This window comes from Maylandia zebra, linkage group LG20 (genome assembly GCF_041146795.1).
Source record: "Maylandia zebra isolate NMK-2024a linkage group LG20, Mzebra_GT3a, whole genome shotgun sequence".
In the NCBI taxonomy this organism is placed as follows: domain Eukaryota; kingdom Metazoa; phylum Chordata; class Actinopteri; order Cichliformes; family Cichlidae; genus Maylandia; species Maylandia zebra.
The window spans coordinates 32,740,683-32,862,176 of NC_135186.1; the positions used below are offsets into that span (position 1 = coordinate 32,740,683).

The 121,494-nt window shown below is 41.3% G+C and overlaps 3 protein-coding genes across 7 annotated transcripts; 1 reads left to right on the forward strand and 2 right to left on the reverse strand.

Annotated features, from left to right (window-relative positions):
• Nucleotides 1-6,118: 6,118 nt before the first annotated feature.
• On the reverse strand, nt 6,119-10,378 carry igfbp6b (insulin-like growth factor binding protein 6b). Its single transcript, XM_004560248.2, has 4 exons — nt 9,781-10,378; nt 8,894-8,928; nt 8,027-8,146; nt 6,119-7,674 (listed from the first exon to the last, which is right to left on the reverse strand). The coding sequence occupies exons 1-4, from the start codon at nt 10,115-10,117 to the stop codon at nt 7,561-7,563; spliced, it is 606 nt and encodes a 201-aa protein (XP_004560305.1). The 5' UTR covers nt 10,118-10,378; the 3' UTR covers nt 6,119-7,560.
• A 2,430-nt stretch (nt 10,379-12,808) lies between these two features.
• Nucleotides 12,809-90,928, forward strand: spryd3 (SPRY domain containing 3). Of its 4 annotated transcripts, none has more exons than XM_004560247.3 (11): nt 12,809-12,896; nt 17,927-18,054; nt 19,440-19,515; nt 23,983-24,107; nt 24,833-24,968; nt 25,060-25,248; nt 46,379-46,528; nt 59,540-59,597; nt 78,789-78,908; nt 80,107-80,255; nt 87,682-90,928. In XM_004560247.3, the coding sequence occupies exons 2-11, from the start codon at nt 17,927-17,929 to the stop codon at nt 87,814-87,816; spliced, it is 1,266 nt and encodes a 421-aa protein (XP_004560304.1). In that variant the 5' UTR covers nt 12,809-12,896; the 3' UTR covers nt 87,817-90,928. The 4 variants fall into 4 exon arrangements, with proteins under 4 accessions (XP_004560304.1, XP_076734273.1, XP_012777068.1 ...); XM_012921614.4 differs by lacking the exon at nt 12,809-12,896 and adding an exon at nt 12,913-12,931; XM_076878156.1 differs by lacking the exon at nt 12,809-12,896 and adding an exon at nt 12,981-13,125.
• Nucleotides 90,929-92,554: 1,626 nt separating this feature from the next.
• Nucleotides 92,555-120,825, reverse strand: lima1a (LIM domain and actin binding 1a). Of its 2 annotated transcripts, none has more exons than XM_004560244.4 (11): nt 120,685-120,825; nt 113,636-113,822; nt 111,403-111,448; nt 106,697-107,116; nt 98,891-98,948; nt 96,853-96,947; nt 95,796-95,861; nt 95,607-95,658; nt 95,338-95,402; nt 95,018-95,151; nt 92,555-94,655 (listed from the first exon to the last, which is right to left on the reverse strand). In XM_004560244.4, the coding sequence occupies exons 2-11, from the start codon at nt 113,758-113,760 to the stop codon at nt 93,596-93,598; spliced, it is 2,121 nt and encodes a 706-aa protein (XP_004560301.1). In that variant the 5' UTR covers nt 113,761-113,822; nt 120,685-120,825; the 3' UTR covers nt 92,555-93,595. The 2 variants fall into 2 exon arrangements, with proteins under 2 accessions (XP_004560301.1, XP_004560302.1); XM_004560245.5 differs by lacking the exon at nt 120,685-120,825 and adding an exon at nt 116,227-116,421.
• Nucleotides 120,826-121,494: the final 669 nt, after the last annotated feature.

Below are 121,494 nucleotides of genomic sequence, written 5' to 3' on the forward strand. Positions count from 1 at the left end.
AAAGGATCATGTTTGCGTCTTCATTTTCTCCAAGACCTTCAATTCATATTATGCATTTATAAAGAGATATGAGATATTCTATGCTGTTACCTTGGAAACAGGCATGTATCTGGTCCCTGAGCGGAGAAGCAGAAGAAAATTATCCTTTATGTGCCTACTAATGGCTTAAAGGCAGCATGACTCTAATGTGCTCTAATGTGTAATTTCTGTTTCGCTGCTGGCAGCTGGTTAGTGTGACTGCAGAGGGGATTCTCAGAAAATGGATATAAGCACAAAGCCTTAAATCCAAGAACTACACAGTACCATGCTTGCATGCAGGTAATGATTCAAAGAAGTCTTACTTGTTCATGATTAGAAAAATGCGAAAGTTCATAATGTTTGCGTAGCAGTGCCCAAAAAAATGAGACTTTAGTGTTTTTCCCTTTATGAGATCAGATTTGATTTGTCACACTTTATTGTTCCCTTTCAGGCCTAAGTGTTTATAGCCATTAAGTACACACTTGATTTAAGCTTCTCGTGTTTTGTTTTGTTCAGAAAAACCTGTTGTGGAAATTGTTTTTTAATTTTCAAGTGGAGCCTTCATCCCTGAGATCAGGACAGAATATGCAGAGTGTTTAACAACAAATAAGCTGCTGGGGCCCATTCAAGGGCCCTTTCTGCAAAGATTCACTGGGAAGTGTAACTCAACATTATATATGAAAGTATTAATTTTATGCCATTACTGTGTATTCAAATTATATCGATAGAAGCACATATAGTTTTATACAGCATAGTCTTTAATGCTTTGAAGATTTACTATGTTTTACTCATAGGCTGTATATAAAAGATGGGAGTCATTTCCAGGTCTGACAGTGAAGCCATATGTCAGCTTCGAAAGATACTTTAGGCCGTGTCGGGTGTTAGAGGAGGATGCAGAAATGTGGAGGTAGACTGAGTTCAATTTCAAGCAAGCCATTTAATGACTGTTGCAAATGAGAGACAGCTGAACTAAATCACAGAAGCAAAACAAAATAAAGCAGGAAGTGTGATAACTAAACTAGGAAAGCAGACACATGAGTGAGCTTTATACTTGGCTCGACTCAAGACGATTGACTACTGAAAATTCCAAAATGGACCAAGAACAGGACTAACTACAGTAATGCGGGCAAATAGGTAAACAATATAAACACTGAGAAAACCAAGAATTACATAGAGTAGTTAAATAAACAAAACTTGAACGTCTAAAAAACTCAAACAAACACCGGGTAAACTGACCCAGGGTCATGATAAGTGCAGTTTAACTGCCTTGAAACTGTATTCTTTTCAATATCCATCAGAGGGTGACTCGTGTGATGGCTAAAAGACTTCTGGTTGTTTAGAAGTCTAATGAGTTTTCAGCTCCTTCGTTTTGAAGCCTCAGTAAAAACTTTCCTGATGACCTCATGGGCTCTTTTGCTAGTTTCAGGTCAAACTGAATGAAACATGATGTTCTTTTGGTAAATTGTTCTCATTATTAGAGTCACGGTGGACGGAAAGTCTGGGTTTTGGCAATGAGGGTGCACTGTCAGCTCAAGGTTTCACAGCAGGTTGTCACTAATGAAGAGCCGGCATCATATCAGCTACGTCCATCGTTTATATACAGTGTGAAACAGGAAGTCGCCAAATGACCTATTTAACACTGACTGAAGAGTTAGAATTTACCCAGTGACTTTTCACAAGCAGTTCAGGACAGTGCAGTTTATTTCATTCCCCAATAAACAACAATGGTGAACTGTTGTTTTGATTCTTAACCTGCACATTAGATGCACATCATTTAAACCACACTAACAAGTGACTGTGCGCTTTGTGGTAAGCACTGCAGTGAAATTTGCAAAGCAGTAAGGTCGAAGTTTCAAATACAACTCAGTTCCCTGTGTTCGTACTAAAGAGCCGTTAAAAAGAATCAAATTGCATTTAATATCCACATTTTAGAATCACGTTCATGATTTTAAGTCTCGAGCAGTTATAGGCAATGACAAGATTAAAACACAGGTTTGGTAGATAAGTCCTGGCATGCAGTTTTGAGATAAATACATATTATATGGACTGTTTTTTGTTTTATAAATTAGTAAATCCAAATACTTTTTGACAGTTTAAGTAGTGACGCTGTGCTCTCTCTCTGTTCAGCCATTCGTCTTTTTTTCTTTTTCTTTTTGTTTTACTTCAGAGTGGTTCATTCTTTTGAGTCTACAAAGCAGGGTGTCATCTTTTATGCATTCAGTTTTGGATTCAGATTTTCATGCTTCATCATTCTCATAACACTGAGCCTGTTTTCTGATTAGTATTTGTTGATTTTTGGATGCATTTCAGGGTGATTAGTTTTGAACTCCTATTTTTCATTTAAATTTAGTTCCCATTCTGACTTTGTTATTTCTCATATTTACTCCCTTGAGTGTTTTCCTGTCTGTCTTTTTTCCTGTTCGTCTTGTCTTTCTGTGTTTATTCTCTAATCAAAGGAGCTTGCAAAGAAAAGCGTCTGGACTTCTTTAAGTTGCTTGAAGACGTTTCACCTCTCATCCGAGAAGCTTCTTCAGTTCTAAGGTGAAATGGCACTTACAACATTGCAAAACACCTTGCTACCATCCTTGCACCTCTCGTGGGGAACACCCCACACCACATCAAGAACTCCACCGACTTCACTGACAAGGTCCAGAAACTTACCCTGGATACAGATGAAACCATGGTGTCCTTTGATGTAGTCTCCCTCTTCACTTGCATACCCACCACGGAGGCAGTGGACGACTACAAGAAGACAGCTCCTTGGAAGACAGAACCAACTTCACACCCGATCAGATCTGCACACTGTTAGACTTCTGCCTTACCACAACATACTTCAAATACAATAAAGGCTTCTACAGACAAAAACATGGCTGTGCCATGGGCTCCCCCGTGTCACCTATTGTAGCCAACCTTTACATGGAGGAAACTCAGGAGCGTTTTCTCCAAGCACGACATCCCGGTGCATTTCAGACCCAGCAACACGCTCAGACAAAAACTGGTTCACCCGAAAGACAAAACTCCAAAACACAGACTTAACAATGTGGTGTACGCTGTACAGTGCAGCGAGGAATGCCCAGACCTCTACATTGGAGAAACCAAACAGCCACTTCACAAGCGTATGACACAACATAGAAGAGCCACCTCCACAGGACAAGACTCAGCAGTCCATCTGCATCTAAAGGACAAAGGTCACTCTTTCGAGGATGCCAATGTTCACATTTTGGACAGAGAGGACAGATGGTTTGAAAGAGGAGTGAAAGAAGCCATCTATGTCCACTGTGAGCGACCATCTTTGAACAGAGGCGGTGGTTTACGACACCAACTCTCTGCCATCTATAATCCAGTTTTGAGTTCCCTTCCCAGACGCCTTAACGCCCACTCACATCCTGGGCCATCTGACCTCAGGAAATCGCATGATAACATGGGGCCAGGTTTCACAATGAGCTCTCCCGAAACCCTGGCTGATTGGGACCCACACCCGCTTTCACACCTTGGCTCATGTGATTAGAGGATCATCAGGGGGTCCTTTTGTCCCTCTGTGGGGGGTCACTCCCACTAGGTTTAAATCTGGGACTCACCGCCATTTGACCTTAGAACTGAAGAAGCTTCTCAGATGAGAGGTGAAACGTCTTCAAGCAACTTAAAGAAGTCCAGACGCTTTTCCTTGGAAGCTCCTTTGACTACGATGACCTGGATGACTGAGAACCTTCACAGATTTATTCTCTAATGTTTCCTGGTGTCTGATTTTATGTTTAGTGTGGATCTTGTCTTTGTGAATAGTATTTTCCTTTCATTACTTCATGTTTTAGGTATCTTTCATATCCACTGCTATTTTTACTTCCACGTTTCCTGATTCTTTTTACCTGTCAATTAAATTTTATTTATGCAGCGCCAAATCACAACAACAGTTGCCTCAAGGCGCTTTATATTGTAAGGTAGACCCTACAATAATAGATACATAGAAAAACCCATCGATCATATGCCCCCCTATAAGCAAGCACTTTGGTGAAATGGGGAAGGGAAAACTCCCTTTTAACAGGAAGAAACCTCTGGCAGAACCAGGCCCAGGGAGGGGCGGGGCCACCTGCTGCGATCGGTTGGGGTGAGAGAAGGAAGACAGGATAAAAGACATGCTGTGGAAGAGAGACAGAGGTTAATAACAAGTAATGATCTAATGTAGAGAGGTCTATTAACAGATAGTGAGTAACGTGACCAAAGAAGAAACACTCAATGCATTATGGGAATTCCCCAGTACCCTACACCTATTGCAGCATAACTAAGGGAGGATTCAGGGTCCCCTGATCCAGCCCTAACTATATGCTTTAGTAAAGAGGAAAGTTTTAAGCCTAATGTTAAAAGTAGAGATAGTGTCTGTCTCCCGAATCCAATCTGGAAGCTGGTTCCACAGAAGAGGGGCCTGAAAACTGAAGGCTCTGCCTCCCATTCTACTTTTAAATACTCTAGGAACAACAAGTAGGCCTGCAGAGCGAGAGCGAAGTGCTCTAATGGGGTGATATGGTACTACAGGGTCATTAAGATAAGATGTCCCATTCCTTTTCCATTTTCAGTTAGTTTTAGTCCTCAGTGTGTATACTCACTGAGTACTTTATTACATACACCTTTCTAACACTTTTTTCTTCAGAACTGCCTTAGTTCTTCATGGCATAGATTCAACAGATTCAACTGCTGGAAACATTCCTCTGAGATTTTACTCCATATTGACATGGTAGCATCACAGTGTTGATGCATTTGTTTGCTTCTTGTGAACTGTTGGGGCCATTAGAGTACAGTGAACTCAAAAAATTGGTACCTATGGTTATGGAAAACTTGGGCCCTCTCGCTACATTTGCCAAACCTTCTATCAGGACCCTTGGTGTAAATTTTGACTCAGCTCTGACTTTGGACACTCATGCTAACTTACTGGTTCACTCCTGTTTTTATCATTTAAAAAATATTGCTAAGCTGAGTCCCATTGTATCACGCTCAGAACTAGAAATGGTCATCCATGCATTTGTCTCATCTCGTTTGGATTATTGTAATTCTTTGTTCACGTGTTGTGTGAAGGCTCTGTGGATCGTCCGCAAGTTGTTCAGAACGCTGCCGCAAAGCTTCTGACCAAGTCTTCTAAATACTCTCACGTTACACCTCTTACTTTATGTTCAAGAAATCATTTTAAGATGATTAGAGTTTTGTGAAATGCTGGAAGCATGCATGTTGTATATGCCAAAGTCTGTTCTTAGCTGACAAGAGTGGGACCTGGTGTGGTCTCTGCTACTATAGTCCATCTACATTAAGGTTTGACATTGTACTTTCAGAGATATTCTTCTGCATATCTTTGTTGCAACGAGGGGTTATTTGAATTACTGCAGCCTTCCAACCAACTTGAAGCAGTCTATTTACTCCCTTCTGACTTCAGTCATCAACAACGTATTTTTACCCAGAGATCTGCTGCTCACTAGAAATTTTCTCTTCTTCAGACCACCTTCTGTAAACCCCAGAGATGGCTGTGTAGGAAAATCCCAGTTGGTCAGCAGCTTCTGAAACACTAACACCAACAACCATCCCATGTTCAAAGACACTTAAATCATCTTTCTGCTCAATTTTGATGTTCAATTTGGATAATAAACCTAAGATGTTTGTGCAATGTGATTGGCTGATTTGATATTTCCATTGATAAGTAGTTGAACAAGTGTACCTAATTAAGTCTTGATATACACAGCACTGGCTCTAGCTGTTATCAGTAAACAAATGTTGGTCCAAACACACATTTGGCTTTAGCGCTAATTAGTCTTAGTTTTGCATTTAAATGCTACAAACACTGGCATTATGCAGTCATACATCTATGTATAATTTATAGTACACATAGTGTATTATTATTTCTTATAGCTTGAGACTTAACTTCAGTCTACTGTAAAGTGTTTTAATCAGTGTAGCTACGTCCTTTTTAATTACATAATTGCTTGTTCTTGTTGTGAAAATTTGAGCCTAAAGAAATGATCTTTACAGCTGTTTTCTTCTCTTGGTCACTCCCTGGGTGATTAAAATTGCTCTCAAATGACATATTTCACAAAAGAAACACACACAACACCAGTTGTTATATTAATATATGTTTTATTCTTCTCTATTTTTTATTATCATTATGTTTTATTTTCATATTTGCAAATCTTACAGGTCCTTTGTGCATGGACCTTTCATCACGGCACACACATTGGCACAACAAGATTGGTCAGAAATAGATAAATTCTAATCACACTTTAATAGCACACAATTTCATGACTTTTGCAAGGACTCGGGAAAGACATACTATAACAATAACAAATTTGATCTTTTTTTTCTGTACTGAAATCATAATTTTAAAAGTAGGATGTGCCAAAAGAAAACATAATAGTAACATGGACATTCTTAAATTCTCAAATGAACAAAGCATAAATAAACAAAAAGGAAAATTAAAAACATGAGATCTAACCATAAGATGTACAGCAGTTGAATAGAGCTCTGATGAATGTGATGAGTTTTGCCATAAAAGTGCCTCTAAAGCACAACACTTCCCCTAACATGAAATAAAATAATCTCTGTCTTTAAATAAGAAACTGCTGACAATATAAAAATACATGGCATTGTACTGTAGTTCATTAAATAAACCAACAATTCATATATAAAATATTATATTGACGTGTATAAAAATATGCCTTACAACTTTTTGAAAAGGGTAACAGCCGTAAGCTTTTTGTCTGCCACTTCAGAACACACAGTCGACCACAAAAATCCAACATATGTACAAACAATCAACCAATAAGCAGTCAGAACGCTATTTTGACAAAGAAAGTGAACAGAAGCTTCCAGGATCATATTAGTATGACTTTTTTTTTCTCTCTGACTTGACATATATATATAAGATACTGTGAGATTCAAGCAGTACTTGATGGAAATACTCAAAAAAAATAAATTAATAGAAAAGAAATATTCTGTCAATTATAAGTATGTTGATGTCAGTGTATCTTTGGAGAGAGGGAGAGAGGACGGTGAGGGAGACACTTTTTTTTCGAACGTTTGTGTCACATCACCTGCGTAACAGTATTTCAGCCCACTGAGATCAGAACAAACACAGGCAGTGTCAGCTATCCTAAAGTGAAAAGGGAAAATAAAAATCTACCAGAAAGCCAGGACAAGAGCCAGGGAATATAGAGATCATTCGGAGAGATACAGCTTGGATCACTGAGGCAGTTCACGGAGCAATAATGTGAGCATGCAGCGCGCCACCACACGACGCAGAGGACATTGCTGCAACTGTTGAACATTCAGGCAGATGTTACTGTTGCTACTGCTGGACTGTGAGAGTGTGTTTGTCTTGCTTATAGAGAGGACATTAACTGGTGTGTATTTTCCATAGGAAGTGGTTTATCCCTGCTCCCTCCTGTCCAGGCAGTGTCTAGCACAAGCTAAAGCCACCCCCTCTCCCCGTGCTCCTGCTCCTCCACCTCCTCCTCGCCCTCCTCCTTCTCCACCTCCTCCAGGCTGAGAGCAACCAGGCGGACTTGTCCCTCACTCGCCATCGCATGGTATGGTACCATCTTCGCTGGCACGTGAAGGCACGGGCGTGCCGAGCTCGTCTACGCACCAGCAGTGGCCACGCTGCATGCCCTTGGAGGAGCGGCACTGTGTGAAATTAAAGGAAAGAGAGGGAGATTTTTATAGGGAAAGAGCGCCGAGATAGAGGGTAGGAAAGGTGGTGAGGGAGGCAGAGAGAGAAAATGATATGTCATCATAGCGCAGTAGTGATTCTCTGAGCCCACAGCTGAGAGGCTCAGAGAGAGGTGTCAGTTATTCTCAGCCCCTGTGGTCACACACTAATCTGTGGATGCACTGAACAGAAAGCTGCAGTGGAGTGCAGCTCTGACACATGTACAGTAACACCAAGTCAGTGCAGCAACGAGACATTTTCCCATCACATAAGCTCAACAAAGTTCCACTGTCATGCCTCACGATAGCTCTACTGATAATGCTCTACCTGCTTTTTCCTGTAGAAGCCACGAGTGTCACAGTTGGGTATATAGATGTCGCGGTCAGACTGGAAGATTGTCAGCTCAAGACCCCTCAGGACGCTATTGAGCAGCTTGCGACAGGGTGCCTGAAAACAGCAACGCAGAGTGTGACTTCAAACACCGCCAGAGGCAAACAGAGAGAACCTGCCTTAATATGAAGAGTGGCAGTGGCAAGCTGCTATCCCCCCTCAGGTGATTGTGTTGGCAGAAATCCTCTTTGCAGAACACATGTCAATGTGAATCACTAAGGATTAGCTACGGTGATGCAGCATTCCAGCCAGAAGCAGAGAAAATGCACATTTCTATATATATAGATCAGATGTCACATATTGTATATCATTATATAACCATATTGTTATACAATGCTTTTGATTTTCAGGTCACTGAATGGTTTGAAGTGACTCTGCGTTTTTGTGTCACTTTGAGAAATTGAACTGTGCAATAGCCACCTAAATATGACCATTTAGGTGGCTATCGCATTCTACTTATAGCATCCATACTGGCTCAGACACTGCACAGCAAACCAGCTCACTAACTGAGAAATCTGTAGCGGCAGCGGCCGGCTCGAAACTTTCCTGATTCACATCATGCTCAATTAGTTCTGCCGCATAGCAGCACACACATCATGCACCATAATGCATGGCTTCAGAGCAGTGTGTGCGTGTGTGTGTGTGTGTACATGCCACTGCAACACCCCAAACGACAGAGGATCTATGGGAAGAACTGTGTAGATGCAGCTCAACATACAGCCATAACAGGGTTAGAAATGTCAGATTTTTAATGATTTAGGTGAAGATGGAGTAGCTTATCTCACAATAAGAGGATGAACTTACTTTTTCAATGTCACCACTGTGTGAAGGATGTGGACCTGAGAGGAAATGACACGCCGACATGAGAACATTGAAGCATGATACCGGTAAAACAGCACCCATTGTCAGATCATACACTATATACTTAAAATAATGCACTCACACTTTGTGATATAGCTTTGCTTCTTTTAGCGTAGTACATTAATGAACCTTCAGTAAGAGGACATGCATGTGTGCTGGCCATTTAATGAGAGACCTAATTTCTGTCAGTACGGCTCCTTTTCAGATAGTTAATCGCAGTATCTCAGTTTGAACAGTAGATGGAGATCACTGCAATAAAAAGCAGCTTGATCAGAATGTAGGTGACACTGTTACAGTTTTCACATTCATTCTAAATTCTCTACAGAGAAGCCGGCTTGTTGGACAGATCATTGTCATGCACCCTGTCACTGAAATGGATGGTAACAATAACACTTCATGGGTGCATATCTTCACTTACAGATCCCCCAAAATTGAAGAAAGCTCACACAAGGTGTAGTTTTCTCTTTGTTAATGTGATTGTGGTGATTTTCCACCATAAAAGGAACTGACATTTTCATCAACAGCGAAGCCAGAGGTGCTGCGGAACAGATGCCAGAGGTCTGCAAATTCATTAGTGGTGCACAAAATGCAACCAGGCTTAAATGCCACATACTAATTGTCCCTTCTTGTGCTGGTAAGTGACACAGCATCACATGCAATTTATAGCAATACTGGGGGAGGCACACTGTATATACACTAATGTGTGGCTGTCGCCATATATCCCCTTCAAATCAAGCCTATATGCAGTTGCCGTGCAAGCCCCTGTTTGCATCTGTAGGTGCGTGCCTATGTGATTTCATGCACGTGTGTGTGTAAATACAGTATCTTACCTGTGGGGTGGGGCCTCTCGGTGGGACTAGTCTTGCTGTACTTGGCGCAAATGCCCCTTCCCTGCAACAGAGCCTGGAGGGGGCTGTGCTCCCTTGGTGGGGGAACACAACGGAGCCCCTTGGCACAGGTCAGGGTGTACACACCACAGGGCTCTCCTTGGGCCAGCACTGACGTGCTGCCAGCAGCATTATGGTCCCTGGGGGGCCGACCTGCCCCCAGTGGATCCTTGCAGGAAGGGCAGACCTTGAAGGGACCCAAGCGGTTCGCCCCGGTCCATGATCCGCAGTGAGCAATGAGCAACAATACAACGGTTGTTAAGTTAGAAAGGATAGGCATTTTCTGTCCAGGTCTCAGGTTCTCCACACTGTCACTCTCTGTCAGTTAAATGTAGCTGATGCTATTTCTGGATGTATATTTCTCTCTCACTCTTACTCTCTTTCCCTTTCTCTCCTCTTTCCTCAGTCTTCCTCCCGCTTCTATACAGTAGCTCTCCTTGGTGCTTTGCCGGTCGAGAGTCCCCTGCAGTGCCAGATGAGACAAATGGAGATCGTGAGAGACACGGCAAAGCACCAGCTTTTAAAGATCTGAAAGGCGGTGATAGAGAGAGAGAGTGAGAGAGAGAGAGCACAGTTATGACACCTTCAGGGGCTGGGACTCAGAGAGAGAGAGGGAGGAAGAGAGAGAGAGAGGGAGGTGGCAGGGAGGGAGACAGAGCAAGTGGGGGGTGGATTATGTTCCTTTCAGAAATTATCAAAATCTCCCCACCCTTTCCTGGTATATACGAACACATTCATCTAGTCCTTCTTCTTCCACTTATGTTCAACATCACCCATGCATAAACAGTAGAAGTCACGTTCAGCCATTTGCACTTTTTCCAATGTCAGAGACCTTTCTGGAAGAACATTTGCCATGGTAACAAACACAAATGTATAGTATGAGCTTCCATCGGCGGCGCTGCCACTGCATTGTCATTCGCCACGACAAATGCACAGCTGTGTGTTCGCTCCTGCTCGAGTTCGGTTTGAGGTTATGACAGAATGTTTCCTGAGCAAACATGTAATCCTAAAACTGAGCTACACACCTGTAATACTCCGTCTTTCTGTCACACGTGTCAAAGTTCACAGAATGAGCTGGATTCAGAAGAAATACACCAAGAAATCCAGCGTGCTCATACACTGATGTAAGTTTACTCCACGCACCAACTGCGTGCATCAGCCTAATCACTGCCATGTCGGATATTGCATTACATCTAATCCAGTCTTTCATAAGCTGTTAAACCTCTAGATTATATTTCAGTAGCTATCAGATATTAAATGGCAGTTGGAGCTTTTGCTTGCCAGGTGTTTGACTTGGAAGAGTAATCATCTGGATAATTAGAGGGAGGAGGAGAGGGACAAATGCACAAGACCAAACTGAATTATGCTCCACTCAGTGAGGATTTTCTTCAGCTACTGATTCCTCTGCGCTTCTTCTCAATGTACAACACTTGACCGTGGCATAATAAAATGGACACCTCAGCCCAGTTATGTTAAATATTCTCATGTGATTCAGATTATTCAGTGTATCTAAATGATGTTTTTACAGCGCACAAAACTGTAAAAGGCACAAGTCTTGTTTTCTTACAGGCATATGCAAAAAGTAACTTTGCAACTACTGCAGTTGAGAGAGTGAAGTGGTTAGATCAGACCTCTCATTCTTAGTCAAAGCTGCACTTTTGTGTATAGTCATTTAGTTAGAAAAAGCATTTATGTTTTGGGAGCAGTTCTTTCTGTTTTTTTTTTTTTGCCACTCTTGTCACTTATGCCCAACTATCCCTGCAACATATCACAGGATTACAACATCACTGGTAGAGGTTGGCCTAATATTGATTGAGTCTGCCAAAACAGCTCTTATCCATCAGGGCATGGACACGGGAACTCTCTGGATGTCCATTCAGCTGATCCTTTGGGTGCTGTGAGTTACAGGGGTGGGACCTCTGTGGTTTTGGCTTGTTCTGGCACATCATTGGGATGTTTGATCAGACTGGGGGAGGCCAAAACTCAACACCTTAGGCCCTTTATTGTGTTCCTTTCAGGTTTTGTAGTCTGGTAGGAGCTTTGTCCTGCTGGGGGAGTCTGCAGCCGTCAGGGAGTGCTGTTTCTCAAACAGTGCTTATGCGTGATAATAATCAAGGTTATAACTTTACCTTGCCTTTCACTGGTCCGCATACAGATGTAAAAGCAAACAAACAGGGCATAAATATTTATATTAAGCCAACAACGCTGAGTGGTAATGACATTTCTCACTAGCTTTTTTTTTTTAATACAGTGCCTGACCTTAAGACATTTAGTTGTTAAAACGTGTGCCTGGCTCCCGCAGTAGCAGCTCAGACTCTGCAGAGCATACAGACATACCCACCGGCCTGTACTGGCTGGAATTCAGGGCTACATGAGGCCAATTTCGGCCTTGCCATCAGCCGCCTGCTGTTCTGATTAATCTTGGCAAGAAGGGCAGAAATCACCTGCCGTCTTGTGTTCCCATCAGCTTGCAAGCCGCAGCACTTCTAGTCCTTTTCCACATATTAGGAGAATGTTCCAAGACACTTGCCAGACCGACGGGGGCTCTGTTTTCCACAGTGCCCTGGATTATTCATTTTTCCTCCTTCGGGCAGGCTAAATACAATTTCTTCCTTCTCTTGATTCCTCCATAAAAGTTCAGATCTGTCCCAACTGGCTCAGAAAGTTTCTCTCTCTGCTGCCACTTCTTCTTCTACACAAACCCTGTGGTGGGGAGTGGGTCAAATCCCCTCTGGACCCCTACTGAGGTAGCCAACTGCCTAATTCATATTTATAGTAATGTTTCAGTTTGGGATAATGAAACAGAACCTGTGAACAGAAGGCGAGGTTTACAGAGTGTAAAGTGTGTGGTGAGGGATTCATGAACATAATGAATGGTGCCAAATACATGGCTGATATATACATCGCAGAAGCGGGATTGGCCAAGTGGCTTCTCACCACTTCTCAAACCTCGCTGCAATTGGCCCGTTCAGCGGAATGGGGCGTGACGTCACTGGGAAGCGCCGTTCCCAAAGTTTACACAAGTGTACCGCTGATGGATGGATAGCTGATGGACGAAAGTGAGTTTCTGCCTCATTTACTGCCTAGATAGCAGGTTAGCGAGTGAGTTATCGGAAATGACGGCTACACTGACGCAAAACTCGGCTCTCCGGCTTTAGGGAACAGTCTCTCGTTGTTCTCTTTGCTTTGCGCTGAAGCATAAAGAGGCTATCGCATTAGCCGCTAATGACGCTAACCTGCGTTTAGCTCCCTGGCCAAATTCAACCGCTTTCTCCCCCTCTTCGTCTGGTGAGCTGATGTTTGTAATTTTGGAGGCTCGTTTAATCATCCCTTAACTGTAACCTTCAGCTAACAATACACAAGTTACCTGTTTGACCATCACCTGAACTTAAAACTAGCATCTTCGTTAGCACGGCAGCTGGATGACAGATGTAAACATCGGCACGCCCCCTTCTTGCGACTGTGACGGCGAAAGCTTTACGTTTGTATTTCTAGTGTACCGTTTCTCTTATGCCTTGGGGTCATTGGAAGCAAGAATTTTATAGAATTTAAAACTTTAATAAATGTCAATAACTATCATAACTATGATTTATTCTGGCTAGCTTCAGTGTGTGTGCCACCTGTTTCTTCGTGCTGATACATGTTTAATAGTTCATAAAATGGTTATAGAAAGTAGGTGACGATTAAGACTGAGATTTATTTAGGAACTCATCTGTATGATTGACTGGCGGTTTATACATGTTATTAAGTGTATACAGTTCTCTGAAAAAGCAGAAAGGCTATTTAAACCTACCTGGCCCTGTGTGAAAAATAAATTCCCCCTCGTTAAATCACGAATGAACTGCAATTAATCACATTCATTTTCAACTGAAGTTCACTATATTTGCCATATTACTGATTGCTGCCAGACTTTTTGTCTCAAGAATTCTGTTAAATAGAATCTGTCTGATGAAGTGAAACAGGATAAAAGCAACACATCATGCCACAATCGAAAGAAAGAACAGATGAGAAACAAAGTCATGGAAAGGATTAGAGAGGCATTCTTGAGGGTTTGGGACTGCAGTGAACCACGGTGAGAGCCATTATCTGCAAATAGAGAAAATTTGGAGCAGTAGTGCTCTTTCCCAGGAGTGTCCGGCCTTCCAAAATTACTCCAAGAGCGCATCTACGACTCATGCAGGAGATCACAAAAGAACACAGAACAACATCTACAGAACTGAAGGCCTCAGTTAAGATTCAGTGTTCATGATTCAAAAATAAGAAAGAGACTGCATGTCATCTATGGGAGTGTACCAAGGTGAAAACTACTCTTAACCAGTTACCAGCTGTCAGCTATGTAGAAAAGGATCCTGGTCTAGAAAGTAATATTAAATAAATTCTAACAAAAGATTATCAAGCTTAAACGTGCTGCTGTTGTTCAGCCGCTGGTTTCCTCTTTCTGGCGCGAAGTGGGCGATAAACAAAGAAGAGAGACGGACTTGCGACAGAAAAGCCAATCAGCTGATCATTGATCAGTTTCACGTTTTAAGTAGCAGCAGGAGAGGGAGGAAGAGAGAAGAGGCAGTCACTCCATATATCGGTCGTTAAGCTTAACGTGTGAATGCTTTACAAACATTCAGAGATGAACTTACACACTTGCTTTACTTCTCTCTGGGATCACTTCCTCGGAGATAAAATGCTGGTTTGGTAGCGAGGCTACAAATACACACAGCCGCTCTATCACGTGACACATACTGCTCCGACGTGCTACGGTTATGAACCGAGTTACGCCGTGTCGCAAGTTTTGTGAGGTGCTTTTTTGATATTTAATGGATCGGATTACATTTTTTATTTCTCTCCGATATCTGATCCAGGAATTTACGTCAGTATCGGACCGATACGTAATATCGGATCGGTCCATCTCTATTAACTACTAAATTGTTGGACAGACCCCTCAGAATCCTCTCCCAGAGTTCTGGGAGCCTCTGGAAGAGGATTTATATAATTTGAGAGGTCTGTCTGACTTCCTCGACTTCTCTTAGACTGTTTCTCAGCTATTTTCTTTCCAGTTACTCCAAGGAATAAATAAGATAAACAGTCAAACTGTTGCATTCGTCAGTGTGAGAAGGGGCTTAACTGAAAATGGGAGGCTAGAGTTGATCAAATAAGCCTTCAAGCTGATGTCTGTTAGCTCTGTAGTGTAGTGGTTTACATATTTGCCTAACCAGCGAAAGATCCCTGGTTCAATCCTGGGAGGAGACAGGGCAGGGCAGGGATAGCTCAGTAGGTAAAGTGGTCGCCCCATGATCGGAAGGTCGGCGGTTCGAATCCACTTAACGGCTACCCTGAGGTACCCCTGAGCAAGGTACCGTCCCTACACACTGCTCCCCGGGCGCCTGCTTAGTGGGCTGCCCACTGCTTCACTGAGTGAATGGGTCAAATGCAGAGAAAAACAAGTAATTTCCCCATGGGGATCAATAAAGTATCCATTATTATTATTATTATTATCATTATTATTAAATACCTTTCGGGTTGTGTCAGGAGGAGGATGTAGTGTAAAAATCTGCTAAATCAAATATGCAGAGCTACCCTCTGTGGAAACCCCTTATGAATAAGGTAGCAACTAGAGCAGGGCGATATGGCCAAAAATATTTATCACGATATATATTTGAAAATTTGCGATAACGATATAACTGACGATATAATTGATGCGAGACAAAATACAACTCCACAACATTGCTAGCGCAAAAAGACAACCTATCATTTATTTTCACTTAAACAAGAAGCTGGTTTTTATGTACATTAAAGCTTTATAAAAATGTAACAGTGCAAATGCAAATTCCTTGCTGAAAGTTTAACCAAAAGGCATTTCCAGTAGAAATGGGCTGACATATCCTGAGCATAACCATGTATAATATCCACTGAAGTTAAAAAGAGGTGCTTTGCAACATTAAACTGCAGTGTGCAGTACGCATTTTTCGGACCATAAGGTGCACGGGATTATAAGGCACATTAAGCGAAACAAAGCAGTCAGATAAATCAAACTTTATTAAACTCATTCTTCTTGCTTCCTCCACTTCTGTACCATTGATTCATTAATGTTGAATTCTCTGGCAGCTGCTCTATTCCCATGTTGTTGCAGTATATTAATGACTAACCTCGTATTGTGGATGGATTATCTCAGTTGTTCTCCTGACTGAAGATTGGTCCTTTTACAGCATCCTGCCATGCGATTGCATTTGTCTCTAACCATGAGGAACCTTAACGTTAACTTTTATAAGTGGAAAAGTGTTAGTGTTTGTCCTCCAGCTTCACTGTTTATGTTATGCTAACATAGCTGTGTCGCTAGCGATCACGTAGCACATAATTATATACCAGCTAGCCCAACTTCAGTAACCCTACAAACGTCACTGCTGTTTAGTTTCCTGTCTTCATTTATGTTGGAAGTGATAGCAGAGCTGTACGTTTGATTTTTTTCAGAAATCTCTCAGTCAGAACATGCTATATCATGCTTAGGTAACTAGCGAAACTAGCGAGCTAACTTCCGCTAGCTTCCTGCTAGCTTCTAACTCCGTTAAATGTAATAACTTTTGTTTTCATGGATGCCTGGAAGTTAAACTTCATAGTTACACCTGGTAAAGCAGCAATGCTGATCGTTTTATTAAAGATGAAAGAATTTAGACAGTTTTTAACTCTTAGTGATGCTGCAGTGTTCGTTTGACCTGAAGATAACGGAGTTTAGGACCCAGATTACTCCCAGATTTAAGGGCATCTTAGTCCGACGGCCGCTTGCATGTTCTGCAAAAAATGTGCTTTGTCGTGTATCTGACGGACAAACACCAAACCAGTTCCACATCACTGAAGTTGCACCATTTTTACAAACCAATTCTGGTTCATCTGTTTCACTCAACAATCGGCCATGTGCGCATGCGCGTTTTACTCATATTCTATCGCAATATTTCATTTTCCTATCGTAGCCTAACATTATACCGGTATTACCGTGAACGGTATAATATGGCCCAGCCCTAGTAGCAACTAAGGCTACGTTCACACTGCAGGCGAAAGCGCATCAAATCCAATTTTTTTGACCCTATGCGACCCATATCCGATCATGGTATGAAAGTGTGAACGGCACAAATCCGATATTTTCAGATCCGATCTGGGTCACTTTCGTATGTGGTACTGAATCCGATACATATCCGATGTTTCAGAAAGCGACTGCTGTTTGAACGGTCATGTCGCATTAAATCCGTCTTTTACGTCACTGACACAAGACAGACGCCAATTATCAGCGCCAGAGAAGACATCGTGAACGCTTCCTGGCCATCCGGTGAAACTGCTGGGAAGACAACGTTGGAGAAACGTTAACATTTTATTTGTACTGCATAACCTGCAGGTTCTGACAGAAATCTGCAACTATCCTTTGAAGCACCGCTCCTCTAAAACAGCAATAAGGATCATTATTAGGTTATCTACATTATTATGTAAATAACAAAATAACTTAAAGCAAAAATCGGGAAACATGAAGTCCGAAGTCTTTATATTAAGGCCATCAGTCAAACAACAACAGTTTGTTCTGGGTCTAAACAGAGCGCGTTGTGTATGACGTCTTCTTTTGCGCATGCGGGCCGCTTTGAGGGTTCACACTAGAGAGCGTTTGCTGTCGCATTTTATTTGTAGTGTGAACGAGCAGACAAAAAAATTGGATTTGATCAAAAAATCGGAATTGAGCATTAAGACCTGCAGTGTGAACGTAGCCTATTGAGCAGTGCTTAGGTCAAGTGCAGAAGGGTGAGACATAAATTGTCCTCACTCTTAGATTTGTTTGACCAGGCACATGTAAACATCACTCCAGGTTGTGGCTATGAAGAACAAAGAGTTTGGAATAATTTGTGGAGAACATAAAGAATTACATGTCTCAGAATGAAGTCAATTCATCATTAACCGGAAACCGGACATGCCCCCCCCCCCCTCCAAAAAAAAAAAAAGAAAAGAAGAGAGATTAGACAACAGATTGGCCTGTGTGATTTGATAGTAAAGATTACAGAGCCTGCTGTACATGATCATAAAGTGCTTATTTTGTTTTAACAGTTCCATTTTCTTTACTCAGATGGATGACATCAACGTACTACACCACAGATGCCTCCTGAATCTGAGGCGTCGTGTCAGAGACATCGGTGATGGTCGACCAGCACAGGAGCGATATATGAGGCTGCAGAAGGATGGAGACACACTCAGGTCAGCCTGTTCTTAAATGCCACTGTTTGGGGATTCACTTGAAGAGATCATTTGGCTTTGTTGAACAGGGTGAAGAGAGGACTGTTTTGTTTTGTATTGCTTAGACCTTTGGAGCCTCTTGTAATTACTGATGCACATTAGGAACAGTTATCAGTGCCATGATAAATATTTTCATTTCCAGTAACAGTCAGTTTGGCAATTTATTTTTTTGTCAGTTTATTTATGTAGAACATAATCCTGGGAAAGGTTCCATCTCCCGTGTGACTCTAAGATGGATAAGTAGGGAAGAATATGGGCCAGTACAACCATCATCAAAGCAACACTGGTGATGGTAGAAATTTCCTGACATGAAGGTTTAACAGGCTTGGAAGTTCACACACTAAAGATGTACAGGAGGTTTTCTGGTTGAAATCTCTAAACACAGGGTTTTTCTATACAAAATAAAGTCACCAGACACTTCAGTAGATACAGAGGCCACTACTGCCACGAGCTCACCAAAATTGGACAGTTGAAGATTGGAAAAAACGTTGCCTGGTCTGATGAGTCTCCATTTCTGCTGAAGCATTTGGATAATAGGATCAGAATTTTGGGTAAGCAACAAGGAAAGCATGGATCCATCCTGCCTTGTATTAACAGTTGAGGCTGGTGGTGGTGCTGTAATGGTGTGGAGGATATTTTCCTGGCACACTTTTTTCCCCCTTAGCACTAATTGAGCATAATTTCAAAGTCACAGCCTATCTGAGTATTGTTGCTCACCATGTACATCCCTTTCTGACCACTGCGTACCCATCTATCATCTTATGGCGGCTTCCAGCAGGATAATGCACCATGTCTGGAAGCTCACTCCTTGCCTTAACTACTGTATATGTGGCCCCATTGTGCTTATGTGTGCTATTTGAGCCAGGAATAGCGACATGTCTAATTTATTTGCATAGCTTAACATTTTTGTTCTCAACAAATTCTTCTTATTTCCAAAGAGAATTGATTTGAGTCTGCACAAATGTATAGCTGTCTGCAGAGACATTTCATCATGGATATATTTATTTATTAATTTTCAAAATTGAATGGCAAAGGAAATAAAGCAGCAGTGATCTGCTCCCCCGATCAAACACGCAGCAGACAACAGTCTCAAAAGAAAGTCCACAAAGGGCAGAAACAATTGCAATCATTACACGTGTGTGGTTTATTTGAATTATATAAATCTGCTTTTGTTATTATTAGCATTTTAATGTCCATCTTATTTCTCACATCTGTTGCTGTGTCGGTGTGTGCCTATTGATCAAAATCAAGAGGACTTTGTGTGAGATGAGATGTATTCTTTCTGACTGTGCATACAGCAATTACTAGAAATCACCCATTGTTAACCTGTAATTTCTCCTCTTTAGTTACCAAGGGAACTCTGAAGAAGTGGGATGCTATGTGGCTGGCCGGCCTTTATCAAAGGGAAATTGCTACTTTGAGGTAAGGCACATCGATAGTGATGCTGCATGTCAGCATTGTTTTATTGTATTCCAAGTACCAGGATTTATTTGTTCTCTTGCTTCCTCTTTGTAATGTTTAAGTCCAGCAGAAGTGGATGAACAATATGAAATCAGTGGATCGTTATTCATTATATGATAGCCCACATACCACCATCCTTGGTTGTGCCCGCGATTGCTTTTCCATCCAGCCATTTTATCCCCTGGAATCCAGTTGCTGACAATTTTCTCAACTTCATATTAAATTCTCGGTGCCCCCCTACAGCCTCAGTTCACCAGTGCAAAACCACTACCTCAAAAATGTCCCAGCTGCTTTGGAATGAGGGATGGGGTGTCGGTTAGGTGGTTATCTGTAAGCGCAGAGATTAGTCTACCACACCAGTGTTTTTCAGCAGACAGGAAGGCATTCAGACTAGCAGCAGGAGAGGTTATTATACATTTATATAGCAAAGCTGATGCGTCAGTTCCTTCTGATAGTTGTTATCCTTACGGACACGGGCGGAGCCAAGGGGTAGCCTGGGGTGGACACAGTCACCACAGATTATAGTCTGAACATCCTTCTCACTACCGCACACAGCACTGTTGTAGCCAGTTAGGCAGTGTCCAATGTTTTCCCCTACCAACCCACAAAAAGCAAATTTTCATCACTACATATATATACTGGGAATCTTAATCTTTAATAATAAAACATATTTTATTAGTAGATTAGATTTAACATTAATACTCACACGTATCTATACTCCTAAATCCAGCATCCACATGGGTAAGTTAGACAAAAAAATCACCCTTGAGGGACTGTAGTTCTTCAGGGAACTACTGAGCTGGTAGTCACCTTGAGGCCGTTCCAAGAATTTGCTGGTCTGAAGTTACTGGTCCTGTTTGAATACATGTGGTAACCAGAGACCATGAAATGTCAAAGAATCTCAATGGCCTGTAGTGAGGTGAAAAAACTGGATTTACAAGCCCCGAGTGAACCTTAAAATCAGCTTTTAGATGAGGCATTGATGCAGCGACCGATTCACTAGTAGGATACCGATGATTGGCATGTGAGGGGGGTGGTACATATGTTACAGGGTTACTGACGCAATGGGGAGCCTGGAATGTCCACTAGCAACCAAACATCAGCCACAAAGCGATGCATTACGAGCAAATCGTTTTGAACGGGGCTTGATATCTACTGAACCAGTCTCTTTCTGCTGGGCTGCAAATATACTAAGACAGGACCCTCCAGCAATACCATACTTCTTCAAATGATTCACTTCTTCTAGTTTTCTTTTCACATCTTTTCTTCTTGACATGAGAAGCATCATTTCAGATATATGTTAAAATATTCCTCTACTGAGACTCTATGCAGGCTGGCAGCATGCTTTGACATTATTTCTTATAGCTGTGAGGTGTCCCTGATATGTGCCAGAGTTGACATTTCTCTTAAATCTGATGTCAAACTCACATATGACCTCTCTTCTCTCCCCTGCAAGGAAAATCTTCACAATAATAATGTTTATACTGAAACAAGAATCACATTTGGAGGATGGATTTCTTTGACATTTAGTGGATTTTACGTTGGTCATTACCCAGAGGTTTGCGCTACATTATTCTCCACTCTGTGACGCACATGCTGTCAGTTCCCAGGATATCTCAAAATTCGGAAGAATTTATTCTGATAAAGGTCGGGGTTCTGTGCGCGTCTGCGTCACCGCTATCCTCGTGTTTCCCCATCTTTCAGCTTTCACAAAGAATCCATTTCAGCTCCGTTGTCAGTACCGCTGCTCGCTCTCCACTTCTCCTCCTCATCGCTTCTTTCAGCCCAGACTGAACATCTGCAACATTCCACTTGTTTTAATAGATTTATTTGAAAAAGTCAAAACTATCATAACTTAACGGAACATCATGCGTGCATTCCTGCTCTTTCCTAATCTTAGTTGTCACACATGTTTTTGTAACTTTTATTTATATCATACAGACACAAATGATATTTCAACAGCACAGAAGTGGTATTGTGCCTCGGCCAAGAATGTACTTTTTTACAAACCAGTGATCTACACTATAATCTCTCAAATGCCAGATTGGAAAGGAATCAGACCAGAAATCTTTAGTAAGGGAAACCCAAGAAGTTTGGTTTCACATGTTGATATACTTAGAGAGACAGGTGGGATGAAGGAAACCTAGAGAGGTGAGAAATAACTTGGAGTGTTCGCCAATAACATAACGGAGCTGATACAGATTTAAACCGGATGGGGCCATTTTCCTGTACAGGATTAGGATTGCATAACCTCTGACTAGTGCTGGGCAATATCAGCAAATCGTTGTAGTCATATGAAAAGAAACTTTTATTAATGATTTTTTTTACAAGACTGCATCGAGTTCTGTGAAAAACTAAGTATACCTTTACTGTTTCAACACCAGTTGGAAAAAAGCAGGTTTTTTTGCATTTTGCAGGTTTGAACATTCAGGTGTGTGTTAAACAAAACCACAGTCTTCCCAGGATTAAAAGTCCCAGCAAATTCTCTCCAACAGCAGACTGTGCAATGCTCAGAGAACGTGCAAAAACCCCAAAAGCTGATTCTGCTGACCCCAGTTAGCGTGTTATCCCTTTATACCCAAATACAAATGTATTCTAATGTTCCAGATTCCTGAACAAAAACAGAATGTATCAGTTATCAGTTATATCAGTTTTTTAAAAACTATACATAACCATTTAAGATTTGTACATTTATATTTTCATCAGTTTTTCCTCCTCCTGTTATCTCTTCCCTCATCTTCACCTATCCTCTTCCTCTTTTATCACAAGCCTCATCTTCTGAGCTCAAGGCAGGGATCTAATGCAAAAAACTGCACATAAATATGCTTATGTAATTACTAATACCATCAGCAGAACAGACATGCAACTCTCTCGTCTCTGGATAGCTGCTACATAGAATATATATAAGCTATATAACAGACATAGCTGTTGTTGTTATAGCTGGCTAACATTATGCTAGCTAATGTTAGGCTCGAGTGTTTAAACATCACACTGTTTTGATAAACAGCTTCATTACATTCTCATTTCGAAATAGAGCTTATTTGCTATGCTTGAGCCTGACAATGTTAGATCTAAAGAATTCAAAGAAAGCTTCAGTAACACCAGTTAACAGTGGCTAACATTGGCAAAAACACAAAAATGTTTACCGAGAGAAAAGTTCAGGTAAAGTAGCATTTGTTACTGATGAATGCCAGCCAGAGCATTTGAGGTGAATTGGGTGTAAAACAAACAAACAAACAAACAAACAAACAATAAAATATTGCAATTAACCTGAATTTTTGTGAAGTGTTGATATTCAGAAGTGTTGAGGTATAGTGTGTACAGAAGTGTTTTGTACACAAACAGTAACAGTAGAAAATGTCAACGGCCATTGTGGGGGAAACGAAGAGCAGCTGGCTATGGCTGTTATGGTGTAAACAACGTTAAGTGTTGAAGCTTGTGACTGAAAAAGACTGAACAAGTATGGTTTGTTTGGAAAGATTGCAAGGAGAAAGCCTCTTCTATCTAAAAAGGTCATGGCAGCATGGTTTACATTTGCAAAGTTGGGTCATGATTGGGTGATGGGTGATGTGGGGTGAATGTGATAAACTGAAAAATGAAGAGCCAAGCTTTTGCAATGGCTCCAAGTCCAGACCTCAACACGATTGAAATGCTGTGGTGGGACCTTAAGATAGCTCTGCATAAATGGATGCCCACAAACCTCAATGAACTGAAGTGACATTTTAAAGAAGTGTAGGACAAAATTCCTTAACAAAGATGTGAGAGACTGATAAAGTCATACAGGAAACAATTACTTCAAGCTAGTTATTCTTGCTAAATCCCCGGTTCGAGACACAAACGTAGCTGGTCCCTAGTGCCAGTCCCAAGGCTGGCTAAATGGGAGGGTTGCGTCAGAAAGGGCATCCGGTGTAAAATCTGTGCCAAATCAAACATGTGGTCCATCCACGGTGCTGACCCCTTGGGAAAATAGGGAGCATATGAAAGTACCTTTGTATTTTTTGAGAGTATATGGAATATAATATCCCAATGCAACACAGCAAGTTACTTGTATATCAGAATCAGAATCAGAATACTTTATTGATCCCTGGGGGAAATTATTTTTTGGAGGACAGCGTGCAAACACCATCTCCATTGGTTTCGTACTAACAGTTCTTTGCTCTGCATAGCCAACTACCTCTGCCAGCAGACACTGCAGACCACCAAGAGACGTGGTGGCACTGAATTAATTTAATGTGATTGTAAATGACCTGGATACAGTTAGTTCAGGCTGTGGATTTCATATCTGAATATTATACCCTTACCCTTGCTTCTGGCATTAGACACTGACTTTTATCGATGTTTTAGGCATTATTGGCACTGTGGCTTAAATGAACTGTAACTGATGCCACTGTAGTGTGTTTTCAATATAATGTGTGTGTCTTTGTGTAGGTGACCATAGTGGACACAGGAGTGAGAGGGACCATTGGTGTGGGCCTGGTGCCTAAGTTCTACAGGCTGGACCACCAGCCGGGCTGGCTGCCATACTCTGTAGCTTATCACGCTGACAACGGCAAGTAAGTCAAACTGGAGTTGCCTATACGCTACAGGGCAGTGGTGGTTTCTTGCATGGTTTGGCTGCTGCATTTATATATTGGTTCGGTAGTGTTAACTTGCTCATTTCCTCATTTCTTGGTTTGTTGATATTTTGTTTTGTGTGACTATTTTAATAGTAGCAAAAAGGAAATTTAACAGAAGTAGTTTAAGGTTACTTTTTCAGAGTATTTTTTTCTTTTTGTTTGATGAACAAGTAAATAACCAGTTCATCAACAGTTAAATATTTTACCTTCCAGTTTTGCTTGCTTCATCCTATGAATACTGTGTGTTGGATTTATACACGTGACTTACTTTTCAAAGCAATACATTCTGCCTCAGGAACTGATTCATATGTCAGCATCTAATTTCACTTGATGATACCAAATTTCAGCACCAGACAGATGTGTGGCCAATTATCAAGCCAAAGTGAGCTGTAATTATGCGCTTCAAAGTAATTGTGTTTACATATTTTTAATTTCCTTTCATGTTAAGTGAGATAATGGAACGTTTCGTCTTGTCTGGCTGCGTTTACTGAATATTTGAAATAATTTTTGCATTCTTTTACTTGTTTTGTGGTAGAGTGCGACAGCTGTGGCAACACAAGGTTTACGTAGTGAAAGCTGTACAAGATTACAAAGTATGCGGTTGTAGTTCAAAGAAGCTTGGACTTTTCTTAAAAGGATTTTTATCTCCTCTTTCCATTTAGGTTGTATAATGGCACAGGGATAGGGAAGCAGTTTGGCCCGAAATGTGCTCGTGGTGACCGCATTGGCTGTGGAATACACTCAGAAAATATAGAAGCAGGTATCACAACAGTCTTTTTCACCAAAAACGGGAAAGAGGTAGGTATTTTTGTTTTAATAATAACACGCTCATTTCAAATGGGCATGCAGGGTTGTTTATTCAGGATTTTTACATCCGCTTTCTCTCCAGGTGGGTTCAGTAGAGGTTCCTGTGTCGGCAGAGGGGCTGTTCCCCGCTGTGGGGATGCACTCTATGGGGGAGGAGGTGAAGGTCGACCTGCAAGCTGAGTGGTTCCTGGAGGAGGATGATAGTATGATGATGGTTGACAGCCACGAGGACGACTGGGGACGACTTTATGACGTCAGGGTGAACGGCACGGTAAGAGCAGGTTCTTTTTTTCCTTCTTTGCTTGATTAAAAGGGATGTTTGGAAACATTGGAAGTTCAGTGCTTTTGGTTATATATTAGTGGAAAAAGGTTATCGTAGGTGTTAATTAATTTGCTTGGGCTGCCTCCTAAACATTACTGATCAGTCACTCAAGCCACATCGAGAAGGTGAAGGAACTCGTGTGCTGCTTCTCCGACTCTCTCAGCTCTGATGTTTAATGTTAGTGAAGATTTTGTAAAACCTCTTTTTTTTTACTTAATTTCTGTGTAATTTTTGTTGTTATATCACAGTTGAAGAGCAAAGCCATTAATTATGGGATGAACAGTGTCAGAAGAGTCCATTATGGGATGGCTGCCCTGCATTTTTTTTGTGTTTGTGAGACGTAGTGAAGAAGAAATGTTAACCACCAGACCTAAAATCAATTAGTTGAAAATATTTAGTAAAATATTTGTTCAGTTCAGTGGTTCTTTAATTTTATAAGGACGATAATTATGAAATCCCCTTTATAATCCTTTATAATAATAGGATAGCTTATGTTAAAGCATATGTTAAATGCATTTGTCCTATTACCTCAGAAGACTTCAGTGTGCCTGTGGTGTCACGTTTTTTCGGTTGTGTTTTGACCCTCAAATGACAGGAGGAGTAGAGCATATAGGTCAGCATGTGACTTAAAATCATGAAACTTTACCTGATTCTCTGTGCTGTGGATGCCTGCAATGTGGCTTGATGCAGATTCTATTGACAGAAAATAGACCTGGAACTTTTTATGTTGATACAAAGGGATGTTTCTTTGTATCAACATCTTTCTTGGATGTTTCTTCAAATTAAGAGCAACTTACAACCAAATCACAGAGACACCAAGTTTGTGTTAGTAGTCCCAGGTTTGGTGCCTGTCCAACTCTGGCTATTGTTAGCTTACCTGTCTTTTGAATGGGACAGATTATAGTGTGGCTTTTCTGCAGCTTGCTCTTCTGTGCAGTTGTTGACATTCCACCATGTTTGTTCTGTACTCTTACAAGATCCTTCAACTGCCTGTTCTTTACCAAATCCCTCTTTGTTGACAGCTGTGCTTAATGCTCTCTAAAGTTCGGGGAAAGCTCCAGACACAACCACTTCAGTTTGAATTATTTTGTCTCAGCCATTGTATCATCTTGCCGTGACGGGATTTGGGTCACCTTTGGAGGGGTTTTGCAGATTGCTTCATGACATCCGCTCAGGAATTTTCCTTTGAGTCCTGCACACATCACTTTCATTAACAAGATAAACAGCCGACTTACAGTAAAGGAGTCGTGTCTGCTGTGCTTTCTCTGCCTTTCTGCTGTATCAGAGTCTGGGGTGATGCAACAGTTTGCCATTTGTACCCTCAGAGCTTAAGCATGCAAGCAGGGCCGTATACCAACTTTTTATCTGCACATGAATCTGAACAGGATCTACCAAACTTCCATTAGGTTGCTGGATGTGGCAGAACGCTTTCCACATGGTAATCATTTAACTGCCATCATAATAAGCAGACATAATAGTACTGTGTTAGCGGTCTAACGAAATAAAAAAAACAAAACCCACTCATACAACACTCACAAAACATTTGGTGTTCACATTTTCACTCAGGTTTACAGTCACAAAAAAAAAAAAATTAAGGCTGCTTAAAGTTCAGACTTCTTTTTAATTCTTGGATTCAACCACCCCAGCTTTGAATGACTTACCGTTTAAAAGTAGCCCTTATTTATCTTACACACGGCTACTCAATTCATCCACCATCTGAAACAAGCCATCTATTGCTGCCTGAAGTTGATCTATTATGCTAATTTTTAGCTCTGTGTTTTTATTCTAGCTTTGCATCATTTATTATTCCAAAGTCCTACTTTATCTTACCCTGGGCCTCGCTGCAGATCGGCCAGTTATTCGCTGTCTGATATAATCAGTTTTAGGTTTTATGCCTTTTAGACGTTAAAGCTTAAAAAACAAAACAAAAACGTGAGGGCTATTCTAAAACTTTGATGTTTTATGATGTTTTTTTTTTTATTACTGACATCAGCCTGTTATGGCGTCACACTGTGACATCATAGGGCGAGGTATTGAAAAATTAAAAAGGGGGTTTACAGCTCTCTCCATGGATTACTCGATATGGTTTCTTTACATTTTTTTCAAGGTCAACTTTGACCTCGGGCGCTAACAGTGAAGGTGAAGGTCAAATGCTTAGCCAACCTACATACTCATGTCCCCCGAGGCCTAGTATATTGTTTGAAGGTAATCCATAAAAAATTGCAGGTAATGATATTTGGTTAACAATAATATTTGACATGACTGATTTTCACAAGATTAAATCATATATATAACGATATATATCGGATGACGATATAAAAACATCTATCGTTTCCTATCACGCTATCGTTTGTTTCGTGGTGTTGCAAAATAAACTGTTTACAGCAATATTTTTTCATAATTTTGATGGTCACTGTAGTGGCTATATTAATTTCTTAAAGTTCTCTCTTTCTCTTATATTTAATATAACCACACTACGGACGGACAAGCGCCTGTTTTTACGTGTTGTCGTTAGCAAAAATGATGGTAAAACCATTGCCTGTCTCCGCTGTCCGCTTGTTTATTTTCCACGTAAACATTTCACAATAAAGCTCTTATTTTGAAAAGATCATGTTGAGACTTTTCAAAATAAACTAAAATCATGTGAATGAGTATGCCGAGTGTTTGCGAATGAGAAGCAAAAAAGAGCTGTCAGGTGCTAAAAAATAAATGAACAGCCTTTTCCCCACAGCATGCCGTGTAATAAATACAAAGAAAACGGCGGCTGTTACAACTTATGTCTAAAAATGTATAGTTAAACGACGCCCAGCTGGAAACACTAAACGCAAGTCGAGCTGCCCGAGATTCACAGAATTTACAGAAAAATGTTAAACTTTTGTGATTTATATTGTTGTCTTCTATCGGGATATGAGATTTTGGTCATATCGCACAGCCCTACCAACCATCATACAGAAGTGATTGAAAATGATATCTTGACGACTCTGAACGTTAAACTGCTAACAAACAGACAGACAAACAAACAAAACTGAGTACTACACGATGAAGACTTAATTGTTAAAAAGAATATGTTTAAAGCATTACAAAGCATGTTGACAGTCTGATATGTGGCAGCTAATTTATTAGTCTGGATCCTGTTGGGCTTAAATTAGATTATTGGCTGCTTTAAGATAAGGTGAGGTAGGGTAGTTAGTGCCTCAGATTGGTAAAGTGAAATTGTTTTATTTTCTTAGCCAGGTACGTGTATGTCTGTGTTTCAGCCATAAAGTTTGTGATGCATCTTTATAACCAACCGTGCTAATGTTATCTGATAACTTGGTACTCCACACCCTCTCAGATACGGTAACTTCTGGCTGCAAAGAGGGTGACGTTAATGTGGCTACCTCTTATATACAATCTGATTATGATTCAACAGTTCGTGGTGGCGGCTTGAATGGAACTCATTGTTGGCTCAACTGTGTCATCAGAGGTATCACAGATCTTTATTCCCACCTGTTTACAGTGGAGGTCTATAACACCTTTGTTCTCCTTCAGCAAGTAGCCACAGGGCTACAGGTAGGTCTGTCATTGGCACAGGGGAGATGAAGGCCAGTGTGTGGGTGAGGAGGATGATTCAGCCAGCCGTCTTGCTCATTGTCTCTCTTTTCTGTTTTTCTGGACCGCAGAGTGGCAGTGGCACAAAAAGTGTTTTTGGAGCCAAGTGCCTGGCAGCACACCAGGTTGTAAAAATTCAATAAGTGCAGGAATGGGACTCTAAGGAATCTTTTACTTTTTCTCATGTGGTTGGAGGTTTTCACAGCTGGGCTGGCCTGGCCTGGCAGTGTGGGCTGCTCGGCAGTCCGGCAATAATTTTTTTTCTTTATTCTTCCTCCCTTTCTTAGTCTCTTTCATGAAGAAACAGACATTAGCCTTAAAGGGACAGTTCACCCAAAAGTCAGATGTATGTAGATTCCTGGAGTATGGAGTGCTGTTTTTCCCTTTACATTATTTTTGGCGTGTCTTGCCCGGTTTTGGAGATATGAGCTGCATTGATTTTTACCTTTTATTGATTATACTGCAACTTAATTGCACTTGACTGATGGTGTTCAAAGAGCTCTTTAAATCACAACTGGAGTAATTTTAAGCAGCAGTTATTTTATCTCTACTGAGCTGTGTCCACCAACTGTGACACAGTTTTGTGTAATCTATAAAGTCAAAGCAAAGAATTGCATGTTTATACATTTTCACAGTCTACTGCCACAAAGGGCAGTGTCACAGTATGTGAAGTGGCTGTCGCTCCATTGCCTACTGCTTTCCCTAGGCAGCTGACTGTACCCCTACTTGGTGACAGTAGGCACTTAAAAGTATGACCATGTTTAGGATTTTTTTTCAGGACTATATTTGTGTCCCTGCAGTCTCTTTATCGTTTTTTTTGTGGTAAAGAGAAAGCCAAGTGTGAAGGCAAAGGATCACAGATACAAGAAACAGAAATGTCCTGGTGAGAAGCTCAGAGTTGAGCAGCCACTTCTGTACAGCGAAAGGAGTTAGTTGAGGTTTTTTGGATATATCCTGGGAACAGATTCTTGGAACACTCAAGACATGCTGGGGAGATTATGTCTCTGGTCTGACAGAGCTGCAGGTTGGGCCAGGGAGGTCTGAGTAGACCTGGATAAGTAACTTCTGGTATCCATATTGATGTTGGGTTGTTGGTCCTTCAGTTTAGCTTGGGCCAAGGAAAAAAAAAGACTGTCATCGTAATAATAAAAAAACATATTTGTAGTAAAGTGGAATGGAATGGTAAAACAACTGAAAGTGTTGCCTCCAGCTATTGTTTCCATTGTGTGCTTTTTTTCCTTCTTCATCATTGTTGTTTCCTGCCTGCTCAAGATTTAGAATATCCATAATTCTTCTCCTTTCTCTCTCCCTAACACAAGAATTATACAAAGGACACAAACACAGGATCTTAAATATGGCTTCCCGAAAAGAAAGAGCCCTTTCATCCATGAAGACTTGCCTTACTGTGGCAGGTCTCTGTAATATTAGCTAGCTGTATTCTTCTTTTGGTTGTATCTCTCCATCCAGCCAGCCACCTTCTTCTTCTTATCCAATTCAAGGTTGCAGGAGGGTTTTAGCCTATTCCAGCTGCCATGAGTTAGACGTCGGATACACTCTGGTCTGGCCAGTCTGCTGCATGGCTAACACAGAGAGACAGATAACCATTAGAGTCACCAGTAACCCAAACATGAAAGTCTTTGAACTGTGGGAGTAAGCCGGAGGGCACACAGACGACACATACAGGCACACAAACAATGTGGAAGCTCTACACATAAAGGCCCCAGCTGGTGGATTCAAACCCGGGATCTTTTTTCTATGACGCACAGAAAGGAAACTAGCTCCTACGTGAAGGTGGTCACAGCAATTTGCGAATTATTTTTAACTGGAATGGTCTAATTTTTGGGATGAGCTGTACCTTTAAAATCCATTATGTGATCACCGTTGTGAGGGTTTAAGTGAGTGCTAATACTCAGACTGATAACGCTGTCAGGTTCTGACATATACAAGGATTTTGTGTACACAGTGAAGACAGTGAAAATTTTGGTTTAAGGGGGAAGCAAGCAAGAGAGAGAAAGGGAAAGTGTGACAGAGGAAATGAAAAGCTCGTCGGAGAAGTGCAGAGTTTTGTCTTGATCATTGGAACTCTTTGCGTAACAGGATTATGCTTCAAAATTATGTCAGCCACAAGGTGGTCTCATTTAATCTCTTTGTTGGTTTTGACTTTTAATTCACTTCATTGTGCGGTTTTAACCAGTCTCAGTGTGCCTCAACTTTTCCAGCTGTCTTTGGACCTGCTTTTCTCTTCTCTACCCTTCTTCTTTATTCTGCTGTAGTCAGTCTGCTTTTACTCTTGTCCATCTCCTCTTTTCATGTTTTTTCCACTTTCCTTTTTATCTTTCCTCCTGTCATCTGCCCTCATTTTTCTCCTCTACCATCAACTCCTTTCCTGTCTCCTTGTTGTTCCTTCTCTTATCTCCTCCATACATGTCTCCTGTCCTCTCCCTATTCACTCATTTTTCACCTACTGTACCGCATACCCCCCTCTATCCTTGTCTCCTGTCCTTGCCTTTACTTTTATCTCCTCTTTACTGCCCTGTGTGTCCTCTTTCCTTGTTCCATGTCCTCCTTTCTTCTCGTAGTTTCTCATCCTAGTCTCCTTTACTTCTCCCATCTCTCCTCTACTCTTGCCTGCTTTGTTTCTCCTCTTCCTGTTTATTCCATTTTTATTATAGTCATGTAGATTTTAAGTGCAGCCTAAAGCTGTGAGGTAAATTTTAAAGGTCATGGGATTTTTTCTTTTCTTTTTTGTACATGTGGCTATGCAACAGACATTTCCAGTGTCTGTGGTTTCTGAAGACTTGCGGATCTACCGTTACGTTGCCATAGATGAATTAGGCATCAACACCTCACCAACATTTAGTCAAAACGGTGGAATAGTTTTTACATGTTAACTATTTAGCAAGTATGGATAATCACTGTTCTGGAGGATGGTCATCCTTGGTGGGTGGATGGGTGGCGGGGCAGGATGATGGAAAAGACTGCTGCAAGATAAATGAGTTATCTGGCTGGTATGCTTTTGATGAGAAGTGCAAAGCCGCAGAATGCACAGAACACAATGGCGATGGTAGTGACTTGTCTGCAGCTAAGTCTTTGCCTTTGTGAACTGTTTATTTTACAGTAGGGGGATGGCCACTCCTGTTTAAATAGGTGGGTTTCTCATCCTAGAGCACTCTTCATACCTACCTTGCCAAATATGTAGACCTCTTGCTCTCTTTGATGCAGTCACGTGTTTCTCGCTGTCTCTCTCTATCTCTCTTTTATAACTCTTTCCATTTTATGTCTTTTCACCAAATATTACACTTGCATAATTCATCTTGCATGTCCTTGAAATGGCTCTGACGTAGCTGGTATAAAAGATATTACTGCTTTGGCTCTGGCCTCTTTCTTTCTGTTTTGAATAATCTTTATTTTGATGCAATCTTTGTTCCTTTCAAACTTTTTATCACTCATCTGAAGGCCATTTGTTGAGGGTAATAAATGCTCTCAACTCATGCTTCTCTTTTAATGGAAAAAATGAAGTAAATCAAGTGACTTATAGTTTAATGGCTGTGTCCTTGTGGGCATGAATTTAGCTTTAAGGAGTTTCAGTGAAAGCTTCATGTGGCGAAAATAGCTTTGTCATTAAGCAAAATGTAAACTTGGAATGTTTTCAACAGATGCAATTGTTTCAGTTTAGGAAATATAACAAAGACCTCTCTTTGCTACAAGCCTTTTTATGCACAGTGTGATCATAAAATTCTGCTTACAAGGAATGAAAAACGTTTCTTTTTTTTAAGCCTTTTAGGATCAAAACCACAGAATGTGTAAAACACAGACAAATCCATTGTGGTATCACAGGAGATCATAGACACTGACACTTTTTTTTGGTACCTGTAAGTTACCATGTTTGAACTAGAAGGCGTAGTGCTAATTTATTAGCTAACATTTGCTAGCTATGTCTATAAACTATGGGTGTAGCACTCAAACCTGCGAATAGATGCTAAAGCTTCAGTCACACAGGCCCAGAGACCAGTTGGAAACCCTTTGGGAGCCAGTAGCTGCAAGGGAAAATTGTGGTTAGTTGCTGAAGATCGCTGCCAGTCTCTGTGAAACCCATACTTGGATAACATTCGAGGACCGCTTGGTAACCACAGAGAGGTATAAAACTTTGCTATTGATTTGGTTGGTAGCAGGTAGCCAGGTGGTTTGTACCACACGATAAGCCATAATATTAGTCAGATAATGCCATTAAAAATGCTCCAGAAAGCACCAACATCACAAAAATAGTCCAGAAATCCAGTCCAGTGACTCCTGTTAGTGGAAGTGAGGCCTTGCAGACAGTGCCTGTGATGGGACCGCACTGACTCAACTTGAGCCAGACCTGAAACTTTAGAGTCCAGTGGGTTATTGGTTTTGAGATGTATGGTACCTCCTTCAACATTGGAACTGCAAACCGCTGTAGATTGAAGTTGTAGCCAGGGACCAAGCTCTAATTACCAGTGATGATCCCCAGTGCCAAAACTTTGAAATCAATGGTGATATTGCCAATGAGCACGTGTTTCTGTTAAGAACGGGGAGTTTACAGATTATGGAACCTTCTAAAAATAACAACTTTGGAAGTGGGACAGAGGTGCTTAAGGAGGCAGACTTCAGCTTTTTAGTTGGTTACAAAAACATTGATCTCAAAATAGAAAAGATTTCATGCACTTTATTTAGCAACCAGTTTACATCTGTAGACTCTGGAAAGGTATGTGCAAGATTAAATAAGCTATAAAATAGCATGTGCAATACAGAAGGTACAAGTTGAGTAAGTACATAGTAAATATGCTTACAAAGCTTAAAAACCCTCCTGACTCACTCACTCTAACAATTAAAAACAATACAATCATATTCTTGGTATGTGAGCTATTTAACTATAGTATAAATCACGATGCTCAAGGGCAAAACAACACCAGATTTGAAAATGTTGACATGATTGGTTTCTTAGAATCTGTTTTATTTGTACCCTGAGAAAAAGTATTGAAAAAGTACAAAAAACAAAATCTAAGGAGAATTTAAATCAACAGTTGGTTTTAATAGTTACGTATTGGCAATCAAGTTCAGTTATTATTTAGATTGTTTCAAATTACAGAAAGAGTACAAATCATGACATTTATAGTGTTAATAATCTTATCAGTTTCTGGGAATTAAAACATACCAGTGGCACGACGTACATTCTAACATCTGAAAAAAGAGAAATGTGTCATTGACAGTTATTTTATTGAATATGGACGTTGCAACCCACAAAGGGTTTTTTGCAAGTGAGCCTTGTCCTTACTATGATGACAACTGTCTTAAACTGACAGAGCTTTCACTAACAAAGCTGCAACTTAGAAACGTGTTCTAATAAACAAGAACAGATGTGTGAAAATGCCAGTCACTCAGGTGTGCTGATGTTGTGACAACCCTCTTTCTGTATTTTTGCGATGGGGCGTGCAGCGCACTTACAAACGAGGCGATATTAACCGGTATGTTAAGGACTAGAATGGCCGACAATGTTACCACCTGTCCTCGGCTTTTTCGTTCATTATCCTTCTTATGTCAAAAAACCTTCAGTTCTTCTTTGGGAAGCAAATGATGTGCCTTAGTTCAGCAGATGTTGCCTTTTCAGTTGAGGTTATGTACATCTTTAAGGATCATTTGCCTGATGGATAGCTTTAGCTTTCATACAAAAGATATCTAGGCTTTCAATAAAATGCAAAGACAAAACAAAAACTGCAGCATGTACTGGTAAAACTATGACTCAAACACGTGATAAGTTTTTGGCTTTACATGGTTACACGTACTTTTAAATGTAACACATTTCATTCACTGTTGTTTGGGGAATTTGTCTGCTTTACTGTTTGACTAAAGATGTTTTCATGGCATTTGTCTTTATCAGTAAGAACATATCTGATGTTTATACTGTACATGCAGGGTGCAACATATACAGTGCAACCCTTTTGATAAATAATGTAATGAAAACTTGTAGAGTTTACAGTTTTCCTTTAATGCCTTGACTGAAAGTACTCCCTATTTAAACCTATATTTTAAACCACTAGCAGGTGACGTGAATAATATTGGTCATCTCTAACCCACAGAACTAGCTGGTTATCAGGGAGCTTTTAAAATAAAAGCAAAGGTTGCTAGTAAACTGATTGCAGAGGGTATTTTTCTTTTAGCAAGATGAGAAATAAAATTGAAAAAAAAAATAAAGCCAAATATATCTGTTCAACCTGTTCAAGTAAAAGTTAATATGGGAACAATGAAATAGAAAAGTGTTGCCTCCAGTACCAGATAATTAATATTAATAAAATAATAATATTTTTTATACATGTCAGATTTCTGATTTACTGTGAAAGGTAGTGAGTCTCTACATTTTCTCTTCTTCTCTCAAATAATATAATATTTACTTGATTCATTCTTAATTCTCATAACTTTGTTTAATGATGGTCTTCTGTCACGACTAAATCGTATTATGAGACAAACATTCAGCATAAACCTTTTAGTTTCTTTTCCCTGTGGGTTAATGGAGGTGTGAAAGTGATTGGATTACCTGACATTAACAAATGAAAACAGCTGTTTCAAGCACCGGCTCGGGCCCTTACCGCTGTTGAGAAAAGGCTTGATTGATTGTTTAGCTTCAGGGTTCCTGTTTTACACTGGTAAATTTAATGTACCTTTGAAAGTGATCTCAAGTTCTCACACATACATCGGGAGATTTATTTTTTTCTACCTTTCTCTTGACTGTCAGCAGCTGGTGTCTTAGGCAAACACAACATGTTTAATACTCTACATGAATGATGTTTTTTCGCTCGCCACCATGCTTCTGCTCTGCTGTTTTTTCTTGAGAGGAGGCATTTGGCTGGCTTTCCACTGCGTACGTGCGGCTCAATGCGAACATGAGCCTCCAATCCCCTGCCTCCTGTTGTCACAGCAGTCACTGTGCCCACCAGCTTAATCCCCTCAGCTGCGGATGAGCGGGCCGACAAGTAAGTGGACAGCACCTGAGTCTACAGTTATCGGTTTTCCCAAGTGTACCGTCACCCCCTCACAGCCCATATCTCCCTCCACCACTCCCCGACATGTAGAAATTGGAAAAATATTCAGGCCGGCATTTTTTTGCGCTGTATTAGTGCACAGAAGTTTTTCAAAAGCAAACAAACTTGTCGACAAACTGCAGTATCCTCACAGGAGCATCTCCTCGTCTGCCACGCAGCAAAGTGTATGTGAATGTGAACCACTGTCCTCCATCGCTGCTCCATTCCTTGTTTTACCTTTTCCACTTGCCAGAGCCAGCTGTAATACCAACGCCCCTCAAAGGTTGCCTGCTTCCTTCCTTCCTTCCTCTGGGAACAATAGTCATGAATCGCCACCATGACACTGCTCCTGGATGAAAGTTCACAACTTTCCCATCAAGTTGTTGTAGTTGCAACCTGATGATGGCACCATCATGATCGCCTCCCATTCTTTGATCAGCGTGAGAAAAGAGGAAACTATGAATAACTTAATCCAGGCTGGGCAGAGTGAAGCCTCTTCACACAAGATAACCCAGCTGGATTTATAGCTGACCCACAGGATGTTGTAGATGATTATGAGTTAGAGATGGGTGTCAAATGGAAGGAAAAGCCAACAAAAGATGTCTTAGTAAGGCGTTGGTCCGTCAAATGTTGCCAGAACAGCTTCAGTGCGGCACTGATTTTCTAAATCTATGAAACTCTTCTAGCGGGATGGGATCCTTCTTTCAAAAGGTCGTTCTTCATCTGTTTTACAAGGCAGTGCTACATCCCTGAACCCAATGTTTTGACCTGGCCTCGAAAACTCTTGAAATCTTTATCTGATCATGAACCTGCCGGAAGTGCCACAAAGCCAGATCAGTGTCCCACCCCACCACACCTTAAAGTCCTGGTTCCAGACTTTACAGAACACTGCAGAAATCCCACATCAGTGTCCTGAAGAGTCTGTTTTTGGCACAAAGAGGGATGTGCGCATTATTAGGCAGGTTATTTTAATGTTGTGGCTGGCCAGTCATCACCATATTCACAACGGTCGTCTCAAAGCGCTTTATAATGTAAGGTAAGAACACTGTAGTGCTACAGAGAAAACTCCAACAACCAAACAATTCACTGTGAGCAAAAAAATTGCCAACAATGGGAAAGAGGATTTTGTTGTAACAGGAAAACTTGGATGGTAAGGGAAAGCGAAGACAAAGGGAGAGAACAGAGAGAGAAGAACAAAACTCTGATCAAATCTGATAGCATGTGGTATATAAACATATGAGATGAAACAAGATATATACAGAAGGTGCATCATGGGAAATTCTCCAGTAGCTTGAGCCTATAGCAGCATAACTAAGGAATGGTTCATGTTCTAATGAGAGACCTTTATCAAAATGTAAAGTTTAGAGCTTTACCTTAAAATTAGAGGTAGTCTCTGTCTCCTGAATCCAAAGTAGGAGCTGATGCGACAGCTTGAAGGGTCTGCCTGCTGTTGTAGTTTTGGATATGTTAGGAACCACGTGTAAGCCTGCAGTCTGAGAGTCAAGTGCTCTATCGGGGCAATATAATACTGTAACGTCTTGAGGATAATTCAGAACATTACGCATGAGGAGAAGGATTTTAAAATCAATAGTTTATTTAATGAAAAGATGTAACAAAACATACATAGCATATCTCGCTTGATCTAAATGCTGTACAATTCACGTCATTTTCACATCAATCAAACCATTCAATGACCCCTTGTGTCCTTTAGATGGGGATATTTCCATCCTGCGGTGGCTTTTGTAGTCATCACATCTTAAACCCACTTAAACACCTGTGCTTTGTTCTGCACTGATGTTTTAAACAGTGCTTTCCATCACATCATCAACGCACCAGATCAGGAGATATCTTTTGGACAAGTGGTGTTAATCCCGGTAGTTGAGCTCCAGAGACGTGCCAAATTCCACTAAAGATTGTGGAGGTGTCTTGTGCCTTGTCACATGGCCTGGGCAATTTACGTTGGTTTTTCTTTAAATTTCTCACTCATCTGAAAGTAATGAAGTTTAGCTGAACTAAACTCATAAGCGAGAAAATGTGTTTGAATGTTTGCATTTGCAAGTATTGCTTTGCAGTAATGCTTCTGTACTTACTGATAACCTAAAAATATGAAATGTACCTAGAGGGCAGCCTAACGCATTTGCAGATTTCAAGTGGAAATGTTTCCTACATATGCATTTATGTTAGTAAATCTATTTCTCTTGAAATATTCTTGGGGAATACAGTTTGGCTTAGACCTTGAAAAGGTGTAGTCTTTGGACAATAGTGTTGACTTGGATCCTCATCCTGTTATAAAACACCTTCCTCATTGCTCTGAATTGTGCTCTTGTTTCAAACATACAGCAGCAGTCTGGCAGCATGAAGTGTTAGCACTAAGAATTCATTATTCTAAACCTATATGTGTTGCCATCTTTTCATGGCATCCTCTCTCGGGCGCTATTTATTCCTTACCCAAGAGTAATGTTGAGGGTTTTTTTTGGGGGGGGGGGGGGGGGGGGGTTCTGGCAGTGGCAAGCATCCTGTGAAACTGTTAACTTTTTACGACTTTGTCCAAATAAATCAGCACTGGTGGCAATACCTGCTGGCACTGGAGCCCCGAGTTAATTTGGGCAACATCTTCTCAGCAGTGGTAATGGTGATAATAAATGGAGTGTATTAAAAGGTGACGAAAAGCTCCGCGTGGCCAGTGAGCAATGAGGTGTCAGTGAAGGGCAACAATGTGGGTCTTTGCTCGCAAAGGTTTCAGCTGAATATTCTCAGGGATGACTGATTGATTGAACCGTCAAATCACTGCGTGTGCCTATTGTTTTCCTGTCTTGTTTCATGAAATAACTTGTGGTTTGTGTTCAGGTTTCATGCGTACTCTCTCACTGTCTTGGGTGTTACTGCAGGTGGGCATGTTGCCTTTAGGCATTCTGCATGCACCCAGGCAAATATCATCTTGTCTTCTGACGGTAAATGTTCACATTTCTTCACCTCGCTTGTTGTCAGTTTTGTGGTAATTATAGGTTGCGTTTAGATTTTGCATATAGTTGGTGCCAAGTGAACTTCTGAAGGCGGTTTGAAAAAAAGTTTGTCCTAAAGGAACGTTCATGAGATGTTTTTCTGCAAAAATGCAAACAAGATATTTTTTCAGATTGAGCGGGAAACCTGCTCTAAGCGTTGTTTGGGCATGTTTGCAGTGCTTTCTAATGAGTAGGTTGTAGTACGTTGTAGTAATTTTGTTCAGGTAATTTATTCCTAGGTAAAGTGGTGCGTTGTGCTTGTAATGTAAACAGAGTCATGACATGAAGAAGACAGAGTATCTTTTAACTGTGTTCCCTATCAGTGGCTGCATTCAGTACTCATAATCTGTTGGCTGGAAGCCCATTAAAAAGCAGCAATGACAGAGTGGCTGTGACCAGCTGCAGCATAATGGCAGTAGTTTTCATCTGGGATACCTCATGCATTAAAAAAGTGACTGATGGACAAGTCAGATTTAGCTACTGGAGGCCATCCAACCCAAGTGAGAGATGAATTAGAGCAGGGAATCACAGCCTCTGTTCCAAGGACAAGGCCAGCTCATATATTTTCCAAACCAGGGTGCCACTTTTGGCCTGGATCAGTCAACTTTCTATGTCCATATTTTTTTAGTTTTTAAGCACACAAATGGCGAGGATTTATTTTAAGAAGGATCATGAACAGAAGAAGAGAGTAAGAGGGCACAAAAAAGAAGGTGAAACAATGAGAAATGGAGATGCTCAGATATTGATAATGTTTTAAAATAACAATTTAGCTGATTCCAAATGATTTATATGTATTTATTGTAATTGCCCCTTGTATATGTGCCACCGTAATTAAATCTTCATTATAAATAAAAATGGAACTAACCTAAGCTTTTAGCCTTTTATCATATTACACTGTTTCCAACTAAATTTATTGAAGTAATGCAAGCAGGACTTTCCAGCCTCGGTGTAGTGGCACATGAATGGGTTCTCTGCCTGTAGCACGCTTCGGTTAGCATGCTGCAGAACTTCCATTGCTACCTGCAGTCCAAGAGGGTGCAATGGGAGTTACATGTCACTTTCTGGGAAGACCCGATCATCTGGTCACCCTACATTCATATAGGTGACAGTACTAAACACTGCACCATCGTGATGTCCATAAGTTAGCGCATATGCAATAAAAAGAAAAGCAAACAAATCCAGGAAAAACATGTTCAGAATGAAAAGAATAAAATACATAAATGCAGTGAAAACCCAAAGAAGTAGTAAGGATGTTTCAGCAGGTGATCAAACTGTGTTGACAGTATCAGGGCTGTTTTAACTTTTTGTAGCAGTTAACAACATCACAGAGCATTGCTTTGGTGATTAAAGTGTTTTACCCAACAGAGCTCTTCTTTGAAGAGTCTTGATGCATGCTCAATCATTAAGGTAAGGAAATCCCAAAGAGTTGATTCTGTTCATCTGGACGTAGCGTTTTCAGTGGGAGAAAAAGAAGTCACTTGGATGAGTGAGCAGTTTGAAGCGAAAAATCAAATCTTACTTTAAATATCACTGACATATGTGGAATATTGCAGTATTGTTAGGCTTACCAATCCTCTCATCTGCAGACTTCTGTTCTCAAACTCAGGGAGTCGTGAATCGCTTTTGTTGACTGTGTATTTCTGTTTTGCTCTGACAGCCTACATAAAACCACTAAGTAAAGTAAAAACATGGCAGAAGTGTGCTGGTTTGTCGGTCTGTCATCTGCTTTGCTTCCTATTTTGATGGATACTGAGATCACACAGGTGTTGTGTTTAATCGGGTTAAAATTTGGTCTTCAGATTTGATTCACATGATAAAGAAGCAGTCTCCTAATTTCATTTTCACCTTCTACTTAAGTTTCCCTGTTAGCTGTGACAGGAAGCTGGCAAGACCAATGTCTGGGTGTTACATCTGTTTCCCAGGCAGCAACTCAACAAAACATGGCCTTGCACACCAACATTACCATTCTCACCGCTTAGAATTATAGGAGTGAGATAGCAAGAAAAAAGAAAGGGAGAGGGAGGCTGTCAGCTGTCTCAGTGAGGCATGCTTTGCTCAAGGCTACATCTCTCTTTTTCTGCCCGCTTGTCTCTCTCCTCCTTCCATTACTCAGCAGCAAGAAGCAAAAAGAGGTGTGACTGAGTGCTCATCACACCGAAACTCTTTCCTCCTCTCCCAAAGGAGAAGCAGCTGTCCAGGCATGAACTGCAGCAGGTTAAGGTGGAGGCTAATGTTGAAAGCTATCCATGAACAATTAATCAACACGGTATTACAAAGACTAAACAAATGAGGCTTTGGCACCGGTTACTGTGGAGATTTCCTTTGTGAAAGGGAGAAGAAACTATTCAGCCTTTAATACGGCGAACAATCTGCAGTTACTGCTTCTCTGTTGATTGCAAATCACTCAAAAGTATAAAAACTTATAGATGTTAAGCAGAAAAAGTAGCACTACAGATTAAGTTTGCGTTTAATCTTAATATTTTCTGCTACTCAGGCACATACTGTGCTGTTAAAATGTTGACAAACACACATTACACACACATTTCTGCAGACAGTTACAGTTAGCGCTTAACAGTATTGTCAAACTATAAGCAGACATTAGTTAATAATGAGTATTAAAGCATACAAAAATATGTTTTTTGTGCAACAATATTTCCAGAATATAAGAATAACATAAAAAGGTAATTGCTGGGCACAAAAGATGATGTTTGACCATAATTGGTATCCACTGTATTTGTGATGTCAGAAATCCTGTTTGTTGATCACTTAAAAGCAGATTTTTTTTTTTTAAATAATTTTTTTTAGTGAAGACAGAACATGTATACTTTAATTGGTGATGTCGAAAATTGCACCAAGTGTCAGACTCTGCATTTAAAAATCTAATCGAATTTAAAAACACTAGTAGAGATGGTAAAATTCAGATCTAGTGCTGGTGGCGTTTTGATTGCTGTGGAACATGCGTTAGAGTGAATAATTTATTTATTTTTCTTAATAGTACACAACAGTGCATTAATGAAAGAAACAAAGTAAATGTACCTGGAAGGTTAGAGATGAGAAATTTTCAGTTGCGATAACTGTTGTTGTTGTTACCCTCATTTTTGTGTCTGGACATAGACTTTATATAAAAATGGTCACTGTCACCCATTTGGTTTGTGGACTCTACATTTTGAAGCTTCAGCGTGAGCATCTTGGCTCCTGCCTTGTTAGTTTTTTTTTTGGACCTAGAAGTGACCATATTTACATGAAACAAAAAAAAGGAAATAACAAAATTAATAAAGAGATTTTTATGACGATAGAGACCATCAACAGAGAGCCAAAACCATTAATCGTACCAGACTGTTAGCGTAAATTTTAGTGATGCAAAGTTGGACATTTTCAAATTGGAGTCGTTTTTTGGAGCTAGCCTCTGGTGGCTTTTAAAGGAACTGCAGATTTTGGTGTTGGCTTTATCTTTCAGCACAAGAGGAACTTGGACAACAAAAACAACAACAAACACAAGTTGGAAATACTAGGACTGGGATGGTGACCCTATCAATGAAACAACAAAAAATAGCCTTAAAGTCTAAATACTAGTTAACATTTCCATGTATGTAATATAGTAACTTTAAAAAATTGGCATAAAACCAAGCAAATATCACTTGATGCTGATTCTGCAGAACAAAAGAGGAAATATTTGTTGCCACTACTAGGCATCTATCACACAGCAAAGCAATATGGAGAAGACTGCAAGAAATAAAAGACAAGAAGATGATGGGATGTTACATTACCAACTGCTGGCTGGCTATTAAATCACTTCAGATTTTCTGCATACAGAAAAACTCATGGAAGGTATGTCAGGGTTTTTCCTGACTCAAAATAGGCCTTTGGCGGATTGACTAAGCACGTAGGGGCGATTGGTCCAAAGATTGTCTGTATTAGCTCACTTAGGGCAAATTCATCCCCAGTTGTTTAACTTGTTTAAAATCACAGTCCTGGTAATTTTCCTTTGGGGGACGGCCAAAACGTCTTTGGTGGGCAGCACATTTATCCAATATATAGGAAAAACCTTGTGTGCAGGACTTCTGCAGTGGGTATTTATCCCCAGGTAGCCCCCAAAACTGAATGCTTGCTGTGGCTGTCCTTGTGTATGGCAGTGGGGACCAAAAATTTATTTCAGCTTGTGGCTGGGCTTCAGGCACAGGTCTGTGAGCAGGTTGGTCTCCACTGGCATTTTTACATCCTACATCAAAGAGAGCGAGTGCTGGGATTCCCAGATGGCACAGGGGGAAATTGCTGCAGCAGTTGGAAAACATGGGTTCTGCATAAAACTGTGGAAAAATCTTCACTACTGATATTTTTTTGTCCTGTTTCTGCTTGTTCGATTCCTCTCCCATCATTGAATCTGTGATTTCTATAACTTTTTCTGAGCAGCCAGGAAAAGACTGCAGCGAATGAAGTGTAAATGTTCATGGCACTATGCTGATATCACAGTCCTCAACCAGTGATCGATGTGTCCACTGACTGGTCGAATCATGAGGTGTACTTAGTTTTTCTGGCAGAGAGTCGACTGTATGTCCCATAAGAAAAGTAAGTCCTAGGTAGTGATCGTTAGCACTATAAAAAGATCTTGAAATCAATATCCTGCAATCTATTACATTGGTTATCTCATATAACAATCTGATATTGGTTGTGTGGTTTCCTTAGTCTCTGCATACTTGGAATGCTGCAATAACTCTTGGTTTTTATGTCTGTTAATAAAATGCGTGTAACTACATGAACTACACAAGTACAGTCCTATTCAACCAGTTTAATCGCCTTCGATTGCCTCAGCTCCATTTCTGAATCATTTTCAGTTTGACAGATCGCTAAGCAACAGCAAATAACACAGAGAAAAAAAATTGTAATAACTTAATTGAGACACTTGACTTTTTTGACATACATGTTGAATAGCTTTTCCCACCAGGTGTGTCGTTTTAAGTGGCTGGCTACTGAATCGTAGCACACCCAGGTGGTGTTGCACGCTCAGAATCACAGAGGCTTAATGCAGAAGTAATTTTGTCCACCCCCACCTCGTCTGTCATCCTAGCCTTTCAGCCTGGGGGTGTATTCTTCATTGCGCACATGCTCACACATTCACTCACATGACATGGAAACTCTGCTCAGACTAAAGGCTTTGTCCACCTACTCACCTGTTCCCACCCATCTTCACCTGTTTAGATGCTTAAGACCAAAATAGAATTGAAAGTAATTGTATTACCATCAAGTAATGGATCTTCAGTCTGGAGTGGCTGTTCGTACTTGTAGGATAGTCCCTGTGGGTGATTCAGTGAGGGTTTGACTGGGTTTGGAAGTGTCAATCTATCATAATGCCCACTCACTTAGGATACACTTGTAACAGCTAGTTGCGTGGTTAATTAAGTCCCTGGCCTCTATAACAACACTGGGTCCTGCCCAAGCTTGATCAGCTGTGTTTCCTATCCACCCTGCCTTCACAGAAACAGGTGAGACATTTTTGAACGGTGTCTCCTCTAAGGCATTCATGGTTTTGTTTGTCAGCCCTACCAGTGGAAAGTCTAGGGGATAAGTAGAGTTTTTATTTATCTTGAGGGAAAGATGAATACCTGTTGGGATTTCATGCTTATCCATTTTAAAGTTAATTCATTTAGAAGCCGAAAGCTGCACAAACAATAAGAGCTGGTACAGTTGAGGATTATATGGACATTCAGATTCAGATTGCAGAGACATTTCCAGTGAAGTGCAAAATGAAACTCCCACGGGTCTTGATCATCTGCCCTTTCCGCACCTGCAAAATCTTTCAGCAGAACTTCCAATGAAACTTTCACAGCGGAAACGGGATGTTACTACACGATCTTGGGCATCTTACGGTGATTCTTTCGCAATGAACGATGAAGTTCACTAGACCAGTGGTCCCCAACCCCTGGGCCACCGGTACCGGTCCGTGAGTCGTTTGGTACCAGGCCGCGAGAGTGTGAAATTCATAGTTTTCAGGGTTTTATCAGTTTTTTGCGTTATTTTGTTAATCGTTTTTATTGTTAACTCGATTTCCATGGTTTTTTTCCCCGTGTGTTATGAATAAATTTTCTTTTTTTTGGTACCGGTACTGGTTTTATTTTGTTGTATTTATCCGCGACACCTCATAGGCCGGTGAGTGAAATTATTGTCGGACATAAACCGGTCTGTGGTGCAAAAAAGGTTGGGGACTGCTGCACTAGACCACTGAAGAACGCAAAGGTTTATTTGAAGATCAGTGAGGAGAAGAAAACTCTCGTAAGATCTGAAGGACTCACCAAAACCATCTAACAATGAACCGTCCAGGAACAGTGGCACAGGTGAAAACAAAGAAAACAATTCTCTAACAACACTAAAGACTGGACAGGAGGGACCTTAACAGAAATTCACCTAACACCCAAAACCTGGAGTAAACTGGTGTCCTCTTTGTAAAATCTGGATATTTAATATCAAAGGGATTCATTGGTGTGGAATCAAGAATATTTGTACCATATTTCAATGCATGTATATAGATGATATTTAGGATGAAGCAGACAATTATAGTGCCAATAGCAAGTTATGGGATCAAATATGTTGCCAGTTTGACACGATGGATATTCAGTACCAAATTTCATGGCAGTCACCAATAATTGCTGCGATATTTAAAAAAAAAACAAACCTTGATAACCTCTTTGTACTGCCAGAGAAAACCTCAGAAGATGACCAAACACTTCATTATACAGTGGCCATGAATGCTTACCCAAACATTATTTGAAATACATCCAGGGTGGACATTATATTGCACGTTCACCAAATATGGTGAAATTTGAAAACCACAAAAGAGCATTGGTTACACTAAACTATATATGATGCCTGTGACTCATGCCGAATAGGTGTCTAAAATCTTGTGCCTTTTGGTCAATGTTCATTAAGAACAAGTTAGTGTTTTGTCCAAAAAATGACCCAGTGGTGTGGTTTAAGAAACGTAAACGATTGAAGCTAAAAGTCTGTATAAATTCAAAGAGGCTGAAGTGGTCCTCTGCAAGGACTTGGTCATTAATACAAACTCTTAAAGAGTTGAGAAAGTAAGAGAAACACAATGACAGCAGTGGCTGAGCTGAACAAACAACGGGTGCCCGTTTTCATGGAGATTACATGTATGTGCTTTGAAAACATTACCACAGTTCCCTGCTTGCCTGCAGCTGTACCTTTGACAACCATTACAAAAGTAATGGTAGACCTCAGCTGCATATTTCTTTATATTTTTCCCCCTAGTTGCACCGCTACAACGATTCAGGGGCTAATACTTGTGTCATAAATACAGTTAGTTGCAGAACGGAGCCAATCACGCGGAGTCTGAAACCCTGCAGTCTTTTGTTGGTAATGTGAGTCTGTTGTTTATTTGTCAGCATATTAACCCCCATTCTTCTTCTTCTCTGCATGTTTTTTTTTCTTTCTCAGCTTTTGGAGTATGTTGGCAAAGGAAAGAGTATTATGGATGTGGGTTTGGCCCAGGCCCGACAGCCACTCACCACCCGCTGTCATTACTATGAAGTGGAGATAGTCGATGCTGGGGAGAAATGCTACATTGCCCTGGGCTTGGCAAGAAGGGTGAGCTTTCTAAGAAAAGAACAGCTTTTGACATTTTTACACCTACATTCACTTTTTTTTCTTTTTTCTTTGGGGGAGGGGGTGTTCAGCATTTAGCCACCATGCCTATTTTTCCACATTGTAATATATTAAAAAGCATAGCTTAATGGTTTCAGAGCATGTGGACTGCATGAACACGTCTCCCACTGACTTATTCTTGGATTCTACTCACTCATACGCGCCCTTTCCGTTCCCCATAGTTCGACAAGTGGTCGAGGTAAAAACATGCTAATGATGGAAAACTTTGACAAAAGCCTGAATTGGGAACTAGGCAGATAATTACCATGTACAAAATGTTCCTCAGGCCCTGTCTTGGGAATGTTGTAATGTTGGCCTGATGGAAGAGCAGCGGCACTCTTGTCCTTTTATAAGTTCTTTCACATACATGCAGATCCCAGTGAATTGAGAAAATAGGATGAGTTGCTAAGCTGGTAAAACTGTTTTTAGATTTTGGAGCATAGTTCAGTAGTAAATGTATTGGTACTGTGCCTTTATAATTGATTTTTATTCCCATTATCCAGCAGTTTACCCATTCTTTAATGGCCTACTTTGGGGAGATGAAACACCTTTAAGAGGAAAATACAATTAACGAAATTTTAACACTCTCGTTTGAACCCCTATTTCTTTTTCCAAAGTATGCACATGCGGTTCCAATTTCAGCATTAGCACCGCCACTTCGAGTGCTGGCCGGCTTTAAAGAACGAAACAGGCAGAATATAGTGAAACTGATAGACAAGAGATGCTGAAATTGAATAAATCTACGATCAATATGTCAAGACCTTTCAATACACACCTGCAGAGATTTAAAATAAAAGGAGTAATAGGTTCAAGAGAGCTGTTTTAACCCTCCTCATGAAAGACAAGATTAAACTCCGATGACTCTGGAACTATTTCTTCATCTATGTGGGTTAATGATTTGTGAGTTTTTTCCCCACCCTTTAAGTGTAGCCTTGAGTGTTATGGATGTGAAATATTAGTAAGTGCCAAAGCCAAGGCCTACAGAGAGCTGCCAGCACTGTCTCTCCCAGGGTCAAAACTCGGCTCCTTTTAATAACAAAAACAAAAGATGAAACTTCTATAACATCTTTCAAGGTTTCACAGGGAATTTATATAGAAGAGAAACGAGGGGATGCATAGGTCACCTTACTGGATGACGGGAAGATATAGAGCTATACAGATGTATAGGAGAAGGTGAGTGGAAAAAATAGACTTGGACAGGTGCTCCACTTACACGTTTCCTTCGTAGCTATGGAATTCTTTAAAATTGGCAAATTAATAAAATTGTTTAAATGGACTACGTTGTGATATTAGCAGAGTTTCTGCACATGTACTGCAAGCCTATCAGCCTGTCAGGTGAAAGCATTGGGGAATTTTATAAGTTAAAGATATTTTTTAGACACAAGCTGCAACTATTTGTTTAGTTGGCCTGTCTTATGGCCTACTGTTACTGTTAAGCTGTTGTTTACTCACAAAAGAAAGGCATAGGACAACTCGAAAGAAGTTGAAAAGTTGACTTCATGACTCAGTTGTTTATCCAGTGCCTTTCCCTAATGATATTTCAACCAAAGGCATCAGGTATGCAGTGTAAGACAATGGGTAAAATGCCTTAAATCTACATTCTTTGTAATCTCCAGCAGGGGGAAGATCATAAAAATGATATGGGAAAATGATGCTACTTTTCTCCATGACCTCTTTAAACACTTTTCTGATGGGTTTATAGTTACTGAACATGATGCTCATTTTGTAAATTATGATCTCCAGTAGAGTGTAAAAGAGGGATAAAGCAGGGTATGTGTTAGGTCGGGCCTGCCTTGTGACTGGAAAGGTAAGAGCGTGGAGTATCACAGTTTATTGCTTTCATTCATTCGTTTCACAATCAGTGCAATAAGTAGTTCTGTAACAGTTTCTACAATACTCAGTGAAAGTAACTAATGTTTTGATCCAAGGAGTAACAAAATAAGTAATTATAATTTTCATTTTAGTAGCATTTCAGAATCCACAAATGATGATAAGAACTCTTTTTTTGTTTCAGCCAACACTGATTTTGCAACAAATACACATGTCAAAAATGTTAGTTGACATTATTGTTATATTTTCAGAATTATTTTATATGCAGAAAAAGATAAAACCAGACAAATGTCGGGTTTCACACATGTAAGTAAACACATACAGACAGTGCTGGGTGAGGAAGCGGTTGAGCGGCGATTACTTAAGTCAGTTTGCTTGCTTTCAGGTTCCCTCACCTTTTTTAAAATGGCTGCATTACTTTTGTTTGTTGGGTTTAATCAGGGTTTTTGGTATAAAAGCTTTAAGCCTAAGTTCAGGAGCGATGCCAAAGCAGCTTTTCCCTTTTTAATACACGTTACGGTATCAACAGCAGCCCCAAGAATCCTGTATTATCCATTATTATGACTTTTACTTGAGCATCACTATCCGAGCAGATTTTCAGAATACCCCTGAAGCTAATAACATTCCTATTAGCCTGCGTTGCACTCTGTGTTAAATGCAAATTAGTGAAAGTTAGCATGCAAATGTGCTAAACAAGCACACGTTGGCTCAAAAATGAAGCCAGCATGGAAGTGCCAAAAACTGCAGTTCCTCCAGTGGCCACTGAAGGATGGCTCCAAAAGTGAACCAGTCTCCGTAGACTCATATGTTAACATTGCCAAAATTTAACAGAAGATAAAAACATGTTTATAGCCTGGCATTTCTCGCTTTTTTAAACCTTATTAAGCGTTAAGTTTAGGGAATTTTTTTAAGCTTTAAAAAAACACTTAACAAATCAAAAGAAAAGACGAAAAAGGAGGCGGGGGTGGAGTTAATTTTTCAATCCCCTAAGCCACTATTGCCAGTTTCCTGCAAAAGGGAAAGTCTGAAGAATTTGGGCTATGTGATAAGTCTGAGTTCTTTGTGTGTAAAGTAAATGCTGTTGTTTAGCGTGTTTCATAATCTAAGATCTGTTTTGACCCCGCTGCCATTCCTAGACCTGTCATGACCCCCTTGCTTTCTCTCTCATTCCTCTGAAGACGGAAGATAAGGGTCTTTATGAATGTACAGCATGCATACGCTTGGTAGCACAGTTGTTTTTCATCCGGTACACACAGCGGTTGCTAGGCTGTGGGACAAAGAGATCTAGGATTAATTATGGGGTGGAAGAGTGTAGAGAGTAGATGGCAAGGTGGGGAAGCTAGGTAAAACGTCAAGAGCTAGAAAAATCAAGGGAAAGGGAAAAACACAGGTGAAAAAAAACGAAGCAGGAAAGCCCTCATGTTTTAAAAAACAAACAACCGCCATCTGCTTAAAATCCTACAAAAAATGACGGTAACCCTGTGGGAGTATAGATGCAGCTGGGAGAGAAAAATGGATATGACAGAGGAGTGAACGGAAAGTATTTGATTGAGTAGCCATCAGTGTTTAAAAAAGACAGATGGTTTTCTCAGTTCACCCTTGACCCTCTTGTATTGAGTCTCTGGTAATGTACAGCAGCCCAGTCATAAAGCTACACACACACAGCAAAGCCTACACGCTCGTACACACAAACAAGAAATAAAACGGTTTCCTCTGTCCTGGTGTGCCCCGGGAACAGGTCCTGGGAACAGCGCTCTTCCTTTTCCTCTTGTGATGCAGCAGTCCTTCTAACGGGTTTTTTGTGCTGCTCCAAGAATCTCTTTCTAGCAGGGTCAACTTAGGATAAAACAAAGGATCAGTTACTGTGCCAAGGCCTCTGATCACAACCAGTGCAACAACAGTGTCAGGGATGCTACTTAGTATAAATTCCGCTTTAAAGAATCATTCGTTTATAATGCAACAATGCTAAAACAATCACTACTTCCACTTTCTAAAACTTGACTATTTTATGCTTTCATAAATCTACTACTTATCTGGGTCTAAGCTGTGGCCACCCAGCTTTTCCGATGGGACAACAAGGCATTGCTAAGCCAGCCAAGCTCCGTCATCTCACAGCATCTTCTGGGTTTGTTGTGGGGTCTCCTCCAAGTTCAGCATGCCCAAAACATCTCAACAAAGAGTTGCACAGGATGCATCCCCGGCAGCTCGACTCTGAGTCCCTCCTCAATGAACAGGTTCCTCACCCTATCTCTAAGGCTGAGCCTAGACAGCCTTGGGAGGAATCTCATTTCCACTACTTTTATCCAAGATCTCATTCTTTCGGTCACTACCCGCAGTGTTTGGCTTTAGTTGAGGGTTGAAGTGTAAATTGAAAGCTTCACTTTCACTCTCAGCTCTCTCTTTACAACAGCAGATCAGTACAGCGTCCACGTCAACACAGATGACAATCCATCTTCAGCCTCCTGCTCTACTTTCCCCTTTCTCGTAAACAAGTCTCAGACATACTGGGCAGCAGCTCCTTCATGAATGTGGATTAAACTGTGTATCTTTTGGGTTTTGGACGGTGCCTAGATGGAAAAAGATGTAAATGATGTCTGAAGATGTTAACTTGAACTATGAAAAGGTATTATTTAAAATGGATAGATTTAAAGATGAAGAACATCATATTCTTTCAGTCTGTCCTTTTCTTTTGTACATTGGCATGTGGAATAGTTTCTTGGCCACTGGACAGAAACAGGAAGCTCTTAGGCTGGGAGTCAGCTGATTGATGAGCAGTGTAAGTTGGATAACTAAAGCAGAAAGAGAAGTGGAAGACGTCAGAGCAGAACTGGACATGAAGACAAGCATAAATACAAGTTGAGAAGCAGGTTGTAAACCCAACAAATGGTACACATAAAACCCAAACTGGAACTTGTTTATGAAAACCGCTGTATGAAAGCTTTTTAAAAAAAAAATCTTCTTATAACAGCACAGTGATTGCAAGCTGTACCAACATGAGCAGTTTGACTTTGAACGCATGAAACTGCATTAGGTAGTACAGAAGTGATGGCTCCTGAAAGTGGGCCTATGTAGATACTCCACTAAAAATCACTAACTAACTTATGAACATTTCTGATAATAAGACAATAACTGCTCTAAGTGACCCCAAACTTTTAATGCAGTAGTCTAAAACATAGGTTTTCAAACTTTGTCCCCAAGGTACACCAGAAGGCAAGTCTGAATGCATTCCTGCAGAACATTTCCTCTGTTATCTGTGTAGTGGCATAGCGGGAGCTCTGATTGTATTGACAAATAAAGGTGCTTTTAAGTACGATATCTGTAATTTATTTGCTTTGCAATAAGCTCCACTAACATATAATTCTGTCCCCTTATCAGCTGCTTTCACACAAACCAACAGGTCTGCTGCCTCTGACTTATATCTGGTTTTCTATTCTCTCAGAGGAGATGTTTTGGTTTCCTGGTGCCTCCTTGGCACCATTTGCAGTAGTTTCCAGTAGTATTTGTAAATAGACTTTTACCTCTGCCTCAGTCAGAGGCTTTAGTGTATTGTACTATTTGGTATTTCTTTGGAAAATAGCTATAAATTTTGCGACACACTCCTGTCTTAAATGAAAAATACGCTGCCACGCTAAACATCAGCTATGCACTCTCTCTGGCACTCGTTCAATAACAGAGCTAATTTAGCAATTTATCTGATTTCATCTTGCATTTGAACTTGCATCCATAAAAAGTGATGGACATGCCCAAACAAATACACACAGATAGGCTGTTGTTCTCTTCTCTCGAGTCACATCAATGGCTAATGACAGACAGTTGCTGTTATGTGGGCAGCTGGAGGTTTTAGCCTGATGACATGGGGTTAAACAAACAGACCTGCATTAGTTCCCTACACAGCCTGTGTCCAACCCCTATAGGTGAGGCACGTACAAACAGAAACAGTACTTTCCCTTCCCGCAAACTGTGACTTCTTCACACACGTATGCACGCAAACACTCGTACATGCACATCTGCGGCACTTCATGGCTTGAGTTATATTTTTAGACAGTGCTGTGATATGTCAGTGCGATAGCAGCAGTAGGTGATGGGTATCTGCTTCCACATGGTTTTCCTTTCTGCCCGCACCTTCCCAGTCATACTTTTTCAGACTTGTTTACTCTGCCACAGTGTGGAAATGCAGGCTGCTCTGATAGCAGCTGTGGATCTGATATCGAAGGCTTTTGCTCTTCCATGCTGTGGATTCAAGTCTACCGTTTATTATTCTTTCCAGGAGCTTACAGTTCTTTGCATTGCTCTAGGCAAACAGGGGTAGTGACCATGTTTCAAAAGTTTGGGTTTTGTGAGAGTAAACCACCTGGTTAATTAATCCAGTCATCAATAGAGGAGTGTACATGTGATTACTGGCACTATCACTTATTGAATACCAAAATTGCAGCACTGCAGAGAGAGTACATATCTATGGATGGTTTCTAACTGGGGATAAAAACATGTAAGAATGCAAACGCTGTAGGAGAATATTAACACAGGAAGTTAAATAGTTTATTAATTTACACTAAAAAGTGCAGTAAACAACTTTTAAATATATCTGTATGTCGTATTCTAGACTGGCTCTGATGTTGATATCAAGGCTCAGCGTGAGGCCAAACCAGCTACTCCAGGACTCCCTGTTGTTATATGTTTAGAGCATTTTCATGTATTCATATGTGTCTGACTGTAAACGGGATTACACAAGAACTATAGGATGGTTTTAATGAAACTTGGAGAAGTGGGGCATCCTCAAGAGAATAATGCTTATCTCTTGGCTAAGTTTGAATTATACAAAGACTGTGACTAAAATCATTCATTTATCACTCATCGCCAAAATGAAGGGGAACTAAACACTATCAGGCTCTGCTCAGATTGTTTTCTTGGCACAGGTTAAATGTGACACCAAGGTGCAATCCAAGAAATAAATGTGAAGCAGGAAATGGGGCGAATACAGCCCACTGTCACGCTAAGAGATCCAGGCTAAAGTTGCATGACCAAACAAAAATTCAGCACCCTTCTAAAGGAAATAAAAATATTCCTATTATCATAAATTTGTGATTATTTTTTAAAACATTACATTGCATGTAAAAGGCTGCCAGAATATGGAGTGTTTGGCCAGCTTAACACTGTTTCTGGATAACCAAACATCAACCTTCAGGGCTAAAAAAAATGATTGGGGAGATGCCAAAAACTGGTTGGTTGAGGCTGACTTCAAAAACAAATCAATCCATAATGACTCCCATATTAAAACGCTTTTCGTTACATAATTTTATAACTCATACACCTTAATGTGGTCTAGTTTGAGTCTTTAAAAGTATTTGTGCTGTTGGTACCTTCTAATAGATTATCTAGAGGGAGCAACCAAAATAAGTTTTTATCTGACTAATATGATTTGATAGAGACTTCCCAATCAGTCTCTAATACAGTTTTTATTGTTGAATTCATCCATTCAGTTGATGGCTACAGTTTACTAACTAATCTTCCAAGCATTAGTTGATCACTCGTCCCAAATATGGTCACTTCGAGCTAAAACAATTGCACTAAAACAATAATTTTCTTTAGGGGTCACCACAGCGAATCATCTGCCTCCATCTCACTCTGTTCCTAGTATCCTCGTCTGTCACACCAACCCTCTGCAAGTCCTCCTTCACGACATCCTTGAAGTCTCTCTATGTTCTTACTCTTTTCTTCTTGCCTGGAAGCTCCCTATTCAACATCCTTTGTCCGCTTTATACCCACTTTCCCTCCTCAGCACGTCCAAACCACCTCAGCCTTGATAACTTTGCCTCTAAAGCGCTTGGTCTGAGCTGCCCATCTGATTATAATGAATCCACGGTAGACCCGACCATATTTTAATGCTTTTCAGCATACTTTCTTTATTCCTGGTTGCTGTGTCTTACAGACATGGCTGCAGCTTTTCAGCCGCCAAACGAACACACACCAACAACTTTCAATTAAATTCAATTGAGTTTATTTATATAGCGCCAAATCACAACAACAGTCGCCTCAAGGCGCTGACGTCAGTCTTTAAGTCTGACGTCATTAGCCGTGCCTGGGCCCAAACTCTGCTGCAGGTCCCTAAGTCCAACGATCACTGCAGCATCACTGAGAGTTAAAAACTGTCTCTTTCCTTTCATCTGTAATAAAATGATCAGCGTTGCTGCTTTACCAGGCATAACAATTAAGTTTAACATCCAGGCATCCACAAAAAACGAATTTATGAAGTTTAACGGCGTTAGAAGTTAGCAGGAAGTTAGCTCGCTATAAATATAATATACCATGTTCTGACTGAGAGAGTTCTGAACCAAATTAAGACGTACAGCCCTGCTATCATTTCCAACATAAATGAAGATAGGAAACTAAACAGCAGTGACGTTTGTAGGGTTACTGAAGTTTGGCTAGCTGGTATATAGTGATGTGCTACGTGATCCTTCCGATCACAAGACGAGCTGCCAACTCTTGAGCCACGATCGCCCTAGCTATGTTAGCATAATATAAACAGTGAAGCTGGAGGATGAACGCTAACTTTTTTCCACTCAATAAAAGTTAACGTGAGGGTTCCCGAAGGTTCGGTACAATTGCAATCGCATTGCAGGATGCTGTAAACGGGCTGAAATTCAGTCAGGACAACAACTGAGAAAATCCATCCACAATACAAGGTTAGTTATCAATATACTGCTTTAAAATGATTAGCGGTAATAAAAACTGAGAGAGGCCGACAGTGATCACTGACTGTTTTTAGGGGCTTTCAATAGAACAAGATACAAAGCATTAAAACATGTAAAAAACACAAAAGCCTTATTAAACACAGAGTAGTTTGGGCCCGGAAGCAGGATTCATCATGTCATCACTTAAAGACCGAATATTGTAAGGTAGACCCTACAATAATGAACCAGGCTCAGGGAGGGGCGGGGCCATCTGGTGCGACCGGTTGCGGTGAGAGACGGAAGACAGGATAAAGACATGCTGTGGAATAGAGCCAGAGATTAATAACAAGTATGATTCAATGCGAGAGGTCTGTTAACACATGTTGAGTGAGAAAGTTGACTGAAAAGGAAATACTCAATGCATCATGTGAATCCCCCAGCTAATCCCCCCTAAATGACAGACAGAACCCAGTTCAGACTTTAAGCCGGCGAGGCGTGATTGCAGATGCCGCTCAGGTGCGTCCGCCTCCCCTGCAGCAGCACCGCAGACCTTTCACTCCACACTGATATGCTCATTTCTAATCCAGTCCATCCTAGCACCTCCAGTGTCACTGTCTCCAAACCTTACACCACAGTGAGCCTCACTAGCATCTTGTAAACTTTACCTTTCACTCTTTCAATGCAAAGTCCAGAAACCAGTGGATGATGTCACAGTGGCTACATCTATTTTTCATATGCAGTCTATGTGGATGACATCAGTTGAGGTTGCTTTTTCTGTGCACGTGTATGTGCAAACTTTTCCACATGTCAAAGGTTTTTGATTATAAACCAAAGTGTTGGATTAATTAAATCTTTGGCCTAACAAATTATGATCAGTCGAGCCACCTGAGTTCACAAAGATGACAAATGTCTTTATTGAATTCCCTGATAATCCATCCAACAGCTGTTGAGACCTTTTACTCTAAAAAGTATAATTTTTTTATCCCGTGCGGATAATTTTCATCGATGAATAAAATGTGTGGTAGTCTAGCCAATAGGCATTATTAAATCAGAGTTAGTTAAATCAGTAGGTTGTGGAAGGGACACCATATTTATTTTGATGGATGGAATACACTGAGGACATGTTTTGAATTAGAAATGATGGACACAACAATTACCACAAAGACATCTATGAGAACAAGCATTTAATGGTTGATCCAGTTATCAGACACATGTCTGCGGTTTACATTAGAAACTCTAAATCTTCCCCTTATTTGCTTAGCTGTTCCTAATAGGGCCTTATTTTAGAAATCACTGATCAGGCTCATCAATCAGGGAGAAAACACCCAGACGTTCCTTTCCTTCTCGGGGAACCCACATGCCAGTCAGCTGGAGGAATCCTCAGGCTTGTGGTTGAGACGAGGGGGAAGAGGAGCAGACTTGGTGGATCAAGGGGTTTCAGGCTTGGAGCGGTAGCTGCATTCCTCCATGTCTCTCTCTTCTTCTGCTGATGTCTCACTCTCGTCTTCTCTCGCTTTCCCCCCCTCCATCCATCTCCATTTCCTGTTCCTCCAGCCCCAATGGGGTTGTCAGATGGGATCGTTGATGTTTCCCTGATGTCGTGGCCTCCGAATGCCTGTCCTGGCCAAGCTGTCTGTCTGCACTGTCCCCGTTGTTCACCTCTCATCCCACACAGGTGCTAATAGTAATAATTTCATCTGGCTTATATTGCTTTGGGTAATGTATTACCTATTCAGTCTGCATCAGTCATCAGTCAGAGCCTGTTTGAATAAAAGCACAGCTCCCTTCACAGCGTCTTGCTAAAGGCTGATTTGTTTTTCTTTTCTGGACGTCATCCTCGTCATATTTGGATTTCTTTGACAAGATGAAAATGAAAGGTCTTCAGGTTGCCTTTTGTGTGCTAATACTATATGAAAAGAAGTGCAGTGGGAAGAATTTACTTTAGGGAAAAAGAGAGGATGTACAAGTAAGCATTTAGAAGATGTTGCCCACTGAGAGATAAAAGAAAACCATAATGTCATTGTGGCTCTTTTCTCTCTTGCTCAGTAGTGTGTTTCTACAGTAATGGATGTGCAGCCTAGAAAACAGATAAAAATCTTTAGTAATTACCTCTGAGTCATTCTGTGATCTTATCCAAAAGTTGGCCTGATAGTTATTACCGTTGGCATGGTGAAACCTGGAGAAAGGCGCACACACTGTACATGCAGACAGATGGAAAGAGAGAGAGAGAGAGAACACAACACACCCTCAGCAGACGCTGACAGGTATCCAAAACAGATGATCCTCACACCCATTAGCATGTTAACATGGATAAAGAACCCATTTCAAACTCCTCTGGAAATCTGAAGGCTGGCTTTGCAGAGCTGCCTAGATCTAAATCTGCCACTGTGTGTGACGTGCACGCTACCTGCCAGCCTGTTTAGCATAAATGAATTATAAACGGACATAAAAAACTAGGATTTGCAGCCTATTAAATCATTTTAACCTTGTTATTATAAAGTGAAATCTTTTTTTTTCTGTCTTGGTGAGAGACGAAGCTTCACATCCAGCTCAGTCTGAGTGGAGCTGCTGTTTCGACACAGGATGGAGCCGGTGAAGCTGTGGCTGAATGCCATTTAAAAACTCCTATTTGAGAAACATATACCAGTTCTGATGTGCTCATGCCATAGATGATATATAAAAATAGACGAGTGGAAACTCTGCATTTACGACGCCGTCCTTAAGCACGCCTTCTTTCTAATGACCAGCAGGAGGCGACTCTTCTAGCTTGAAAAAGAAGTCCAGTTGGGTAGAATTGGGAAAACAATCCTTGGTTCTGCTCCTCTTTGGCCTCTGCACACACTTTCCTGTTGAATTATAGTCTCATTTGTTACTTTGAAGTCTTACTTAAAACAACATGATGTTTAGTTTTTTTAAATGTAATGAGGCATGAAAAAAGCCGGACAAAGACGCAGACTAACAGCCCCAGCTACGCACAAAAACAGCAGAGCATTCATGCAGTCGAGAACAACCGGACTCTTCAATATTTCCAATGTTTTTCATTGTCTCTGCTGTCTGAAAAAGTATGACCAAAAATGGGTTTTGTCGAGCAGTTTCTGGAGCATAAATGGCAAATAAAGTACGCACTGTTTTACCTCAAACCCTTATTGAACAAACCTCTCAGCTCTGAGGGGATAAGTGACACTGGAGGCATTTCTGTCATTGGCCCGTGGCGATAGCAGTATCTAGGTGGTGACTGATAGGCGGCTGCTTATAAACCGAGTGGTGTTTTTTCCCCCTCAGAAGTTTCATTGTTTGAGTTAAGTGAGCTGCAATAATTCAAAGAACGGAGACAGTTTGACATTTTCAAGTTAAGAATTCATAGATAATTACCAGATGGATAGATTAAATCTGTTTTTTGCTTGGTAATGTAAACGTTTGGAAATTTTAGGATATTAAAAAATAAACCATTTTAAATTTTGACTTTAAAACTGATCCACTTTAGAGTCACGTTTACAAGGGAGGTAATCATACCTTATACAGTCTAGAGTTCGTAGTCAAAGCTTAAGCAAAAGTCTTTCAAGTATTTGAGCTGTGCAAATACATGAAAAGTGGTCTGTTAGTTTGGAGCTGACACAGAGTAAAAGTTCATTAAATGTAAACATTTAATAAACATCACCAGAGTGTCACAGCACCGAGGCCTTCCCAAGACAGCCCAGACATGTGATCTTTCCAGCATGTCCCGGGTCTGCCCCAGGGTCTCCTTCTGGTTGGAAATACCCACACACCTAACCTAGCAGGCACCCAAGAGGCGTCCTTGTCAGATTCTTAACAATATCAACTGGCTCCTTTCACTGTTGAGTGATTGCTGCGCTACTCTGAGCTCTTCCCGAATGACCTATCTGCTCATCAAATCTCTCCGGCTGAGCACACCCTTTGGAGGAAGCTCATTTCCGCTTTTTGTATCAGTGATCTTATTTTTTTGGTCGCTACACAGAGCTTGTGGCTGCAACTGGCGATAAGGACATAGATGGAGCATTAAATTAACGCCCAGCTCTCTCTTTACTGCAACAGCTTTGTCATGACTGCAGACAGTGCAGTTCATCAGTCAGTTCCTCCCAAATGCCTCAATTTATTCCCAACCTTGAGCACTTCATTCTGTTGTAAATGAGAACCGTAGCTCTTAAGTTCTGAGATGCAAATTCTTATCCTAGCCCGCAGGTGATGAGGCCAGCAGGACTTCGTTTAACAGACTCAGCCCATGAGTCTGTTTTACCTTTATTACTTTGAAGTCTGTGTATCTATCTGTTTTTCTGACCGCTTGAAACTCCAACTGTCAAAAAAAACATATGTTTATGTCGATGTGAAGCTGTTTGTGCCGTTCATTAGCTCGTCTGTTAATCTGTTATCTGTTAGTCACTGAAGCTACCTGGTGCAGATATCTATTGTGACCGGTGTGTCTGTGTTTGTGCAGGACTACCCCAAGAACAGACATCCGGGGTGGAGCCGAGGATCAGTGGCCTACCATGCAGGTGAGAGATTTTAACTCAGTTTCCTCTTTTTTTCTTATTTCCCCTTAGAGGGTTGGGTTTCACAGAAAGAAAGTCATGTGTTGATTGTTTGTCTTGTTTTTTTTCCTCTCGGTGTGGAATTACCCCCGTAGAATACATAAATTGGATTTACTTCCTCTGAAGCATCTTTTGCTGCCTTTAGATGCCAACATCACAGAGGGACAACTCGGCTTAATGTTTAAGGTGCCTAACACAAACAGAGATCAAGGAGGATTGTAGACACAAAGGCTGATAAAACATACGGTGACAGCATCAGAGAGATAAAACGGACCAAATCTCTGTTTCTCTTTATCTGCTTTTCTGTGGGAGTTTGGTCAACTTTGTAAGTGATGAACCAAAACCCGAGTTTAGTTAAAGTTATCTTTATCTCCCTTTGCTTCCACACACACACGTTCAGTCTTGATTGTTTGTGACAACAAGCCTGTGAACATTATCTATCCAGGCATCTGCACAAACCCCCACAGTTCCCATTCCAGGCCTCACTAACAGCGCTAAGAGATTAGCTATCAAACGTTTGTGCCATGATATGGGAATAGAAGCAGCTAGGTAGGTGGTTGTTATTACTTGGTGAAGCTACTGTGGGTAGCCAGCTCTTTATCTGAAAATCCAGTGTCACAATTCAGATCTTGTTAGTCCTTATCTGACCAAAGCAGTTACGAGCTAGCTGGCTTTTATCTGCTTTATTTTGTTCTGAAGCATCCCATTGTTATTCTTTCTCAAAGGGGGGTTTCTGCTGCTCTTATTCTGAATGATTCACCATAACACACTATAAATGTCACTTTCCGTTCATGTTTTTCCACCACAAAAAGGGTAGGATTTTATTTTTAGAGGAATGTTTATATACTTTATTCCATTTGACCTCCAAATAAGCTATCAAAACACATTTTCTTGTTCAGTCCGCACATTCCATTTATGTTTTGAGTTAATGTTTATAATCTTAAATCCCCATATCCCTTTGCAGATTCCATTTATACTTAGGATTTATTAATAATAATAACAGTTGATGCTATGCATCCTGCCGGGGTCTGTGGATGATGCCTCATTGCTGAGTGACAGACGAGGCCTGTCTTTCACAGAGGCTCACTGTGCCAGTCCCAGAGGTCTTGCGCTGCGGTCTGCCTGGTTTGGCTGCTGTGCATTGAACACCACAGCAATGTGCACGCCCCAGTAGAGCTCGCATTAATCTTATTTGTTACAGACTAAAATGATGTATGTGGTTTTCCACGCTGTGCATATGAGGTTTGCTTTCCATGCTTCGGTTAATGTGTAGACTCTGATCCAGCAATTCAAAATCAACAGTCAGAGCCTTTTCTTCATGTCTCCACGCATCCAGGATTTTCACTGAAAGGCTCGTCAGTCTCAAGAATTGTACATGGATGCGCTTTGGCAGGGTGACAAAAGTAAAAAAGCAATATTTTTTAGAGTACGTTGACGGTTTTTCGAACATTTTGTTTCTTAGGGATACCAAACTACTCTTACTAGCATTCTTTGCTAAATGTGAGACATAAAGCTGCAAATGTTTGACCTTCATCATCCGCTCTAGTTGTTTGTGGTCTGCCTTTCTTCCTCTTCCTGATTGTGTCCATCTCAGGGCACACTCTTGGTCTGAAGATGTTGCATATTCAGTGAAGACACCCATTGCAGAAGACCTTGATTGGTTGGTAGAACTTCACATCGCTGTTGTAGAGGCTTAGATTTGTGTTCTGTGTAAGCTGTCTAGATTTCCAAATGGAGCTGAGCCTTCTGAAAGCATCCTGTGCTTTATCTAACCTATCCTCGATAATAAGTTCCACCTTAAAGTTCAGGGTACACCTGTATTCATACGTGAACAGTTCTTCCTTTAACTGTCAGATGACACGTTACAACAGCCTGACTTGGCCTAGCATGAACCTTCAGTGAGTGTGTCACCACTGCTTCAGCATATGCCATACTACGATCAACTTATTAAACTCATAGTTTTGTCTCAGTTTCAGATCAAGTGATCATGTAAAGAGATCTTTGGTTTCCTGTTGTCCTTTTCCAACATCGGAGTGCTGGTGGCCAATGCAGGGCCAGTTGCATACATTGCAGTTTTTCATTGGACATTGGCTGCTTGTCCACTCATTTCAGTTCAGCCCTGACCATTTTCAGAGGAGTTTTTCCCCTTTCTTAAGCAACTTAACACTGAACTATGAATCATACATAAAAAACAAAATATTAAACATAAAAATGCATCTAGCTTTGTGGAGTCACCCATATTGTGTATTCACATAACAGCTCGACAACTTAGGAAAGAGCAAATTTTAAATTGTATCTTTTGGCACTTTGCTACTAACAGCCTGTCACAAAAAACAGAATTTGCTCCAATTTCTTTTGTTGAATCTATGAAAAATGCCAAAGATAACCAAAGTTTTATGGGCATAAAATAGTATTTTTGCAACAACAAGGTGATTTCCAAATGGCTGTTAGCTGGAAACTTGGCATATCTCAGAATGTGTGCAAATTAAAGAAACCGGAGAAGTGGAAGACCTAAAAAAAAAACCTATCTACAGCAGATTATCAGTATCTGAAAGTCATGAAATAGGAAAACAATCCAGCAAATATCTGACATAGGACCAGGTATACATCAGTTGTTCCCTGCTTTGCTTGCTCATAGGGGGTCATATGATTGTTGGGTTTTTCTCTGTGCCTATGAAGCGCCTTGAGGCCACTTTTGTTGTTATTTGGCGCTGTATAAATAAAATTGAATTGAATTGAACTTTTTACTGAAACCTCATCAGAAATGGTCTCAGTGAAATGGTGACTGTAAAGAAGCTTTTCTCAACGAAGGGAAACTGGCTGAGGTATGCCAAATTACACAAGAATTGCCCTGAAAATCAGTGGTGATGGAGGCTTTGTCATGGTTTGGGGCTGCATTTCTCAGTGATAGGGGCCTTGTCAGAACAATAGTTGTGAATGTAGAAAAGTACTGTCAGATTTTGATCCACCATTCAGTGCCATCTAGAAATTATTGTTTACTGCCAGTGCAGTAAAAGCATAACTGTGTAGAAAAACACACAATGTAACATCATCAGTCATGGATTCGCCTCTCCAGAGCCCGGACCTCAACATTATTAAAGCAGTGTGAGATCATCTGGACAGAGGACAGAACAAAAGGCAGCCAGCATCCAAAAAGGAGCTTTGAATGTCCTCCAAGACTGGAGAACTATTTACGAGGGCTACTTAATGCATGATTTTAAACATTATCCATATAAATATAGCATTACATTTTAATTACATTTTCCTTTAATGGAATCACTTTTTAAATGCTTTGCATAGCTTTGCACTCGTGCAGTGTTAGATTAGTATGAACAGTCTATCAGAACGTACAGAACATGGCTACAGCTGAGTGGATATATACTGTATCAGTTTACTCTGACAAAGCCGACACACTTATCTACATCAAAGTGCTGCAGAACAACACTGGTTTGCACAGCTATCATCTGCTTTCTTTCCACCTTGCTTATTTAACCCTTTAAGACCTACCATAGAACCAAGTCCGCCAGAGCTTGTATTATATTTTTACATGCTGTAGTGCCATTTTTGGGAGCATTTCAAGTTGCTATACATAAATACAACCATTATAGCCCAAATTTTAATAATATGTATGCATTAAGTGCATAGTAATTACATAAATTGCAAAAAAGTGCAATAAACTACAAAAAAAATTGAAAATTGTTTTTGTTTTTTTTAACATACATTCCTAGTTAGAGAAATTTAAGAGGCTTATCCCTCAAAACTGTAAATACAAAAAAGTTGCACAAAATAATTTCCCACCACAGGAAATTTATTTTGAGTGTCTTCATAGTTTTATTATTGAAATACACCAATTTTTATATACTGCAAGAAAAATGAAAATAAATATTATAATCAAATTTGCAAAAAAACAGCATGTGCATCAAAATAAACTATTTCCAGCAGTGCAATTTGAGTCCTAAGCATAAGTCATAAAGTCAAACATAACCTTTAAAGACACCAGTATGCTTGTATAGGCCCTGAAGGTAAACAACCACATTTCCGTGTCATGACGTCACTTCCAGTTTCAGGCAGGTCATGGCGGACATGCGATAGTTCGCGCTGACGTCTATTCCAACGTAGGAAGAGTTACGAACAGCTGATCGGATCAGCAAAGTGTGTTTCTGGAATATTATGTTTTTGTTGCTGCAAGTGCTTTTTATGCAATTTTTGCAAAGCCATATGTGGAAGGAAACCATGACCTAGGACAAGCTGATGACATGAGATGTAAGTACAACTCCTCTGGTTTCATATGCAAAAAAAATTATTGCGCTAGCTTATGTGGTTGCAGTGCTACCGGGATTTAAAAATAGTTACGCAAAACGGAGCGTGCCCGCTCCGACCGGCTTTAAAGGGTAAAAACGTCTTCTCACAGAAAGAAGGCAGGGGTTGCTGTAGTTGCATGTTTCATTGTAACATAACATAAAACAACAGAGAAACAACTGTTAACTTGTGGTGTACATTACAAAAAAAAAAACAATAATTAGTTTAAGGCCTAGTAACGTTTTAATTGTCTAGTTACTCGTCACACGTGTCTTTACTTTTAATCGAGGGTTGTTTTCATCTTCACGTTTCTTTATTACCATTGGACTGCTGGAGCATTGTTCTGAGATAAATTTTTGTAGATCTCTTGGTTTGATATTGAATTTAAGTTTGTAGCGGGCAAGAAGGATGAAGGTCTAACAAAATAGGGTCTGCTCAGTTCCACAGAAGGGCATGTTTCTGCACAGAGGTGTGTCTGTTATTTTATGGTTGTGTTTTTGTATTAGCCCTCAGTACCTGAACCAGCAAATATCTGCCAAGTTATTCTTGGCAGGTCTTGGCTCCAAATAAACACTTAAAGCTGATATCTATACTTTGATCAGTGCTGTTTTTCTCTGCATTGGCAGTACAGGAGTTTATCATTAGCTATTAAGAAGAAGGTAACGCAGTAGATTGTGTGATTTACAGGAAAAATGGCAAATTGCATCACGCAGGGTGACATTTGTCCTTTTTGTATAAACTTTTATAAACAATTTGTCACCAGAGCTCTGTTTCTTTTGGCCTGATTTATGGTACATAGCAGCGGACACGCAATCAGTGCTGAGCTGCATCACATTTGATGCGTATTATTGACTTTTGAGGCTGTTATTTTAGTCCTGATAAGTTCCAGGTATTTACACAAACTGTATTTCCAACAATATCACTGCTTCTTTGTACAGCTTGTATAGTCTGAGAGATCTTTGCCCGACGCTGGTGTTACAACGAGTGTTTGCATTGGAATTTTGCCCAGTGTGGACCTCCATCCTTCGTGCTTGCTCCACACATTAATGGGCCATGAGGTCCCTATGCTGTTGGTCCCTGTGGGCCCTGTCAGGAGTAACCAGCCATCCAACCAGTGAGTGCTCCTCAGCAAGCCTCATTAACCCAATCAACCCCCCGCCCCAAACACACACACACACACACACACACACACACACACACACACACACACACACACACACACACACACACACCCCTCTTCCAAACACCCCTCCATCAGTGACTCACACGTGCTATGACTCAACACCCGCAGCTGAAGGTTGTGCCCGACCACCACAACCACCATCCATCCCGCTCAACCACGCCGACCAAGATAATAGGACTCAGTCTAACTTCAGTGACAGGGTTTAATCTGATTCAAGCTCAAGTTCTGCAAAAACAATTATTTAATAGCAACTTGTTACGTAAGGGAGATAATATCACCCTCTTACCTTGGGACAGATTAGTTTTGGATGGCATTGTCTGTACCACTTAGGGGCACAAAGAGAGGCTGGTAAATACTGTCTGAATCTAGGCTTTGTGGCTATAATTCATTTCAGTTAATTTCAATTTATATTGTGCCAAATTGCCAAATCACAACAACTGTTGCCTCCAGGCGCTTTACATTGTAAGGTAAACGCCATACAATAATACAGAGAAAATACTATACCACACAGTGGAATTCATTTGCAATAATTTATCTGACATATTTATAATGTTACGACCCGAATCTGCTAGAGTTCAGAGGGGGTAAAAACAAAAGAGAGTCTCACTGGGGAAGAATGGAGTCGGAAAAGTTTTTTTTAAAGAAAAACCTCAGCGAACTGAAAAATAATAGCGGCATTGACTACAAACAACCAACCAATACAAAGCAAAACAGGGGGGGGGGGGGGGGCGTAATAATAATAACAGTCTCTGATTCTGCTCATTCCAGCTTCATAATTTTATTCTTGGACTCTCTTAGAGTAGTAAAGTAATGAATCACTTTTCAAAATAATCCTTATCCTCGACCTCGGAGCAGCCCGTCAGGCAGAACCCGCATGTCGATGCTTCAACTACAGCGGGTGTAGCGACTTCCACAGTCGCTAGAGGCCGGGGATGAAGCCTGCCTATTTGCCTGACGCGCTGTCAACTTTACGCAATAATGCGAGAGGTGGAATTGTTTGCTTGTTTATTAAAGTGCTTTGCGATTTTTACAGAGTAGTATCATCGGCTCCTGATTCAAACTCTTACAACATCACAGGCTCTAATATAACGAAGCGAACATGTTGTGCAGCGGTCAACAAAAACTACGGCTACCCAGCCCTCGTCTCTGTCAAAATCAAAACCAGTGAATGACAGACTGACAACGCCCATTTATGTCACCGCTAGCACCCACGTGACTCCCATAACAACCAAACAAATAAAAACCCAGTGATCATCAAAATTCAATACATTCAATTATGGCTCCTACACACCAGCCCCTAATTATTAGGATCCCTTCTAATAATTACCCATAATTAACCAAGTAGGAGACATAAAACATGCAGAGAAAAGTCAAGCATTTACTGTATTTCAATATTACCCACAGGAATCCTATAGGTAATCTTAAAGTCTATCTTAAAAGAAAAATGAGAGACATTTTATGTCCAAATACAATCAAAGTCTGATAATTGGACCCAGAAGTCTTTAACTGTGATCTGCCTCCAGCAGTAGACACAGTTTGGTAATAGGTCGATCCAGGCAACTAGTCTGAGTTTTAATCCGAACTTGACGAACGAATCCTCTTCGGTCAGGAAAAGTCTTTATCACACGTCCCATTGGCCAAGAGTTTCGAGGTGCCGAACTGTCCATGATGAGAACCAGATCTCCCACGATGAGGTTCCTTTTTACTCCAATCCATCGCTGACGGTCCTGTTGCTGTAGTAGGTATTCCTTCACCCATCTTTTCCAAAACAAGTCAGACATGTATTGGACTTGTTTCCATCTTCTGTGTGTGTACATATCAGTGGAATGGAATACTCCTGGTGGTAATATCGGTGAAGTCTTTAACAGAAGAAGATGATTAGGGGTCAAAGCTTCCAGGTCGTTAGGATTCATTGAGGCTTTGGTAATTGGGCGGCTGTTAATGATGGCTTCAACCTCACAAAGTACAGTATGAAGACCTTCTTCATCCAGGTTTTGTACTTTCATTATGGAATTAAGTACTTTGCGAACCAGTCTTATCAGTCGCTCCCAGGTTCCTCCGTGATGTGAACCTCCAGGTGGATTAAAGGTCCATTTAACTCCCTTTTGCAGAAAGACGTCATTGATTTTTACCTGGTTCCAATGTTCAATGGCAGTTCTAAGTTCACGTTCAGCACCTACAAAATTGGTTCCGTTGTCAGAACGCAGTTCTCGAACCTGACCTCTTCTTGCATTGAAACGTCTGAACGCATTAATGAAAGAGTCAGTATCCAGTGATGGAGCAACCTCAATGTGAACAGCACGGATAGCAAGGCAGGTGAATATAACACCGTATCTCTTCACCACGCTCCTCCTACTTTTTACACTGAAGGGTCCGAAGTAATCCACTCCCACCCGCGTGAATGGAGGTTCATCTGGAATGATTCTTTCATTGGGCAAATCCGCCATCTGTTGATTCACTGGTGGAGCATTAAGACGTCGACAGATGACACATTTAGATAACACTTTTCTTATTGCTGTACTAGCTCCAATCAACCAGTACTTTTCTCTTAGCTTAGACAGCATGTGGTTACAACCACCATGTCCAACTTCCTGATGTATGTGTCTAAGCAAGAGCTCGGAAATGTGTTGATCCTTTGCTAGTATTATGGGATGTTTCACCTCAACTGGCATCAATGATCTACTGAGTCTCCCACCCACTCTGAGAATTCCATCTTGCAGCTGTGGGCAGAGTCTTCTTAGAGGACTTGATTTTATAATGGGTTGTCCCTTCTCCAGATTCACAAGCTCCAAGGAAAATCTCCTCCTCTGACAGAACTTGATAATGACAACCTCAGCTTTGTCCAGATCTTCCACTGTAAGATTCTTAATCACAGATGTCCTCTTAAAGTTCCTCAGCTTTTCTTCCACAAATGATTTCTGTTGCTCTTTGGTGACCACTGGCTGTGGTAAGCTTGAACACAATTCTCTCCTTTTCTTCACAAAGGACAGAAGCAAGTCCTTAAATTTTAACAGCCATGCCACTGACTTCTTAAGACGTGTCCAGGTGGAAAAATGTTTAAACAAGCGAGTAACAGAATTTCTCCAGCTTGCTCAACACTCACTGTGGCAACTGTTTTTACCTCAGGATCATCAGATGCAAGCAGACTGATGTCATCTGGGTAGACAGGCCATTCACTCCTAGATTGTAGAAGATACTGAGGCCCAAACAACCATTTTGTATTCTTCATAAAAACATCGACTTTCACTCCTCTTGAGGCCATATCTGCTGGATTACTGGCAGTGTCCACATATCTCCATTGCGAGGAAGATGAAACTCTTAAGATTTGTGAAACTCTGTTGGTCACAAAAACCTTGAATCTTGAAGTCTCACTCCTGATGTATTTAAGAACAGAAGCACTGTCTGTCCAAAACACAGAATCCAGAAGTTCCATCTGCAGCTCTTTCCTCCAGAGTACATCCAATCGACTGGCCATGGTTGCTGCAATGAGCTCCATTCTCGGGATGGTAAAGGATTTAAGAGGAGCGACACGAGCTTTTCCCATAACAAACGCACAGTGTCGTTCTGAACAAATGTTTTCAATCAGCAGGTAGGTCACTGTTCCATACCCATCCTCACTGGCATCACAGAAATGGTGCAACTGAGCACTCGTGATTTCTCCAAATCCATCAGGTTTCAGACAACGACTCACTTCAAACTTGCTCAATAGCTGGAGCTGCTGGAGCCATGTTAACCATCTTTTGGAAAACAGCTCTGGTACGTTATCGTCCCAGCCGATTCCTTCCTGGCATAGATCTCTTAGGATTTTCTTAGCAGTTAAGACCACAGGACTTAGCATTCCAAGAGGATCGTAGATAGAACTGACAATTGAAAGGATTCCTCTTCTGGTGAGCGGTCTGTCCTTGAGCACAATCTTGAACTTAAAAGAGTCTGATTTTATGCACCACTCCACGCCCAAAACTCGCTCGATCATTGAGGAATCCAATTCCATGTTCAACTCTTTCATTCCTGTGGCTCTGTGACTTTCAGGAATTGATTCCAGCACTCCAGGCTTGTTGGTGATCCACTTTTTGAGCAAAAATCCTCCTTTGGCACACAAAGAAACCAACTCGTGGCACATTAACACTGCTTCCTCATCAGTTTCAACAGACACAAGACAATCGTCCACATAAAAACAGTGCAACAACTTCTTCACAGCTTCCTCACTGTAGAGATGTCCAAAGTCATCCGCACACTTTCTGAGTGCAAAGTTGGCACAACTTGGTGACGAAGTTGCCCCGAAGAGATGTACATTCATCCTGTATTCAGATGTTGGTTGTTCCAGATCACCTTTAGGCCACCAGAGAAATCTCAATAGATCTTTATCTTCAGCTGGAACCATGACTTGATGGAACATGGATTCAATATCTCCCATAATTACAACTGGCTCCTTCCTGAATCTTGTGATCACTCCTATTAAAGAGCTTGTAAGATCAGGTCCTTGTAAGAGTTGGGAGTTTAAAGATGTTCCATGATAACTCACTCCACAGTCAAACACAACTCTGAGTTTCTTCTTGGTCGGATGGTAAACACCATGGTGTGGTATATACCACAGCTTGCCATCATTGCGATTGATCTCCTCTTCCGGGACCTTTTCAGCATATCCTTTAGCCAGAAGCTCATTCATGAACACTTTGTACTCAGTATGAAACACTGTGTCTCTCTCAAATCTCTTTTGTAGAAAGCGCAGACGTTGTTGAACAACTTTCTTATTGTTTGGCATACTGATACTGGCATTCCAAAAAGGTAATGCTATCTGGATATGACCACCCACATATTTGGCAGAGTTAGTCACTATTTCCAGAAATCTCTGATCCTCTCTTGACAATCCAACCTGCTCATCAGCTTTGCTCTCAGGAAAGTCATTCTTGAACTGTTGCTGCCAAAGCTCCTCCAGCGTGACAACAGAAATTCTGTTGACTGTAACTTGTGGATGCTTCTGATCACTTGTAGCTTCACAGTTTCCTGAAAGTGGTCCATTGATGGTCCAGCCAAGCCTTGTCCTTACGGCATACGGTCCTCCATCAACACTACACACCACTTCCAGAGGTTCCAAGGCTTTGGGAATGTTTGTTCCAATCAGAATTCAATACATAGGTTGGACTAGTTAGCTCCCTCTTACTAACTTTGTTCATATAGAGCAGGCTTATTACTAAAGCAAAGATCAATGCCTCTTAGATTTTGATGCTGAGCTACACAAAAAAGCCCACCGCTCTCCCATGATAGTTTCATAATGTGATGTGATTGGCTGAACTTTTTAGTGTGAGCAGTGCAAGCATAGTGTATGACATCACTCCATTCACACTGACTGAGAAGTGAGAGCACTAAAGCCTGAATAATGTACATTTAGAGGTTGACTGAATTCCTCCTATTTGAAAGAAGCTGTTTTAGCTCATGCTCCTTTAACTCTTTCCCCCATAAAGACATTTTATGACCTCCCTTGCACCCATAATGACAAGGTTTTATCCTCAGCATATATTGATAAAGACATGGTTTTCACGACAACTAGGATAGTTTCCAGGCTTTTCCAAAGGTAGCTGCATAGATCGAGACAACCCTCACTAACCAGACTGAGTCATTTTGTTCAATTACCAGGCCTGAAATATATCAGAAAACATAAGAGAATGGGACACAATAGAGAACAAAATAGTTCTTAGTGCTTGGAAGTAGTGCAAAGAAAAGACTTGGTCTACATAGAGTCTGTGTGTGATTGGCCAAAGTGATGGGGGTTACTCATACCATGGCTCGGATTGGTGAGGTAGGTGAGCAGGGGTGGGGTGTTGGGGGAGAGTGTTTAATGGCATTCTGAATGGCCCAGGGACAGAAGCTGTTTGTGAGATAAATAAAGAAAAGAAAAATAAGACAAAGACAATTTTACAAAAAAATTGTATGTGTTTAAACGTAGGACAATAACATTTTTAGGCTCATCAGAGATGGTTGAACAGATAATACTCTAAAAACTTTGATGATTTGAGATGGAATGACCCCATTAAATATTAGGGAGAACCCATCTGTGAGATCATAGAGATCCAAGACCAGAATATTACCTGAAAACTGAGCCTTAAAGAGTTGTTATGCTTAGTATTACCATCTACCATTGTAACATTATACATTTTAAAGAAAATTAGGAAAAGCAGAATAGTCATTTGCTCAGTCAGGGGATTATTAAAGTTGTTGCCATCTTTCTCTCAAAGTGCTTGAACTAATTAATTGACTGACTCATGGTTTTTGGCTGTAAGGGGATTATATTCCTCAGTCAACCTTCCAGCATGTTTGCGCATGTACAGTATCTGCATTATGTTCATGCGGCCATGACTAATTTTAACCCACCACATATCATCCACTTTTTTCAGATGTTGTTTTACTTCGTGTGTAAAATGTCATAAATATTGAAAATTTTCCAAATTCTTTCTTTTTCCAACCAAAACCCAGAGAGAGTCAAACTGGAAAAGATTTAGCCACATAGTATTTGAAAAGGTAACCTAAAAAATGAAAATATTTGTTTAAATCTTGATCCATTAATCAGCTTAAAAACCACCAAAATATTAAACATCACATTAGTACCACTATATATCGTAGAAACACCTGAAGATGTGCTGGTGTTGATGTTGTCCCTACAACGGTGTCAACAACAGCGTTGCTACAGCATCGTCACTGGAACTGACTGATCACGTTTTGCAATGTCATAGCTTTGCCGATTGGGAAGAAACACCACACGTGGGAGAATTTTGCCTTCAGGGCTTTCTGCCTGAAAGCCAAGCCAGAAAGGCTTTTTAATACATGGGTAAGATTGTGAAAGAGTCTATTTTAATGCAAACCCATGAACTTTTCCTAAACAAATCCAAGTAGTATTCGTGCTTAAGCCTAACCAAGCAGTTTTTTTTTTTTACCTAAACCTAACCATACTCATTTGGCAACAGATTTTTTTAAAATAATAAGTCCAGTAAGTCTAAAAATAAAAACTCCACGCTCACTTTTAGATTCACATGGGACACAAAACCCAGACTCATTGGTAAAAGTCCCATGTTTGATCCCTTCACACACAGCTTTGTCTTTATGTGGACTTTGTCACTTTACATCATTAGCTGTAGTTTCTGTGAGATTTTTAGTTTTTATTAGTTTCTCACCAAATGCCAACTGGGAGAGCCTCCAGCCACCGGTGACACTCGCAGTTGTAGCCATGAGAGCATGTCCCATGTTGGGGGTGCTTTAGAGATGATGCAACATGTGGAGTTGAGACTCTCACCACCAAATAATATCTCCTGTTAACTGTACATTGGTTATTAATGGTTTAATAGATGATTGTTGTGTACAGTAGGTGGGTACTTACTTTGTATCTTGTATACGGCTCTTTATTTTATACCTTTGAGGACTCATTTGGAGTTGGGTATCCTACCCAAAGAGGACTCAGGCTTGTGGAACTGGAGATTGAGCCACCAGCCTTATGGTAAGACAGCAACGTGCTCTACTTCCTGAGCCACAACTGCCTAAACTGATCTGATAATAAGTGTACATGAAGTACATAACAGTTATGCAATAGCAGCTATGCAGTGAAGGAAAGATCTAGAAAATACCTTCATGATAAGAATCCACATCCACAACTCACACTGTTATATTCACAAGGAAAACGAGAACATCAGATCATCAACTGACTGTTGTTATTGGACTTTGCTGTACATTAAGGTGTACAGTAGGGCATAGAAATGGGGCTATGACATATATCTTGTACTTTTCATACTCAAAAAATGGTTCTTTTGCTCATTAATCACACTTCTTGTCAAAGAATCTGGGCTACCATCATATTTTAGCCCTGTAATAGACTGGTCCAAACTGTGCCCCACCTTTCTCCTTATGATTAACTACAGGGAGTGCAGAATTATTAGGCAAATGAATATTTTGTCCACATCATCCTCTTCATGCATGTTGTCTTACTACAAGCTGTATAGGCTCGAAAGCCTACTACCAATTAAGCATATTAGGTGATGTGCATCTCTGTAATGAGAAGGGGTGTGGTCTAATGACATCAACACCCTATATCAGGTGTGCATAATTATTAGGCAACGTCCTTTCTTTTGGCAAAATGGGTCAAAAGAAGGACTTGACAGGCTCAGAAAAGTCAAAAATAGTGAGATATCTTGCAGAGGGATGCAGCAGTCTCAAAATTGCAAAGCTTCTGAAGCGTGATCATCGAACAATCAAGCGTTTCATTCAAAATAGTCAACAGGGTCGCAAGAAGCGTGTGGAAAAACCAAGGCACAAAATAACTGCCCATGAACTGAGAAAAGTCAAGCGTGCAGCTGCCAAGATGCCACTTGCCACCAGTTTGGCCATATTTCAGAGCTGCAACATCACTGGAGTGCCCAAAAGCACAAGGTGTCCAATACTCAGAGACATGGCCAAGGTAAGAAAGGCTGAAAGACGACCACCACTGAACAAGACACACAAGCTGAAACGTCAAGACTGGGCCAAGAAATATCTCACGACTGGTTTTTCTAAGGTTTTATGGACTGATGAAATGAGAGTGAGTCTTGATGGGCCAGATGGATGGGCCCGTGGCTGGATTGGTAAAGGGCAGAGAGCTCCAGTCCGACTCAGACGCCAGCAAGGTGGAGGTGGAGTACTGGTTTGGGCTGGTATCATCAAAGATGAGCTTGTGGGGCCTTTTCGGGTTGAGGATGGAGTCAAGCTCAACTCCCAGTCCTACTGCCAGTTTCTGGAAGACACCTTCTTCAAGCAGTGGTACAGGAAGAAGTCTGCATCCTTCAAGAAAAACATGGTTTTCATGCAGGACAATGCTCCATCACACGCGTCCAAGTACTCCACAGCGTGGCTGGCAAGAAAGGGTATAAAAGAAGAAAAACTAATGACATGGCCTCCTTGTTCACCTGATCTGAACCCCATTGAGAACCTGTGGTCCATCATCAAATGTGAGATTTACAAGGAGGGAAAACAGTACACCTCTCTGAACAGTGTCTGGGAGGCTGTGGTTGCTGCTGCACGCAATGTTGATGGTGAACAGATCAAAACACTGACAGAATCCATGGATGGCAGGCTTTTGAGTGTCCTTGCAAAGAAAGGTGGCTATATTGGTCGCTGATTTGTTTTTGTTTTGTTTTTGAATGTCAGAAATGTATATTTGTGAATGTGGAGATGTTATATTGGTTTCACTGGTAAAAATAAATAATTGAAATGGGTATATATTTGTTTTTTGTTAAGTTGCCTAATAATTATGCACAGTAATAGTCACCTGCACACACAGATATCCCCCTAAAATAGCTAAAACTAAAAACAAACTAAAAACTACTTCCAAAAACATTCAGCTTTGATATTAATGAGTTTTTTGGGTTCATTGAGAACATGGTTGTTGTTCAATAATAAAATTATTCCTCAAAAACACAACTTGCCTAATAATTCTGCACTCCCTGTATTTAAGTGGATGAAAATGTGTGGATAGAGCCTAACAGGTTCGTTTTTTAATTTTTGGTTTAGTTTTGGTTGGTTATAAAAAACCTTGAGCTACAGTTCTTTCACTACAGTATTAATAGTTGAAAAGCTGATATGCTGTTGTTATTGTGTTATAGCATATGCAGTATAACACTCTGTGGTCCACATATTGACACCTGTGAATGACCAAATCGAAAGCTTTGAAAGCTACTGACTTGCAGGCACCTGTTTGAAACACAGCAGGAAGTGGCAAGACCATCCTAGAGCCTGTCACTATCTTATAAATTCCTGGCAGCATGATTAAAAAGTGTGATTTGGTAGGTTGCCATGGGTGCTCAGTTTGGATCCAGGTAATCCAACAGCTCACCAAACCATCAGCTGAGCTGTACATCCCTCTGAGGCTTCCTCTGCCTCAGATCTGGACCAGACCGTAACAGGGGAGTTACCTGATGGAAACTTTACTTTAAGTCTTATTTCTTTGAGAACATTTGCCATCAACCACCAAGGTATACCATAGCTTCACTGGTGCAGAGACTCTGCAGCCCTGCCTGTATTGCTTAATTGTGCAGTTTCTCTAACCAAGGAAGTATATTGTTCACATATGCATCAACTGGGGCCTCACTGGAAAATGAACCCAGGATGTATGTCATATCATATATCATCATCACACGGCATCTGCCATGCGGTTTTAACACACGGCAGATGCCATGTGGGCTTATCGCATTTTGTTTGTGATAAACCCACACGGCACCTGCAAATGGAATTTGAAGTACATTTTTAGCAGCATGTGCACATGCATGTGTGGGATCACGAAAGAACATAAATATTTAGGTTTAATTTTTCATGTTTTTGGAATCAGTGAAGTCATTGTTCCCTGGGCAGGGAAGCCCGCTCTTTTCCGGGCAAACTCTAGTGTTACCAGAAAGTTTTTCTCTTCCCAGCTGGTCTCGGTCGTCAGCCAGGCGCTCTTAGTCGCTCAGGAGCCACAGAGCCTGAGCTCTCCTTCTGAGGGCCCAGCGCCAAACCCTGAGCCCAGATCCATTTTTCACCCTCTTGTTGCTCTTGCTGTAGATATAACACCTGGTGGTGATGACAGCTACTGACAGTCTAAATCTATTATCAAGACTTCCAGTTTAACAGCATCACCAATCTGCTGCTTCGTTTAGCTTCCTTGGTCAACACCTCTATGCTAATTTTAAACTGCCTATTTTCCAGCCCTTTTTTCCCCTTTCCAGTATAGCAGTTTTCATCCTCTTTTGCACTAAAACACAGCAGATGCAGTGAAAGGCCCGCTATAAAATAAATAATCATTTTGAACCGTGAATCATCCAAAGCTACTCTTTAAGAATCCAGGAATAAAAACATGGAACTGGAAATGAGCAGATGAGGTCCCCTTTAAGGGTCATTAACTTCCACTTACACCCACCATAAATTAGCTTTGAACTGGTTAAAAGCAAATATATTAAAGGCCAATAAAAGGGATGTGAGCATCGTTAGTTTTAGTGAAACCAAAAAGCATTTTATCATTCATCAGGCCATCAATAGAGTTGCCCGTGTGCAGATCCCGCAGGAAATTGAACCTCATAGCTGAAGAAAGGAAAAACAAAAAACATCAACAGTCACTTCAGAGGTCAATAAGAAATATCAGATACCTGAAAAACTGAACACTAATATGGGCAAATATAGGTAATAGTTATATGTCTATTATTTTTATTATTTTTATCTGTGTAAAAGTCACTTTTTCAAGAGTGACCTGATGAAAAGATCTTTTAACAATGACAAACGTAAACAGTCACACAAATACAATGACACACAGTACAAGCGACCACAGACCACGGAAAAAGACGTTTGTTATGGCCAGTAAAATAAATAGTGGTTTACTCCATGCAGCGAAAGTAAGGTGCAAACAAACTCAGTGACATTGAGCGGCTTCAACCAAGGTCATGTGACATAACTGCTGATGACGCAAAGTAGGTTCAACTTTTCATTCCAAGAGTTTGATGAACTACCAATGGGTGCAGCTGGTTGGCAAATGAGGGGACAGTAAATGCGTTTAATGGTTACCTGAACAACCAGAGCCTTTAAATTTGCTCACAGTAACTAATTCTGATTGCAGTACTTTTGAGCACCTGTATTTTTTGCAGCAGAGCTTTTTGGGGGGCAAATATGTGGAAAATATAGTAAGAGTGATGGTCATGTTGATTATGGTTTTTACACTACAGCCGTAAAAGCCTCATGGGGTTTTGCCATCACTCTGCTGGGCGGGCGGGTGGCCAGGCAGCGTGGACATCCAAGTTTATGAATGCAATAACTTGAGAATGAGATGACGTAGGAGTTTCAAATTCATACCACACGGGTATGAGTCTCAGTGACCTTGACCTTAAGGTGTGTCACAGGTCAACGATTGTTACACAGGTGTAAGACTCTATGGAGAAGAACTGGACTGAGGATATGAGAAAGGTGTGAGTGTTGATTTATGGGGCTGCTTTTGTTAAACCTTCATGATAATTATGAGGAGATGCTTAAATTCACTGGGTAGATTTTTGAACTTAAATGGCTGCAGTTACACTGGGATCCGATGACTTTGAAAGTCAGAATTTTTCCAAATGGCGCCCAGCCGAGTTCATTGTTTTATTTCAACATGTTTGTCCTTACAACACATCCACATAAAGTTCACAAGTATCCAGATTATGATATCTTGGCGTCTGCTGCAGTTCCATTATTTTTTTATGTTTCTTGTGGATGTGCAATAGCAAATCTACTAACTGCCAGCAAACTGTGAGCAAGAATATATAATTTGCTGTAGGAAACATCCCTCCAGCCACAGCCCTTGATGCTCTGCCAGGCTCTTCCTACCTTTCCTCTCCCAGTCAGCTAGCTCCAACCGTGGGCCCCAAACCTGGACTTGCACACCCGAGCTCACCTCTAGCGCCAGTCCTTGTCGCTCTCCAAAGCCCTGCTCGTCTATTTTTAGCTGTGCTGCGCCTCATGCCGGCGTGGCTCCACTGTTTGCCTAGTGTGTGGTGTTGTGACAAGGGCCCGCATGGGAGCCGTAATGATACAGTGTCTCTGTCTGCCTCCCGGTGCTCAGATAGAGATTGTTTAAACAGTATCCTGAGCCGGGGACGGGTCCCATGACAACTCCATAAATATTTACCAGCAGCAGCCACGCCGCTTCACTTGAGGAAAGCTTGTCTGCAGGCTACCTCTGCAATGTTTTTCTTTTGCCCCGTTTTTCCATTGTCGCTCGAAACTGTAGTGTGTGTTGTTTTGGTGATTTCCTTTAGATGTTGTTGATGCCTTTTTTCCCCCTTCTTTTGAGAAAAGTGTTTTTAGTAGTGGCTGGTTTTTTTTCCGCCTTTACACGTCATCATCCTGCTGGAATGTCAGGATGTCCTGTATGTTAGCGCTACGCTGGATGTACACACGTTGGCCTCTGTGGTAAACACATTAAAAGAAACACTGCGGTCCAGTTCACTCAAGTTCAGCCTTACAGCTTGAAACTTTGTTGCCTATGTTACAAATACTTCTTCATTAAACACCTACAAATTAAAAGCATTTCACCAATGAACTGCTGCAGTCAGCCCTGTCAGGATGCGTCACACAAAAGTTATTTACAAGGGATTGCAAACTGTGGCGGTGTCCACAAGTGAAAGTTGGAGATACATTTGAGAGCAAGTGCTCATGTATGCTCATTAGTGGTTGTTTCTTTGGGTTACTTAAACTTGTCTGGTGTGTGAAGGAAGCTAAAATCATGTTACAAGCTGCAGCTTGCATGTTTAAGGGTTGGAGTAACAAAGCCAGAGACGCTAAAAGTTCCTTTGCTACTATTACTCCTGCTGCTACTAGTGTCAGTTTTTTGCTTAGATTTAAGTGATTGTGCAGTATTTATTGCTTTTTAATGAGTTACCCGTCACGGTTCGAGTCACGTTAATTTATTTAAATGTTTAGAAAGTGCTGGATACTGCAGGAAACTGCTAGAATATTATGTAAGAAATAATTATAGGCTGTATTGTTGGTGCTGGTTTCACGTCATGCTTTCATAATTTGTCATAATGATTGTGGTTTGAAAAAAAAGTTCAGTGTAATTAATCCTGCAGAAATCCTGAGCACAAATAAACAGAGGAACAAATTCTTAATAAACTGGTTAAATGGATAGCTTACAGTTTATTTCTCTCACTCTCTCATAGATGATGGAAAGATCTTTCACGGCAGCGGAGTCGGAGATGCTTTTGGTCCTCGCTGCTTCAAAGGTGACATCATGGGCTGCGGCATCATGTTCCCACGAGACTACATCCTGGACGGGGAAGGTGAGAGGAAAGCTGCAATTACACTGTGACTCATTAAAGAGGTTTGTTTGTCCTGAACACACCTCCGTGATTGTATCGATGCCGTCATCTAAGCTGGTTATTTAAATAAACTAGTGAAACAATTGCTTGACAGTATTTCTTAAGGGCAAGAATCAGGCGTGCAGAAGGCGACTGGTTCACAGTCGTGTACCTGTTCCAGTCTTAAACATTCCAATTTCGTGCATTTTTTAGGTAACAGAATGCACGAACAAATGCACTTATTGCCACTACAGAATCAGATCTGTTTTTGATGTTTTAAGGCAGCGGTCTCCAACCTTTTTTGCGCCACTGACCGGTTTATGCCCGACAATATTTTCACAGACCGGCCTTTAAGGTATCGCGGATAAATACAACAAAATAAAACTAGTACCGGTACCGAAAAAAAGAAGATTTATTCATAACACACGTGAAAAGACCCAGGAAAACCGCGTTAACGATAAAAACGATAACAAAATAACGCTGAAAACTGATAAAAACCCTGAAAACCATACATTTCACACCTGAGCCTCTACTCTCGTGGCCCGGTACCAAACGACTCACGGACCGGTACTGGTCCGCGGCCCGGGGGTTGGGGACCGCTGCTTTAAGGGGCTCAGGATCTCAGCCAGTTAGTGTAACTGTTTGGCAGACAGAGATTCATGTTGACTGAATCTTTTAATGATATTATGAACTGCTGCTGATGAAATCCCATATTAGATTATTTTCCCACACAGGTTTGAATGGTGAACCCCTCTTTGTGTCTGTTTTTGCACCCTATCACACTGTTGATCTTTTGCAATTTAATTTCAAACATTATAAGATTTCTGCTGTTATTAGTTTTACAACTTCTATATTTTGTTATATTCTCAGTTCTTCTTACTGTACCATTTTCATGTAAAAAATATCAAATTATTCTTTTTTCTAAACTTTGCATTTAATTTTTATTTACATTTTGTTCAGTTTCCCAGGATTTTTGTATTTACTGCTATTAAGGAATGTGTTGCACGTGAAAGAAATAATGTTCAAACTTACAAGTGGCCTCAGACAGCAGCTTATGTCATCTAACCATATCTGTCTCATCACACTGTGTTACCTGACCTTAGGTTTTATTAGGGAATGACTGTGAAGTACAGCAAGCTGCAGCCTCTTCTTAACCCCACAGTGTGTGCTTTGTCGTCAGGGGACACAGATGACTGGGATCGACTGGACATCCGCCCAGGTCACGCCAGCGTCCAGAATGTTCTGTACCTGAATGACGAGGCGGAGGAGGAGGAGGGGGAGGATGGAGAGGAGGCGGGAGAACAGGAACAGGAGGGCAGGAAGGTCACGGTGAGGAACAGTTTTAAACACAACACAACCTTGTTTAATTTTTGCTGTATATATGTAAGGTGAGGTATGTGTGTTCAGGGTCTTTGGCCTGGGGCGGGGGGGATATTCAGTGCTGCCCTTGGTTAATGAACCCCAGTGATACTTCTTGTGAAGAACAGATAGAATAGCAGAGCTCTGTGCTGATGCAGGTGCAACAAAAAGCTTTCGCGTTTTTTTCCGGTACCTTTTGGAGCAGTTTAAGTAGTAACATCCCCGAGGATTGTACCGAGGTTTGGGTGATTGAAGTGTTTTTAGAGCTCTTCTTTGAGGAGTCTTGATGCATGCTCAATCATCCAGGTAAGGGAATCCCAAAAATTGATTCTGTTCATCTGGAAGTAGCGTTTGCAGTGGGAGAAATGTTTTATCACTCATTCAGTCTGAGCTGACTGCAGGTTTCCCCAACCTTATAAACAGTACATTTGCTCAATGACTGAAACTAGCACCACTGACGAAGAATGGGCTGTGAGGTCAGTTTCTTGATCATTAATATGCAAATTGTCATGACCTTTGATCAACAGCCACTGATCAATGACAATTGACCAATGGCCATGAGTTGGGGAATGGCTGCAATCACAGCATTGTAAGATGGCAAAAGATGTACCCTTAGGCCCACTCCTCGATTCAGAGATGGTCTTTCCCTTTTCCTTGACTCTCCGCTCAAACCAGCGTTCCTCCCTGTCCATGATGTGTGCGCTCAGAGTGTCCACTGTCCTGTAGGTGTAAATAGACTGCAGAGTCCTGGCCTGACGAGGTAGCTCTTCTGTGTAGTGCCATCCGCTTAGCCAGAGGTTGTTTGGTTTCCCCGATGTATAAATCACGGCAATTCTCCTGGCACTTAACAGCGTACTCTATGCTACGCTGTTTGTGTCGGGGGGACCCGATCCTTGGGGTGGACCAATTTTTGGTACAGTGTGTTTTGGGGTTTAAAAGCCACAGAGACAATGTTTAGAGAAAATGTGTCTCCGTGTTTCAGGAGTATTTCATATGCCATTAATCTGTGGTTGTTGATCAGTGGTCATGACAATTTGCATATCAAAACTGACCTCACAGCCCGTTGTTCGTCAGTGGTGCTAGTTTCAGTCATTGAGCGAATGTACTGTTTATAAGGTTGGGGAAACCTGCAGTCAGCTGACACTGAAGAAGTCACTTGGATGAGTGACGAAATGTTTCTCCTACGTCCAGATGAACAGAATCAAGTTTTTGGGATCTTTGAGGAGCACTTCTCGTGCTCTGGTTTCTCCGACTATTGACTAACATGTTAGGTTAAAGCTGCCTCTATCAGCCCATTAAATTCTTGCAAAAGAGATTATTAATCCAAAGAGTTTCACTTCCTGGTTAAACAAATAATAAATGAAGTACAGGTCAAGACCTTTGCACATAGACATTAACTAGCTTGATTTGAGCCTGCAATTCAATGGAACAACGGGCTCATTTAGTGCTTTTACAGTTTTTCGCTTCACTTTAATAAACAATCAATAAACATTTCATATTACGTTCTTACAAATATTGTAATTTACCCTTTTTACTTTTATCTCACATCCATGCGTGTACTTGTACAGAGTATATTTTCCACTTTCTTTTTCCACTTCTGTATTTTCTTCTCAAGTTTGCTCTTAAATGCCCTAAAGTGTTAAATTGAACTTGTTTATACCTGCAGACATCCTTAAGTACAGTAATGGAAGATGACCGTGGGTGCTGGGAGGAGTTTTTAGATCATGAGCTCTGCTGCAAAAGCTTGGTATTGTGCCTGTGATTGCCTGAGCATTCATGCTGCTATACATGATTTATCACAGCTATGATGTTTTCCACTTGCCAGCAAGAACCATAGAAGTCTGAACAAGTATCCAAAGTCAGCATTGTTGCAGTAAGATCTAAATTAATGTTGATTCTGGGAATTAAGAAGGCGGTATATACTTGTTTGCGTCTGATTTCACATGTCAACCAGCCACTATGGGAAACCAACTGAATGTGTAAATGTGAACACTGAGGTGGTGACCATCTTTGAGATAACGCATGACCTCTCACTAGCTAGACTTGTGGCAGGACTTCCTGTCCCAAATTCCTTATGTAAGTGCAGATCCCGAGTCATAAAAATCGATCTTTTGGCAGCATCACGAGAGGCAGAGAGAGCTGCAGCAGATAGTTTGGCTCCAAATGGATTACATGAAGACGCAGAAAATGCTGAGACAAACTAAAACTTCAGAAGAGTTGTGACAAACTCTCCAAGATGCTAGAGGAACAAACAACCTACCCTCTTATACACTGAAAAATGCTCGTCTATATTGAAGATAACTGATTATAAATTAGATGGTGGCCACTGCAAATATTGATTTTCTTTTTTCTATTTACAAGAAACCGAGGTACTTAAAATCCTCCAGTCGGAAAGCAACTCGTCCACGACCCGGGCACTTCATCCTTTTTCCGGCTGAGGAAAAGGCTAGGTAGTGACCGAAAGAATGAGATGGTGGATACAAGTTGAGGAAATAGGCTTTCTTCTTAGGTTGGTTGGCCTATCTCTTAGAGATGGGGTAAGGAGTTTAGACATGCAAGCAGAGAGAGGCTAAGAATAGAACCGCTACTCCTAAACATCAAAAGGACTCAGTTGAGGTCGTTTGGGCATGTCCTACCTGGAGAAGGCCCGGGTTAGACCAAGGGCACACTTGAAAGATTAGCTGGGCTTCTGTGCTCAGGCTGCTCCCCCTTTGACCCGGGCCCCTAATAAGTGTGGATGGGTGTGGGTAGTGCAATTCCTTTAAAGTAAATTGGCTCTTGTTCTCCAAAAACCATGAAAGGTCAGTAAAATGAAAGCTTTTCTCAACTCTGAGGCGAGTGATTGAGCTGCCTCCTGTGGGGCCTTTTCTTTATTGCCACCTTCCTCGCCACGACCTTCTTTGTCTTCTTTTGGTGCATTGCTGCCTCCTCTTCTTTGGTGGTTGTCACCAAAAATGAAGGATTCTCCACTTCTCTGCTATTTTGAGGTTGCTCAGTATTACAGCTCCTCCTGAACCACTGCCGCCCTGCCAAAGTTATTATGGTTAAACTAAACTACTAAACTAGACCGTTGGAAAAAAAAAAACTGAAACAGTTTTGTGAACTTGAAAATACAAATAAAAAAAACTAAAATTATAGAGGAAATGTTCTGGGATTTCTGATTTTTGTTATTACAAACTAATTGGGGATTGATGGATCTTGTGATTGAGGCTTTGGATGTCTATAAGACAGATCTTCACTGGTTTTCTTCAATATACAAAACTACAAAATACAAAACTATAATAACTCTGCCGTCCACTTCAGTAGACTTTCTACATTGTGTTTTTGACCTAATCTCTCTTTCCATAACATTTCTTTCTTTTCTTTAATGAATTTGCTTCATAATGAAAAAATGCTTTACTGATGTTTTCTTATCATGAATAAAGTAGTCTCTATGTCCAGTCCAGAGTCTGCTAATTACGAGTTTGACTCTTCTATTGATCACTATGTTTCTTGATATTACAAAAATTTTATTTTGCACTGAGTATAAATTCCTCCCTGTTGTACTGCTGTCCCAGTTAAGTTGACACTCTCCATCTTTGTCCTTATGGATAATTTAATATTTAATTCTGTGTGAGCTTTTTTGATCGTGACTTTTACCAGTTTGTTCGACCTCTCGTTGCCCGGAATCCACACATGTGCTGGAACCCACATAAGTGCTATTCCCTTCCTGTGTCCTTGGCACCGGAGCGCTCCCCTCCCTGGCCTTGAGTACTCTGGCCTAATTGCTGAGGAGAATCAGCTACACAGAAAGGTGGCACCTAAGGCTGGGAAGAGTTGAAGACACACCCACAAAGGCAAAATCACAGCAGCCCCTGCTCGAGCCGTATCAGTTAGGTTTTTTTTTTTAAAAAAAGGTAAAAATGGCAGCTGCCACTTCTTTAAAGAGCTGCTTCCTTGCTTAGCTGACTTTTCCCTGGTGAATAGTCTGAACATCATATGTGCTACAGACACAAAATATGCTTCCAATTGAAATATATCCAGAGTCACAAAAAATGAGTATTCAAGTCCATGAAAATAACATATAGATTGCTTTTTATTGTGTGTGTGCGACTTCTTTACATTTTGCTATCAGCCCTGGCGGCCCTGCTTGCCATCTGGGAATCACTCTAATTTAGCATAAATCAGTGGCTCTCAGTTTTTGGGTAGCGGACAATGAGATGGAAAAAAAGGAGGTGAAACAAGGGGAATAAATACGTGGAGCGGTGGGGGAAGTGAACTAGTGATTGAGACCACAAAAATTTCAGCAAAGTGTTTAACAAACCCATAAAGCAAATGAGAATTAAGACTACACAAACTTCTTTTTGCCACTAGAAGAGTCACCACCTGCTGGCCACTGGAAAGAATGCAAGTTTATTTAAATATACATTAGGTGCACTTTTCAGACCCTCAGGCTATTCTTGTCTCTGTATAATAATTGAATACAGCTTTGGAGAATTTTCTTTAAGTAACCGAGGCACAAATCATGTGTAGTGTTTTGGATTGTTGATTGTTGGTGAACTCTTATAAACAGAAATTTCTGTGCATATTTTGTTAAAACCTACCCCGAGGACTTCAGCGTGTATATCCGTGAAGCTTAAAAAATGCAGAGCAGGTTTACATATTATAAGAGTTAAAGCATATGTCCTGTATTTTCTTCTCGAATGTAATCCTCCTCGTCTCCTCTGCCCTTCACTCTCCTGTTCGTGACTCAATGTCCCATTTTATGTGGGATTGATACAGAAAAAATGTCCCACATTTTGATTGGTTCTATTTTTAAAAGTTTGAACACATTTTACTAGAAATGGGTGGCGCAAAGACGACTAAGAGACAGAAAAGACCCAGAAATACACTCATCTGCCACTTTGTTGCGTAAATCTCGTCAGGTTGTCCTTTCAAAGCTGCCCCAATTCTTCATGCATTCCTGGGAGATGTTGGTCCATACAGACATGATAACGTCACGCAGATGCTGCAGTTTTGTTTGGTTGCACATCCATGATGCGAATCTCCCATTCTACCACATCTCAAATGTGCTGTATTGGATTGAGAACTGGTGACTGCGGAGGCCATCTGAGTATAGTGAACTCATTGTCCCGAGCTTTGTAATACATCATCCTGCAGGAAGTAGACGCAGACGATGGGTACGCTGTGGTCATGATGGAATGCAACAACGTTCAGGTCGGCTGTGGTGTCTCCACCATTACAGCATCAGCCTGAACCGCTGATAAGAGGCAGGATTGATTTCATGTTGCTTTTGCCAAATTCTGACCCATCCATCCAAATGCAGAAATCAAGGCTCATCAGACCAGGTGATGTTTCTGTTGTCTACTTTTTGTGAGCCTGTGTGAACTGTTGCCTTAGATTCCTGTTCTCAGTTGACAGGAGTACACCCTGCGTGGTCTTCTGCTGCTGTAGCAAAACAGCTTAAGGATCAGTATGTTGCACGATTAGAAATGGTACTAACAAGTGGTTATTTAAAGTTGCTGTTGCTATCTTATGAGCTCAAAGGAGTTTGTTAATTCCCCTCTCACATCTGGCAACAACAAGGCTTTTTCATCAAGATAAATGATGCTCACTTCAAGGAGGAGCATCACTATGGCATAAATGCAAGTCTGTTAAATAGTTAAAGCATCTAATATGTCAGTTTTTGTTTCTGGGTACAAACGTTTACGTTTTCCCTGTATCCAAAGAATTTTTATTTTTTTGTTAGACTCGTTGTCTTTTTTAATAAGGATTACCAAAGGTTTATTAAACCTAGCAACAATCATGATGTGTAAACATCTGGTCAGCGGTGTAAGGCGGTGCATGGAGGAGATGTATGTGCAAAACCAAATCAAGAAAACAGTGGTGCTGCGGCAGTAGACGGCACAGACACCGTCACAGGAGCGGAGACGGGGTGTGATTTGAGCCCCGAGCACTTGCCAGGTGTTCCTCATTTCCTGTAGTCTCCACCATCACACAAGAAACTCCTGCAAAAAGCCCTGGAACCGTAACAGCACGTCTCACGTTGTCCCACCAAAACGTCCTCTTTGTCCCTCGTTTGTGTTGTATGAATCTGGCTGCTCAACCTCTAACCTGCGACTCCATCTCAGTACACCATCTCGATGATGGTCGTGTTCTGTTTTGGTTCCTCTCCCCTCTGAGTGCATCTAAGGAATTAAGACATCCTTCAGGATGAGATTATAGAGAAATGATGGCACATTGATGCTTTCCTTGCTGCATTAGCGCCACCTGTTGATCAGTCGAGCAGTGTGAACCAAGAGAGAACCGTTAGAAAACATTCCTGAGGAGAAAATAATCTCTCCTCAGCGTTCAAAAAACTCCTCGAGGTACCTTTAACCCATTTATTTTCTGGCAGCTCTTCACGGAGCGCACTTCGCAGCGGGATCTCGGTCATTATTTTATATTACTTACAACAGCAGAAACCGCAGCGACTTGCCTCACAATGATTACTTTCATATTCGTGTGTAACACGGCTCCTGTGGGAGCCATCGCCGCGGCCTGCATATTGCAACCCACACGCGTGCGCCGTCTCACCACGCCTCACTGTAATGTGCACCCAGCAGCTCTCTGTACACTCTAACCATCTAACCACTTCATGTTCCAACTGTTGTTTTTTTTATTGTTTTAATTACTGCAGTTCTTTACTCTGTCTTGACTCGTAGCTGCTCGGCTCGCTCGCCTGCACCGTTGTGCAAGCGGAGGCCGAGAGGTCACCGAGCAGGTGTGAGCACGGAAAACGCAAGTGGGTGAGAATAGAACGGCGTAATCCATGGATCTGTCAGTGTTTACTCAGCAGGACACGTTTAAGTCTCAGTGCACCGCTCCTTAACGTTACACTGCACCGCCACGCCGCTGTTGTTCAGGCTAACGAAGTATGTTTCCCTCAGCCTTCATCTCTAATTAAATAGGCTAAGCCGTTCTTTTTCGAGTGGGTGGTACAGTAAATGTTTGATATGTGACTCAGTCTGATTTTTAGAAGACGCAAACTCGCCAGTACTTTGCTTGTTGGTTTAGTGTTTCGGTATTTGCTCTCAGACTTGGAAAGAAGCCCTCGGTATTAGGATTGAAAAGCTTGTTGATGTTCTTTTGAGAGCAGCTGGATAATGTTTGATCACTTGCTGATTTAGTACAGACATGTACTGTAAACACTGACCCCCCCCCCCCAATTGAGAATCCAGACATTACCCTGTCACCCATTTGTTTAACGATATTTCCTAACTGGACATAATTCCTGTTTACAACTGGCACGCTGCGTGCTGTCAAATTTTAGTATCGGCGATTATGTGAAGACTTTCGTTTCACGACCAATTATTCGAGCGCTCCATCAGCAAAAGGCTCACGTGTGTGTGTGTTTTAACTGTTTGATTCCCTGCAGGTGTTTTTCACGAGGAATGGGAAGCTCATGGGCCGGAGGGAGATGGTCGTCCCTCCTGGGGGCCTGTACCCCACCGTGGGGATGCTGAGCAGCGGCGAGAAGGTGAAGGTGGACCTGCATCCCCTCAGCGGATGAGCCTGGGACTCGTGACGCCTTGCAAACAGCCGACTGCGCTGTAGAGCTCACAAACGGTAGCCTAGCATGCTACTAACACTCAGAACGCACTCACTTCAGCTGCACTCATGCACATCGCTGTCGTCTTCCTTCCCCGACTTTTATTTATAAGACTTGTACATTTCACAGCCGTCACGGCAGACGGCCAGCCTCGTGGCTGTAAAGAAGCAGTGACAGGTCCTACGTGGGCTGTGTAGGTTACAGAGTACTTGCTGCAGGAATACACGGCTGCACCTCAAAGCGAGAAACTCCAGAGAGACATTTAACTGTTAATTCTATGCAATCTGCACTGCTGTCGTCCTCTCCTCTAACCTCCTCCTGCATGCAGTGTGTGTCTGTAATACTGAGCTGTTAAATCCCTCTCATGAGGTCTGGCACACTTAGTTTATTTCATTTGTCACAACCCCAAGCAAAGCAGAGCAAGGCCAACAGTTGTGCCGAGTCAGAGCTCGTTCGCAGTTTATGTGTCAGGGAATAGACACCCCCCCTCCTCTTCACCTCCTCTCTCCTTGCCACTCTCCTTTTCTTTGTGTCTCTCACTCTCTTTCCCAACCTCTCCTCATCCTCTCTCTGGGTGAAGGTGCCCTCCTCTGAGCGATCGGAGACCTGCTGTTGCCCCACCTCGCTCGCTGCTCTCCCAGAGCTGGCTGCAAGTCAGCAGTGGATCTGTCTCAGACGTGCATTAACATTCATTTTTTTGCTTTTTGTTTTTTTGAATCTGGATTATTGCAAGTACAGTAAACACAACCAAACATAAGACGCTGCCACTGAGCAGCACAGACGTTTCCTCAGAGCGGACGAAGAGCTTTTTGAGTGTTTTGTAGTGAGATTACAAATGAAAATATATATAAAAAAACATGTCAGGTATATTTTCTATGAGGAATCTGTGAAATATACTTTTCAGTTTATCTTCTATGTCAGACGTTCAGGGAATGCGATTTGTTGCACTTATGTGAAAGGGAAGCTGTTAAGGGAACACATGCACACAGCGGGTGGACAAAATAACAGAAATACACAGTGAAATGCTGCCTGATGCGACACAACACACTACAGCCATAACAATAACCGCAAACCTAACAATAACCACAAATAAAACACCTCTGAAAGGAAAAGCCAACTCTGCAAACCTCACACACAAGCATCAGGCGCAGGGCTGTTGGATTCGATTGCATCACACTGTACTGTAATGTAATATTTTTGTACTCCTCCTGCATGTTTGCCCACTACATGAAGAATTATTCAGCATCTTCATTTTCTTTCCCTCAAAGTTTTGAGTGATATCTTTCGAAACAATCTGCTAGTTTCTCTCCCTTTGTGATGTAATATTAACTATATTGATGTTTATTTGCCGTTTGTGCGACATGTCAGAAGAAAAATGTTTTGTCTTTGTGTTTGTGGCCACCAGCACTTTAACATTGTGTTTGTGTGACTGTGCAGAGAGCAGAAGCAGCACCGGGAGTCTGTGTCACAAAGTTTGATTCGATCACTTTTTCTAATTTTGTGCATCCAAATTGTTTTTTTCCCCTTCCAGTCACCGTCTAGCAATGTAATTGACTTAAATTGCTATTAAATGTAATTTAATTTCTATCCTGCTAGTAAAAAAAACCCGAAGCAGCAGCTTGCATCAGTTGCTCAGAGGGAGAAAAGGTCGCACTTCAGCAATATTTTTCAAGTGATAGAAGGCAGATGTGGTGGCAGACCCGACAGAGCACTAAAGTTAAAATCTGAGTGAAAGATCACTCCTGGCATTTCTTTCTTGACGGCTTGGTGCAAATCCAGGAGAATTCACTTTTGCAATCAGTTTTTGCCTCGAAGCTTTAAAAGTGTTTGTTTATCCACACACTGAATCTCTCAGACATCATAAGAAAAGAAGGGTGATGTCAACGGTTTGTCTCAGTTTATCTACTTGATAACGAAATCCTACAGTAGGAATTGAAAGAAATCAGTCAGCACAACCCTTTGAGGTTAAATTGTAAGAAAGAAATGTGTAAAATTACAGAAAAGAATGTCCTGTAATTAAAAAACAAAACAAAAGAAGTTTTATGTAATTTAATTGTTTATCTATCAGTTAATTACTTTGATGTAGTATGAATGGCTGTGAGGGAGGTCTTTATCAGTCGTAAAAGTCTGAAAACAAAAAAGAAAAAAAGGATATATAGTCCAAAACTTTTATCCTCCACTTCTTCCAAAGAAGTACAGACGGCCAGATTGGAGTTTTTGCCAGGCCGAATCTGGCCCCCGGACCTTATGTTTGACTGGATTAGTAAGCGCTGGCTATCCAAAGAGAACGAGACCCAGGTTAAGTTGCACTTTGGGACACAGACTCCGGAGCTGAAGCAATCTGTCGAGTTTGTCGGAGCTGGTTTCCACACATTTCTAATTTATGGTTAAAGGGAGAAAAGTCATCATTGTTATTCTGTATCAGCCAAATCAAACTGAATTCCTCTGCATCTTCCTATTACAACATCTGCATCCCTGTAAAATAGACATTCCTCTGCGCCTTCATAAAAGGTGCAAGCAGCAGGTTTCTTTAGCATGTACACAAAATCATCCACAGGTCACTGCAGACGGTGATGCTAGAAATCTAATGTGATGTAAAACTAATACACAGGGTTACCTATTAAATCACATCTGCTGGAGAGTGCGTGTTTGTATTTAGTCGTCACGTGTTTGTTTGTTTTAGAGCCAATGATATAAAAATGTAATCAGATATTTGTTTTTTCCTTCACATGCAGGGCTGGATAGAGACTTATAACTAAAAACTGTAAAGCTAGACAGCGCAAAGATACAAATGAGACACCGATGTGGGCGATGTTAGCCACATCTCTGTCCAGGGTTTTGAAGTCGCTTATACTGACGTTTACTCAGTTCATCAGTTTACAAAAAAAGTTATGCGGTTCAACCAAATTAGAGCTAAATGCAGTGAGAGTTTTTGTAGCGTCTCCAAACGTGTTCACCAAGAATTTATGTACCAGTTTAAAAAATAAAAAATTCTTTGCCTTGTTGAATTGCACTATAATGGCCTTGTTCAAACATGTTTAAACGTCAATAAAAGTTTCAGTAATGTAACAAAGTGATTGTTTTGATTTCTCCGTGGTGGTGGTCCATAAGTGGATTTGGTGTCACTCTCAGGTAAGTCAGTGTTTAATGAACAAGGGTAAAAATGTAAAATGTTAGTGTTACAATGAAGGGAAATGTCCTGTCCTGCAAGTAATTTTACTTTATTTTTAAGTAGTTTTATATCATGCTTCCTGCAAATGTTTTGTATTGCAAAGCTTTAATTACTTATTTGAAATATAAATCTAAAACATTATGTTGTAGTATTTTAGCTGCAGCTCCATTATTACAGTGATATACACGTTATATACATGAATCAGTAATTATTACTCCAGTAATATAATGTTTAGTCCTGTTAAAGAATCTCTCACGTGAATCTTGTGGAGGACGTTTTCTTTTTATCGTTCGTTTGCAGACCTCCTGCTGTGCTCGGGATCTCTGTCGGCCCCGTTTTGGCCCAGCTTTAGCTGTTGGACTGATCTCCTCACATTCGACTCTAGAATGTTTTGGTACACAGAGGAGTTCATGGTCTACTCGATGACTGCGAGGTGCCCAGGTCCCGTGGCTGCAAACCAAGCCCAAACCGCCACGCTGACAGCTGGTATGAGTTTGTGCTGATATGCCATGTTTGGTTTTTGCCAAATGGGCACTGAGCATTATGGCCAAACATCTCCACTTTGGTCTCTAAAGAGGCATTGTTCCAGAAGTCTCCACTAAGCCGTGCTGCCGTGTTCTTTTTTTCCTCCTGGCAGCCACACTTGTAGCTTTTGCTTTTTCAGTTTTCTGCTCCTGGGAAGATTGACAGCAGTCTTGAATGTTTTTCACTTGTTTCTCAGCATAAGATGATGCACTTCAGATTGTTTGGTCAAGTGACTGATTAGTATCTGACTGCTACTTACACTCTTAATGGGAGCAGTAAGATGTACTTTCCTCATAACTGCATATGATCCTGTATAATGAGAACCTTTGTGCAATAAGGCTGCTGCTTTAGTTTAGATTAAAACTTTCATTTAAGAGTCTAAATTCCTTGTTTGACCACTTGTCAAAAGTTCTTGTAGCGTGCTGCTTTTTCACGTAACCTCAGGGATGCACCTGGAGCAGCTGCACTGCGTTATGGCTCTAAAGCAGATCGCTTGTAGTCCCACCAGACCCACCGCAGTGAGTTTCAGACACTTCCCAGAAGTGGCAATTCACACTGCACCACTTTAAACGGTGCCAGGTCTTGTTTATTTTCCCCCCCAACTGACGCCAGGTCAAGCTGCAAAGAACAGATGAGGAGGGTCCAAGGAGAGTCTGGTCAGATTTCAAAATAAAAGACCCCATGAGAACTTAATGTGTGTGAGGTGCACATAAACATGAAAATAATACCACAGTTTTTAAACAGTGGTCCCTTTTTATTTGTGTATGTATATATTTCTTTTATTGTGTTTCAGTGATAGTTTTCCTGGACAATGAACTCCTAATTCTTGCATGATTAGGATCTTAGCTTTTGGTCTGGGGTACAGATGCAGAAGACTGTAGGAGGGGAGTTTCTCTAGCCATTCCCATCTGCCTCTGACACTGCTTTGTCTTTCCCGCTTATAGATGCCATTACAAGGCTAACTAGGATTTCTGTGATATGTCTGAATAATATGAAACCAAATAAAACATCAGCCAAACTTTAATGCGAAATTACAAAAGTACATCACAGTTTTTGAAAACAATCTTAAGCAGTATGTCAAAAGATACTCAGAGTTTATTTATACAGTAGCGGGTCAGGCTGTTTGGTCCCCTGGCTTAAAATGTTACAATAATTTTGTCCAGTTTTAACTTGTCAGAAGTGGAAACAAATGATCATTAGTCTCTTACAGTTCAATGCGTTCATGGTTACATATGTGACAAATTAAAGGGAAAAAACCTAACCCACGCAGTGAGAGGTGGCTGTGTGCTAGTCTGGGTCCACCTGTAACATTTCCATCCTGGTGGAAGTCTTCTTCTGGGTGACAGTGCCTCCACCTGGACACGAGGGCTCACAGTGGTTTGAGGGTGAAAATAAAGTTACTCATAGGCTGCGGCTTTCACAATCAACACATCTCAAGCCAAATGAACGCCTATGGGAGATTCTGAACAAGCGTTTTAGACCGTGCTCTCAACTCGCTCACCATTAAGCTACCTGAGTCAATGCCAAGGTGCATTAAAGCTGTAGGTTTTTCCTTTAACTGTCATCCATCTGTGGGATCAAGAACTCAAAAGTCACAGCTTGATTCTTCTGAGAAAAGAAACCAAACTTATTATTTTCTACTTTGTCTTAATTCAGAAACTTTTCAGTCACAGCTGAGCTGCAGTCTAATAAGACCGTGCAGTCGGTTTCTCATGACAGCAGTTTGATAATGAAGCATCCGATGAAAATACAAAATTACAAAAGTCGCGTACACAAAAAAAAAAAAATAAAACATCTATTCTGTGACTCATAACATTTGGGTTAAAAATATTTATTTAAAGGGGAATCATTTTAAATATCTTTTTAAAAAAAATTTGATTATTCTAAATGTCGTGAAAGAGGCACGAATAAAATTCACTCTGGACACGGCTGCAACTTTATATCACGAAGAGAAGAAGAAACTGTCTGAAAAAGGAGGAATGGCAGAAGATCAGTTAAGCGTCCGTGGATGTCGTCGTTTTGGCCGAGAGCAGAAAATTCGCTTTATACGTCCCCTTCTTCCTCCTCTTCTTCCTCCTCGTAGTGTCGGTTACGTTTAATCAGCTCCTCCACCGTCAGCTCCTCGTGCTCTTCCTCGCTGTCCCAGAAGCCCACGTCCTGAGACGACCGGCTGGCCTCCACCTCTGCCTCCGGAGAGGAGACTGCAGTCGGCTCAGTTGGAGTCTCCTGAAGTTTAGCATCTGGCATGTCTTCCTCCAGCACGCCTCCGTCTTCCTCCTCCATCTGCTCCTCCTCTTCACCTTGTCCTCCTGCAGCGTCATCGAGATCCTCCTCTGTGGGGAGATGATGGTCTGTAGCGTCTTCGCTCTTCATCTCCTCTTCCTGTTCTTCCTCTCCGGAGCTGGTGTGCACATCTACACAGCTGTCCTCGGTGGGGGTTTGGCTGTCTGACGACTGGCCGCCGTGCTGGAGGTCCATGCTGGCGGGTTCAGGACTCGGCTGCCGCTCTACCGGTGCACTCTGCTTTTTGGGCTCAGGAGCAGGAGGGCTGTCAGGTTGAGCTGCCGCGGTGAAGGGCATGCTGCGCTCCTTCAGGGGGGTGTTTCGACGCAGAACAGGCGAGCCCCTGGCTTCCTCTGGTGGTGTGGATGGGGAGTCTTCCTCTGGAGGCCACTTGGCTCTGATTGGTTTACCCGTGGAGACTACCTCCGTGTTGGCGGCAGCTCCACCGCGGCTGGGCGTGTCCTCAGGCTCAGTTTTTGGTGGCCAGGAGATCTTCAGCCTGCGGGTCTCTGTGGGTTTGTCAGCCTTCTCTGAGGAACCTTGTCCCAGAGCCTCCATGGTGGCCGTCAGGACGTTGACTTTAGCCAAGGGTGAGTCCTCCACACTGGGGCTTTCCTGGTCTGAGGGTGTGGCCGGGCTCTGGGCTGTTGGCTTGGTTACAGATGTCGGCGAGGCCTCAGCGCTCTCGTTTTTGCCCTCCCAAAGTTCCTTGTGCGGCCGGTGGCCGAAGCCCTCGTCGTAGTTTCCTTTGGCCTTGAAGAGCTGGGAGAAGTGCGGCTTGCAGTAGACGCTGTTGTGCAGGGAGGCATAATTTGCCAAACTAGACCAAAACAAAGGACAGTTTAGAGAAAACAGACCTCTTCTAAAAAGAAGTCAAAGTCTTGATCAGGAATGGTTTGAAAGAGATTGTTAACGTGGGTTCATAACAGGTTAAAATGGTACTTTTGAGTAGTTTTGAGAAGGTTATTGGATATTTTTGATGGAATAAATAGAATCAAAATAAACAGCAGAACATATCTTTAAATTCTTTAGATTACTGGGAACACAGGACCTCGAGATAAAGTTTAATTTAGAGGGGTTTTTTTTCTCCAAGTAACCCTGCAGAAAAGCTTTAAATGCAGTAAAATCCTTTGTAAATGTTTGCCTGGGTGTATTGTCTGACCCGATCTGCTGTGGCCTCACCTGAGTTTGGTGTTGCAGTGTGAACAGCGGAAGCAGGAGCTGTGGTAAACGTTCTGGTTGGCCACGAGCCTCTCCAGAGGATAGACAGTCTTCAGGCACGATGCACAGGTCTCCCTCACCGGCAGACGGAAGTTCTGCACACGCATAAACATGATTTCCCCCCATTTTTAGTCACATATGGGCACCAACAAAGACTGCTGAGCCCATCAACCCTCCCCAAAGCTACTCTGTTAAAGTCTAAGAATAAAAATAAGGAGGTGGAGATTAGTGTAGGGTGCACAGGTGTGTGTGAGGTGTAAATGTTTGTTGTGAGGGCTCACCCTGGGAGTCTTTGACTGGGACGAGTCTTTCTGATTGGAGGACGCAGGAGTGCCGGGTCCTGAGCCTGAGAGAGCAAAATAAGAAAAAAAATTTAAAAAAAAAAAAAGAAAGGCAGTAATGCAGAACCAACACTAGAGGGAGCCATCTGCATATTTGATAAAGCCCTTCCACTTACAGGATTACAAACTAAAGCCAAGGACGGACAGTTCATACCGAGACGTGAGAACCTCACTTCAACTTTTCATCACGAATTATCTGCAGAACTTACCGTTGGTCTCTGAGGTGAAAATTCTCCTGGTGTTCGGTTCAGACTCTGGACTCTGAAACGGGAGAAGAGATGTGAAAGAAACAAAACAAAAAAACATCACACACTGACACACGTTTAGATAAATGCGTGTCGAGATGAGCCGAAACTGATGCACTGGAACAAAAACACCTTCAGGCTATAAACTCTCACCATGTCCAGAGTGCACGGGGGGACGTTCTCCTTCTGCTTCCCACTGAAACCATCCAGCTGATCATCCTGAGCAAAACAAGAAGGACGAGTGGAAAGTTAACAACGGAATATAAGCCATCGGCATCACCTGCTTCATAGGAGATAAACCTACTGGGTATCACCTGTAGGGTTATTGTTAACAGAGCATCCACAATGCTGCACACTGTGTGGGACTGCAGTGTCTTAGGTATATGTGCCATTTGACTCCAAGTAATTTTTAAGTATACAAAACAGATGTTTAAACCTATATCAGAGAGAGCAGTCACTGCCTGTTGACCAATAATGCAGCTGGTCAACAGCAACAACAACTCCAGGAAAAAGTAGGTCCACAAAAACACAATTACTACATGTGCATCTTAATCATGCAAATATCTTTGCTGGGATCACATGTAAGGAGTCATTTTGTTTCAACTTGCTTCCATTAGCTAGTTTGTCTCCAAAAATCATCCTAGAAAATACAAAATTCCCCAGTGCTCTGCCCCACGGGTGTCCATTCAGGCCTGGAATAATTCAGGAACATCGGTGTGGTGGTGATGGCACAGAGTTCACAACCCAGCTCGGCTCCACAGAGACCGATTTACACTGTTTGTTTGGAAATACTTTAGCTTTTTGTCAGCGGGCAGTGTGATTCTGCAATCTTAACTGCGCTGTCTAAATAATAAATAGGCTCGTGTTACAAGCGTCATGCACCCAAAGGTCATGCATGATTCATTTCCTGTTTCACGTCGAGGAAAAGATAACAGCTGAAGCATGTTTTTCACAGCAGGGCTCGCTCAGGCCACTGAATGTCCATCCTCTGTAACTTAACCCAATTATTTTATAATGTGAAGGTATGCAGATCTTTTAAGGGCACATTTTTTAAATTCTCTGGTTGATTTGTGTTATTTCATATTCAGCTCCAAGACAATTAAATAGGATTATTTCAAATTCACTAACCATGAATACTCCACCAATCTCACTTTTATTAGAAATTTATAAACCAGAAATGAAAGTTTCCAGTAAGGCACAAAAAGCTCACATTGACTGAAGCGGGAGGGACTTCCTGTTTGGAGATGGCTGCTTGATAGAGGGCCATCCGATCACGGAGAGGCGTGGACTCGGCGAGGCTTCCATCTGCAAAAAAAAAAAACAAAAAAAACAAAAAAAAAAAAAACACACAACACTAGAAGTTATTGCCTAACAAACACTTCAGCTATTTTAACTCATCTTTGTGGGCACATCATGTCTGAACAGTGTTTTCTGTGCTTGCTGTAACCTGCAGACGCCACTTTTTTTGTTACAGTTCATTAATTGCTGTGAATGCAGGCTGATGACGGGAACACGGGGTCAGGAGCTGCGTGCAGCGTGGAGGGAAACTGTGGGTTTGTCTCTTCCTGTGCTCTCTTAGGCAGTGGGCTGATCACAGCGCTTACACAGCAGCCCGTGTCGTCACTTCTGAGCTTTTTCATTTCGGGGAAGGATGTAATCCATCCAGGAAGATAGCAGGAAGAGACTCTTTGTAAAGAAAAATCCCAAAGACTTTGTAAATCTGACACCGTTAACGAAGAGCTCCAGTTTACCTTTGACATAGCAGATGTCTTTCCGTTTGTTTTTCCATCGCTCATGTTTTTACTGTATGTGGTTAAAATGACTGCATACGCACACGAGGTGCCTTTTTTGGCTGTCATCACAAAAGTCAGACAGCTGCTGAGACCAAAACTGAGCTAAAAGAGGCCGAACTCTGCATTTATATCACATCAAGGGACTCAAATGTGACTCCAAACATTAAAACCGAAGTATTATTCACCAACTGACTGCTCTTACTGCAGACCTTCACTTCATCATTTTCCTGATACAAGCTGTTTAAAGTCAGCCTCTTTTTAAGCCAGACAGCATGATGCTCAAGAATAAAAATAATCTCTGTAAACAGAACTCAAAGGGATCTACTTGATTCTGTTTGGTCAAAACTGCTCTGCCTAGAAAGTACATTTGAGCAGGCTTGCATTATATGCAGGTAAAGAGATTAAAATAGAGGGAGGGCATTTGCCAAAATGCGCCAGATACCTAACAGCTATTGACAATAATAAAGCTTTAAGCTCAGCAAAACAATGTGCAAAACAAAAAGCCTGGGAGCAAATATCCAAGTATTGGCTGTTGCTTCATCAGGTCACTTAAGCATCTACTTTATTTGGTGCTTATGTTACTCAGCTACAAGTAAATATCAAAACTATCACGATCGTCTCAGAGTTGACCAATTTGTTAGCAGAGAGCCACACTTCTGGTTTATACCTGAATTCTGGGAAATTAATCATCTGTGAATTTATTTATTTATTTATTTATTTATTTCTACCGTAGCCGTATACAAGATTGATAAGACAGCTAATCATGAACCTAAACAATGAGAAGAGCAGCAACAACACGCTTCTATAAAGCTGAAGTGGACCGCAGAGTCAGCAGCTTTCGCTCTACTGAGGTTATGTCACGGATTCTGGGTTTACTAAAAATGAGCCCTTTAAGGTCACATGCAGGGGCTCGTTTTCTCAGGTTTCTCCTCAGTCATTTAAAAAAGAAAAAAAAAGAAAAGAAAAAAGGATGACCTGCCTCTTACATGTCAAAGAGTTTCACTTCCTCTTTAAATTAAAACCACCATGAACCATTAGCCAATGAAATGACTGAGTGCGCCGTCTGAGTCGCATGTGGTGTGGAGGATATTTTAAGATTCGGCAGAGGTGCGAAGTAGCGCACAGCTGTCTTTTTATCCACCGACAGCAGTTTTTGAAGATGAAGCCATTCACCGACTTACATTCAGCTGAGATGTGTATTACAGAAGGTTTCCATTCTGCCAATAATAAAACTGTCGCTTACTTTTTTGGTATTTGATGACATTAAAATTTTGTCCACATCTAAAAAGAAATGCGAGGCTCGCTCATAGATAGAATAAAGCACATATAAGAAACATGCAACACTAATTTCACATCAGCCGTTGCCGTCTAGGTCATTTGGTGTGTGTTGTCGATCACCTCTCAAACAAACTGCCCCCTAAAAACCCTGAAAGCACATTAAAGAGAAGCATGTACCTCCTAGTAGTTGGTCCATGCTGCCAGTGTTTCCTCGGCCTGTCTGCTCTCTGGATGCCTGCAACGCAAAAACAGACAGATGAAGAAAACAAACCGACATAAGGCAAAGAGATGAAAACACATGCAGTCCTTTGATGCTCACATGTTTCACCTGGTAGAGCCAACAGGCTGCAAGCTAAAGCCCGGCCATCAGAAAGATCAAAGAGAGACCGAGGAAATGCAAAGGTAAGAGAATCACAGAGGTCAAGAGCGGCACAGTGTTTGTGCAGTCCAAACCACTTTAATCCCCTTATGAGCTCAGTGTCTGAGACAAGACACCCCGTCTGTCCTCAGCCACCAGCCAGAAAACAAACCGATCACCTCTCTGCTGCAGGGCAGAAAAGAACACCTGCTGCTTTATAACAAAGGAGCATCTGCCCAGAACGTGGGGAATTCCCCAGTCGGACATCTCCCCCAAACTTCAGGGCACAAAATCATCCGTCTCATGCCATTTAAGGTACGGCTTACGCAACGGGACAAACAGCGGCACAGCACATTTAGCCTTTAGGCTGCAGGGGCCACGGGGAGGATTTTGGCTTCGGCCCGAGTCCTGACAGGCTCGGAGCTCTGCAGGCTTCGGCAAGTCGAGCTCAGGAACATTTCACAACATAAAGCTGAGGCAGAGTGGCCTTACATCATGGAAAAAACTGGATGAAAGTATGTTTGAGACAAGTTAAACCTCATTTGTGTAACACATTATGCATTTCCACTTTATCTTCTCTAAAAAAATAAATGCATGAAGGTGAAAGAAGAATTTATTTAACAAGCGTTCAAACCTCCAACGAGCATTATCTGTACATCTTATCTGTTATGTGCCACAGAGTCAGTGAGTGGGAACTGTACGTATTTTGAAAAGACAAGAACAAGTTTTCAGTTAGACTGACCGTGAACCTGTGTTTGTGTAAAGATGTTTTAGAACAAAGTGCTAAACGCCTGATATGACAGATGCGTTCCTTAAACTACACACTGGAGAGTTTTTGGTCTTCAAAGACTTTTTATATGTTGGTGCAGCGTCTGCAGTGATCCGTTTTGGTGAAGAGAGCTGAACGTGGAAGTGACGCTTTGAGTTACCAGTCGATTTCTTTCCCACCATCTATGGCCTCGAACTGGGTGTAGAAGGAAAGATCGCTGACAAGTGGTGGAAATGATCTTTCTTTGAAGGTCGTCTGGGTTCAGACTTAGAGATAAGGTGAAGAGCTCAGTCGTTCAGGAAGGCTTAGTAACGCTGCTACTCCTCCACACTGAAATGAGGCTCAGGTGATTCTCATTCTCATTAGGATGTCTCCTGGACAACTTCCAGGTGAGGCATCTCTGGCATGCACACCTTGGATGAAACCCCGGAGCGCACACATAACATGCTTGAGAAACTTCGTCTTTTAGTTGGCTTGGGAATACCTTACTGTGCTACCTGCGGGAAGCCTGAGCATCTCTGCTCAGACTACGGCCCTGTGACGTGGACCCAGATGGATGTTTACATTAAACACATAAGAAAATTTCATTTTTGAGGTCAACTCAGTGCAAATGTCCACCCTGTCTAAAGTAAATGAAAGTGGAGACAGCGTCCACAAACTCACTACTTTTGAGAGAGAGGGAAAAAAAAAAAAAAAAAAAAGTGTTGCACTGGGAAAGTCCAGCCTCATCCTTTAAACTTTCGTGTTCCCTCTTTGTGGGAAAACCTTCACAATGTTCAACTGCTGCTCACTAAATGGTGCCAGAGAATGTCACAATTACAAAAAAGTGGTGAGAGTTCAGCAAAAGGTGATAGGAAAGGTGTTAAATCCTCCAGCAAAATGAGAGAAACTGCAAAATCAGATAATTCTCTTCACATTGAATAACTCACATGACTCTAATAAAAAAAAAAAGATTATAACAGCTTAAAGAAGCAGGATTTCCAAAGCTCGCACCTCTAGGCTTAACCTCTACCCCTTTAAAAACTGAGCAGTGACAACCAGATCATCACAGATGATGTAATCTGAGGGCGGGTAAGGGGCAAATCTGAGAGTCTGAGTCAGGAGTGAGTTCAATAATTAATAATGCACATTATGGTTAAGAAAGAACTGAATCATCTGCTGTGAACAGGAAAACACACCAACACTCAGGCCCTAAGCGGGGCGTTAAGAACAGAAACGAATCACAACAAAGGAAACAGTCATCTTCATAAGAATGGATCTATTCCCCCGGGTGGATTAGCTTCCACAGACCGGAGGTGCAGCTTTGTGGATGAAGGGGAGGATGAGGAGGAGGGGGGTCCGAGACTGGTTTGCATGCATGTGTGTGCATGAGGGGTTGAGTGGCATGTAAACAAGCATACGAGGCCAGGTTGTGTCTCGAAAGGCTGGATCAGTGGGCCAGACAAAGAATCTGATGCTAATCCTGATACTATTAAAGCTCCTAAACAGACAGACCGAGCGAGCTTCAGTTCCCCTCATGACCCCACCTCACACACCCAGAGTCTACCAGAGACAACGACTTCTTCTTACACTAAGACTTACCCAAACAAAGAGCAGGAAGGCACCTGCGGCATCAGTTAACACCCTTTAAAGGTGTTAATATACCCAGTTCAAGCCACACAATAACACTGTTTTTAAAGTGAGCTGACACAGTTGAAAGGAGCTACTGATAAAGTCCATAAAGTGGACTCTGAGAAGCCTTAAAAGGCCCCTTTCAGCTGCTGCGCAAACATCCTCGTCCAACACAGAAGTCAATAAAATAACAAGCAGGGAAAGTAAAAGTGGAGACTGTCTCAGAGCCAAACAAAGAAAGCCACAAACACCATATGTCATAGCTACCTCTCGCGAAGACAAATGAAGAGGGAGGACAAAAAAGCCACAGAGGATGAGGAGTCGGCGGCGAGACCGAGGGGAAGGCGGTTCTCACGGAGTTTGATCGTGTGTTTGAATCCAGCACCGGCAAGACCTGCAGCTCCAGAGCGGGGAGGCACAGACTGTGGCTTATCGCAGGGGAGATGTGGGGTAGGACCCTCTGGAGATGGCTTTAGGGGAGGGGGAGGAGGATGAAGGGCAGGGTGGGTGGGAATATTCGAGGCGACAAGGAGCAGGTGTTCCTAGGGGGTGCTGCTCAAAGAGGGGTGTGGTCGGATGAAGGTGGGGATGATGACGGGAGTGTGCCGTGGTTTTACAGATGGTCTTTCTTTCTTTTCTTTTTTTTCTTGTTTAAGTGTTTCACGGCCCCCCAGCATCAGAATAAAGCTTTGGGCCTACAGAGAGGAGCAATGTGGGGCAGGAGGGAGGCGGAGAAGCAGCAGCTGGTGCAGTAAGGGGGGTGACTCAGGGAGGATAGGGAGGCTGGGGCTGAGCTGGGCTGTGTGGGAGGGAGGAGGGGTGAGGGTCAATTAATTTCAGAGTGCATCGAGTCGGCCCAGAGAGGGAAGTGGATGTAGAGGGGGGTGTTTACATAAGAGCTGGAGGAATAAACGCAGACAAACTCTTTACCGATCTGTTAGTGCGTTTAGCTTTTAGCTCAGAGAGGCCAATGTGAGCATGCTCACAGTGATGATGCTAACGTGCGTCACACAGACGACGATGAGGCTGGAGAAAGTCGATTTTGTTTGAGTAAATCTTCCTAAATATCCCCCAAATTATAGGTAGTGAATATCGATTCTGTTACTAAAGATGGTATAAAAAAAAAAATAGGCGGAAACACCGTGATGTCACATATTGGCTAATTAAATCTCAGACTCAAAACTAGTGACCGAGCCCATAAAAATCATCAGGAAAATATTTACAGGGGTTAAATAAAATAATGAAAGCAATTCCACACTGGCTTCATTTGTCAGATCCCAAAGCTACGTCTGTCTGTCACACCATCTAGGACTCCTAGTAATTCACACGATGGTGATATTTTTTGCTAATGTGTGTCCACAGTTGGACAAATGCAGAGGTTTTTTCCATTTTATTATTAGGCATCCCCACCCCTTTGATATGAGGCATAAAGCAAGCAGCAGCAGACAATTTCTACAAAAATCAGCCTGCATTAGCAGAATGCTAGGACATGCATCAGGTTTTAATTAAATTCAGACTCATTTACTGGTAAATGGAGTGGTACTTATAGAGTTAAGCACTTAAAGCACACGGTTTTATCTACGCCCATGTGTTCAAACATCCACTCACACCGATTCATAAGGGGCAACTCCAAGAAAACTTCAGCATGCAGAATGAAGGAGTCGATTGATTGGCAGACAATACCATATTTGCAAAAACAAACTTATCGTGCATCAATTTACGCAGAAAAAGTACTAAATACTAATTTTCGCTGAGGACCACCTCATGTGCAAACATCACAACATCAAATTTCAGCTAATAGTATAGCAGTACTAAAAACAAACCAAAGGAAAGTTAGGTCCAAGATAAAGAGCGCTTAGCATCTCCATAATGATCTGAGATTTATCCGAAATGAATCCAAACTTGCCAATATAAGCTGTCTTATCACTTGGGGACTTTCCGAGTCCAGGAGCATTGGGATTACTCATTTTGCTGCTTGTTTGAAACACTTTGTGGAAAATACACCACACGTCATGCTTGGCCGAACAGCCAAGTTTTTGTTGCTTTTACACTTTTCCTATGTCAGCGCCAGTCAGCACACAGTGGAAATTTATAATATATGTACTTAAAAAAATAAAGTAACACTTTTAAGACTGTAAAAGGAGAGATTATGATGATTTTGACCTGGACCTGAATGCTTAAGTGCAAAACTGACATTTTGGTGTCCGGAGAACACATTTTGGTCAAAGCTTTAGTGATTGCTGATATCAGTCCATGATTTCATACCAAATATATTCAGTAGTTGTTATGAAAATGCTCATGACAGTGTGAGAAAAAGCCAGGGGACATTAGAGGTATTAGACCATTCACCTCAAAGGAATTGCCATCCGAGATAACATGACTTCAAAGAAAAGAAGGGTGGAGGTCTTTGATGGGTGGCAGTGAGGGTTAAGAGAGAAAACGGGGGCGAGGTGGAGCTGAGGAGCAGAGAGTGGAGCACAAGGGTGATTGATGAGGTGGGGAGGGGAGGCGGAGAGCTTTGACGGCCTTGGGGGGAGACTGTCTGACGAGGCTCAGAGTGCAGATCAGCTGTCTGCAGTCATGAGTCTGCCAGCCTGCTGCACCATGACATCATCTGCCCCGTGAAGGGGAGCTCAACAAAGAAGCAGAGAGCCCGCCTCGGCCCTACAGTGGAGCCTATTGTACAAGCCCCGGACACTGTGTCTACAGAACTGTATAGATCCTGTATTTCAGCTCGAGGATTTCCCCAAACAAGCCCTCCTTTGGAAGGACAACTATGCAGCGAGCAATAAAAAGACTCCTTCCCTCCAGCTCCTTCATCTCACTTTTTAAAAGCCCACATAGGAGGCGGGTGTGGAGAGGAGAGTGGCGGATTTCTTTGTTTAAACGCCACGTTTTACTGCACGTTTCTTCATCCCATGTTTCCTTACAACCCCTTCTTTGTCCTTTGTTAACAAAAAAAAAAAAAAGTTTCCATGAAGAATCAGACTCTTAAGCCAAAACTGAGAGAGTCAATCCTGCTCAGCATTATCTGTGCATCTTCCTCCTCTGTGCCACATTAAGACCTTAATATCCAGGTGCCATTAATTTGTATTAATGGCACCTGGATATTAATTTAATCTCTTCCTGGACTGAAAACCAAAGCTGCACTTCCTCAAATTGCCACTTGAAGGTGGAGTTCATCCCCACTGACCTACATTATAAAATGTCCAATTTCACAACAGAATTAGAATCAGTATATGGAAGCACCTTAAAGCAGCGGTCCCTAACACCGGGCCTCGGACTGGTACCAGTGCATGAATCGTTAGGTACCAGGCCGCGAGAGTTGAGGCTCGGGTATGAAATTTATGGTTTTTAATCTTTTTTTTTTATCGTTTTTAATCGTCAACTCTGTTTCCCTGGATCTTTTCCCGTGTGTTTGAAATAAATCTTCGTTTTTTTGGTACCGGTACTGGTTTTAATTTGTTGTATTTATCCGCGACACCTTAAAGACCAGTCTGTGAAAATATTGTCGGACATAAGCAGTTTGGGGACCGCTGCTTTAAAGCATGTTAGCATCAGCTGAAAACTGAGCCGTCCACCTGCTCCTCCAAACATTGGGAGCAGCATGAACACGAAAGCTGAAACTTGAGAGAGAAAAAAAAAAAGAAGAGCAAACACATGGAGATAAAGGGAAGGAAAAACTGGAAGAAACCTCGGGAAGAACCAAGCCTCTTGGGGTAACCAAGATGACAAGAAATAAACCAAAGAAAGCCAACAAATTCACCATTTTCACCTTTTTGTCAACAGTTTATCCTTTCTGGCCTAATGACAATTTATACATTTGTAACATTTTTAAATACTGAGGTCTTCTTCCCACTGAGCACCACAAACATCAAACAATCAAATTTAATAATAGAAAAATTGAACCTCTGTCAAAACTGAGTGAAAGTGAATCAACAGTAAGTGGAGTTGTTGATTTTGTAGGACTGAGAAGAACTGCAGAGCACACGTCTTTCACTGGGTCCCATTATTAACGCCCATTTTATTGTTATGCTGATGACTCACTTATTTTCCCAGTAATCTAAATCAAATCTTATCTCATCTCTCTGATATTTAGAGCCAGATGTCTCAAAATTTCCTATGTCCTGGTGTATTTGCCCCCCCGGGAGCTGGACACAGCTTTTATTTCCAAGTAAGCCGTTTAATCATACCGTGTCTAAATGAATTTTTTCCTCCCTTTCTAGTGGCGTTCTTGAGAAGGTCATACATGCTTTCATTTCCACATCTTTATTAATAAATATTATGTGGTCATGTCTTAAATATTTAACTCACCACTATTAAAGCACTCATTAGCTCACACATATGAAGTTTTTTTTCCATATTTAGTGTCTAATCACCACATTTTTAATTACTGTTCCAGTTTGTAATGAGCCCTTTAACTAGAAGTGTTTTTGTTATATTAGTATTTTTATTATTTTAACCGTTTTTTGTCTTTTTTAGTATTTGTATTTTAGAATTTCTAACTATTACTTTTATTATTGCTGGTGTATTTATAAGTGGTCATGTTTATTTCAGTATTTTTACATTTACATAACTGGGAGGTCACGGTAGTTAAAGGCTAAACCCCAAATTTAAATTTGTAAAGCACATCGAGTTCGGACTCATCAGTCCACCTCTGAAAGCCTCACAGTGGCTCGTCATAAAATGGTCGCTCTCTATTGAGGAAACAGCGTGGCTCTTGTTAATGTGCCACACTTTGGAGTACGAGCACTTTTCATTTTACACGCCTTGAGCTGATGCATGACTGGACGTCAAATTCCTCGACTTTTATGCTCCACAAACAACAATTAGCTGCCTCGGGGAGCACGAAGCAGAGATCTCTCAGGGATCTTTGCAGAGAGAAATGTGCGAGTCAGCTGAGTGTGTGTTTCTTTTAAAGGAGGAGGATGTGAAGTGGGGCTACACCATGTGACTATCAGCATGACGGCACTGGGGGGGATCTGACTTCTTTGAGAACAAGTGGACAGTTTTAGGAAGCCCAGACTACTAACTTATCTTCTCAATTTCTGATTCATTTTAATGTATGATGCTTCATCAGAGGAAGGCACACGAAGCTAAACTAGGTACTCATGAAGATTTTATTCCACAGCTTACTCTACTTACAAAGTTTCTATATTAAGACTGAAAATAAAAATATATTTCACTGAAACAGAAACGCCTAAAAGTTGAAATGAGGACAAACTCACAGAGAAGCAGTACTTGCCTTTTCTGGGCTTTCTCCTTTCTCGAACATCATCTTGAGGCTGTTGAGGGGGATGCTGGGCTTCTCGCACTCGGGCACTTCAGCTGCCGATGCCGCCGCTCCCTCCTGCTCCTCTGAATCTCTGCTGGGCTTCGCCTCCATGTCCGTCATGTCCTGGCTGGTCTCTCTGGTTACTCTGTGAACCTGGATCTCTGTATCCTGGTCCTGTGAGAGTACTGTAGTTTTTAGGGAGTCTTGCTGAAGCTTGATTTGGGATGAAGGTGCAGATCTGGAGCCTGGTAACGTGCTGACTGGAGTCAGAGGGGCCTGAGATTGGGATCTCTGGATGGACGGCGGTTCCTGCTGTTGCTGCTGCTCCCAGCGTTTCTTTAAAGCACTCAGGTTCCCGCCACACAGTGTCGAGGGTAGAGCTTCCACAACCTGAACAGGAAACAGTCACTCGGTTAAATTTTTTACCTCTGTAGCATCAAAGGTGAAACAGTTTTATAACTGTTAGTTTCAATAAATCTTAAGACTCTTTATCTCAATGTCAATTTAATTAACACCATCTAGGTTCATTTTCCTCCCATCCTCAAAAAACAAAACAAGATATGGACATAAAAATATTGGATATGCAAAGACTGAAACATATTTCCAAACAATACAGAGCATTTCTGATTATACATCCAAAACCTTTCTGCTGTCATATTTTGTTTGTGTGTCAGGAAACAAGAAAAGATTCATATCTGAAAAGACAACTCGATGTGGGTCAGATGCACAAGTCTGTAATGCGCTGCAGTGCAAGTGCAGTTTTCTGTTATTGTAAGAAAGTCCTGGGGAAAAAAAAGTCATCTGATGGTAAGCTTCAAGTGTAATTTTTGTCCAGATAACCATTCAAAACAAGTGTAGCATCACATTTTTAGAGGGAGTACACGCTAGAATACGTCTGATGTTTGTGCAAATTAATCAACTGTTAAATCACCTGACGAGTTTGGCTTTAAGCCTCCAGGTCACAAGAGCCTAAAAAACTGATTTAAGCATAAAAAGTCTATTAATTTATATTATTTACTGAAAAATGTCACAAAAAACAAATATAGACTCTATATGTTAAGAATCTTGAATCAGAAAACCTGTTGAGTGTCTGCTTAAAAATGAATCAGCAGTAAAGATGTTTCCACTCAGTAAATAAATCACCCAATGAGCTGGACTTTAATGCACGAGAATGAAGAGATACAAGAACTACAAGAACCTGGGACTGACCCGGAGAACTGTAAAACATGTCCTGCACACACACTGCTGGACTTTCTGTTGTTTTGGTCATTTATGACTCAGATGCTTCGTTTATCTATGACGGTTGTTCTAAACACGAGTTAGTCCAGCTCTTATCTGTCATTTCAGACGTTTTTATCGTCACTTTGGGCACCAAGTATCTGCCTTCAGGCTTCTGCAGCAGGAAATCTTAATACTCCATGGTTCACTGCAAAACATTACAATGCAATCTAATTAAAGTCTGCATGCATACATTTCACAAAACCTCCCATCCATGCCTTGCTGGTTAACTTTGAGAGTTAACCAGCTCTAGTTTTGTGTATCGTGCAGATGCAATGAGATGAAAAGGTTGCTGGGTGAAGAATTCAAACACAGCAGAGACCACAGAGAAGATAACCCTCATTTTTACTGCCAACCACACAAACAATCACACAACAAACTATGATGACTCACAATTTCTGAGGCTCTGGCAGAGGAGACTCCCACTGAGGGATGCTAGCTGCTCTCAGTCTGTTTTTAGTTTAGTCAATAAATTCCATCAATGCTGGACACACGCCACTTTGACTCTCCGATTTCTGAATGACGCTAAAAACATTTAAACTAAATCAAACAGCATCTGCACTGACATTAAACTACATGTTCGCATTCTTGCAAGCAGAGTGTGCACAGTCTGAGCTAGGTAACAAAAGGAAAAGACATGAAAAGGAAACAGGAAGTCCTGCATGAAAGACAAAAGAGCCGTGAGTTGCTCTGCATGCGCATCTATAAACCTGGAGCTGAAAAGAAAGCTAGAAAAACTTTTTTCCTTTTGTGTGTGTGTGTGTGTGTGTGTCAAAAACCTGAGTGTGAGGCAGACGACCTGGCTGTCCGGTTGAAAATGCTGTGAAAGTGTGTGTGTGCTGGTGTCTGCTGACCGGCTGGAAGTGCTACAGGCTGTCCCAGATGTGAGAGGCTTGAGAAGTGATCAGAATGAAGCAGAATGAAGCAACTAGCCCACCCCCCCTTTCTATGACACAGAGGAAAGGAAGGAGGGAAGGAAGGAGAGGGAGTGAAGGGGGCGAAGGGTGAGGGGGCGGGGAGGTAAGGAAGGAGGGAGAGAAAATCAGAAACAGACAGTCGATGAGGGAAAGGAGGGAAAATAAAGACAGGAAATGTGAAAAAGGTAAAGGGGAGGGAGGTGGAAACCTTAAAAAATAAAAACTCTCACAAAGAACTGCACAGAGCCTGAACCTGGATAAATACCAATCTCCTGATAAGCCTCCCGGGCTGGTATCTACATCTGATGTTTAGTTTAGAGATTGGATTTGATAGGAACACCTTTAGCTCCAGTCTTCCTCTCAGGAAATGAGGGATTGCCAGAGAAATTCGACAGAACTGCCATTCAGCATTTACACGAACAACAACAACAGATTTGACACCCTGAGAAGTTTGACGTGGGGAAGGAATGCAAGATTGTCTTTAATGATGAGATGTTTTGCAACCTGGTAGAAAATACCAGGGAGAGGGGGCGGGGTTTGGGCTTTACAAGGCAACTTCAGGTTTAAGCTCAAGTTTTCAGGGTTAGGAAGGTGTGAGAGAGGAGATCAGCAAAACCCACCACCTACGGACTGATCACTTCTCTGGACCTCATCGCACAGGAGGGTCTAAGGTTTTAGAGGCAGCAGAGTTTTCTTTGTATTGATGAGGCTCAACAAGAAAACTTTGCTTATATAAATCCTCTGGCTGCACGTAGTTATAAAGCAGTTTCACAGTCGTGGCCCTAACATAGTGACCATGTAGTTGGATCCACTTTTCTGATACTGTTTACAAGAACTTTAAAACAAAAACAGAAAAAAAAAAAGACCAGGTAGCTCAAACCAAAGTCTTGCAGAACTAACCCACATGATATACACAGTAACTGAGACCTGCTGTAAAAAGTGGCTCTGATTTGATATTTAATGAGCCTTTAATTTGGTTAAGAAGTAAACTCAAAGCAAAGAGTGACCGGCGTATAAAGCCGCCCGTTTAACCTGAAGCTACGTCCACAGTTACATCTGTGTTTTCCACTTTACTTTCTAAAAAAAAAACATCCCACCTACAAGGATACATTGTGAAAAATAGCTCCATCCACATCTAAACAAAAATTACAAAGCAACAGGTGATGATTTAACCAACTCTACAGAAATGTTGGCCAATCAGAAGCCTAGTTTAATTCTATTTTCTTTATATAGTGACAAATCATGACGACAGCAGCATCAAAGCTGAGCAAGAAAATATTATCAGGCCAACTAAGACAGCTGAGAGGGGAAGAAGTGAGTGATGTTTGGACAGGCAGTGTGGTGCTACTACTACAACAACAACAACACGTGTGCGTTTGTGAGAAAGCATGTACAAACTGCAGATAATAAGATTAACAGAAACAATATTTGGTTCACATCCACCACTACAGAAAATGCCCTTACACTAAAGAGACATACACCTCTAATGCTGCAAGAACAAAAAATGTCAGAGTTACTTAGAAGGTTTTTACTTTTTACTTCATTTTCAATGACTTAAAAGAAACAAAGGGGTCAAAAGTGTAGAAAAGGCTTCCCGTGTGTGGAAAGGGCCCGAGTCACCACGCTGACCAGGTGTGACGGAGGCTCCTTGTTATCAGTGCAGCAGAACAGCTGATGCCCAAAGCGATAACAGAATAATTTCACTGCTGGAGCTTGCTGCATGCTGGAGATGTTTCCAAGATTATCGTCTCCAAGCAGTTATTTGAGTCTCCGCCAGACTGAGAGCAGTTTAGGGTTTATATTTTAACACTGCATTTGAAAGGCCAAATATTATCCTTTCAACTGCTCTGTTATTAGCTGACAGCTGGAGTTCCCTTAATAAGGCTTTTAATCAGCTTTCAGAATGAGTCACATTACTACAGTCGAGATTTCCACACAGAAACGGAGTAAACAAAGAGCAAGTGAGGTCACTGAACTCCAAATTCTGAGAGAGAACGAGGGTTTGGTCTGTGCATGTCCACATAGTTTTTGGGAAAATGTTAAGAAATGATGCAGCAGAGCATGTGGGTCTACGCAGTAGTTTATACTCGTATGAATATGGGGAATGAGATGCTGCTGATGGGTGAAGTTTTCCCCTCTGTGAATTAAAAATAGAAAGTGTCGAAGCTTTTCAGATTAAAAAATGTGGCACGTTTGGGATACAGGACTCACTGAATGGAGTTCGACTTCTGTGCGTCTGTGTTAACGGCAGCAGCAGCATTAATTAGCAGGTCTAAACATGGCAGCAGGCTGTGTTTTAATGATAGATACTGGTGGTTCTGGTGCAGGGACTACTAGGGTGGAGAGGGTGAAGCACTTTGTTTTTAATTCTGAAATTTAACTTGAGGCCAAGTATTGAGGCCATGATAGAAAACACTTCTTCCACCGCTGGGAAGCAACGAATCGTCACAGACATACAGGAGTGAATTTGAATGTACGCACCGTTTTCTTCTTCTCTATGCTGCCCTCTTCTGCTGCCATCTGGTACCTGTGGAGGACAAAAACTGCTTCAGATAAACAATAACTGAGAGGATGAGGCCCAGTGAGGAAGAAGCAGAACCGCTTCCCAGGAAATTCGTTAGAAAAAATAAATAAATGTTCCCGCTTCTCTCCAAAAACAATAAATTAGTTAATGTGTTAAAGTAAAACTGTTTGGAAAAACATCATCACGTGTCGTCTTGCAAAAAGTACACAGAGGGAGTGGATTCATTGTTTCAGAGTGAAACAGATTTTATTGGCCAGGTTTTAGTTAAGATAAAGTATTTTAATTGATTGAAGATTCATTTCCTGTTTTGTTTCTGAGACCCCGATAACCAGCAGGAATTTACAAGTCTGGATGGCAGCAAAAAGTATGTGACTTGTATACATTAATATAAGCCATCAATTAATAACCCACAACTAATCCTTTCAACAGAGCAAACATCATCACACAATTAGTGAAACTAATCATTTTCATCTTCTCATCATTTGCCCTGTTAAACAAAGGGAATTATGGTCCTTAATCTCTGTCTTATATTAATGTGTCTGCTGCTGAGAGGTTTACAAGTTTTAACAAGTGACTCGTTCTGCTTAATTTCTCATTTCTTGTGTGTGTCAGGAGAAAGTTGATTTGTTGACAAGCAGGCAAGAACAGGGAAAACAGTGGCAGCGGATTTCGCTGAAGTTCAAATAAAACATCAAATATGAATAACTGTGGTATGAAAAATACAAAATTCTCCACAGTCGACACTTTTTATTGTTCAACGCTTCAGATCTTCAGCCTCAGACTGGCTGCACCACACATTTTAGCCCCAAACTGACAACAAACACAGCCAGTTCGTAGCTGAACCACTGCTGTCCTTCACAGGTGTTTCTACCCGGAGACAAAAATCATGTTTGGGACAGTGAGTCCAAATTAAGTTTGGCTCAAAGCCTCTCAGCTGTGCTGAGGAAACATTAACACTAATAAGCCAGATGTGGCTGTTTCTGCACAGAGCCAACAGCAAAAAGAGACATTGTATCTAATCAATGAGGACAACAGCCAGCTTTAAAGACCGACTCTTGAGTCTTGCACTGAATATTTAAGTTTTGCTAACAGAACCTAAATACTAGATTTTACATTGCTGGTTATGTGGGTTTGTTTGTTTTTCCACTCCTACTTGGTAAGGAAAAAAAAAATGAGACACTGCAAACATTTATGGAGAAATGATAATGCCACCATAGACTTAATTTGGATGACATTCTTCATTTCCAGCTGCCAAGATAATATGATAGCTCATGTAATATGAACTTTTGCTTTCAAATCGAGGCAGGTGGTCGGACTTATTCCCAAGTGGGTCTCCTCCGCCTGCTGCAGAGCAGATTTCAGGTTTCATTTACCTGCCAACCCCTGATTATGTTCATTTTTGTCGTCATGGCTCTTGCAAATAGTGAAGTTCATTCGCATGAAGATTGTCAACAACTGGTAAATGCACTCACTTCCTTATCTGATCTGTGTCTACAGTGTCTTCTTTTTCTTTTGACCCACTGCACACACAAAGGGCAGCTCTAACCAAAAGCTTCTCCCATTTCAGCTGATCAGCAGTTTTCTTCATGTAAATTTACACCAGCAGCATGATGGAAAACCATCTCAGGAGGTTGTCGTAAAGAGTGACCCTGCAAGGTCTCCTGTCTTTAGATGTGAGAGGGCTGCAGAGTTCAATGGCTTAAAAGTTTGTTTTTGTGCATAGTAAGGATAAGTGTTAAATACACAATTAATGTTAATCAGGAAGAAAAACACAAAAACCTGCATATTCCCCACCAACTGACAGACTACTACTATCACCTAGTGGTCAAGTTGATCAACTACCGTGCATTGTCTCATTTTCCAAGTTAGTCACTTGATATGCGGTAAAGGGGGATGCCCCGAATGGTGAGGGGCCTCCATAAAGGATCTGATCCTGTTTTACTCTGTAAAGTCTGAAAACCAGACAGGATGAGTGAAACTGGAGCAATTCGTAAAAGGTCGACAATGTGATAGTCACATCTTTCAAGAAAACGGGAAACTGAGAAAAGCTGAATGGCAAGAAAACGTTGAGAGGAAACCTATGACCTAATTTGTGCTCATGACGAGAGCAGAAAACTCTGAAGTGTAAAAAGTCAAGACAGATCTGCTGAGTGGCTGCTGGTAAATTATTAAACTTAAGGTTGGACTTACTTGGAGAAGCGCTCTGCGATGGCGGTGTTTTTACCCCGGGCAGAGACGATTGACAGCTCTTTGGCGGTGACCCTGAGCGACTGGGATGCCCACTGCCTGCGGCTGAACGGTGCAACGGAGGCCATGTTTGCTGTAGGTCTGAGTGATCGGTCTGCCTGTCAGCTTTCCAGGAACACAAGTCGTACCTCTGAGAGGAGGGGACACAAATAGAAGGAGCACCTTCAGCCAATTAAACACTGAGCTAAGGCAAACGAGCGCGTCGTCTGGTGCCAGCTTTGCTTCCTTTCGCCACTCTAAATCAAGCTCAGAGGAACACCCTTCCTGTGCATTCAAATTTTTATGACACTCATCTCATGGTGCTAAAAACAGTCTGGGTCTGAGCATTTAAATACAGGCTTTTATATCAAGGGAAGCAGTTTGTTCATGTGTAAAACTTCACACAGAATCAATACATTTTGTCACACTGCACAGCTGGTCCATGTTACCACTGCAGCACGGAGCGGCCTCTGCATCTGAGTCAGAAAGTCAATAGACCGCGTCACACAGCCATTGACCATCTGTTCCCTGCTCTGACTGAACGCCAGGGGCGACTACCAGCAGACAAAAAACAACCGATACGCCTGCAATACAAAAAAAAAAAAAAAAAAAAAAAAAAAAAAAAAAAAAAAAAACCCCTCTTGTACACACTCTCCCTTTCACAGGAAACAGACACACACGTCTATACCTGCTTGCCTCTTCTGCAACATCACAGCCTGAAGGCCGTGGGCATGTGACTGCATGCAGCCGTAACAGCACCTCACCGCTAATAACAGTCATCCGAGAGAGCTATCCATGCTCTGGATGAATGAAAGAATGAGACTGGTGACGCAGCCCCCTTGGGGGTCTCTACATCACTCAACAGGTGGACTATAGTGGGATGTTGCCACATTAGGAAAGGTTTGTGCATTACTGCAACACTGTTGAGTGTAACTGGAACTGTTAAGCAACACCCAAAGAAACCTGGGATTTGTATATAAACACTAAGGGACACTAGGCTCAACTCACTATAAAAGAAATTAGAGGTAAATGGTACCACCTTTACAGACAGACACAAACAACCTGCCCGAAACCACATTATGAACCAGTATAAATACATAAATTCACGAGATGTTCATACCAAATTTGTTTTACAAGTTCCAAGTGAAAGAAAACTGAAGGCCCTTTTCAGTTGTAGACGCATTTATATAAGTGAAGACAGGAGTTAGTGAGACTCCATCACTGTCCTCCTGCTGCTACAACTGGTGCAGGTGCTCCAAGATGCAACAATGGGATGTGGGTAATTATCATTTTCATTCCCAAATCAGCTTAGACTTAAAAACCTGTCGGAATTCAGCAGTGACTGCTTGGGTCATGCCTGGCCCATCCCATAATACTGATACAGCGTGCATCGTTTCCAATCATCCAAAAACCCATTCAGGTTCAAACCATCAAACTTGTGACATCATTACCAAAACATGAGTCACCTGTTGCTTCTTATTTAGAATCACTTGTTTCATTTCCCCAGTCATTATAAACTAAGAACTTTCCTACATTTAATGATTCAATGATTCAGATCTTATGCTAATATTAACAAATAATTAGATTAATAATTAAACCAAAATAAAAAAAAAATGTCACATAAATGAAATGAACAAATGTAGGGCAGCTTAAATATGGCAAAAACCCACCAATCACATTGATTTTGGTCAATATTAAAATAACAGTAATGAAAAAAAAAAAAAAAAAAAAGAGCTTTATTAAACTGACAAAAGAAAAAAAATATTGATGATTAAGTGAATTTCCAGTAACTTTGATTATAATTCTCTGATCTAACCTTGACACAGTCTGGTGTGAGGCGATTTAGACTTCTGAATGAATACACTGAAACAATTCCACAGCACTACATTAAAAAGTCAGAAAAGTGAGGGCGACTATCAACCTGATTTAATTCAATTTTATTTATACAGCACTAAATCACAACAACAGTCACCTCAAGGTGCTTTATACTGTAATGTAGACCCAACAATAACAGGGTCGACCTTATTATGATGTCTTTAAATGTCATGTTTTGCCCAGCAGTGACTCGAAAACTCAAAGACACCCAACAAAACAGTCCAAAAGCAGCATCCCGCCACCCTACTGAGGTGATAACAGTCAAATGTTAAACCACTGGATTTAGTCTAGCCTGATGCTGCAGTCACGTCATGTGATCACAGCGCTCCCTGCTAAAATACAAATGAGGGGCGATAGCGACTCCAGAGCGTTTCAGGTCACCACTGCTGCTGCCAGATGACAAACAAAGCAGCTTGTAAAACAGAGGCGGCCCATGCAAAGCTGAACTTTAGCAATAAAAACAGTTGAGAACAAAAAAAAGAACAGAGTTAAACTGAGGTGAAAATAAGAGGGGGGCCAGATGTCTGACCTTAAACTTCACAAGTACAAAGACCACAGTGATGCTCGCCTTTAAATTTGATACAGAAAGTTGACACAGTTTAATCTGCCATTTTCCTTCCTAATCACTGAAATTGTAGAAAACTTCAGAACAAAAAAAGTTTTAAAATAAAACCACCAACCTGTGACTGTCTGCGTTTTGACTCAGCTGTTTCAGAAGCCCACTGCTTGAAAATTTCCTTCTCTTTTCACTTCCCAGCTGCTTTCATTCGTGCTTTTGAAAAGAAAGGGAAGTAGGAGGAGACTAACCACTCCTATTTAACTCCTCTCAGCCAATAAGAAGCAAGATTCACTTCCACCTGGCAGGTATGAGCTTCCCCTCCCCTGCTGATCAACAGCACTGTGTCAATGGCAGTATAAAGCAAACTGAAGGTATGTGAAACCAGCAAGGCTGTGGGTCGAACGACAAGGCAGACAAGCTAGAGGGAGGAGGGGGAGGAGGGGGGGGGTATTCCCACACTGGATTCCTGGAATCTGAGTGACTCCTGGCTGCCCACTTTCTCACAAGGTCAAGACATTAGAGGATGTGACTCATTCACATTACTCGCTGACTTCACCGAGGAGGAAAAGGAGTATGGAATGAAAAAAAGGAAGAGATGCATCAAAATAATAAAACGAAAAGGAGAAAGAAAAACAAACTAACATGAGTAGAAATGTTGTTTGGGAAGAAAACGATCTGCGTCTGCATCCAGCTGTCAGTCCAAGCAGCAACACCAATAACAAATAACTAAAGCTTGAACACAAACAGGAGCTGTGCACAGAGCAGCAGTGAGGCTGGAAAAGGCAGAAGACGCCTTTAATCTTCCTTCTGTAGATCTGGAGGTTTTAACACAGCAGTCTGTGGAAGCTGACTCACTTCTGCAGCCAGCCTCTGGTGGCCGTTTGAGGAACTGCAATTTCGGGTCTAGAGGATGGTTTAAAGAACTTTAGATTCAGGGAGTCTGAATGAGTGAAGACTTTGGGCTCTTCATCTTCCTCTACATGGTTTTTTGAATATTTTAGGGTTTTGGTAATACTAAGGGAGACTGTTGCCATTGGTGATTGCAACTGCTTTTTTTGCAGCAGGGGTTAATTTTTTGACACACTTGGTGTATATTGGAACCATTACTGGACGACCATTTTCATTATGGATTAATCTGCAATTGTAAACCAATTTATAATCTGTTTCTTCTCTAAAGTTTACAACAAAAAGTTCATCGAGACTTATTTTTGTCTGAGCATTGATCAATAAACAAAGATTGTCACGTTACTTTACATTTCCACTGAATTCATGACATCCTTTAAACTAATGTTTTCCAGCTTTGTTTGAAAAACGTGATTAGGAGACCTATTAGGGAGTAGAACATTACACAGAGGCCCTCTGGGATGATTAAACTTCATCCTCGTGGTGTCCCTAAAGACTTCCAGCTCCATCAGTGTCACTTCCTAACAGTGGGGCTAATCCCAAACACATGACGGATGTGGGTCTGACTTTGTCTTACCTTAGAAATTCCCAACAACTCCTGCATGTACGATTCTAGAGAAATTCAAAAGGTTACAAAGCTACTTTGATTTTCACCTGCTGAGACAGAAAACAATAGAATAATAATGACTTTAACATGCACGCAAACTTTCATTTTCAATTCACAGCACTAACAATGAAACAAGAAGATAAGGAAGTTATTTCAGGGAAGTCTCACTTCAACAAAATCCGTTTAGAACAATTGATCGCTGTCAGTTTTCCTATTTTACCTCTAAATAAACTCCAGCCTGCAGGCGAATGAAGGCCCTCGAGTGTATTCAATCATTTACCACTTTTAATTTTCTTCACCAGGAAGCTCAGAGCAGAGCCACAGATCCATTTCTCTCCAGCTTGTTCTACTTACAGTAACTCACTAAACTTTCCCAACACTGACAAACACAGCTGTTGTGAAGAAATGAAACCTCACTAATGGTATAAAACTGTAAACATGCACACACACACACAAAATCACAACTGCAAAGCAACCACAACACAGAAATGATGCATAAGTTGGGTATTTAAATTGCTACTCTGTCCTCAAAACGTTGAGGAGCCCTGCTCTTGGTAAATGTGGGCTAAAAAGAAAAGCATTTAGTCTTTATTATTACTAACACATGCCCATGCAACTGGTGTTTGTGCTGCTGGCAAACTGGTAATTAAAAATTAACCCATTTTTATGGCTTCCCTGCAATGCTGTATTCGGTTATCAAGTTGCCTAGATACTTCTTTACATCACATTATACGGACAAGAAACTGGAAAGACGAAAGGACTAGAAGACCTGGCGGTAGAATGAGGAAGCGCAGGTACTTATTCAAAGAAAGAGGTCAGCAAAGAAAATGTGGGAAAGGCCGGGAGATGAAAGCTTTAGACAGAAGTAGCTGAAGCTGAGCTAAGAAGAAAGGTGTAATAATTTAAACAACAAAAATAAAATTACATCAAAGCACTTTTTAAAAACTTCCAAAACGTCCATACGGGAAAGAACACGTGGCTCACCTGCAGTGAGGTTACTAAGCCTGAATCATTGCAGACTTTGTTAAGTCACTCCCACTCGATGTTGTAAACTTGGAAGGGTCATGCAAACAAAGAGTGACAGTCTTTGGGATCTTACCACAAAAACCACACACCTCATCGTAAACTGATGTTTTCTTCCATCCCTGCGTCAATGCAAAACATTGAAGAGTCATGAAAAAACATTGCACTTTTTGCATCACAACATATCTCTCCAACCTCTAAATGTAGACTTTTTCATCATTTAACAGTGAAAATTATGAACTTTGTGTACATGGGTATGATGCAGTACATATGGGAGCAGACAGAAGAAATATCTCGTCCAGGTGAGGAAAAAAAAAAAAAGTGAAAAATTCATGCCCAAACACAAATCGTTGTAGTGAAACTGCACTGTTTCTCCTGGCTAATACCAGAAAATTTTGACAAGTTTTTCCACAATAAAAGATTTTGTAAGACTAATGCGACACAAAATTACGTAAAGACATTGTTCTTAAAACTCTGAATCATTTGCCAGACAAGACAAGAGATCCAAAGACAACATCATGGACCGTATTGCCATTTCTGATAAAATGCCTCTCTAATTATCAACAGCAGACCCACAGAGCAGATTTAAGTCTGTCTGTGCTCAGTAACGCTCGATACCTTTACCTCACTGAGCACAGACGCAATCACAGAAATGTCACAGTGTCAGCAGACACACACTCCTCTTCAGATATGAAACCATCGCACAGATCAGCGTCTGTGTTGTGACTCAGCGTGTCATTAGGAAAGAGAAAAGATGACTGCAGTCTTTTATTAATCAGAAACCAGTTTAAACGCGTCACAAGACACAGACGTCCTCCCAGATGAGGATCCTGTCTGATCCAGCTTCAGTTTGTCATTTATCCTGATGATCTGATCATCGATGAGCCTCCTGTCACTACTGCTTTATTCAGATTGCTGCATTCAGAGAGGAAGAAACCTCCCCTTCCCATCATGTTATAATATCTACAGCCTCAATAGGACTTAGCAGGGCAATTTTTCCCCACAGGGTCACATGAGAAACTGGGACTGCTGTGAAGTCTGCACCAGTACCCTGAACTCAATTCTGCTCAGTGTTGATTTTATTTCTTTACAAAAGGTTGCTGGTGCAGCCCTCCCCACAGTCGAGTAGATGTTACACATTAAAACAACCTTTTTCATGACATGAGAAAAACCATAAACAGCAGCCTGATGTTTCACTGGCTCTGGAGGAACTTTGTAGAGACTGAAAATATCCTTTTATGCAATTTATGCCGAGAAATCAAACCAAACTGACAGCGCTTTGTAATTGCGCCACATTCGAGCTAACTGAAATATTTTCCACATGTTCGCTTCAGTTTATTATTCCAAAAAAGAAAAAAACTGTGTTCTTTATCACATTGATCATTGTTTTATAGTCCAAACATTAGGAAACATCTTTACAAAACCCTGTTTGGGTGCAATCAGATTGTCACAAAATCTTATGTTAATATCAATTTCATATGATACAAATCTGTTTCCATAGATTTGTTTATTCTGAGTTTATTTTATCACCTCTGAAATAATGTTTTGTGTTGCTATCGCTCTTTTGAGTTTATTAATTTTTAACTGGACAGGTGAAGCTGATTTAAGACAATTTGACATGAAAAGGAGGACACACAATTTTAGAAATCCTGAATGTGTGTTTTTATCTCATTATCATCATTAACTGATAGTTATCATTAAGAATACAGAAGCTAGAATATTTTTAAATTCCACTGTCACGTGTCCTGGTGTCACGAGGAGCTATGGATATGGTTCACATCCAGCAGATAATATCTAGAACCACATAAGCCAATCTCCTGGTCGACCCGACCTAACATTTCCCACAACACCAGCTGGTTAGCTTAGGTAAGACAGGTTGTCTTCCCAGGACCTTGAAACAGGTACAGCTCAGGTGAAAACTGACTCACAGGTCTGTCTGGACATGAAGCAGCTCGGTGTTTCAGTCCTGTTTACGCACGTTTCCTGCTGACTCATTTGCTTCGTCTGCACTATTTTTTTTTCCTCTTTGTAATTTCTCACACTCACCTGAGATTCTACGGGAACTCTTTTCAGGAACTCACTCTCACCTGAGCCTCAGGGACCGCTCACATTTCACAAAAGGCGCAACAAAGCTTCAATTAACCCAGTTTTCATCCGCGCTAATTGGCTGAATAGTATCGTTCCGCCAGACAGCGGACTGATATCTGGATCAAGCTGTTCTGAGGTTATAATAATAATAATAATACAAGTTATTACCAGAAAGATAAATAAATAAATATACAATATAGCAAGAAAAATAAGAACACAGTCAGTAGCTGTAATACTTTTAGGAGATTAAATTAAGTCACAACACCTCTCTTAATGTAAAGACAATATTAACATAACTTGTTAATACCTCAAATGAGCAGCAGACTTGAACAAAGGCGCCTTCTTCTTTTTCTTTTTCTTTCTTTGTTTACCTTGTTCACTACCTGAAGTGTCGTTTGTGTGATTCTTTTCAAAATAAAGTTCTCTTTTTAATCATCACAACACGAAACTTATAGTTTAGCCCAGCAGGTGGCAGTAATGTTAATTATTTATGCAATGTTCCTACTTCGCCACTAGATGGCACACGAAAACCACTATTACACACTTCGAGCTATTTCCACCTTAGACCATGAATGGCCTGCATGGCTGTGTCATTCCACATACCTGGCAACCTACCTACATACTTATATAAGTGTGACTTCAGAAGCTCTACTGTCCGCGGCTATTTTTAGTCTGTTTGTTCTGGTACATTCACACATTGAGCATTCACAGTGACACAGGTATGCAGGAACACTTTCAAATGAACAGACAAGCAGACCGTCCAACAGT

Bases quoted from the DNA above. Each gene is read 5' to 3' on its own strand.
- igfbp6b (XM_004560248.2), bottom strand. From the start codon at position 10,117: ATGCCTATCCTTTCTAACTTAACAACCGTTGTATTGTTGCTCATTGCT. The intron at 8,147-8,893 runs GTAAGTTCATCC...TGCTGTTTTCAG, and splicing joins ACAGTGGTGACATTGAAAAA to GCACCCTGTCGCAAGCTGCT. The intron at 7,675-8,026 runs GTAGAGCATTAT...AATTTCACACAG, and splicing joins GCTTCTACAGGAAAAAGCAG to TGCCGCTCCTCCAAGGGCAT.
- spryd3 (XM_004560247.3), top strand. From the start codon at position 17,927: ATGGATGACATCAACGTACTACACCACAGATGCCTCCTGAATCTGAGG. The intron at 19,516-23,982 runs GTAAGGCACATC...GTCTTTGTGTAG, and splicing joins AGGGAAATTGCTACTTTGAG to GTGACCATAGTGGACACAGG. The intron at 25,249-46,378 runs GTAAGAGCAGGT...TTTCTTTCTCAG, and splicing joins ACGTCAGGGTGAACGGCACG to CTTTTGGAGTATGTTGGCAA.
- lima1a (XM_004560244.4), bottom strand. From the start codon at position 113,760: ATGGCCTCCGTTGCACCGTTCAGCCGCAGGCAGTGGGCATCCCAGTCG. The intron at 95,862-96,852 runs GTGAGCTTTTTG...TGTTTTGCTCAG, and splicing joins TCCCTCCCGCTTCAGTCAAT to GATGATCAGCTGGATGGTTT. The intron at 94,656-95,017 runs GTGAGGCCACAG...GTTTTGGTCTAG, and splicing joins CACTGCAACACCAAACTCAG to TTTGGCAAATTATGCCTCCC.